At 45.0% G+C, this 143,501-nt stretch overlaps 4 protein-coding genes and 1 long non-coding RNA gene across 17 annotated transcripts; 3 read left to right on the plus strand and 2 right to left on the minus strand.

The window, feature by feature from the left end:
* Positions 1 to 24,423: 24,423 nt before the first annotated feature.
* RGS20 (regulator of G protein signaling 20) lies at positions 24,424 to 57,012 on the plus strand. Of its 5 annotated transcripts, XM_061123309.1 has the most exons (7): positions 24,911 to 25,355; positions 41,513 to 41,601; positions 45,979 to 46,127; positions 48,851 to 48,937; positions 50,124 to 50,358; positions 51,222 to 52,752; positions 55,087 to 57,012. In XM_061123309.1, the coding sequence occupies exons 3-6, from the start codon at positions 45,982 to 45,984 to the stop codon at positions 51,408 to 51,410; spliced, it is 657 nt and encodes a 218-aa protein (XP_060979292.1). In that variant the 5' UTR covers positions 24,911 to 25,355; positions 41,513 to 41,601; positions 45,979 to 45,981; the 3' UTR covers positions 51,411 to 52,752; positions 55,087 to 57,012. The 5 variants fall into 5 exon arrangements, with proteins under 5 accessions (XP_060979289.1, XP_060979290.1, XP_060979291.1 ...); XM_061123306.1 differs by lacking the exons at positions 24,911 to 25,355; positions 41,513 to 41,601 and adding an exon at positions 24,424 to 24,877 and having other exon boundaries at positions 55,087 to 56,893; XM_061123307.1 differs by lacking the exons at positions 24,911 to 25,355; positions 41,513 to 41,601 and adding an exon at positions 24,424 to 24,877 and having other exon boundaries at positions 51,222 to 51,898; positions 55,087 to 56,893.
* A 24-nt stretch (positions 57,013 to 57,036) lies between these two features.
* Positions 57,037 to 82,427, minus strand: TCEA1 (transcription elongation factor A1). 2 transcript variants are annotated; one of them, XM_061123305.1, is made up of 10 exons: positions 82,211 to 82,427; positions 72,312 to 72,374; positions 70,735 to 70,840; positions 66,460 to 66,547; positions 65,422 to 65,564; positions 64,250 to 64,306; positions 63,119 to 63,273; positions 60,851 to 60,997; positions 60,144 to 60,215; positions 57,037 to 58,570 (listed from the first exon to the last, which is right to left on the minus strand). In XM_061123305.1, the coding sequence occupies exons 1-10, from the start codon at positions 82,271 to 82,273 to the stop codon at positions 58,562 to 58,564; spliced, it is 903 nt and encodes a 300-aa protein (XP_060979288.1). In that variant the 5' UTR covers positions 82,274 to 82,427; the 3' UTR covers positions 57,037 to 58,561. The 2 variants fall into 2 exon arrangements, with proteins under 2 accessions (XP_060979288.1, XP_060979287.1); XM_061123304.1 differs by having other exon boundaries at positions 65,422 to 65,567; positions 82,211 to 82,426.
* Positions 82,428 to 82,621: 194 nt separating this feature from the next.
* LOC133042588 (uncharacterized) lies at positions 82,622 to 89,919 on the plus strand. Of its 6 annotated transcripts, none has more exons than XR_009689527.1 (3): positions 82,622 to 82,747; positions 85,571 to 85,639; positions 88,880 to 89,919. It is a non-coding gene; the product is annotated as an uncharacterized LOC133042588 (long non-coding RNA). The 6 variants fall into 6 exon arrangements; XR_009689526.1 differs by having other exon boundaries at positions 82,631 to 84,498; positions 88,877 to 89,919; XR_009689525.1 differs by having other exon boundaries at positions 82,631 to 84,498.
* Positions 86,712 to 104,046, minus strand: LYPLA1 (lysophospholipase 1). Of its 3 annotated transcripts, none has more exons than XM_061123312.1 (9): positions 103,914 to 104,046; positions 102,876 to 102,907; positions 97,648 to 97,713; positions 96,103 to 96,150; positions 94,255 to 94,325; positions 93,208 to 93,281; positions 91,166 to 91,267; positions 90,051 to 90,185; positions 86,712 to 88,476 (listed from the first exon to the last, which is right to left on the minus strand). In XM_061123312.1, the coding sequence occupies exons 1-9, from the start codon at positions 103,980 to 103,982 to the stop codon at positions 88,423 to 88,425; spliced, it is 651 nt and encodes a 216-aa protein (XP_060979295.1). In that variant the 5' UTR covers positions 103,983 to 104,046; the 3' UTR covers positions 86,712 to 88,422. The 3 variants fall into 3 exon arrangements, with proteins under 3 accessions (XP_060979295.1, XP_060979294.1, XP_060979296.1); XM_061123311.1 differs by having other exon boundaries at positions 90,051 to 90,227; XM_061123313.1 differs by lacking the exon at positions 91,166 to 91,267 and having other exon boundaries at positions 90,051 to 90,227.
* A 6,516-nt stretch (positions 104,047 to 110,562) lies between these two features.
* Positions 110,563 to 116,086, plus strand: MRPL15 (mitochondrial ribosomal protein L15). Its single transcript, XM_061123314.1, has 5 exons — positions 110,563 to 110,723; positions 111,266 to 111,420; positions 111,958 to 112,123; positions 114,298 to 114,421; positions 114,843 to 116,086. The coding sequence occupies exons 1-5, from the start codon at positions 110,616 to 110,618 to the stop codon at positions 115,178 to 115,180; spliced, it is 891 nt and encodes a 296-aa protein (XP_060979297.1). The 5' UTR covers positions 110,563 to 110,615; the 3' UTR covers positions 115,181 to 116,086.
* The last annotated feature ends 27,415 nt before the right edge of the window (positions 116,087 to 143,501 follow it).

Consider the following 143,501-nt stretch of genomic DNA (forward strand, 5'->3'; position numbering starts at 1 on the left):
GTTAACTTTCACGTGGATTTGACAATTCAGCGAATCAGGCTTTTATAAAACGCGAATCAGTTATGAAGCTGATGCTGAGGCATAGATTACAAATGTCAGAGTTGGCAACCATCACTGCAGTCAGTGTTGTAACATTCTCATCGCCCCAAAGAGAAACCTCTTACTCTTTCGCCATCATTCTCCATCTCTCCCCAAACCCTCTTGCCCTAGGCATCCTCTCCTCTACTTTATGTACCTAAGGAGTGGCCGATTCTGGACATCTTAGGAGTGGCATTATACAACACGTGATCTTTTGTGATTCGCTTCTCTCACTTCATATATGTTCAAGACTCACATATGTATTGTGTCAATACATATTAGTACTTCATTCCTTTTTACAGCTGAATAATATTCCATTGTGCGGGTATACCTTTGTCTATCTTCCACTAGTTGATGGGCATGTGGGTTGATTTACAGTACTGCACCCGTGCATGCCAGTGTTTGGTAAACATATTTCACTTCTCTGGCTTCAGTGGATATCTACAAGGGAACTGCTACTTTGAATGGTAACCCTGTTTTTGAAAGTGAAGGTATCACTTTACATTCCCCCCAGCAGTGTGTGAGGGTGCCTGTGTTTGACATCCTCACTAAAGCTTGTCACTGTCGGTTTTTTTGATTAAAGCCTACCTACTGGTATCTCCTGATGCTGAAGCTGAAACTCCAATATTCTGGCCACCTCATGCGAAGAGTTGACTCATTGGAAAAGACCCTGATGCTGGGAGAAACTGGGATCAGGAGGAGAAGGGGACGACAGAGGATGAGATGGCTGGATGGCATCCCTGATTCGATGGACTTGAGTTTGAGTAAACTCCGGTAGTTAGTGATGGACAGGGAGGCCTGGCAAGCTGTGATTCATGGGGTCGCAAAGAGTCGGACACGACTGAGTGACTGAACTGAACTGAACTGAATTGGTATCTCCTTAGTGATTTTGACTTGCACGTCCCCAGTTGCTAAAGATGTTGAGCATCTTTTCATATGCTTTTTGGCCATTTGCATGTCTTCTTTTGAGAAACATCTATTTACATAATTCACCCATTTCTAGTTGTTTTTTAAGAGCTCTTTATATATTCTGGATATAAGTCCCTTATTATGTATGTATGATTTGCCATATTTTACCATATTTTGTGGGTGTCTTTTCACTGTTTGATGATGTCCTTTGGAAAACAAAAGGTTTTCATTTTAATGAAATCCAGTTTGCCTGTTTTGTCTTTTGTCAGTTGTGCTTTTGGTATCGTATCTAAGAAGGCTTTGCCTAATCTGAGATCACAAATAAATTTTCTCCTAAGTTTTCTTTTAAAAGTTTTATAGCCTTAACTCTTAAATTTGGGTCTATGATTCATTTCAAGTTAATTTTTTTAACATGATGTGAGGTCCAACTTATGTTCGTTTTATATATCCATTTTGGGGGCCTGGGACTATATTATGAATGGAAGCTTCTTCAGTTCATAGTCCCCAGCAATGCATGCCCGGGGTCCTTACCTCTGTGCTCCTCCAGACCCAGCAGAAGCTACCTGGGCCTTAGGTACCTTTGACCAAGGATCAGACCCAGGCCCCCTGCAGTGGAAGTACAGAGACTTAACCATTAGACCACCAGGAAAGTCCAATAACTGATATTTATGAAGCACTTTACAAAAAGGAAGTATGATGTAGAAGCCAAGTTTTGACTTCATGATTAGATGACTATCACATAAGGAAATGACTTCAAGTAATTCTGTGCTATGCTGTGCTTAGTCACTCAGTGGTGTCCAACTCTTTGTGACCCCATGGACAGTAGCCCACTAGGTTCCTCTGTTCATGGGGATTCTCCAGAAAGAACACTGGAGTGTTTTGCCATGTCCTCTTCCAGGGGATCTTCCCAACCTAGAGATCAAACCCAGGTCTCCTGCACTGCAGGTGGATTCCTTACCATCTGAGCCACCAGGGAAGTCCTCAGTTAATTCTGCGTGACATAAAGAAAAAGTAATAATCCTTAGAGTGAAGTGTGGTTACGAGTTTAGCAAGCATTTCCAGCCACAAAGCCGACTGCTACTAGAAGGAGCTTTTTAGAGACCAAGATGAAAAAAAAGAGAGAGAGAGAGAGAGAGACCAAGATAGATAAAGTGGCTCCTCTGCCTCTCGAGGGTATGGTCCAAATTTTCCACTTATCACACACTAAAAATGCAGAATTTTACCACAGGATCTATTTCCTTTATCACAATATACTAAGCAATGTATCACTTGAATCATTTCTTTCGGTTTTGATTTGGCATTAAATTTGAATTAGGAGTACACTGCTACTTGTAGAGCTGAGAAGCCTGGTAGGCTACAGTCCACGGGGTCCCAAACAGTCGGACACGACTGAGCAACTTCACTTTCACTTTACTTGCTACCTGTAGAGGGCAGTCAGAACATACCTAGACTCTCAAAATCAGAGGCTCATCCTGGAATAGAGCCCACGGACTGTGGATAAACTGCTGACCCACAACACAGATAATCCTCTTGCTTCGACTGATGTGACTTTACAGGGAGGCCCCCAGCAGACTAAGCGATGGCCCAGCATCAGCCAAAGGAAGAGAAATAGAGTGGACCCTGGGCTGGTACTCTTAAAATCAAGCTACAGGACTCGTTTGAGGCTTTATTGTAAAAACATGCCCAGGCTTTCCCAAGACAACCAAAGGGGCCACCAGAAACATTTCTCCAGACCATCGAGGCGGATAAGATTTCTGCCTCCACCAAGGTCTGAGGCATATAATGTGAGCGTTCACCAAACCGTGGAAAATGAAGGATGTACCGCAGCCACGCACAATGTCAAGGTAAGACCATCTCCCCAGTCCGTGACTGTTCTTGGCAAGGAAAGGGTTTATCCAGAAAGAATATAAAACCATAAGCAAGCTTTAATGTCAGCGCTCACTTTACCTTACTGATGATTTATCAAAAAAGGCTTCCAAGCTAAACCCAAGAGAAAAACTAGAACTTTGATAACAACTTGATTCATCCAGTTTTCTCCAACCTAAACAGCTTCCCTTTACAATGGCAAATGACTACATTTTGTTTGTTTGTTTCAGGAAGTAATGTCTTAAAAAGCAGAAAACCTAGACATAGATTTCTATGGCTGCTATCAGTGCTTAGATATTCCTACATAAAAGTTATATCCCATATAGTAATGAAAAAAATATGGGCTTCCCTCGTGGCTCAGTCAGGAAAGAAACCACCTGCAATGCAGGAGATGTAAGATACCCAGGTTCAGTCCCTGGGTTGGGAAGATCCCCTAGAGAAAGAAACGGCAACCCACTCCAGTATTCTTTCCTGGAAGATCCCATTGAGAGGAGCCTGGCAGGCTACAGTCCATGGGGTTGCAAGAGTCAGACTCAACTGAGTCTGACAAAACACCACCAATGAAAAAGTATAGATTGCTTTCCACCAAAATCGCTTGAGGGAAAAAAAATTTGGTAAAACTAATACAGGCATGAAAGACCATTTAGGAACTAAGGGTGTTTTTCCTAAAGTCATAGTTTCCTAGTTGAATTTCTTAAGCGTGAATTTCTATCACTAGACAACATGATTTCCCCAAAGAGTAACCATTTTCCTACTCAGCGTTGTGTGTATCTTTGCAGGAAGTACAGTTTAAGTCTGTCAATCCTCTTAACTATTAATAGAAGCACCTCTTAAAAGGCTATTTGGTGTGGAGGGGGATGGACATGTGTCAATGCCTGAGACAAATAATGATCAGAGCTCAGAAGTAAATGCTGATAAATTCTACAACCACAGACCTGTCCAGATTCTGCAGCACTAGAAACTTTGTGCCTGTGCCTTGGCTCATATCCTCATAATAATCATGTATTTGCAGATTCTAATTATCTAGATCTGCCCTTTCCCCAAAGTTTTTGTTTTATCTTTTGACTGCACCATACAGCATATGGGATCTACGTTCCCAGACCAGGAATGAAACCCAGCCCCCCCACATTGGTAGCATGGAGTCTTAACTGTTGGACAACCAGGAAAGTTCCTCCTGGTGTTATTTTATCCAACTGGCACAAGGAGAAGTTGTTTGTTTGTTAAGTCACTGGGAAGCTTTTTCAATAGGAAGGTACTTGATTTCAGTGGTTTAATAGGAAGGTACACTTGATTTCAGTGGTTACACAAACCTCCACATGTGTTAAAATTGCATAGACCTACACTCACCTGTAGGGCTTCCCAGGTGACTTGGTGGTAAAGAATTCACCTGCCAATGCAGGAGATGCGGGTTCCATTCCTGGGTCAGGAAGATCGCCTGGAGAAGGAAATGACAACCCCTCCCACCCCCCAACACACACGAGTGCATACAAACTTATGAAATCTGAATGAGCTCTTAGAATTATACCAGTGTGTCTCCTGGCTTTGATGTTGTACAATTTATGAAGTTTCCATTGGGTGGAACTGTGTAAAGAGTGTGTGGGACCACTATGTGTACATTCTTTTGTGAAACTTCTGGTGAATCTATAATAATTTCAAAATTAAATGTGTAAAAAAAAAGCCATCCAAAGGCAGGTTAGACTGAAAATAATAATTCATTTGTGTTGCATAAATGTGTTGTCTATATTTATTGTGGTTCTTCCTGTTCTTTTTTATTTGGATTCTTAACCAATTTCATTAGGTCAGAAGTACTGAGGTGGTCAAACCTATTTTAGAGATGAGAAAGCATGTTTGTAAAAACCACTGTTACATGTGTGCAGTCAGCCAAGTGGTGACTTGAACCCAGGTTTTTTCTGACACTGGCTTCATTACTAAGTCGATAGATTCTGGCTGTGCTTTAAAAGCAGGCTATAATTTCCAAGGCTAGAAGCCAGCCTCCTCAGTAGTGATTTATCTGTGCATTCTGCCCAAAGAGCCCAACAAAACTGCTAATTTACTACAAAATAAATTAACATCTCTCCACCTACACATGCATGCCGACAGACACACACTTAACGAACTTGGCTTCATTGGGATTGTTTTTTCTCCACCAGGATTTCTGCTTCCTTCCATTCAGAGTACAAAGACCAGGTGGGAGATGGGGTGCTCCCTGGACTGGGTGATCCTTTTAGTGATAAAAGTGAGAGAGAGGAAACTTTACAGCCACACTGGTGAGCAGTTATCTACCCATCCATCTGTCAGCACAGATAGATGCATACACATGTGTGCATTCTTTCCCAGTAGTAAAAGTGATCAGAGCTTAGACCAGAAAATTTTCTCCGTAAAATTATTTTTCACATCATTTTAATTGCTGTCCCTCTGAGAGTGCAGACTTTTCGGTACTTTCCTGGTCCAGGTGTGTGACTCCTTGAGAAGCCCATCAAAGCCCTTGCTGTGAGACATTAGACACTGAAAGGAGAGAGAGAAACTCCAAGGCCCCCAAAGGTACCTACCAAGACAATGGAGCTTTTTATGGCAAAAGCAGGGAACAGAAAGAAGAAAGGAAAAGTCTCTTAGTAAGAAAGGAATTATGCTTCCAATATCCAGCACCATATAACATGTACATCGATGTATTCAGAAGACAAAGTTATCCTGTCCTGCCTCCAGTTGTGAAAGAGCGAGTTCCCCAAGGACAGAGTTGGTTCTTACCTTTGTGAAGGTCCTCTGAAAAGAATTCTGTAGTAATTAACAACTGAGAGGCTCACAAATTTGCCTAAGGAAAGGCTCATCTGGAAGTCTGTAGTGGTTACATCCTCCATGCTTGGCGAGCAACTCTTGGGTCCCCCCTGCAGGTGATTCCAGGTGAGCAGAGGGAGGAGGGTTCCCCAGGCTGCAGACCCAGGGACTCTGAGTTCTCAGTGACCATAGCTACATTGTCTTCCTTTTATGGGGACCATAACAGAGCCCGTGGTGTCGTCCTTGGAAAGGTGTAAAGAGTTCTCCCATTGCTCAGTCTCTGGCTCACAGAAGCCAGGTCAGTGGTGTGGCATTAAGAGCAAAACTATTGGGGATCTTCCCTGGTGGCTCAGTGGTAAAGAATCCCCCTGCAAGGCAGGAGATGCAGGTTCAATCCCTGGGTTGGGAAGATCCCCGAGAAAAGGGAACGGCTACCCACTCCAGTATCCTTGCCTGGAGAATCCCACGGACAGAGGAGCCCGGCGGCCTACAGTGCATAGAGTCACAAAGAGTTGAGCACAACTAAGTAACTTCCACTTTCAAAACCAAAACTGTTGGGGACTTCTCTGGCAGTCCAGTGGTTAAGACTCCTCGCTCCCAAAGCTGGGGGCTCAAGTTCAATCGCTGGTCAGGGAACTAAGATCCCACGTGGTGCATGGTGCTGCCGAAAAAAAAAGAGCAAAACTATTTTCAGCCTGTCAAAAAGAGTAGTGTTATCACCCTAGAGTTTTAGATAGGACTCTATCTTAACTTGATGAAGCATCTAAGATACCAGCTAATGCCTTTCACCATAATCAATGAAATAGTGATCAATTTTCAATTTCAAAGTGAATGGCTGGGAACAGGGATAAATTAGGAGTCTGGGATTAACAGAAACACACCTAGCACAGGGAACTCTACTCAATATCTTGTAATAACTTACAATGGAAAAGAATCTGAAAAAGAATATATATACATATGTACAGAACTGAATCACTTTGCTATACACCTGAAACTAACACTATATTGTAAATCAACTGTATTTCAATGTTAAAAGACTGCATACCTTTAAAATATACATGTGTGTGTGTGTGTGTGTGTGTGTGTAATACAGGCATAAAAGAATGTACAATTATAATCCGTGCTTTTCAATTGACCTGAAAAAGTCAGTCCTCTGAGGTTAAAGAGTTGGGTCATTAACTATTTTCCATTAATTATCATCAAGGAGGCTGCTGGGAAAACGCGATTCTCCCCTCCGGTGGGAATATCATGCAAAAGCCAACTGTTTGCTTCCTAAAACCCCATGTCAGCCTCTCCATTCTCCACAGTGGAAGTAAAGATTTTTCTACTCTGAAAATAATAGTGTACAAAAAAAGACCCACATCGGTCCTATTCTTCAACATTTTAGATAAAAACTTTTAAAGTTTTGGTCATGTTTACAATTTTTTTTAATGCTTAAATAATTATCTTTCGGAGTTTTACATTAAAGATTGGGTTTTCTTTGTTCTTCTCAAGGTTGAGAAGTATCAAAGAAAAGGGAGGAATTCTAACGGAGCAGGACACACCCCTCTCCCCACCATGGGGCTTTGGGAAGCAGGGACGGGCCTTCCTTCCATTCTTCCCTCTGCTGTAGCTCCTCCATGCAGACAGCACATTTCCTGAGTTGTTTTGCAGTTGTAAAAACCCTCCATCAAATGGAAGATGTTAACTACTTGAGGACTGGGAGCACACAGCCCCAGGCCTCCTGGAGCCTAAGGACTGATCACGTGAGCCCGTGACCCCATGACACCGCCTGTGACGTTACCATCAGCCAATCAGAGAATTGCACATCAGCTTATCACACACCCTGCCACCCAATACCCGCCCCCCACAACCTGGCTTTTAAAAAATGCTTTGCTGAAACCCTCCTGGGAGCTCAGGTCATGAGCTTTTCAGGGCATGAGCAACCCATCTCCTTGCAGGACCCTGCAGTAAACCTTGCTCTGCTCAAAAAAAAAAAAAAAATTGGGTTTTCCCACTGGATTATATCTTTAGAGGTGGCTTGTTTTAGCAAAGGTAGACAGCATTTTAACAGGTTTCTTTGCTCTTCTGAAGTTTCTTCTGAATGAGAATCAAGGGTGTATAGCATTATGTAGTTTTCTAACTTAGCCTGAGTTTGCTTTTGTTCTTGAGAATGTAAACCTAGAATTTCTGAACACATGAACAAATGGCAGTGATTCTAAAATCAATGGCTTTGTAGGGCTTCTTGTCTGTTACCAGTCACACCAGACTCAGGGCACAAGGTAAGAAGCCTCTTATTCCGTGGTGTCTCAGGATTCTCAAACATATCTTCACCTCCTGGGTGCTCTGATAGAAGCCACACAGGGCTTCTCTGCAGGCTGGGAGGCATTGTAGCCTGGAGTTAGAAACTTTACAGATGGCTTTATAATTATTGCATTTAAAATGCAGCAACTCTTTTGAAAGATAGTAGTTTAAATCATCCAGTGATGGTTGGAATATATTTAGATATTCAAGTTCAGTTCAGTTAAGTCGCTCAGTCATGTCCGACTCTTTGCGACCCCGTAAACCACAGCACACCAGGCCTCCCTGTCCACCACCAACTCCCGGAGTCCACCCAAACCCATGTCCATCGAGTCGGTGATGCCATCCAACCATCTCATCCTCAGTTGTCCCCTCCTCCTCCTGCCCTCAATCTTTCCCAGCATCAGGGTCTTTTCAAATGAGTCAGCTCTTCGCATCAGGTGGCCAAAATATTGCAGTTTAAGCTTCAACATCAGTCCTTCCAATGAACACCCAGGACTGATCTCCTTTAGGATGGACTGGTTAGATCTCCTTGCAGTCCAAGGAACACTCGAGAGTCTTCTCCAACACCACAGTTCAAAAGCATCAATTCTTCGGTGCTCAGCTTTCTTTATAGTCCAACTCTCACATCCATGCATGACCACTGGTAAAACCATAGCCTTGACTAGATGGACCTTTGTTGACAAAGTAATGTCTCTGCTTTTTAATATGCTGTCTAGGCTGGTCATAACTTTCCTTCCAAGGAGTAACCGTCTTTTAATTTCATGGGTGCAATCACCATCTGCAGTGATTTTGGAGCCCAGAAAAATAAAGTCAGCCACTGTTTCCACTGTTTCCCCATCTATTTGCCATGAAGTGATGGGACCAGATGCTATGATCTTAGTTTTCTGAATGTTGAACTTTAAGCCAAATTTTACACTTTCCTCTTTCACTTTCATCAAGAGGCTCTTTAGTTCTTCTTCACTTTCTGCCATAAGGGTGGTGTCATCTGCATATCTGAGTATGTCAAGGCTGTATATTGTCACCCTGCCTATTTAACTTATATGCAGAGTACCTCATGGGAAATGCTGGGCTGGAGGAAGCACAAGCTGGAATCAAGATTTCCGGAAGAAATATCAATAACCTCAGATATGCAGATGACACCACCCTTATGGCAGAAAGATATTCAAGAGTAAAACACAAATTGCAGACTATGTAATTTACCTTGACATTAGTGATGTAACCAAATATGTTTTTCTTTTTTTTTTGGTCTGGAAGGGGGATGGTTTTATTTTATTTTATTTATTTATTTATTTTTTGTTAGTTGGAGGCCAATCACTTCACAACATTTCAGTGGGTTTTGTCATACATTGATATGAATCAGCCATGGATTTACACGTATTCCCCATCCCGATCCCCCCTCCAAATATGTTTTTCTAAAGGACTATATTTTGCTTATGTGAGGCTGAATTTTCAACATTAAAAATCACCAGGATTTATTCTCAAGCAGGGCTTCCTAGTGGCTCAGCAGTAAAGAATACGCCTGCCAATGCAGGAGATGCAGGTTCAATCCCTGAGTCAGGAAGGTCCCCTGGAGAAGGAAATAGCAACCCACTCCAGTATTCTTGTCTGGAGAATCCCACAGACAGAGGAACCTGGCGGGCTACAGTCCATAGGGTCGCAAAGAATCAGACATGACTGAGCATAGCAACACAGCAATTCTCAAGTAAGAGACAATTCCAGGAACTACTATTCAAAAAGAGACTGAGGAATGATTTAAATATCATAAGTCTAGTCTCAACAGTCATTTGCAGCTGCCTGTTCATATTGCACCTGACTGGAGGATAAAAGGAAATGGCAGGAGCCTGGCAGCTTGGGAACCTGACCCCAGGGGTCTGTGAAAGAGTCTGCTGTCACTGCCTCTGCAAGTTCTCGCTGCCAGTTCCCAGGAGAGTCCAGTCCAGTGGGGTCTGGTACCCACCCCGGGGGTCAAGCCAGTCCTGGCAGTCCTGTCGGCTGTGAGACAACCTTAAACAGTTGTCCAGCACGCATTTTGAGCGACCGAAACATTGAACCAGTGTGTGGACCTCCCAGAACACCCAGGTTCTCGAAGGAGACAGACTTGCTTTCGGTGTGTGAGGTCTAGCATCTTTATATCCACTGTGTGTGCTCAGTCATGTCCGACTCTTTGTGACCCCATGAGCTGTCACCTGTCAGGCTCCTCTGCCCATGGAATATGCCAGGTAAGAGTACCGGAGTGGATGGTGAAGGCTTCGTGTGACCCTCTCTGCTGTTTTAAGTCAGGCCAGGTGAATCCAGTGTGGGTCACCTAACCACTCAGATACACTGAGACATGACTTTTTTTTACCTCTAAGTTATCAGGAAAGGTTACTGGAAGTTATGTGAAAAAAAAAAAAAGTTAAGCAAAATAGGACCACATGGAATGAGTAAAACATTGCTAGAAGGAAATGATCCAAGCATCTGATATTAGCAATTTCACACCACCTTTCCCAATTCTGTAATAAGTCTACTCCCTCTGCTTCTGCAAGCTGCATTTATTTAAGTCTTTTGTCTGTAACCGTTTGCCCGGAAAATCATGTGTTGTGAAGGAGACATTTTTTTTGAAGTTTTCAGCGGAAGGCTCAGAGCGTTGCCACCCGCACCATAGTAGGAGACTATGTACTTAATTACGTGGACATTTCACTGCAGAACAAGTTTGCTGGATTATAAGCATATTAATCAGGAACTAAGAGCCACATCCTACCACTGCCTTTTTTTTGTTCTTGTCTTTTCCTAAAAATAGCTGCAAATTGTTTTGAACAATTCACTAGTGTCATCAAGGTCTCCCCTTTCCCAGAGTTCCAGCCCCAGACCTGTCCACCATGTTTTGGCCCCTGGGGGAGCCCAGGCTTCGGGGGCCCCTCTTCACCCCCCTTGCATCCTGATAACACAGAGGGAGGCAGGTGAGGAGGGAGGACGTGAAGGAAGGAAGCAAAGAAGGTCACCCAGGCAACACAGCCATTAGCCTGCCTCCACCCCTCACCTCAAACCTTCCCCAACACCCCCAGTCACACCTGGGGCACCTCATCCTCTCACTCTAGCCTGACTTCTCCCATTAGGAAGAAAGTAAAGTTCAAGTTCATTTGGTGCTTAGATGTGTTGTTGTTGTTCTGTTGCTAAGTCGTGTCCAACTCTTTGCGACCCCATGGCCTGCAGCATGCCAGGCTCCCCATCCTTCACTATCTCCTAGAGTTTGCTCACCTAAGTTTACTTAGATATAAATGAACTAATATATTGTTCCCATCACAAAATGTGCACGGACTGCTAATATTAGGTCCACAAGTGTGAAGTCCCAATAGCATAATCTGGGGCAAATAAAACCTGAGCATGAGAGACCTGGTGTGTGCGGCTGTTTCTGGCCCCTCCCCAGGAGACACGCAGCAGCCTGGTCTAGCCGCAAACCCATCAGGCACCAGATTCTACCTCTGGTCACAAAGAAGCCCGGCCGCCTTGCGTCACCCCTTCACTTCAGAACCTACTGTTTTCTGTGCAGTCTTGACCAAAGGCCAGGAGAACTCTGCTTGGCTCATCTGTCAGAAACAGGCCCTCTTTTTCCATAAATGACATCCAAAGAGGGAAAAAATAGAGTGCCTTTGGATTGTAGGTAATCGTGGAAGCAGAAAGCTGACTGCATTTTCAAATGCCTTCTCGCTGGGTCAGGATTCAGCACTCAGCTGCTCTCTTGGCACTCAGCCCTCCATCGCAGGCACAGACGCAGTGACCACGCTGAGGATCCCAAGAGCAAGATGGCTCTGCTCTGTTTTGTAAAAGACCGAAGGGGTGAGGAACAGTGAATGGCAGAAATTCAAGTGGTGCAGGATCTCAAGCTAGTGAAACTTGAGGCTCCGGTGTATTAATAACTAACTGGAGTCTGATAAATTGAAGACCTCTTTATCCCAGCCACAGGTGTTCTGTTCTGTGCCTCCTGGCCAGGGCCAAGCTGCCACCAGCAGAGGGAGGACATAAAGCAGTGTCTGTGGAACGGCAAGAGTGGGGTTTGAATTCAGGTCCAAGTTAGCTTTAGTTCTCTGAGTTTTACCATCTATAAAATCAAGACAGTAATACCTGCCAGATAGAATTTCATTTGATTTGTTCTTTTTTTAATCAGATACTTTGAATTTTAAAAAACAACCTGTACCCAAGGATCCAGGTTTCCTACTAGCCATGCCATCCTGGTAAACCGCCCAGACCCACGTGTGTGATTTGTAGCCCATGTTATGGACAGAGAAGCCTGGCAGACTATGGTCTATAGGGTCGGAAAAAGTTGGACACAAGGGAACACGCAGGCACACAGTCTCCAATAACCAGTTGTTAACCTGGTTATTTCCCTCTACAAAATGGGCCTTCGCCCGCTGGGCACATTGTCAGAGTCTAGTCAAGACTGATTGGCTGATGGATTAGTAAATAGAATTGCATTATTGCCCTGCTTCCCGAGATCCCAATCAGAGATGTTTCCTCTTGACCTCTTTGCTGGGCACATTGTAAGAGTCTAGTCAATACTGATTGGCTGATGGATTAGTAAATAGAATTGCATTATTGCCCTGCTTCCTGAGACCTTAATCAGAGATGTTTCCTCTTGACCTTTTTAACCTGTTGTTCAGCCGCTGTCGTGTCCGACTCTTTGCAACCCCACGGATGCCAAGGCACCACGCCAGCCTTCCCTGTCCTTCAGTGTCTCCTGGGGTTTGCTCAAACTCATGTCCTTTGATTCGGTGATGCCATCCAACCATCTCACCCTCTGTCGCCTCTTTCTCCTCTTGTCTTCAATCTTTCCCAGCAGCTGAGTCTTTTCCAATGAATCGGCTTTTCACATCAGGTGAGGTCACTGTTAAAATCTTTTTTCAGCCAATGTCTCATGTCCCGAGGGAAATTAATGATAGTTACAAATCCTGAATGGCCCCAAGATGTGTCATTTCAAGTAGGTGCCAACCTCCTGCTTCCTCAAGAAAAACAGTCTTTTTAAAATGCCGAGTAAAGCCATCCAGTGAGTCCAACTGAAAGAAATCAGGGCCAGCTGACAAGTTCTCAGGCAGCCGGGCAGCCAGGCGGAGAGGGGGGGAGCCCGTGCAGCTTGAGTGAGGCTCACACAAAATCCAGCTCACAAGGAACCAGTGGGGAACCACATGCCCAAGCAGTCTTCCTGGCTGTCACAGACTGTCCACTTCGGATGGGACAATGGCTGCTCTTGTTCTTGCCGTCCTGTTTGTTGGCTTTTGTGTCCTCTGCTGTGACACTGGTGGATCCGGCCTGATCGATGGGGACAAATGAAGTGCAAGCTCTGGCTCGTGTTCCCTTCTGCACCAGGCCTTCTCCAAACACTCATTTCATAAACTCATATCCTTGAGGTGTGTGCAGGGAATTGGGGCTGTTTCTATACCACCGTTTATGGTCTTCTGCAATTTACGAAGACGTGAGGCACATCCTTGATAAGTTAAACACCATGTCTTTTATAAGATCTTCTTATTACAGAAAACATCAAATATACCTAAAAGCAGAGAGAAATAGCAAGATAAAACCCTAAGTGTCCATTCCCCATGGGCTTCCCAGGTGGCTTAGTGGTACAGAATTTGCCGGCAGTACACGGAACACGGGTTAGATCCCTGGGTCGGGAAGATCCCCTGGAGGAGAAAATGGCAACCCACTGCAGTATACTTGCCAGGAGATTGCCATGGACAGAGAAACCTGGTGGGCTATAGTGCATAGGGTCACAAAGAGTCAGACATGACTATAGCAACTTAGCAACTAAACAGCTACCCATTACCCAGCCTCCACAATCATCAAACCCAGGTCATGTCATTCCCAAGTTCATTAATTTAGGAAAAAAGGATCGGATACACATTCCATCCCAGAACGGCTTTAGATTTTGGAGACACAGGTCTGAGTAAGGCACAGTCCTGACACACACCGGGCTTGGAGACTCAGGGGAAATGAACAGTCAGTGTTACAACACAGGGCAGGAAGTGCTGTGTTCAGAGAAAGCAGACAGGCTGCTGACCCATCCTGGGCGAGATCCCAAGGAAATGGCATCTATGGTGAGCGGGAGACGTCCCTTGGAGAGAAAAGGAGGCCTCTATGGGGAAAGGGGCGGGACTGCAGCAGAGGTAACAGTCCATACAAAGAGCAGGAATGTGAATGAACAAGGGGATTTTAGGAACTGAAGGAATCTTAAAATGATCAGAACTTCGAGTATAAAAGAACAGTGAGAAACTTGAGTGAGTCAGCAGAGTATGAACAAATCAGGAAAGGTCTTCTATGCCCCACTGAGTCCTGCAGATACACGAGGAGTTACTGAATGGTTAGATGGAGAGAGTAACATGATCACATTTGCCAGCGGATAGATCATCCCTCCTGCAAGGTGGGAGCGGATTAGACTGGACAGAAACTCAGTGTAGACACCAAGGCAGGACCTGTGAAGGAGGCAGCTGTAATTTAATGAACAAACTGGGCAGTTCCATAGGGAATGCTGAAGCACACACGTGGGAGGCCCGCAGGCTCTAGAGCCTCCTCTGTTGATTCTGCTCTGCGTTTCCACTTAAAAAAAAAAATTGACGTGCACCATTTTTAAAATCATTACTGAATTTGTTACAATATTTTTTCTGCTTTATGTTTTGGTTTTTTGGCTCAGAGCCATGTGGGATCTTTTCTCCCAGTTCAGTCAGTTCAGTTCAGTCCCTCAATCGTATCCAACTATTTGTGACCCCATGAACTGCAGCACACCAGGCCTCCCTGTCCATCACCAACTCCTGGAGTCCACCCAAACCCATGTCCATCGAGTTGGTGATGCCATCCAACCACCTCATCCTCTGTCGTCCCCTCCTCCTCCTGCCCTCAGTCTTTCGCAGCATCAGGGTCTTTTCAAATGAGTCAGCTCTTTGCATCAGGTGGCCAAAGTATTGCAGTTTCAGCTTCAACATCAGTCCTACCAATGAACACCCAGGAATGATCTCTTTTAGGATGGACTGGTTGGATCTCCTTGCAGTCCAAGGAACTCTCGAGAGTCTTCTCCAACACCACAGTTCAAAAGCATCAGTTCTTCGGTGCTCAGCTTTCTTTATAGTCCAACTCTCACATCCATGCATGACCACTGGTAAAACCATAGCCTTGACTAGATGGACCTTTGTTGACAAAGTAATGTCTCTGCTTTTTAATATGCTGTCTAGGCTGGTCATAACTTTCCTTCCAAGGAGTAACCGTCTTTTAATTTCATGGGTGCAATCACCATCTGCAGTGATTTTGGAGCCCAGAAAAATAAAGTCAGCCACTGTTTCCACTGTTTCCCCATCTATTTGCCATGAAGTGATGGGGCCGGATGCCATGATCTTAGTTTTCTGAATGTTGAACTTTAAGCCAAATTTTACACTTTCCTCTTTCACTTTCATCAAGAGACTCTTTAGTTCTTCTTCACTTTCTGCCATAAGGGTGTCCTCTGAATATCTGAGGTTATTGATATTTCTCCCGACAATCTTGATTCCAGCCTGTGCTTTCTCCAGCCCAGCATTTCTCATGATGTACTCTGCATATACTGTACTCTCCCAGACCAGGGATCAAATTCTCACCCCCTGCATTGTGAGGGGAAGTCTTAACCCCTGCATCACCAGAGAAATCCCTGGGTCTCCACTCTAAGGCAGGGCCAAGGTCTGGGTCTGGGGTTAGTGTTATGTGTGTTTAGGATTCAAATGACAATGGCATTGGAAACCTTATATACACATACACTCATCTGGTATTTTGGCCACCTGATGCGAAGAGCCAACTCATTAGAAAAGACCCTGATGCTGGGAAAGATTGAGAGCAGGAGGAGAAGCAGGTGACAGAGGATGAGATGGTTGGATGGCATCACCAACTCGATGGACATGAGTTTGAGAAAACTCCAGAAAATAGTGAAGGACAGGAAGCCTGGGGTGCTGCAGTCCATGGGGTCACAAAGAGTTGGACACGACTTGAAGACTAAAAGAACAACAACAGCACAGTGAAGAAAGAGAATACTGATGATCGTGAGCATCTCTGTCAACCTTCACCAGTTAAGCTTGCACTGGTCTCCACCAGCTCTTAGGGTTTTAACAAAAGAGTTTTTCATTTCTTGAAGTTACTGACATCAAGTCTTGAAAAGTCTTGGAATGAAATATCACAATAGAAATCCTTTTTTAATTTATTTTTTGAAGGGTAATCACTTTACAGAATTTTATATGAATCCTTCTTGACGTGCTCCTTTATCTTCTTAAGAGAAACTTTATATGAAGTGAAAAAGAAATGCATGACTTACAATTACTTTAGACTATTGCCGTCAATCATTTTGGAAGCCTTGCTGCACTAAGACTGAAAGCTTTCTTGCAAATAAAATAAATAAATAGAAACTATGGACATGACACAGAGTCCACTATATTGAATTTCATTTCAGAATAACAATATTCTGCATTCCGTGGATTTAACTTACCAAAGTTATCTAACTTTTATGAGGCCGACTCTCCTAAAACTTTGGTGTAAATCCCTAACTAACTAAATTATCAAGGGCTTCTCTGTTAGGCCCTAAAATACTATTCCTTGCATTGTGCTCAGTCACATCTGACTCTGCAACCCCATGGACTGTAACCCACCAGGCTCCTTTCGCCATGGGGTTTCCCAGGCAAGGAGACTGGAGCCGGTTGCCATTTTCTCCTCCAGGGGATCTTCCCGACCCAGGGATTGAATTTGTGTCTCTTGCATTCCCTGCCTCTTTCCCACTGAGCCACCTGCGAGGCCCCAAAATACTATTCAGGTAAATCAGGTTATTATACAGCCTTTATTATTCTTTCAGGACCTCAGAGAACTAAACAATTTAGTAGGGAAATAGAGAATTAACAGTCATGTGATGAACTGACTTAGTACCTACAGAGTTGAACTCAGTCATTCAATCTCATCTGCAGGTTTAGAAGCATAACAGCCTTGGAATTTTCACTACTCACTGAGTAAGAGAGGAATGAGACATTGGAATTTTGATCACAGAGAATCAGTGTGGTCAGATGTACTTAATTACAACTGGAAACTATCATAGTCATTTGGAGACTATGAGTCAACACCATCACTGTCATAGGTTACTGTCACTGGTGTCAGTAAATAATGAGCACATGTCCTGGATGTGGGGCCACAGAGCATTATACCCAGGAGTTGTAGGATGGGGCCCAGCTCTGCTTTTTCTTTGCAGGGGGTAGGGGTGGGGTGGGGTATAGTTGCTTTACATTGCCGTGTTGGTTTCTGCTGTACAATGAAGTAAATCAACCATATGTGTATATATATCCCCTCCCTCTTGGACCACCCTCCTCCCCCACCTTCCCCACATCCACCCCTCTAGGTCATCACAGAGCACTGAGCTGAACTCCCTGTGCTATATAGCAGCTTCCTACTAGCTATCTATTTTACACATTGTAGTGTATAAGAGGGAGGAGGCAATGGCAACCCACTCCAGTACTCTTGCCTGGAAAATCCCATGGACGGAGGAGCCTGGTAGGCTGCACTCCATGGGGTCGTTGAGTCAGACATGACTGAGAGACTTCACCTTCACTTTTTACTTTCATGCCTTGGAGAAGGAAATGGCAACCCATTCCAGCATTCTTGCCTGGAGAATCTCAGGGTCGGGGGAGCCTGGTGAGCTGCTGTCTATGGGGTCGCAGAATTGGACACGACTGAAGTGACTTAGCAGCAGTAGCAGCAGTGTATAAGAGAACTCACTGGTCATAGCAAACACCCTCTTCTGACAATACAAGAGAAGACTCTACACATGGACATCACCAGATGGTCAACACCGAAATCAGACTGATTATATTCTTTGCTGTCAAAGATGGAGAAGCTCTATACAGTCAGCAAAAACAAGACCTGGAGCTGACTGTGGCTCAGATCATGAACTCCTTGTTGTCAAATTCAGACTTAAATTGAAGAAAGTGGGGAAAGCCACTAGACCATTCAGGTATGACCTAAATCAAATTCCTTGTGACTATACAGTGGAAGTGAGAAATAAATTTAAGGGACTAGATCTGATAGACAGATGAACTATGGATGGAGGTTCATGACATTGTACAGGAGACAGAGATCAAGACCATCCCCAAAAAAGGAAATGCAAGAAAGCAAAATGGCTGTCTGAGGAGGCCTTACAAATAGCTGTGAAAAGAAGAGAAGCGAAAAGCAAAGGAGAAAAGGAAAGATATACCCACTTGAATGCAGAGTTCCAAAGAATAGCAAGGAGAGATAAGAAAGCCTTCCTCAGCAATCAATGCAAAGAAATAGAGGGGAAAAAATAGAATGGGGAAAAACTAGAGATCTCTTCAAGAAAATTAGAGATACCAAGGGAACATTTCATGCAAAGATGGGCTCGATAAAGGACAGAAATGGTATGGACCTAACAGAAGCAGAAGATATTAAGAAGAGGTGGCAAGAATACACAGAAAAACTGTACAAAAAAGATCTTCACAACCCAGATAATCATGATGGTATGATCACTCACACTCACCTAGAGCCAGACATCTTGGAATGTGAAGTCAAGTGGGCCTTAGGAAGCATCACTATGAACATGCTAGTCGAGGTGATGGAATTCCAGTTGAGCTATTTCAAATCCTGAAAGGTGATGCTGTGAAAATGCTGCACTCAATATGTCAACAAATATGGAAAACTCATTAGTGGCCACAGGACTGGAAAAGGTCAGTTTTCATTCCAATCCCAAAGGAAGGCAATCCCAAAGAATGCTCAAACTACCACACAATTGCACTCATCTCACATGCTAGTAAAATAATGCTCAAAATTCTCCAAGCCAGGCTTCAGCAATACGTGAACCATGAACTTCCAGATGTTCAAGCTGGTTTTAGATAAGGCAGTGGAACCTGAGATCAAATTGCCAACATCTGCTGGATCATCAGAAAAGCAAGAGAGTTCCAGAAAAACATCTATTTCTGCTTTATTGATGATGCCAAAGCTTTTGACTGTGTGGATCACAATAAACTGTGGAAAATTCTGAAAGAGATAAGAATACCAGACCACCTGACCTGCCTCTTGAGAAACCTGTACACAGGTCAGGAAGCAACAGTTAGAACTGGACATGGAACAACAGACTGGTTCCAAATAGAAAAAGGAGTACGTCAAGGCTGCGTATTGTCACCCTGCTTATTTAACTTATATGTAGAGTACATCATGAGAAACTCTGGGCTGGAGGAAGCACAAGCTGGAATCAAGATTGTTGGGAGAAATATCAATAACCTCAGATATGCAGATGACACCACCCTTATGGCAGAAAGTGAAGAAGAACTAAAGAGCCTCTTGATGAAAGTGAAAGAGGAAAGTGTAAAATTTGGCTTAAAGTTCAACATTCAGAAAACTAAGATCATAGCATCTGGTCCCATCACTTCATGGCAAATAGATGGGGAAACAGTGGAAACAGTGGCTGACTTTATTTTTCTGGGCTCCAAAATCACTGCAGATGGTGATTGCACCCATGAAATTAAAAGACGGTTACTCCTTGGAAGGAAAGTTATGACCAGCCTAGACAGCATATTAAAAAGCAGAGACATTACTTTGTCAACAAAGGTCCATCTAGTCAAGACTATGATTTTTCCAGTGGTCATGCATGGATGTGAAAGTTGGACTATAAAGAAAGCTGAGCACCAAAGAATTGATGCTTTTGAACTGTGGTGTTGGAGAAGACTCTCTAGTGTTCCTTGGACTGCAAGGAGATCTAACCAGTCCATCCTAAAGGAGATCATTCCTGGGTGTTCATTGGAAGGACTGATGTTGAAGCTGAAACTGCAATACTTTGGCCACCTGATGCAAAGAGCTGACTCATTTGAAAAGACCCTGATGCTGGGAAAGATTGAGGGCAGGAGAAGGGGATGAGAGAGGATGAGATGGTTGGATGGCATCACCAACTCGATAGAAATGGGTTTGAGTGAACTCTGGGAGTTTGTGATGGACAGGGAGGCCTGGTGTGCTGCAGTTCATGGGGTTGCAAAGAGTCGGGCACGACTGAGCGACTGAACTGAACTGATTTTATATATATAATATATAACATATATAATTTTAAAATTGTAATCATCCATAATTAAAAAAAACTATACTAGTGTAGACAAATGTAATTTTTATAGAGTAGAGACCCCCCAAAAATCACTAAAGCTTCAAAATGAGTTTTGAATTTTTCTTTTTAATTTTCTGATATGTAATAAAAAAGTCTCTTCCTGATCTCTGGAGATATGGAATATTACAGAAGACAGAGTGCAGGCTTTAGTTTACTTTTATTTTCCTTTCTGTTCTTTTTTCAGCCTCTTAAGTGAGCTAACAAATGAGAAAGATCAGGGAGGAAGATTTTGAAGTCTTAGGACTTTGGTACATGGATCCTTTTTTTTTTATTATTTACAAATGCTTTAGTTCATTTACATTTTTAATTAAAATATTCAAAATTAGAACCGTAACCCTGCAGTTGTGAACTAATATGATTGTTTTGGTCATGGAAAAACGACATCTTCCAATGACAGAAAATTAAAATATATAGTATGGCTAAACCACAGCAAAATAAAATTTTAAAAAATAAAGTTCAGGAAAAATAGGTCAGCTCAAAAAATTAAATCTAATTTCAAATTCCATTCTGTGATTTTCACTTTGAAGGCCCTCAGAATTTTTTTGGTAAAGAAGTAGTTTAATTCCACCATGGATGTTTCCTTTATGAAATGTACTATTCAGGGGTAAATGACATTTCTGAATTTTCCTTTCGAAGGGCGTCAGACTCTGTTCATGTTGACTCTGCCTAGTTCAGTAAACAATATGAACAGTTAGGAAAGTGGATTCCCCATCAGAATCAAGGACTCCCTAAGACTTCTGGAGTCCCTGGGAGCAGTGCTTTTAGGAATACAGATTCCAAGATGATTCCATTTGGAATTGCTTCTCAAACCCTTGGACTGTCATACAGAACCTGGCCTAAAAGTAAGATAAGGCTTTTCGGAGTGATCAGCACCGCCTGCGGTTGAAGGTCTCTCCTCGGATAACTTTTCTGGGATCGAATTTTGTGGCTGCTTTGATACTCCGCGCTCTGACCTTGCCAAAAGGAGCAAAGGAAGTGGCTGGGTTTCAGCACCCGATGCCTCCAGCTTTCCCACCCCCGCTAGTTGGAGAAGCCGACGGTCCTTCGCAAGACAGGAGCCAGAACTGGGGGGAGCGGACTGCTGACCCGAGGGAAAACACCACTCCAGAGAAGAAGAAGAGGTGAACTTCTCCAGAGGCCCAAAGGAGCCGGCCTTTTATATTCTGCCTGCACATGTCCGCGGTTTCCCTCACAAGCGTCTCTGTCTGGGCTCACAGGACCGCAGCGCAATGCCTAATGAAGCGTACGGAGGAAGGGGCGTCCAGCAACTCGGGAAGAACGGCTGGGGCGGGAGAAGAGTCAGGTTACAGGTTCACGTGTTCTCGAAAAGCCACTTGAAAACCGGGACCCACGAAAGGCCTGTGAAGCGACCTTCAGAGCCCCAGCAGCCGGGCGCGCTCGGCAGAGGTGCGCCTGCGGCTCCGGTTCTGCGCTCTCCGCTCTGTTCCAGCGCTTGCCTGAAGCCGGTTGGGAAGGCCGCGGGGTGGGCTTGCCAATTCCGGGTCACCGGGAACCAGGCCTGTTTTCTCTTGACTTGCTTAGCATAGCGGCATAGGCCTGCGGCCAAGGGCACAGCTCTGGAGCTGCCGCGGCCGATGGCCCACGGTCCCCGCAGGTGCGCCCGGGGCTAGCGGCATCCCGCCCGGATCCAGGGGCGCAACCGCGGCCGAGCTCTCCTCCCAACCCCCGCCCAGGGGCTGCTCGCCTGTATCCCTCCCCGAGAGACAGACCCTGGGCGCCGAGACCGGCTCTGGGCTCTTTCCGCGTCTCTCACTTCCCCCCTCCAGTGAGCCGTTGGCGCGCATCCAGAAGGCTCGGGGATTTCCGGGTCCAACCCCTAAAATAAACGCGGCAGAGATCCAGAAAGCGGGGGACGGGAGAGAAGCGTCCGCACGCGGAGAATGAAAACACCATGAGAACGACCCCGTTCTCTAGGAAAAGGTAATGAGGGAAGCTAAACAGTGAACTTGCTCGGAAATGCAAACCCAGCTCCACTCTCGCCAGGCGCATACCAACGAGCGAAGGACGAATCAGCCGGCGCGCCCGGCAGCTTCCCAGAAAGGGCCTCATGAATGAGAATGGGTTGCTAGGTTTCCTCGCTCCCTCCCGACACCCGCTTCCCACCGGAGGAAAGGAAGCAGGCCTGGCCCTGCCACTGCCTAACGGCGACGTGCGCCAAGCCCACGCGGCTGCTCCCGCCTTCAGGACCCTGGAGAGCGGCCGCCGCGCCCCGAGGACGCGCGCCACGCCCCCGGGTCGCCTGTATTCGCTGCTTCCCTCCTCCACCTTTATTTTTCTTGGCAACCACTTGCTCTTGCTTTTCATACACAGATTAAATTGTCTTTTCACTTTGCTTGCGGGGGCTGTTTGGATTGGCTGAGTTAGGTTCCGGTTTGTAACTTCACTAAATGTTAGTGGACCAAGAAGCTCTGAGAGCTCCAAAAACCTGAACAAGGCGGGTGACCTCAAAAAGCCAGAGTTCAATCCCTTCACTGCGTAAATGAATCAGATAAACTCAAAGAATAAGAATTTCCGAAGGTTAGCTGTCGCGTTGGTAGCAAGGTAGAGTCCTGAGCCCCTGAGTTCTAAGTTAACGTTTACCGATGCTGGGAGGGATTGGGGGCAAGAGGAGAAGGGGACGACAGAGGATGAGATGGCTGAATGGCATCACAGACTCGATGGACATGAGTTTGAGTAAATTCTGGGAGTTGGTGATGGACAGGGAGGCCTGGCGTGCTGCGACTCATGGGATCGCAAAGAGTCGTCACGACTGAGTGAACTGAACTGAACTGAACTGAACTGATACATACCAAGAAAATAATAGTTTATCTTTACCTTAGCCTCTTAGATGTTCCAAGCAACAAGTGGAGGGTGAGAGGCCTGCGCTGGAGGAATAAGATGGACACAGGGCGTGTGGCATGGGGGCTGCAGATTGTGCTAAATTCTGGTCTCTCCTGACCCTAGTACCCAGCACAACCGAAATCAAATCGCCAGTGCATTTTCCTCCAGCCTGAAGGCCCCTCAGTCTCCTGCCTGTAACCAGGCCTCCCCTGGACAGTTCTCACAGGCCCTGGTGACCTCACCCCTCTCTAGTAGAGCTCTGGGCACTTTGGAAGATGGAACAAAACAGAGAGAAAGAGGCAGGATGAGAGGATGAGGCAGAGTGAGAGTTGCAAAAGTGAACTAGGAGATTTTCAACCAAATTCGAAAGAACCAAGAGAGGTGAACACAGACACTGCTGTGCACCGCACCTCACAGGGAACGGGTCTCAGAATTCCCTGGGAATGTTAACATTCCCATTCTGAGGCGGTGGGTCAGGATAGGGTCTGAGATTCTGGTTTTCCAACAAACTCCCAAGTATTATCCAAGCTGCCGGTGCAAGGACCATACCTTAAGTAGCAGGCAGTTAGAGGGGGTGGGAGGAGAAGGGGCGGAGAGGGAAGACAGGGGAGGAATGAGAGGCGGGAGAAGCGAAGCAGAGTCCTTTTCCTCTTGCTCTCACCGACTTCCCTTGCACCCCCAAAGTAACGCCTCAAAATGCCGCAGACTGGCACTCTGCACCTCCTCTTCGGCCTGTAGCCGGACCCTACAGTGACCTTGTGTGGTTTTGTCTCTCTCCTCCCCCGCCTCTCGCTCTGCCCGCCGGCCCCCCACAGCTCCCGGGTTCGCCCGCTGCCCCGACGCTGCTCAGCCTGCTCTCCAGCACGCTCTCCGGCCTCGCGCGCTTCTTCGCTCTCCTCCTTCGGCGACCCGCTCCTGAGGCTCCCTTGCGGCGCCGGGACTTCTCCGCCCTGATCCCCGCCCTGCCAGCCGCCGGGTTCTCGCCCGGGCACAAGGAGCGGACGGGTCGCCTCTCGCTCCTGCTCAGGGCAGCTCTAGTACTGCCTGGCCGACCCCCAGGGGGACGCCTGCCCCGGGAAGTGGACGCCAGCGCCGGGCAGAGCTCGCCCATACCCGTGAGTACTGTGGTCTCCTCACAGTCCGCGATCTCACCGGGACGCCACTATCCACTGGCGGTGGGTTCCCCCCACCCTCCAGGTCTCCTCCTTCCTCGGATTCCAAAAGGAGTTTAGTTATCCCCCGCTCCCCCCCCCCCCACCCTCACCCCCGCGCCGTCCGGCCAGGTGGGGCCTTCGACTCTCTCGGGCGGGTGGGGAGGGGGTGAGGAGCCCCTTTTCAGTATCAGGCCGTTGGAGGCTGAGGCTGCAGCCTGAGGGGGTGGAGGGCGAGCTGGGAGAAGCACTCGGGGGAGAGGAGACGGCGGGGACTGCCCTGCCGAGGCGGAGAGTCGGCGGCCGGACTCTCCCGGCAGCAGCACCTGGGCGCGCGGCCCACTCCCGCGCGCACACTGGCTCCTCCTTCCCAGCGCTCCATTCACAAGGTCCCACGCTTTTTCTCCCGCACGCGGGAGTCCCACTCAGTCCTCGCGAACCCCAGCGTAAGGAATAGCCGAGGGGGTTCTTCGGCGCCCACACTCTCCATACGTCCTAATCAGGGCCTGGAGAAGGGGACCACGGTCCGGGCGTGGATGAGGACCTCCAGCTCTCGCCGCAGAGCATCGCGCCGCCGCAGGAGGGAGGCGAGCCCTGGGATCGCGGAGCCAGGGAGAGGGAGAGAGGGGCGGGGAGAGGCAGAGCCAAGGGAGGGAAAGAGCAGGAGAAGAGGGCGACTGGAAAGGCCGAGAGCCAAAGGCAGAGGAGAGCCAGGGAGGGCGATCGCGGGCTTAACGAGGGCTGCACTTGGAATTATAATAAAAATAAGGCACTCGCGGGACGCATGCGCACAGCGGACGGAGGCGAGCTGGCCTTAGCCACCCCTCCAGCTCGCCGGGTGGACCGAGGAACCGTGAGTACCCGCTAGCTCAGCGGCTCCTTCTCCCTTCCGGACTCGCTCTCAGACTTCGGATCCCAGGGCGGCGGGGGCCGCGCGGGGAACGCACGGGGGGCAGGACCGCGGTGGCGGGAGCAGGCCTGAGTCAGTGCGCAGCGGGTGCCGGGCTTGGACTGTGACCGCGTTTCCAGGGGGCTCCGCCGAGGAGTCCGCAGGATTCCACCCCGGTGACCGGGCGTCAGTGAGTGGGTGGGCTACTGACACCCGAAGCGGATTTGGGAAACTCCGGGCGCCGGAGGCGGGCAGTGCGCCCAGGTGGAGAGGAAGTGGAGACTTCCACTCCGGCGGGCGCCCGCCACGGAGCCGCGGGGGTCTGACTCTGTGTCGGCCCTGAAGCTCTTGAAAACCTACTGGACAGAACTGTCGGCACCCTCTGCCCGCGCCGAGGAGGTGGAGGCGGCGCGGCGGGTGTTTTACTTGCAGGAACCGAGCGGTTAGTCGTCCGCTCTCTCGGGGCTGCGCTGGAAGTTTGAACGAGTCTGGAGCCCAGGTTACGGAGATCTGACTTGGCCGGGAGCTGGAGTGGACCCCTGGGGCGGCGGCGCGCGGCAGGGAGTGGGCTTTGGGGGGTCGGTGGGCGCCGCGACTCCCCTCCTCGGATTGTGGGGGAGTGGGCAAGGGAGGGGTCGCGGAGGAGAGGGGGCGCAGGCGGGATTGGATTGTGCGCCCGAGGCCCTCCAGCGGTGGGGGCAGCGGGCTGGAAGGAGTGGGCAGCGGGTATGGGGAATGGTCTCGGCGCTGCCGGAGCCGACTGCGGTAGGGCCTGGGGACTCGAATGGCTTGCGAGCCCCCGGGACTGGCCAGCGAGCGGGAAAAGCCTGGGCGGCGGGCAGGGGGCGAGGCCGGGATTGCAGCTCTGTCCCCGCGCTCCCCGCGGTTGACCGGCTGCAGGAGTGGGCGCCGAGGCCGAGCTTCAGTCCATGAGGAGGAGGGCGCTCCGGGGGAACTCACCCCGACTTCCCTTCCTCCAGAGAATCCGGCCGAGGCCGAGCGCTCTTTGTCTGCCCCCGCCGAGCCGATTGGCCAGAGGGCGCGGGGAGTCCCGACCGCAGCGGATGCCTGTGGCGCCGGCGGAACGCCCCTCCGCCACCAGCGGGCCGAAGCAGTCATTCACCCGTGGAGCTCGCGCTTTCCCCGGTGGCGGGGGCACCTTCTCGTCACCCTCTGGCGTCAGCTCCCCTCTTCTGGAGCGCAGGGCCCCTGCGTGGCTGGGCTTCAGTTCCCTTCTGGTGGTTCCAGATCGTGGAGCTGACCAAACAAAGGTCCGAGGTGACGAAATGGGTATGACTTTTTCCCCAAGACTTGGCAAAGGAAATTTGTAATGAAACGGATCTGTCTGTAAACTCTTAGCTTTTTTTTCCTTTTGCTCACGACCTGATTTTCTACTGGGCCTCGTCCTGTAAATTTAGTGTCATCTTTTGTATCAGGTATCAGTATTGCGTAGGAGGCACAATATTTCGTAATAGGTAGAAGTCCTGGACTCAAGAACTGTCTAGATTCAGATCTCCCCTTAGCTGTGTGACCTCAGGCAAGTTACTCAACCTCCCTGTGCCATAGTTTTTATCGTCTGTAAAATAGAGATAAGAAGAGTAGGTATGCCATGGGTTGACTGCCAGCATTCAGTAAATTCCCTGGAGAAGCAAACGGCAACCCACTCCAGTATTCTTGCCTGGAAAATGCCATGGACAGAGGAGCCTGGCGGGCTACAGTCCATGGGGTCGCAAAGAGTCCCACACGACTGAAGAGACTTATCACACATTCAGTAAATTAATGCAGTAGAGCCCTGTTACATACCAACAAAAGCTAGTATTACTCTTGTTATTATATTGATGCTAAATTGGCCAAGTAGACTTCAAATTATAAAAAGATCAAGAACAAAGTGCACCTCTTATTTGTTATAAAGAGTATACATAATGAAATAGAAGATGTCCATCAAAATTAGGAAAATAGAAAATGTTTTCTGTCAGTATCTAAATTTAAAAACAATACATTTCTACATTATATGGACCCTTTTATTTCAAATAATCATTTTGTTTATTTATAAACATCAAATAGCATTTTAAGAATATTATCTCAGGACCTCCCTGATGTGGTCCAGTGTCTAAGACTCTGTGCTCCCAGTGCAGGGCGTGGAGTTTCAATTCCTAGTCAGGGAACTAGATCCCACATACCACAGCTAAGAGTTCCAATGGCTCAACTAAGACCCGGTGCAGCCAAATAAATAAATAAAATTATTTTTAAAAAGAAGAAAAGATTATCTCTAAACTTCAAAATATTTCACTTCGTAAACCAAATATTTATTAAAACTATGTTTTAGGTCATGCTATATTTGGAAAATCCAATGTCTGCATTAAAATACTACACTGAGTCCATTTTACTTAAAAGAATGTGGAAACTTGGGAGCTAGAAATGCTAACTTTCCTAAAATCCAATCAGTCGCTCAGTTGTGTCTGACTCTTTTTGACTCTATGAACTATACAGTCTATGGAATTCTCCAGGCCAGAATACTGGAGAGAGTAGCCTTTCCCTTCTCCAGGGGATCTTCTCAACCCAGGGACTGAACCCAGGTCTCCTGCATTGCAGGTGGATTCTTTACCAGCTGAGCTACCAGGGAAGCCTGATATCACAAAGATAGAACGATAAAACTCAGATTACTCACTTACCTCCTTCACTTTACAGATGTGGAAACATTCAGAGAGGTTAAGGGCCCTGTCAGACATCTCCAGCTAAACAGAGGCCAAAATGGGATTGGAATTAGATCTGACTTGATGCCAAGGGCTCTTATACACCAAGCAGATGATTTTCTGTTGACTGCAGATTGATGTATGCGTGTCCTCAGTCCCTCAGTCATGTCCAGCTCTTGCAGACCCCAGGACTGCCAGGCTCCTCTGTTCATGGGATTTCCCCAGGAAAGTACTGGAGTGGGTTGCCATTTCCTTCTCCAAGGGATCTTCCCAACTCAGGGTTCAAATCTGAGTCTCCTGTATTGGCAGGCGGATTCTTTACCACTGAGCCACCTGGGAAACCCTTGCAGATTCATGAAACTCTAACAGATAGGAAACCAGAAGGAAGAAATATACAAGCATGCATTATCTTCAACATAAGAAAGCCCAGGCAGTAATGTTGTTACTATTGTCAGACCCCTTAATCGTGGTCCCTCACACCAGAAGATATGACCACGTGACTTGCTCGAGGTATGGAAAGGTGTCAGATCAAAGCAGAGACAGCATTAGAATTTCATATCCCACATTTTTTTGAAGCAGTCCGAGCACGGGTTGGAAAAGAATTTCCAGACACAGAGCATTTCAGAAGGGAGAAGTTTATTAAGAACAAAGAGCAGAGATAAAGTGGACACTGTGAGCACAGTGGTCCAACCACCATTAGGGAAAACCAGGGAAAACCGACAGTGTTAGTGGGTTAATAGTAAATTTTTACAGCCTCAGAAAAAATTCCTGCTGGAAGGTTGGCATTAGGTGATTGGTTGGGGTGCTATAGGGTGTTAACTGGAGTGGGCATCTTTGCCTAATTGGGAGTCAGGAAGCTGGTCAGTGATGATCAAGGGGCTTTTGGCAAGGTTACAAAGTGGCTCAGTCAGCTTCAGAGGTGACCTTGATTCTGGGCTTCGCTTCTGTGGCCTTGGTGCGAGGCCTTGCCCCTGTGGCCTTCGGGCCAGAACTCAACATATTTGATTGAATATTCTGTTAATCCCTTGTAGAAGTTTTACATTCGAAAACATTTTTGACCTTTTCATAGATTTTTAATCTCCTTTCTCCTGGCTTTGAAGGTCTTTAGCCTGTAAGAGAGCTTTTTGGAAAGTCTTCCAAGATTGGGCTGTCCAGGTGACTCAGTAGTAAAGAACCCACCTGCCAGTGCAGGAGACTCAGGTTCGATCCCTGGATTGGGAAGATCCTCTGGAGAAGGAAGTGGAAACCCACTCTAGTATTCTTGCCTGGGCAATCTCATGGATCCAGAGGAGTTTGGTGGGCTACAGTCCATGGGGTTGCAAAAGAGTCATACACAACTTAGATTATATACAAGGAGACTTTATGATTCCAGATTAAGAGTGAGAGAGGTAAAGAAGCTTTCTTATTTTAATGCAGCGGCCCAGGTGGCTGGTTTCATTTCAGACACTTGAACAGTTCCAAAAGTCCTGGTGTTCTGTCAATTCTGCATGGAGCCGGCTCATGACATTCACCTTTCACTAACAGATGCAGCTTAAAGGTCCAGACTTCACATAAGTGGTTTAGAAATGACGTGACGTGTGTGCATGCTAAGTCACTTCAGTCATGTCTGACTCTTTGTGACCCCTTAAACTGTAGCCTGCCAGGCTTCTCTGTCCATGGGATTCTCCAGGCAAGAATGCTAGAGTGGGTTGCTTGACCCTCCTCCAGGGGATCTTCTCGACCCAGGGATCGAACCCTCATCTCTTAAGTCTACTTGCATTGGCAGGTGGTTTCTTTACCACTAGTGCTACCTGAAAAGCCCCCAGACTTCACATAAGTGGTCTGACGTGGCAGAGCCTTTCAAGTGAGCGGTCTTGCAAAGTTATTCACAGGAATGATGTATCTACCACGGAAAGTACTTCTAGAACTGCATCTGCATCCTTGAAGAAGGAGACCATGGTTCTCTCCAATTGTGAACTGGATATCTTACCCTTAGTTTGGCATTTCTGTACACTTGTTCACAGATGGAAATCCAGGGCACTAAGTAAGGAGTGACTTTCTAGCAGGCTTCAAAATCAGTTCAGCAGAATTGAGTTTTGAAATCACATGTATCAAGTCAGATCCCCTTATGATTATCATGTGAATCACGGGCCGACTGGGAATACAGCAGATTGGTTTGCTACAGCACCAGGTGACTCACAGGATGAGCTTCTATTCAGATTCGTATAGTGTCAGCAGCAGCTAATAGGGGTCAGAGTCAGAGCCTAGCATTCAGTACATTACACGTGAGTCACTGACTCCCCAGCACTTCTGAGATGGTCCCTGAATGTTGCCTTGAGCAGCCACTTTAAGAGACAGCACTGTACTGCGTGAGTCAGTTCACAGTACGACTGAATGGGCTTCTGCTGCAGCTGTTCACAGCCAAGTCTGATGTGACTGAGTGCTCAAGGTGGTGTTCCGCAATTACGGATTCACAGAACCCAGCTGATTTCATTCTAGCTGTTTGTGTGGGGAGTCATTTGTGAAAAGTGAGCAATATGCTCTATTACCCGGCAGTGATATTTCACTGGAGTTATTTCAATGATTATTACAGCTGATTGACCTTGCTAGCGTGGGAGTGCTCAATTTCCAGTTATTAATAAACTTTACACTGTAAAATCCTTCTCAAGTACGTATCAGTGTTTGGATTTTAGACAAGGCATTTCATGCAAAGTCACCTTGCAGTTAGACTTCCTAACATCCTGGGTTGACTGTGTGCATCTCAGTCCCACAGTGAAGTGGAGGAAAGCACCTTGTTTTCTTGGTTTTCCTGTTTGTGCGCCTGTCACCTCTGATGCTAACTGGATGCTGTTTGCTCCAGAGCCAGAACACGAGTTTGTGGTACCCATCCATCCTTCTAAGGCAGCAACACATGCAGTGCTCCCAAGCCTTCTGGGGCTGTTTGGCTAGATCCATGCAAGCTTGTATAGCTGTTCCGATGCAAGTTGGTGGAAAGAATTGTTCAACCCACACCCTACCCAACCCTTGTAGATGACTTTCATGTCTGGGGGGAGGAGGTTGATAACGAGATTTAAGGGACCAGTAGGTTTCGTATTTATTTGGCTGTGTTGCGTCTTAGTTGTGGCACATGGAATATTCGTTGCATCATGTGGGAACCTTCCTTCCCACCTATAGATTCTTTAGTTGTGGCACCTAGGCTCAGTAGTTGCAGCCCTTGGGTCTTAGTTCCCTGATCGGGGATCAAACCTATATCCCCTGCATGGCAAGGCAGATTCTTAACCACTGGACCACTAGGGAAGTCCCAAAATACAAATAATTATTACATTAAGTTTCCTGTTTGGGCTTCCCAGGTGACTCAGTGATAAAGAATCTGCTTGCTGATGCATGAGACACAGGAGATACGGGTTCAATCCCTGGGTCAGAAAGATCCCCTGGAGGAGGGAATGGCAACCCACTCCAGGATTCTCTCCTGAGAATCCCATGGACAGAGGAGCCTGGTGGGCTACAGTTCATGGGGGTCGCAAAGAGTCAGGCATGACTGAGTGACTGAGCTTAAGATGGAAATAGTAGTCCTGGGGTGTGGTTGGGCGGTTCCGGAGTTGCCGGCCTCTTAAGCCGCTGGCCAGGGGGATAGCGCTGTGGGCCTGCATTCCTGAGGCCAAAGACCCTGCTCAGATTTCGGCTGTTCAGCGTGATAGGGGCCACTGGAGCTGGCTTTGCTGGTCTAGCCTCCAGACTCCGAGATGTCTGCCCTCCTTACAGCAGTGAAGGCACAAGAGCTGGGGGGTCTCAGGACTTCCCTGGTGGTCCAGGGTTAAGACTTTGCCTTCCACTGCAGAGGGCACGGTTTTGATCGCTGGTCAGAAAACCAAGATCCACGTGCTGTGCGATGCAGCCAAAAAAAAAAAAAAAAAAGAATTATGGGATCTAGTTTTACAACAACCTAGAATTTATCAAATTCTCATTAGAGCTAAGTCTCTGCTACAGCAAATAAGGCATTTCTAGACCTTTAAATGACCTGGAAGTTCTGTACTGTACTTGTGGCAAAATGAAGTACTTGCTTATGAACAAAAATATCTGAACAGCATACCAGACCAGGTGGAATAAATGTGGGTTAAATGAGGGTGAAGAAAATGGTACAAGAGTTATGAAAAACATTCACAAAATCTAATAACATGAACAACTTGCATCATTAACTAACCTCCAAAAGATATCTCTTCGTTATCTTCTAGTGATGTATTCAAAATCCTGAGGGTATTAAGCTCTGAGTTCTAATTGTGATAGAGCACTTATTTGTTAAAATATATCAAACGTAGCCTGAGAATGAGGAGACTGCATAGAGATTATCTTTTAATGGAAATTGTTCCTTCATGAGCCTTTTATGCATCCTTTAGGATGGGGTTTTATTCCTAGTTCCCTATATCTGACTGCTTTATGTGGTCACATAAAAATAGATGAATGGCTGTGGTTCCCTACAAAAAGTCTAAAATGCATAAGCATTAAACATTCCAATTCACTGAGAATTTTTTCAATTTTGGATCTGCTTGTTCAGCATATCTAGCCATCTAATACTTCATGCTGGCAGGGTGTGGGGTGATGGGGAACCTAAAATTCAGGAGATATTTTGGTGCAAATTGTAGAAAACCAAAACAGAGATTCTGTCACACACGTCCTAGGAACAGCAGACAAAAAAACCCCAACACCTCAGCCCCTGGAGAACTGTCTTGGGAACAGGAAGGCAGTGTGGAACCGAGGTGAAGGTGTGCTGGTATGTCTGTTAGCCCGACCAGCAGCCGACCTACTGGAAAAGGACTCCGGAGGCATCCACTGATGGGCATCAAAAAGCAATCCCAGTCTGTCTAAAGGTGGCCTGCGTACAGCTGTGGGGTGAAGAGCGAGACTGTGGGTGGATGGTGTTGATCTGAGTCAGTGTGGAGAGTGCCCCATGGGGTAAACAGAAGTAAGGTGTGCTTACTACTCCATCTGCTCGTTCAGACCAAGGGAAACCTTCACATAGGTTGGAAATTATTGAGAGAAAGCAGGCCCTGATTTAGAGTTAAGATTTTATTCTGGTGTCAAGGATTAATATTAATGGCCACAGGAGGGGGACTAACAAAGACTGGATTCTAGATAAAAAGAGTAAATATTTTGGGCTTTGAGGGCCACGTGGTCTCCATTGCAACTACTAAACTCTGTCACTGTCCCTAAAAATCTGTGGGGGAGAGAACTGGAGATGGACTGCTCACCGGCCACTGTACTTACTCTCTAGTCCTTTACAGACAAAGGGTTACTTCTGATCCATAATCTAAATGTCAGTGTGGAGTACCACTACCAGGTTCTTGTAGGAAATGGCCTCTCAAAAAGTAAGTTCAACCAATAACAGTGACATTTCTTAGAGTGATAAGGCACTCTCAAGAAAAAAACAAAAAATTCAGAAGGACAGACCACGAATCCAGTGAAAGACAATCTCCTCTAGGAGATAAAATCAAAGGCTCTAATTTAAGTTTCCTTTTGGTATCCACCATTTCAACATTCAGCATTTTCATATGAATGGGAAAACTTAATGACTGTTAGCAAGTCCCAAAAGTACTAACACAGCGACCTAAATGGGAAGGAAATCCAAAAAGAGTGTGGATGTATGAACACGCATGGCGGAGTCACTTTGTTATACAGCAAAACTGACACCACATTGTAAACTATACGCCCTAAATCAATAAATAATTTTTAAAATTGATGCATAAAAAATGACACTGGAGGCAGGAAATAATTAAGTACAAATATTTTATTAAATTTGGTATAAAATATTTTTAAAAGTCATAATGAAGAAAGGAGAGAGAAATGATCCACACAAAAATTTTGTGGATGGGTGCTCAGACTGTGAAGGCTCTTAGGGATTCAAGTTACAGCCTAAAAGTTTTAGCTGAATATTTCATATCATTTATAATAGGATTATCATCACAGGTGAAAATTCTAACTGATAATGTGCAAGAGGCCAAGTCTGACTAGCCAACCCTACCATCCAGTCACAGATCGTGGAGAATTTCCTATGGCAACAAGTAGAATTTTGGGGGGTTGGGGGGAAGAGAAAATTTGCCCAGACAGACCTGAAAGTAGAAAAGCCTGCTTTCATGACTTACGAACACACCTTTTTGTAACTTTTTATTATCCTTGGTCTGCATGTACATTTCATAACCCATATGCTGTAACTGGTGGAAAAGAAGTTCTTCAACCAGCAAATATTCCTCCAAGCCTGTTGTGTATGAGGTTTGCGCTCAGTAAATACAGAATGGGTCAGGATAGCCCGCAGACTGGACCAGACTCCGAGACTGCAGGGAGCTTTGGGAGGACCCTCTGGGTTTCCCTGGTAACCACCATTTGTCTCTGTTTTAACAGATTGAACTTTTTTTGGATTCCACATGTAAGCAATACAATCTAGTACTTGTCTTTCTGTCTGTCTTACCTCACTTAACACCATGTTCTCAAGGTCCATCCATGTTTTCCCCAAATGGGAGAATATCTTCCTTTCTTGTGGCTGAATAATATTCCGTCCTGTGTATATAGCACCTCTTTATAATTCACTCATCCTTAACGGGCACTTGGGTTGTTTCAACATCTTGGCTACTGTGAATAATGCTGCAGTAAACATGGGTGCAGATAAGATATCCAAATCTTGTCTTCATGTCCTCTGGGCATCTACCAGAGTCGAATCGTTGGATCATCTGGGAGTTCTGGTTTTAGTTTTTTGAGGAACTTACATGTCGTTCTCCATAGTGGCCACACCATTTACATTCCCGCTGACGGTGTGTAAAGTTTCCTCTTTCACCACCTCGGCAATGTCTGTTGTCTCTTGTCTTCTTGATGAGACCGGTTTCTCTCTCAATGCTCTTCTGCTTTCATCAGTATTTCAGGCACTTTCATAGGAGTATGGACTTGTAAAGGCTTTAAATTCACATGGAATTTCTATTCACATTCTCAGGGTTTCATTGAAGCCCATGTAATCCATGATACCCTCCAGGCTCTAGTTTTATTTAGATTTTAAAGCCAGAGGTAGAGATGAAATATGTGTGAGACTAAACAGAATCAGGACTTAGGAGGCATTCATTGCATTTACCCATTGTCTTCCCTATTAAGTAAAATCCGAAATGTAATTAGTTACATTCTGTGCATTTCTGTTTCTCAGGGTGCACTTTGGGAACCCACTTCTTCCCTGTTGATTGTAGGAAAGGCTATAAATATCGAAATTCTCTGGGCCAAAGAGCACTCAAGTGCTTTTAACCGGGAAAGAGCTTGCATTCCTGACCTTGGTGCTAACCTGTGTGGATAAAGGAGAGCACAGGGATGCTACGTCACCGACCCAGCATGTCCATCTGGACTCCCCACTGTAACATGACATGCAGGGAAAGGATTTCCATGGCACTTTCCCCCCAAATACACACTTAAAGGTTTGTGATAAATACCATGGTTCTGGACTGTGATGTAGCATTTCCCTCCGGAGCCGGGCTCTAGTCCCCAGAGGGACCAGGCCCCAGTGCCGTGGGATGCTCCATTTCTGTCTCCCCAGCATCACCTTCGTTCTTGGCATCACCACTACCCTCCACCGCAGCAGCATAGCACGGGCACTAGTCCCCACCATCTTCTGTCTCCCTTCATCCCTGGATATTTTTCTTTGCTTTTCTGATGTGTCTCAACTTTCAGTCATGGGATGGCTTTATCATTTCCAACCAAATGAACACTGTCCAGTTAGTTATCGTTGTCGTTGTTCAGTCACTAAGTTGTGTCTGACTATTTGCGACCCCATGGACTGTAGCCCTCCAGGCTCCTCTGTCCATGGCATTTTCCAGGCAAGAATACTGGAGTGGGTAGCCACTTCTTCCTCCAGGGGATCTTCCCAGACTAGGGATTGAACCCACATCTCCTGCACTGGCAGGTAGATTCTTTACCACTGAGCCACCAGGGAAGCCCAGTTAGTTACTATACCTGAGTCAAGAGAACTTGATGAAACAGGAAGCAGGGATGACAGCCACCAGAAGCACAGTGCAGGCAAGTGGCTTATGTCAGATGACACCCATTAGACACGTGCAGTTTAAGGACTGTTAGTAGATTCAGAGTGGGTAACTATCGCTGTTATCCACTTGAGAACATTTTCACATTTGCATCATTCCAAGAAGAAAGCCACCTCTGTCAGCTGTCACCCACCAAGTCCCTTTCTTTTGCAACCCCCTTTGATTTTAGACATTCATTTGTGTTGAAAATAGTTCCTCCTGTTTTTTTCTGTAATTTGCAATGATTGCTCAGATATTCTTAGAGAGCCAGGTGGCTCAGTGGTAAAGAATCCACCTGCCAATGCAGGAGATGCATGAGATTTGGGTTTGATCCTTGGGTCAGGAAGATCCCCTGGAGGAGGAACTGGGAACCCACTCCAGTATTCTTGCCTGGGAAATCCCATGGACAGAGGAGTCTGGTGGGTTACAGTCCACAGGATCGCAAAGAGTTGGATGCAACCAAACACATGTTCCTTGCTTTGAAAGAAAGCAGTAAAAGTTGGCAGAAATTCTTACCCAAACCTGGCACGTTCTTTACCAGTTTGAAGATTGCCTGAAACAGCCATAGAGACAAAGATTTAGTAAATGCTGAATACTTTCAGAGGTGCCCTGGGCTAAGCAGTCATCTACAGTCTCCTTGAGAAAGTCTCATGGCCTCATGGGGTAAGGAATGCCCACGGTCAACATTTCAATCAGTACTTGCAAAATACACTGTAACTGTTGATTGATATTAAGAAAGAACAAGTAAAAGCATGTATAATTCATTTATTTTCTTCTGATCATACTTTAATTTCCCAAAGGCAGTTGCAAAAGTTGAGTTATACAATATGTTCATTTAATAATGACAGAAGAAAAGCACATCACTATCATAGTCTTAAAAACCTTCAGTGTGGTTCAGGTTACAAACTTGGTGACAACCAGTTAAACAAGAGAGTAAAGATTTCCATTCAAAGTTACTGAAAAACAGATGGTCACTTAAGTAGTTCTTTTAGAAGGTAAGGACAGATGTAATCATCCATCTGGAAGTAATTATAGTTCTAAAAAGTCTATTATTATTAAACTCTCAGTTGATTTCCCCTAGTAAAATAATGAACCAACTTTTCCTTACAATAGACCCGAAATTATTTAGGCAATAAAACCAAAAGGCAGAAAAATTTGAAAACTAGAGGACACATTAAGATCTCTTGCTAAAACTGGTAGGTTACTAAACATTGATAGCTTTCTGTGTCCTCTGAAGTGGAAGACACAGATTTGATTTGACTTTTGGTCTATTAACTGTGCTGAAGTCAATGCAAGTAACTCTAACTCTTCATTAATATTTCATGAGCCAGAGTGAGTTGGACTTTTTTCTGGTGATGACTAGATCACAGGCTTCTCACACTTAAAATCAGCTGACTTCAAGATCCCACGAAACAGTAGAAACATCGTTGTTGTCAGGATTCTTCTTATTTCTCAGCTGCTAATAATAACAGGTGGGAGCCCTGGGCAGGCAGAGCGCCTGTTTGTGACTTAATTGGCACCAGGTGATTGGTGTTTATGCCTGGAGTATGTGATTTAGAGAAAGCCACGATTACCAGTTGCTATTTTCAGAGCAGGTAGCTAACTCCAAGGAGAGTTGTGCACTGTGATCCACCCTCTAATATCAGTTGGTCTGTTTTTCAAACCCCACTGTGTAAATTCTCTTTTTCAGTTGATTTACTATATTGTGTTAATTCAAACTGTACAGCATAGTGACTCTTTTGCATATTCTTTTCCATTATGGTTTATCCCAGGATATTGAAGATAATTCCTTGTGCTTCACAGTAGGACCTTGTTGGTTATCCATTGTGTATATTCTTTCTTCTTCCTTCCTTCCCTGGGTCTTCATTGCTACGCGAGGGTTTTCTCTAGTTACAGTGAACAGGGGCTACTCTCTGCTTGTGGGGCACAAACTTCTCTTTTCAGGGTCTTCTCTTGTGGAGCTCTAGGAGGTACAGGCTCAGCAGTTGGGGCACGCTGGGCTTCGTTACTCCAGGGCATGTGGAATCTTCCTGCACCAGGGATCAAACCTGGGTGGTAGTCGGATTCTTAACCACCGAGCTACGAGGGAAGTCCCATTGTGTAGATTCTTCAGTGAAAGACAAGACGAAGCCAAAAAAGACTTCTTGCCAGATTCATCAGCCTCAGAGCCACTCATCCTTAGAAACAGCTCCTCTGGGTTGGCTTACCAGACTGCTCTCTCTTCCCTCAAGAGTAAGGAGGTCTAACAGTTCCTTTTCCCAGCCTGTGCCTTAGATTTCTTCCAGTTCTGCCAGGAGTGAGGGGCTTGGGCTAAGAGGGTCCTGGATCACAGCTTCCTCCACCCTACCCTGGGGTGAGTGCCAGACCCCAAGGAGAACCTGTAGGAGCCCTACCCTGCCCTCCACCAGGTACCACCACTGAGCATTCCCTGGATGCACTCGCCCTGCAGGCGGGGCCGGAGCAGAACCTAGAACTGAAACACATCTGCGAAAAATCATCCTGCATCTGGGGGAAGGATGTTATTAATAGAAAGAGCTTTCCCAGGCTGGGAAGACTTAGAAGGCAGAAAGACCGAAAGAAGGCTAAAATTAGGAGCAAATGGGGCTAAGTCCTCAGAAATGTTACTGCAGAGAACAAGGGAAAGCATGTCTCGGGAGGATGCAGAGAATGTTCCTGGAAGACTGTTCTCTTGATGATGTTACCCCTCGAGGGGAGCTCAGGAAACAGCCAAAGGGAAATGAGCAGGTGTGGCCATGGAGGCGAGGAGCTGTTCTGAATTCAGAGAAGCGACAAAAACCTGGTCCTTTGAACAGGCTCCAAGAAATATTGGGGGAGACTTCCCTGGTCCAGTGCTTAAGACTTCCTCTTGCAGTGCAGAGTGGGGGGGGGGGGGCGGTCGGGGAGCTAAGATCTCACACCCTACCTCCAGGCCAAAAAATCCCAAACATAAAACAGAAGCAGTGCTGTAACAAATTCAATGAAGACTTCCAAAAATGATCCACTTAAAAAAATCTTTAAAAAAGTATTTGTTGTTAAGTAGCTCAGTCTTGTCTGACTCTTTGAGATCCCATGGATTCCAGCATGCCAGGCTTCCCTGTCCTTCACAATCTCCCAGAGTTTGGTCAAACTCATGTCCATTGACTCGGTGATGCCATCCAACCATCTCATCCTCTGTCACCCCCTTCTCCCTTCATTCTTCCCTAGCATCACGTAAGATATTAGGAGAGCTCTTTGAGGGCGAGATAGAGGAAATCAAGCCAAGTTAATGCCCTAGCATAATGTGTGTGCTGCTGCTGCTCACTGTCGTGTCTGACTCTTTTGCAACCCCATGGACTGTAGCCCATCAGGCTCCTCTGTCCTTGGGATTTCCCAGCCAAGAATATTGGAGTGGGTTGCTGTGACGTCCTCAAAGAGATCTTCCCTACCCAGGGATCAAACCCATGTCTCTTATGTCTCCTGCGTTGGGAGGCAGGATCTTTACCACTTAGCTACCAGGGAAGCCCCATAATGTGTGTGAGAGGTGGTCAGATAATATGGCCTAGGCGGGAGCATCTCCATTTATTAGCTAGTAAACTTTTGTAAGGAACTTCCTTAGTGGTTCAGTGGTAAAGACTCTGCCTGCTAATTCAGGAGACTCAGGTTCTATCCCTAGGTCGGGAAGATCCTGGAGAAGGAAATGACAGCTCACTCCAGTATTCTTGCCTGGGAAATCTCATGGACAGAGGAACCTGGCAGGCTACAGTCCATGGGCTTGCAAAGATTTGGACACGACTGAGCAACAACAAGCAAATTTTTGTAAAGAGAAATTTCTCCGTATCAACTCTTAGGTTACCCTGGAGTCATGTTTGTGTTGGAAAAGACAGGATAAAACCTTGATTCTCTGTCAGTATTTACCAGTTTTCAAAACCAGTTGGTTCCCTAACATTTTCTAAAAAACAGTGAGTGTTTTCGCATCACTGTGAAATCACAGATTCACACACATCTGATGTTTTTTTCATTGCAGTTAATATTTTCTTTCTGATACTTAAACTTTCCCACACTTGGCAGGGGCAGCCTTGTTTATATTAGCTCATGGCTCCCAAGTTTAGAATTTTTATATAGTCAAATCTGCCAATCTTTTATGGTCTCTAGGGGGAAGAGTAATTGTGTCATGATATGTCGAAGCATCTAAACTATGAGAGCCTAGTCACCTACTAAATGAAGGAGTCAGAGCTACTTGTCCCATCCAGTAAGATTTCTGATATATTTTTAAAGCAAAAAACATAAGGCACAGAGTCATATATAGCATCCGAGGCTGTTTAGATACTAAACTAAGATACTAAGCATTACTAAGACTGTGTTTTAAACTAAAGTTAATTATGTGTTCTTATCTTCATAGCAATGGTGCTGGAGGGACTTCCCTGGCACTCCAGTGGTTAAGATTCCTCACTTCCAATGTAGGGGCTGAGGATTTGATCTCTGGTTGGGAAACTAAGATCCCAGATGCTTTGTGGCACAACCAAAAAAGAGATAAAGAAATGGTTCTGGAAAGAATCACATTGAAATCTTAACACTGGTTATTTCTGGGGCTGGGAGAAGGACTGAAGAGTTCAGCGGAACTCTGATTTCTCTGTGTGCCTCTGTGCTCAGCATGGAAGCCTGGTTGAGGGTTCACCAGCATGTATTCCTTTTTTACTGGGGATTTTCATTTTTTTAAAAATTGGTTTTATTGGAACTTCCCTGGTGGTCCAGTAGTTGAGACTCCATGCGGTCGCAGAACTAAGATCCCACATACCGCCCAGCAAGGCAAAAAAAAAAGTTTTGTTTTCAAGTTTGGATTTAAAGTTTGCCTTTGATGAAATCTTATATCTGCAATTATATTTGCAAATGGTTTCTGCATTTGGGGCCAAAAGAAATGAAAAACTGATGGGAATATCTAAATATTTGCTGCTGCTGCTGCTGCTAAGTCTCTTCAGTCATGTCTGACTCTGTGTGACCCCATAGATGGCATCCCACCAGGCTCCCCCATCCCTGGGATTCTCCAGGCAAGAACACTGGAGTGGGTTGCCATTTCCTGGCATCCCACCAGGCTCCCCCATCCCTGGGATTCTCCAGGCAAGAACACTGGAGTGGGTTGCCATTTCCTTCTCCAATGGGTATATATTAATGTTTATAAAAATATCATATTAAGTCATATGATATCATATGATATCACTTACATGCAGAATCTTAAAAAATGGTACAAATGAACTTATTTACAAACAGAAATAGAGTCACAGATGTAGAAAACAAACTTATGGTTACCAGAGCGATCGGGAGAGGGATAAATTATGAGTTTGGGATGAACATATACACAGTACTGTATATGAAATGCACTCCCCTGGTGGCTCAGATGGTAAAGAATCTGTATATAAAATAGGAAAAAAGGACGTACTGTATAGCACAGAGAACAATATTCAATATCTTATAGTAACCTACAATGGAAAAGAGTCTGGAAAAGATTATTCAAAGTAACCGAATCACTGTTGGGCACCTGAAACCAACACAACACTGTAAATCAACTATATTTCAACTAAAAAAAATGGTTAAAGTTTTTAAGAAAATGTAAATATGTACAGTCTGAAGGGAAGCAGCATAATGTATCGGAAAGAACATGAGTCATGTGTGTGGGCATGTGTATATGTGAGCAGTTTGTAGAGTCTAGTCACTTACACACTATCAACTAGCCAAGGGGCCGTGGAAAAGTCACTTAGCTCCCTTGGCCTAAAAATTAAGTAGATTAGATCACGTACAGGTCAAAGTAAATGTCATAACTGGAAATATTGTCACATTAGTGTGTTATAAAATGCAGGCATCTGAAAAAAATAAAATGCATGTGTCTGTGCTGAGCTGTCAAATTTCTGCAGAAGGCCCTTGGATTGACAAACTGGCATGAAGAAAGACAGTGGGCTTGGCCACCCAGGCTACAGGTCATCAGAGGCACCTCAGGGATGAGGTAAGCCTCTTTGAGCCTTGGTTTCTTCACCTGAGAAAAGGAACTAATAACTGTCTTTCTTGGCTCACGGAACTGTGGGGAAAAATACAAATGAGGTAATACATATGAAAGTCTTCGGTAATCTATGAAGCCCCATAAAAATATGAAGCATTGTTCTCTTAATTATCCTTGAATACTATTCACACTTGTAAATGTGGCCTTATTTGGGAAAAGGGCCTTTGCAGATGTAATCAAGTGCAGATGAGGTCACACTGGACCAGAGTCTCCTTATAAAGACCAGGGTGTCCTTGTAAAGGGTGTCCTTATAAAGAGAGAGCACTCCCTACTCGAGGGGCAGTTTGTCTCTCAAATTTCCTTATGTTCTGGCTTAACTCTTGCAGGGCCCATCACTTCCTACTGATGGTAAGATCATCCTGGGGATGGTTTTAATGTTATGTCCTTGAAGGTTCTTGGTTCTCCCTCATCGAGACCTTGCCTATGATTCTACATCTTAGAATCAGGCCCTTTTAAGAGAGATTTTTTTTTTTCCCTGCACAATGCTTGTTCTTTCATCATATTCCCTATGTGTAATTGAATAATGGCCATTTTCAGAATTTGGAAACCATAATGAAAATAAATAGCTATTCATGGAATCCAACTGCTAAGTTTAAGTTTACAAGAAAATAACTTTTCTGAGAGAGTCACTGATAGGCTAAATTTTTTTAGACCTAGTTACTCCTTTCAATTCCAAATTACCAAAGATTTTGATCAAGATTAAGAATTTACATTTTTTTTAACTTGATCTTGAAAAGAGTTCTCTTAAATGTTGGGTTCCTGGGAATGGAAAAGCCATGTTTGAGTAGGATGATCTCTTAGTTAAGATCTAAATATTTAATAGGGCTTCCCAGGTGCCTCAGTGGTAAAGAATCTGCCTGCCAAGCGGGAGACACGGGCTTGATCACTAGGTTGGGAAGATCCCCTGGAGAAGGAAATGGCAACCCACTCCAGTATTCTTGCCTGGAAAATCCCATGGACAGAGGAGCCGAGTGGACTACAGAACATTTAATAAACTGCCAACATGTTTTTTACCATTTCCTCGGGCTGCCATAAATTATAGAAACAGTTTCTGAGGTCACTGACATTGATTTTACATTCATCTTAACTTCTAAACCTCTGGACCCTTAAACAAAGGCTAGTTGCTGGGGCCTCATGCTTAGATCATGCCAACAGACACTGAAATTATGGCTAGTAGTCTGCGCCACACATAGCCCACAAGAAGAATAGAATGGCAATGTCAAAGGAGTATTGATTCTGTGTTGCTTAGAGCAGATGGAAATGAAATGTATTCAGAGTTCTCCCACACATGATGGAGGCCAAAAAAAAAGATGCACAAAGCTCATTTGGCAAATCAGACCACATATCAGTGTCTGAAAGGATGAGCTGAACTAACCCATATGACAATGGCATATTTTTTAAAATCTTGTATATAGGCAGGTATTTAATATATGTTGTTAGCCTTCATATTAATTAACTATGAAATTTGAAAAATTAATTCTCTACAAATATTTAGTGACACACAACTCTCCCATAAGTTACTACATGTTTGCCTGTTGAACAGGCCTGCAGCAATTTAAAGTGTCTCGATCAAACAATTAAGATAACCTATAATGATAAGTTCCAGTAAATTTGAAAACACAATGAAAGGGATGGCTTCTATTTCAGGAAGTGAAAAATACCCATACTGACTCAAAGAGAGGAAGAAAGTATGAAGAGAATAGAAATCAAACTTTAAGAGCCAGTCTTGCAAAGATGTTGAAACAGGAATCTCTTGAAGCCTGCTGACATGACCATGTCACAATCCCCCCCCTTTTTTTTTTGAGAAACAACTGAGATTTTAAAAAAATTTTATTTATTTATTTTTGGCGGTGCAGGGTCTTTGTTGCTGCTCAGGGTTTTCTCTAGCTGCAGAGCTCAGGTTTCTCATTTGGTGGCTTCTCTTGTTGCAGAGCACGGGCTCTAGGACACATGGGCTCAGTAACTGCAGCTCCTGGACTCCGGGGCCCGGGCTCAGTAGTTGTGGCGCACTGGCTTCGTTGCTCCGCAGCATGTGGGATCTCCCCAGACCAGGGACTGAACCTGTGTCTCCTGCATTGGCAGGTGGATTCTTGACCAGTGAGCCACCAGGGAAGGCCTGGGATTTTGTTTTTAATGAGGCAAGTTGCATCAGTATCTTTGAGAAAATAACAGTTACCTAGAGCATCCGTGGTTCAAAGCTGATTAGTCTGGAGATGGTGCTGGCTTGTCTTTGCCCCTCCACGTCCTAAATGAAGTGAGAACGTCGTCTGTCTCTGGGAAATGCCACTGATGCGGTGAGGACTGGGTCCACCTGGGAGGATGGACTGCCCAGGCTGGGTGCTCTGGACAGGTGTTGTGAGCGTCGTTCTGCCTGTGGATGAGGGACAGAACACCCCTCTGATGGGTCTCTCGTTCTGTCCTGGAACTTACATCCCTGTGTAATCAAAAGACAAGGGCTAATCCAAAGCTGTTGTTAATGAGTCCAGGCTCAGCCTGCTCATGACCAGGACAGGCCAGTCAATTGAAAGACCAGTTTTGGGGGCAAAGAGTAGCGACTTTATTCAGAAAGCCAGCAGGGGCTTCCCAGTGGCCCAGTGGTTAAGAATGCACCTTGTAATGCAGGGGACACCGGTTCGATCCCTGGTGAGGGAAGATCCCACATGCCACGGGGCAGAAGATCTCACATGCCATGGGGCAGGTTAGCCTTCAAGCTGCAACTACCAAGCCTGTGAGCCGTAACTGCTGAAGCTTGTGCTCCTAGAGCCTGTGCTTCACATCAAGAGAAGCCACAGCAATAAGAAGAGCAGCAACAAAGACCCAGCACAGCCAAAAAAAAATAAAACTAAAAACAAACAAAAAGCCAGCACACTAAGATGACTGACTCTGTTGCAAAGAGGGTGGGCCAGGTCAAGATGTTTCCTGTGAGCGGAACAAAGGTATTTTAGCTTAATGCTCATTACCTAGGCGGCAGGGTGCCCAGAGATGGGCCACTGCATATAATTAAAGCTTACAGACTACACGGTTTTAATGATGAACTTGTAATAGAACAAAGTCTATGACGCGGTCATCCTCGATAGGTGCTGGAACAGGTGTCATTTCTTGCAAATATTTCCTGTAAATTCAACATGGTCTTAATCAGAATTCCACGTGGGATTGACAAGCTGATCCCACTGAAAGAACAAACAGGCAAGAACAGCCAAAAACCTTTTTTGGTTTTAATTCATAAAGAGAATTTAGCCTACTCAATATGAAAACACATAATAAAACTATGATAATTAAAACAAAGTCCAATAACACAAAAAGATAAGTAATAGTAAGAATAGATAAATCTAATGTTGGAATGGAATAACAAATACAAAATTTAATTCCGAAGACCTATTTAAGGTTCTTTAACGGGGCTTTGAATCTTTTTTCCTTTTACTCTGCCAACCATTTTTTAACCACTGTATCAAAAGTTAAAAATGGATTCAGCAATTTCTCTTTCTTGTGCTGCTTTTATAGTTCTCTCCTCCAGCCATTCCTGTAGTTCTCAGGAAACGGGAGGGTTGAAGGGGTTTCCGGGGGCACCATATCCCGGGAGGAAGGCCAGGGCATCACAGGTGGCAGCACATTTGTGGGCGGGGGGTCACTGTCTCCCGGGTGTGCCCAGGGCATCACTGAGCAGAACACAGGCACGGCTCCAAGAGCTTTGCCACTGTGATCCAGTCAGTGCAGTTGCCCCCACATGCCCCGCGATGTTGGTCCAGCAGGGGTGGGGTTGGGGGGACTCAAACTGGGAAATGCACCTGTGGGAGGTCCTCACTGTGATGTCAAGGGATGTCCTATCAGCATCTACCTCCTTGACCGAACTGTGAGCAACTTAGCCCAGGGACCTCCATTCATTGTTTCGCTCCTAGAATTTATCACAGCACATGGCAGATTCTAGACAGTGAATAAATGGTAAATGAATGGATTCTAAGGGTTTCCCGGGTGGCGCTAATGGTAAAGAACCCACCTGCCAATGCAGGAGACGTAGGAGACATGATTCGATCCCTGGGTTGGGAAGTTCCCCTGGAGGAGGGCATCACAAACCACTCCAGTACTCTTGCCTGGAGAATCCCATGGACAGAGGAGTCTGGCGGGCCCAGTCCATGGGGTCACAAAGAGTTGGACATGACTGAAGTGACTTAGCACACACACACGAATAGGTTCTAAGGACTAACTTTTACCAGAATTAGCGGAGATGACGGGATAGAGTCACACTGCATCTTCTCAATGATGCAAACAGTGGAATCTCCAGCTTACCTGATGCTAACTCTGCCCCCCACCTCACTTCTGTTGCAGCCAATGGGGTCAGAATGGATGGAGATGCGGAAGCGGCCGGTGTGCGCCGCCCAGGAGCCTACAGCCTGTGTCCCCGGCCAGCCTGGAGTGGAGAACCAGGGGTCCAACGCTTGCTGCTTCTGCTGGTGCTGCTGCTGCAGCTGTTCCTGGTAAGCTGGTGGCTTTGTTATGACCATGCTCCTGATAAGAAAACGGTGCCTCGAACAGTGCCAGCTTAGGATGAGTCAATAAGTGCTTTGTAAGCAAATGCTATATGGCTGACACTGAAATGGGTTTTATAAAGGACCACAAAAACAACAAAACAGATAAAAAACCAAGATGAGGGCTTCCCTGGGAGTCCAGTGGCTGGGGCTCTGTGCTCCCAATGTGGGGGCCGGGGTTCGATCCCTGTTCTGGGAACTAGATCTCACATGCCACAGCTAAAAGATCCCACCTCCCCCAGCTAAGCCTGGGGTCAGCCAAGTGAATAAAAACACAAGGTCTTCCCTGGTGGTCCAGTGGTTATGAATCTGCCTGCCAGTGCTGGGAACATGGGTTTGTTCCCTGGTCTGGGAAGATTCCCACATGCCATGGGGCAGCTGAGCCCAAGAACCACAGTTACTGAAGCCCATGGACTCTAGGGTCCCCATCAGGCAACTACTGAGCCTGTGTGCCTCAACTGCTGAAGCCAGTGCACCTAGAGCCCACGCTCCACGAGAGAAACCACCACAATGAGAAGCCCGCACACCGCAGCTAGAGAGTAGCCTCCACTTGCTGCAACTAGAGAAAAAGCCAGCGTCGCGACGAAGACCCAGCACAGGCAAAATTAATTAATTAAAAAAAAAAATAAATATTGGGAAAAAAAACCAAGACAAGACTGCATCCTAGCTCTGAAGGGACATAGTCAAGTCCCTGAAATCAGGCTAACTAATGTATATCAAGTGTCTAAAGAACAATCTAAGCCAGCTGATGATTGAATATTAATATCTGGGCAAAAATGGTGCCTAAATTGTCAAAAAGCAGTGAATTCAAGGCCCTCTACTTGGTGATAAAGACTTATTGGAGGAGTTACAATTTAATCTGGGTCTTAAAGATTAGGGTTATGAAAGAGCATGAGCCTGCATTTTATATTCTCCTGCTTCTATTCAATTAATATTGATTTTGATAAAGAAAAGTATTAAAATTTATGCTGGACAGAGAGAGGAAAAGCTTAAAATACAGGCTAACTTACTCGGAGAGGAAGATATACATTCATTGCTTAAAAAAAGAGATACAACTTGACTGAGTCACTGCTGAAAATCTGGAGAAAGGGGTAAGATTTACCCTCAGAAATCACATGGGCATTAGATTGCATCTCTGAAATCTTGTATATGAAACAAGCCTCGTGCCAACCAAATGTGCGTGTAGCTTTAGTCAATAAAACCATTGTAATGTACTTGGGCTTGACTGCGAGTTAGACCCAGATCGTGGAGAAGAAACCCTGGAATAGATCAGTGACAGAATCACATGAGGCAATGAGGGGAGCTGAAGGTTGAAAATGAAATGTCTGGGAGTTTGTTTGGTTTGCTCCTGCTTGCCTCAGGCTGGCGTTAATTTCCAAGAAGCTCCACTCCAGTGGGTGGGCCTCGACGTGTGACCCTCTGAGGACTGATGGAACCCAATGCTGGGAGGTCTGTCCATTTGGGACAGAATCCCAGACTCTGGTGGGAATACAGGGCTGAGCAGCCTGGCATTCGAGGCAAGCCTTCAGCCCTGAGTAGGAGTCTAGAGGACCCAGCAGGGGCCTGGAGGAAAGGGTGTGTTGGCAGCCCCTACACCATGAGTGTCCAGGATGCCCTAGTGGGAAGGAGACCCATGGGAAGGAGACCCACCAATGGAGAAGAGACCACATTTAAGCCCCTTTTTCTGCACTTTTCACTCTGCTCATCAGGCTCAGTGAGATGGTGCCTGAAAGATGCTCAGAGATGTCCCCATGATTGTGGGATGCCACTGGCATTTATCCTATCTACCCAGTCCTCGATCTGCTGCCTTAAGAGGCATAGGAGGCAGGATCATGGCCTGAACAAAGTCTGGGACTGATGGTGTGTTGGGGGGCAGGTGGTGGCAGGCCCCAGAGCAGGCTCCTCCTACTAATAACAACTATGGTGAATAAAATATAAATCTATGCCTGGATGTCATCATCACAGTCAGAAAGCAAGTATCATGTGATATGTGCATCTGTGAAAGATGAGAGCAATGTCTTCAAAGTATGAGAGCAAAGTAACAGAGAATTTAGTCAAACTATAACTCAAGACGATGTCTCCAAAGAAGATGGACAAATAGCTGATAAATACTTGAAAAGATGCTCAGTGTCATGGGTCATGAGCAAAATACAAATCAGACACACAGCATGATACCCTACGTAGCCACCACATGACTAGAATTAGAAAGACAGACAATAGTAAGAGCTGGTCCGGGTGTGGAGGAACAGGAGCCCGCCAGCTTTGCTGGTGGGAACGTGACATGGTGCAGCTGCTTTGGAGGAGAACAGTGTGGGACTTCCTCAAAATGTTAAAAATAGTCATCATGTGACAGTATTTCCACTCCTGAGTGTCTACTCAGGAGAAGTAAAAACAAGACATCCACACAAAATGACTACAAATAGCCCCAAAGTGCAGACAACCTAACTGTTCATTTGTTTTACGAAAAGAATTATTATTCTAAATGTAAACTGTCCCTCATTCGTAGACCAGAGTATTATATGTAGAATTTATTTTGCTAATACTTGATTGTCATACTTTTGGTTTTCTTAAGAAAACAAAGCAGAGTCAGTCATTTGTGTCAAGAAAACAAGGAACTTGTTACTTAACACAGAGTGATCTCAACCCTCACGTGCACATCTCCTTTCATGCAGTCTCACTGTAAGAAACCAGGAGGAACAGAGACTTAGAAGGACTTCCTATGAAGTCAGAACCGAAGACCTTCCCACCTGTGAAGAAAGGTAAAATCTCATAATGTTTAGCTCACTGAATTGACAGAAATGCCAGCCTTGCTATTTTTAATTCCTTATTATTTTTTCTTTTCTTCCAATTATTTTTTTGAGATATAGTTGACATCCAGCACTGTATAATCCTAAGGTATACCACATAAATATTTAACTTGCACACGTTCACGTAAGTTAAGTGAACATCCATCATCCCATGGGTGCCCAGCTGGAATTTTTTGGTGTTTTGCATTATATGTGTCACTAGAATAGCTTCTCTAACTGCAGTTTAATATCAGATCATAATGTTGCATCACATTTTCACTCGGCAGAATTCCTTTTAATTATTTTTTTTAATTTAAAAAAATGTTTTGACCACATTGCATGTGGGATCTTAGTCCCCTGACCAGGGATTGAACCTGTACCTGTGCTCCCTGCATTGGGAGTTTGGAGTCTTAACCACTGGACCACCAGGGAAATTTCAGCAGATTCCTTTCAATTTATTGTGTGACAGGGAGAAAAGTCAGTTCCATTATTAATCTAATGCCTGTTAATCACAAATGTAAATTGATGCTTCTTGGCAAAACATGTGATATATTTTATTTTTATATGATTCACCTTTTTAAATAAAAGAATATAATGAAATACACATTATGTTGAGGTTCAGGAAAATTTTAAAGGTCCATTTTTTCTTAACTCTTCTTTTATACTTTAGCTAATATGTTATTTTTTGAAGTGTTTTTTTAAAAAAGTTGAGAAAAACATATAAATTACTTTCCATAATGCCAAATTTAAAAGTGTCTTTTTCTTCCTGTATTATCAATGGATTTATTTTCACTTATCGACTCATACCTTTTCTGCATGTGTCTGTCTGTATCCAAATCCCCCTTTTTATAAGAATACCAGTTATACTGAATGAGGACCCTCCCTAATGACCGCATCCTAACTTGGTTAAACCTGCAGAGATCCTACTTCTAACGCAAGGTCCAGGGTCAGGACTTCAGCATCTCTTTTTTAGGAGACACAGTTCAATCCATGCTCATATTTTTGCTGAAGGCTTGAGGAATGAGGACAACTCTTTCTCGGCCTGAAAGGGCCTGGGTGCACGTTTTCATTCTCGGAGGGAAAAGGACATCTGTCCAGGGCTGAATTCCCATCAGCCCCCGATCCCTCAGCTCCCCACACCCCTTCCTCCCACCCCCAGCCCGGGTCCCACCCTGGAGGAGGCCAGCGCCTGGGCTCAGTCCTTTGACAAGCTCATGCTCACGCCTGCGGGCAGGAACGCATTCCGGGAGTTTCTGCGGACCGAGTTCAGTGAGGAGAACATGCTCTTCTGGATGGCGTGCGAGGAGCTGAAGAAAGAAGTGAATAAAGCCATGATTGAAGAGAAAGCGAGGGTCATATATGAAGACTACATTTCTATTCTCTCTCCTAAGGAGGTAGGTGCCCGCCAGAGGTTGAGGCCATGGGCAAAAAGGACCCCTTCAGTGCCTGGTCCCCCGGCCCAGTTACCGCTGCTCCAGAATATGGAACCCCCCTGCCCCCCACTCATCATAGACTTGAGCAGTGGTCCCACCAATGGGTGCCAAGTACCCTCGAAAATCTGTGAAAGATCGTGAGCATTTTCCTGGGGAAAGTGTGTATAACTTTCATCGGATTCTCCAGAAGGAGGTGTCTTTGCGTCTGGCTGTAAACACTGTTACAGGGGGAAGGAGAGGGGGGTGGGACAAATCGAGAGAGTAGCATGGAAACATATGTATATTACCGTATGTAATAGATAGCCAGTGGGAATTTGCTGTGTGTGGCACAGGGAACGCAACCCAGTGCTCTGTGACCACCTAGAGGGATGGGATGGGGAGGGAGGTGTGAGGGGGTTCAGGAGGGAGGGGACACAGGTATACCTGTGGCTGATTCATATTGATGTTTGGCAGAAACCAACATGATACCATAAAGCAATTATCCTTCAATTAAAAATAAATAAATTTAAAACAAAAAGAAATGCAACACCCATAAGTATTGCCGAGAACTCTTGGGAGATGCAGATTCTCACCTGCACCCAGATACACTGAGCCAGAAGCTCTGCAGGGGCCCCACCCGGTTTAACCAACCCACCAGGGGCTTCCAATGCCTCTGAAGTTTGGGGCCCCTGTTCTGTGTTCAGTTCCTCCTTTGGCAGCTTAGCACTGGGGACAACCTTGCTTGGTTGGGCTTTTTAAAAAGTCGAACAAGCTGTGGGAGTCGGGGGTGGATGTCCAGAGAGGACCATGTCTGATGAGCCTGGTGTTTCCCCCGCCTCCGCCAGGTCAGCCTGGACTCGCGCGTGCGGGAGGCCATCAACAGGAGCATGGCCGAGCCCTCCCAGAACATCTTTGACGATGCCCAGCTGCAGATCTACACGCTGATGCACAGGGACTCATACCCCCGCTTCATGAACTCCGCTCTCTACAAAGACCTGCTCCGCTCTTTATCTGAGAAAGCAGTGGAAGCCTAGGATATCAAAGATATTTATTATGAATAAAATAATCCAAGAACTCGTGGGCTCCGTCTAGGACAGGGACTTTAGAGGCGGTAGTGTCTTCTGCTGGTCGCACTCGGGCTGTTTTAATAACAGACGCTTTCTTCTGCAGAAAACTGATACATTCATCAAGAAAACTGCAGCCACCTTTCCTGATCCTTTTGGAAAGACTGGGGTATGGCTCTGTAGAGAGGTTGTGTAGCTACATTTACAGTGACAGTAGTTTGTTCTCAAGTGACAAAGGATACACAAGAAGATGCCACATTGCCTTCAAAGGGTACATCATGGGAACAAACAGTACCCAGATTCCCATTTTATAAAAAGGTGACCTCTACTTGTAAAATTGGTATCCCACTGTATCTTAGGATACATCTATGTATTGCTAAATGCATATATGTGCATTTGTATCTTACATGGTTGATGTAAAGCACCGCGCTCTTAACTGGATCAGCATCAAAAGTTTGGTAAGAGAAGCAGTGTTTAGAAAATTCTTTTGTTGACAAGTTACCTTTATTTTTTATTACCAGAGCCTGCCAACCTAAAGAATGAATTTTCAACTTAGTGGCATTCATCAAAAACATTCAAATAAGTATATTTCCTTTTTTAGTACTGAAAGAAACATGGGCATTTTCACCCTAAAAAAATAAAGCACAAGAGTTTTATCTCAGCCTTTTTTTTTTTTTTTTTGCACATATAGCTATTTGGGAAATATAAGATTAAGTAAGTACAGACACACTCAAGATTCTCTTTTAGTTCCCAGACCAGGATTTCATTTTTATAGCCCACTGTTTTTTATCACAGGTGAACAGATAAATTCATAGCTCACAGGTGAAAATACAGCCTTACAGATCTAAACCATCACTATAATGAGTGGGGAAGAAATGCATCCAGAACATAATTTGCATGAAGCTCAGTCAGGAAAGAACCCGGATGCAATGCAGGAGACCCAGGTTCAAGCCCTGGGTCAGGAAGATTCCCTGGGGAAGGAAATGGCAACCCACTCCAGTATTCTTCCTGCCTGGAGAATCCGACGGACAGAGAAGCCTGAGGTCACAAACGGTCGGACACAACTTAGAGACTGAACTACACTTGTGCCTCAGCCTTCACAGGACGGCCTTCCTCTTGGTCACCCGCTCCCTGGCCCTTCAGCCTGAAGATTTCTTCATTATACTCTTCAAGCCCCTGGTCTTCATTCTCAGCAAACACCTCTTCTCGTCCTTTACTGTGACCAAGGTGCCTCAGCCTCCATCTTCCTGACGACCTATACATCCGCGTGGACCAGCATCCATGCTCTCTCCTGAGCCCAGCTCCAGTGAAGGTGCTCCTTCCTCCTTTCCAAGATGTTAAACCCTCTCATATACTTTGTTGTTGTTAAAGTTTAGTTGGTTTACAGTGTTGATTGATTTCTGCGGTACAGCAGTGATTCAGTTGTACCTATGTATATTCTTTCTCACTATGGTTTATCCAGATGTGAGAACTGGACCATAAAGAAGGCTGAGCACCAAAGAATTGATGCTTTCAAACTGTGCTGGAGAAGACTCTTGAGAGTCCCTTGGATAGCAAGGAGGTCAAACCAGTAAATTCTAAAGAAAATCAACCCTGAATATTCATTGGAAACACTGATGCTATGCTGAAGCTGAAGCTTCAGTACTTTGGCCACCTGATGTGAAGAGCTGACTCACTGGAAAAGACTGATGCTGGGAAGGATTGAAGGCAGGAGAAGGGGATGGCAGAGGATGAGATGGTTGGATGGCATCACTGACTCAGTGGACATGAGTTTGAGCAAGCTCTGGGAGATGGTGAAGGACAGGGAAGCCTGGCATACGTGGGGTCTCAAAGACTTGGACAGGACTTAGCGACTGAACAACAAATGGTTTATCCCAGGATATTGAAGAGTTCCCTGTGCTCTACGATGGGATCTCATTGCTTATCCTTCCTATATAATGATAGTTTGGATCTTGATTCTGACTCCATCTCCTAGGGTCTCATGTTTTCCCTTAGACAAAGAGGATGTCTTCGGGATCGAGGCATTGATGCTGCCCTGCAGTCGCTTGCACCCGAGTAAGGACGACAGATGTGGGGGGTGGAGACAGCAAACAGCCGTGAGTACTGGTCCAGAGAGGAGCTGAGCTCTGGAAGCCCTCTAGGCGACGGGGAGCTTGTGAAGATGACCCCAGAGCTCCCACCAGGCTCTGGTCCACCCCTTCTCACCTGGGAACCTGGTACTGGCTGACATCACCCGAGAATCCCCAGGGGAGCAAGCTCATGTCCAAGTGCTACCTGCCTGCTCTGAGCCTGCCCACCTGGCCCTCATGATCTGTGTGCCGCCCCCCACACTCTTCCCTGGGTTCACTTGAGCTCCCTTTCCATTTCTCCCAAAAGTCAGTTGTGTCCGACTCTTTGTGACCGCATGGACTGTAGCCCACCAGGCTCTCCTGTTCATGGGGCTCTCCAGGCAAGAATACTGGAGTGGGTTGCCATGCCCTCCTACAGGGGATCTTGCTGACCCAGGGATTGAATGCCCATCTCCTGCATTGCAAGCAGATTCTTTACCATCTGCATCAACAGGGAAGCCCACCATGAACAAATCCAATGTGTGAATCTGTAGGGCCATCTGTGTATATGAAACAATCCTGAGATAAATCAGCCTGCTATTCCCCTGGGACTTCAATGCTTCTTCTGGATCAAAAACACTTCTGTAATTAACTGGAAATCTTAGCAGTGTTCCCACAGGTTTTGATGTTGTATTATCTCACTTTTACTTAGAACATGCATTTACTTTGAACTCAAGAATTCATCCAAAACCATTTAATATGAAAACATTTCTTTTTCCAGTTGCTTGTTATAGAAATCTATCTTAAACTAGCATAAACAGAAAGTAAATGGACTGGCTTCCATTAGCAGAAGTCCAGGGTAGTTGCAATGTCTGCAGGGCAGGACCCTGACCTCCCTTCCCCATCCCAACTTCCCTCGGCTCATCACACACAGAGGGTCTCTGCACACATTGGGCAGAAAGTACAGGGAGCCCGGGGGGCAGCTCCTCCTGGCACAGCTTGTCCAGTGGAAGCACTTATCTATCATCCCACCTTTCATACAGTAACCCCACGGAGGAGCACAGGTGGGGTGGGACAGGACCCTGAACGACAGACCCAGCAGGGTCACATGGGGATGAGGTATCCCCTAAATGAATCAGATGTTTGGGAACTAGTGCCAGAGAGACGAGATATAGCAATGCCCTCCCTTCCCAGGGCTTTCACAATTCTGCTTTTCTATCAGCTACACTTTCTAACAGCACTATTACAAAGGTAACTTGGATACATACTGTCAGCCACATGTAAGAGTGGAAAAGCCCTTTTGTGTCAAAGCAGCTCAGTCTTCCAATTATGGAAACACCTGGACTAATTTAACCAGACTCTATGGCACATCGCATATGAAATGTTGTTTCTCTCTGCAGTTGGGGCCATTAAGGAAAAAAAAAAAATAATTAGCTGTCTTTTTATAGCACTGGGGAGATGAATCAGAGCAAGTCATTGGAGGCAGTCATCTGTGCTTTCATCTTCCCTCCACCACTTAGATAAACAAGTACCAGAGTACACAGGTTGATTTGAATAAAATTTTTAATTAATAATAAACCTGTTGCATCACTTTGCAGAACCGAAGTACCAGAAGAGACCTCCCAAGGCTGGAGCTTGTTCTTCCTGGAACCGAGTCCACAACATTGCCGGCACTGGTCACCTGCCCTCCTCCCCCAGATCCACAGTCGTGGGACAGCCTTCATGGCTCAGCTCCCCCAGTCGAGATATGACACAAACAGAAGCAAGAAAACTATTCCATGAGCCCCCACTGGGTGCACCCATTCTCTGAGGTGCTGAACACAGCAGTGAGCAAGTTTCTCATAGAAACGCATGGACTCCACCTTCCCTAACTCACAGCTCCTCGTCACAGCTGTTGCACTGGACTGGTTTCACTTGTGTCATGCATCCTAGGAACTATGTTGGGGGTGAGGGGAGCCCCCTCCACCAGTTTGACCTAGGAACTCATCAGGCAGTACCTCTGTCCTACTCATTGTGAAGTAGTGTCTTCAATGTTGGCACTTTGCTTATTTCTGAAACTTGGAGAAACACGTGGATTTTTACATCAGTGACTATTCACCTTACATTTCCTGGTGGGACATTCTTGTTTCACTTTTTGGCTGTATCCTACAGCATATGGGATCTTAACTTTCTTACCAGGGACCAAACCTACATCTCCTGCAGTGGAAGGTAGAGGCTTAACCACTGGACCACCAGGGAAGTCCCTCAATTCTTCTTGAATGGCTAATTTTCTACAGCTAAATGGGGTGGAGGTGGGGGGCTGCAGGGGACAGGAAAGAGTAACTGTTGATTTAAAACACTTTAAATCTCACCACTTTTGTTGTTTTTGATACCTCAAATCCCCAAACTATACTTTGAACTGGAGGCAATCATTGTGGAAGTCTAGTGTTAATACTTTAAACATTGTTCCATCTGTGAGGCATGTAGATTTTGATGCACGTATGTTTGTGTGTTGAGAACTCTTGCCATGGCTTCCCAACACTTACATGAACGCTCATCACTCTCAGGAGAGCTGGAAAACCAAGGTGGTGATTTTCTGCCTTCTGGGGATGGTTCTTCATTAACTGTCACTACATCTAACTTTATGATCCAACTCTCACATCTGTACATGACTACTGGAAAAAACATAGCTTTGACTCTATGGGACTTTTGCCAGAAAAGTGATGTCTCAGCTTTCAATAATACGCTGTTTAGGTTTGTCATAGCTTTCCTGTGAGAGTTGGACCATGAAGAAGGCTGAGCTCCAAAGAATTGATGTTTTTGAATTGTGCTGGAGAAGACTCTTGGGAGTCCCTTGAACAGCAAGGAGATCAAACCAGTCAATCTAAAGGAAATCAACCCTGAATATTCATTAGAAGAACTGACATTGAAGCTGCAATACTTTGGCCGCCTAATACGAAGAGCCAACTCATTGGAAAAGACCCTGATTCTGGGAAAGACTGAAGGCAGGAGAAGGGGGTGACAGAGGATGAAATGGTTGGATTGCATCACCGACTCAATGGACATAAATTTGTGCAAACTCTGGGAGATGGTGAAGGACAGGGAAGTCTGGCGTGCTGCAGTCCATGCGGTCACAAGGAATTGGACACAACTTAGCAACTGAGCAACATCTTGGTTCCTCCATGTTAATTTAACACAGTTGCTTTGTCCTAGAAATAGACATTATAAGATATTACCCTTGAGAACTGTTTACTTCCAGTTACTTTATAACTGGCTGACGTTTTCCAATCTAAGACTCCCTGTTTGGTTTCTCATATCACACTGAGTGCATACACAAGGATGTACGCATGTACTCTGCTCTGAACCAGCCTGAATCCCTCACCGGGGTCCAGGGAGGAGACTACAAACGTGCTCTGCACCGCTGCTCGATACTAGTCCCTTCATACCCACAGCCAGGCAACCATTAGTTAAAACTGCACTTTAAAAACACCTTAATAGTTGGGAAAGGAGAACTTTTTAAACAAAAAATAAAGCAAGTATAGATATCCAAACAAAATGACAAAATGTGATACATGTTTAAAAACAAGAAACTTTATTGAATTACAAATTTAAAAATGGCTCACTTAGAAGTGGGACTATTTTATTCTCACACTCACTCTTTCAAAAATTCATGTTATTTTCCAAGTGATAAAAGGTTACTCTGTGACCTGACAAAGTGGAGGTGGGACCGCACCAGTGGCCAATTCTTACATGTGGGGTCTTCAGGTGGACTCCTGGAAGTTTTCTCTACTGCATCAAACTGACCTGCGGTGAGCAGTGGGGAAGGGGTGGGGGTGGGGGGGGGGGTGGCGGCGTGCAAGCTGGTGCTGAAGTCTTTCCATAGGGGTGGGAAAGTGGAGATGGAGCAGGATGAGATGTGGTCCTCGTAACTGGGGACTCAAGATATGCGACAGCCAGTGTGAGATCATTCTTCCTTATTCCCAACCAAGCAGATGGCACACACTTAACTGCAAGGTCCGTCCCATAAACATGGGCCATGTTACAGCCCACGCACTTGTCTGTCCTTACTCCTGTGTAACAGAGGCAGCAAGTCAGTCAGGACAGAAATGTACCCTGTCAGTCTCCATATGGAAAGACCACAGCTTAATGACCTCTATAAGCCTTAAAGTCCTCAGTCAGGACAGATTTCCAAATCAAAGTCAAGTCAGGAACTGTTCACAGGAACCACACTATTCTAAAATGCTAACATCTTCCTCCCAGTGTGTCTTCCTACAAAAGGAAAAAATGGTCCAAACTTTCCACTCTTTGCCTGTCTGGGATTTATGAAAAGCATACCAAATTACAACGGTGTTCTGAAAAACTAAAATACACTACGAAGTCAAACAGGTAAATAAACAACAAACCAAACTGATTTCAACAAAGTCAAGTCATATTTCCAAAAGCCAAAATCTATTAAGAACAAGTAATACACATGTACAAGAAATTACAAGAAATGAGGATCACAGTTAGTTACAAATGCAAAATAATATCTAATTATCCCAGACTTGTGAACAGAATAATTAAAATCAATTTCATATGCTAGTTCAAATATTATATACAATTTAGATAAGCTGGTCAAGTATTACTTGAATACACACCATGTCTGATAAACTTATAATTACACTGCCTCTTATCCTCTTTTAATATTTGTAGGTACATGCCAATATAGGAAAAAAAAATGTTAATTTCCACTTGTGTGTTTACTGAGAAGAGTAACATTCTACTGTGTATGTTTCATATTGTAAAAAAGTTGTTATATTTTCTTTTAAGAAGAAAAAAAAAAGGTAAAAATTAACTGCCAAAAGTTTAATATCAACTTATAAAACTGAAAAAAAAAGTTTTGAAACAGATACCATTATGTGGTCTCCCTACTGACCTGAAACTACAGAAGGCGTTTAAGGAAGGGACACTATGTCAAAACCAGAGACTAACCCAAGGGAGGCAAGTTACTTTAAAAATCTGATTTGCAGGAAAACTAGCTAGTTGACCTAGTCTTAAAGCTAATTACAAAATCCATCTTCTTAATGGTCCAGATGTTTTGCCAATGCTTCCAACTCAACAGAACTGTCAAAAAAGAAGAAATATTTTGTGAGACCTTTAAATACAGACAATGGGGTGTACCTCCTTGCCCTGTTCAACATAGCATACAACATGACACTGCTAAAGAAAGAAGCATTTTTGAAAAATATGCTGTATTTTCCAGACATGAACAATCACCTATATTGTGTTTGACTCTTCCAACTTAGAACTGCTAAGCATACATAAAGAAATAGTATCAAATATTTTCTTATTAAGCACTTCTCTCCATAATTCTTAGGTTAAAAAAATTAATTCCAAATTTGAACTTCCAGAGTAAGCCACCATAGGCATCAGCTTTCTACATTACACTGAATTTTCTTAAATCCAACAGGAACTATGTCAGCACTTTGCAGCAAACTGCCTGTATTCAATACAAACTGTGATATACCCAGTCTTCCTCCTCCTCATGATGCTAAACAAATCCAGGAGAGTACTGGAAAAACCAGGTTTGCCCAACAGGATTGAACAGCATGAACATCCCTCCTGTAGACCAGTTAAAGAACCTGACAGCTCTGGACAGGAGACACTGCTTCAAGCCATGAAGACACTGTCAGCACCATACCTCCAGGCCCAAGAACAGAATCTCTGTGTGTAACAAAATGGGCACTGGCCTCACACCTGGAACACTGCTAGAGCCCTCCTCCCACTGTCTTTTTTGTTCACTTCTGATCTCAGGAAATGCTTTAACCTCTGTGATTGTTTCAAAGTAAGGAAAAGTCTAAGGTAAGAATAATTTGAAAAGAAGCTTGTAGAATTTTCACACACACACAAAACTAATCATAAATCGAAAGCATTTTTGGAGCATTAACAATGACCAAAGGCAGTTTTAAATTTATCATTTCTACTACTCAGCATGACCTGTAATATGGGTCTTATTTATATTTATCTGTGAGAATATTACAGTTCAGCAATAGTAAGGGGCAAAGGAGCCCAAAGCATGTCTGGCTCCAAAGCCCACCTTCCTCCCATGGGAGCCCCCAGTCACACGCTCCTAGTGTCCCCACTTCTGTTTTAGGTGTGATGTTTCTGTGGCTCACAGAAATCACTGAAGAATGAATCATTCATGTAACATAATTTGCCTGTGTGGGGCTAATTTAGGAGAACACAGGCAACACAAAAAAAGGCTTTGTGAGCCTACCAGATCATGGCGGTGCTCATCTGGATTTCCTAGAATAAACACTAAAACCAGTGGGCTGGATTTCAACAATGTACAATAGTTTTTCCAGAAAAAAAGTTTACGCAGACAATCATGCACACGTGCAGGTGTTCTGGAAGAAGCAGCATGGGAGCACCTGGGTGGACACAGGAGCTGCACCTCTAAGATCCAGCCTTGTGACTCCTGCGCCAAGACCCGGCGGGGGGCGGCGTGCGAAGTCACCGCTCTAGTTCTAGCAGGGCACCAGTGTGACCCACGGCAGACGCCAGCCTCGGCCTCCCCAGTGTGGGGCAGTGTGGGCATGGGACACAGCACAGCCCCCAGAGAAGGGTCGGGGGAACCACCCCACGGAGAAGCCACCCCACAGAGCCGGGGGAACGGGAAACCCGCGGGGCGCCCCACCTTCCACCGGTTTCCACACTCGTTGCAGACGACAAACGTTGTCATGGGTTCATCAGCACTCCGCGTTTGTACCTATGGCAAAGTTGGGTGAAAAACACTGCTTTTCACAATACTATAGAAAATCCAACCTCAACCAGAATATCCTACATGAACTACAATGGTAGCACAATAAAATGTGTAACAGTCCAAAACAAGCTATTAATAAATTAGCGAAATAATAAGGAAAGAACACACATTTCCAAACAAAAGTCCTTGTCTTCTCATCTTTATCCCAGATAAGTGGGAAAATCATCTAAACTCACACATTATACTACTGATAAATGGCTAACAAATATGAAAAATTTTCATCATAACTAAGAAGCACAGAAATGCTAATTAAAAGAACTCTCAATTTTCTTACAAATTCGCAAAAACATAAAAATTACAAATACTTCATTCTGACAAAAACTGCCAAAACCTTTCTAAAAGTCAGACAGCAACAAGAGCCTTAAATACCCATCCGCTGTGACTGAGGAACTTGACATCTGCTCTAATATAAGACTGTAACTAGAAACACAAAGTTCTCTTGATATGTTTTGAGAGAGATCTCAAGTATAAGGATACATTCTTAATACTAACAAATCCAGCTAACTGAAAGTAAGTTGGTATTTGTCTTGAAACAGGAGCTGTAAGCCTCTAGTCTGAGTGAGCCTATAATAGCCACACACCTGTGTATAGGTGCAGTTCTTCTTCTTACACTTGCCGCACGTGAACAAGTCCGTCTGGGTCCCACCCGTCTTGGCCATCTGATGCTCTCTGATGGCTTCTTTGGTCAAGTTTTTCCGCATCTCTTTGAGCTCATCACTAGCCATCTCCTGTCACAAGGACAGCAATACCACCCAGTTACAGGCACCTTCTATACACATGCATAAATGCTCCAAGAGTTTAACAGTAATAGGATTAAAATCAACTTTTAAAGTTTTGAAAGTGAAACATCATATTCTTCCTCAAAGGACTCATCAGTTTGCTTAATCTTACATTTCCCCAAACACTCTGAAGTCTATATGTGAAAACAGCATTTAATGCAATCCTACGGTGATGAGCTTATCCAGACCACGGTCTCTACTACTGCACCCACCTCCTCTGCCGGAAAAGGAACCAGGGCCCTCAGAGGAACGTCTGGTTCCAGTTTTGAGTCAAGAAATGCACAAGACAGGCAGGGTATCTCCTTATGCCAGGAAGCGGGGGAGCTGCCTGACCACTGTGAGCACATCACTGGACAGAGGGGCTACGTGACAGAGCTCCACTGACCAGACAGAGGATGATTTCTTCAGCCATCATGATAAATCATTGAAAAGACCAACCCCACTGGATAAATAAAGTCACAAGTCTGTGACAACACTTAAAAAAGTAGAGAACACACACATGCAAAAATGGCAACAAAAGCCCCCATTGGCGGTTAGTGGGGTGCCAACCACTCCTTCTGACAACTGTTAACCAAAGGGAAGAATTACACACTCACCTGCCTTTCCTATCCTAACCAACAGCCTTAAACTCAGGGCAAGTGCTCCTTTATCAAAGAAATCTAGCTAAGAAAGGTGAAAGGACTTTCAGAATTCTAGAAATCTCTGTTTTGCAACTCCTAATGGCAACACCAGTTCAGGCAAGGATCATCAGAGGGTGAACATGCAGATGAAAGGCCAGTGGAGAACCTCACAGAGAAGGGATGAGACTGTCCGTACAAATCCCTGATAAATTTCCACATCCGAAGAGGAGAACAAGATACGTGTCTCCTGAGGTGATGCAGTATGAAGTAAGAAGGACCACTGATGAAGCATTTGTGCAGGGAAAGTTAACCTATACGTAATCTAAGCCTACAAAACTAGCTTCCAGTTCAAAGAAAAGAATGGAGACAGAAAAGTTAGCATAATGAGGAAGAAACGGGCAATTCAGTGTGAGATACACAAGAGATAACCCAGTTTCTTCAATAGGTCAATGTCATGGAAGAAAAGGGGGCTGGAAAAGGAGACTTAACTATCATACAGTCTTAAGAGACCAAGCTTAAGATGATATCTAGACTTCGGATCCTGATACAAAGTAAATGCGCAACCAGGAACATACAATGACTATAAACCAGATATTGGATACACCAAGGAATCATCATCATTAGACTTGCTGGATGCAGTGATGACAGTGTAGTTACATAAGAAGAATGTCAGATTTTTAGAGATTTCTCTCAAGGATAGAGAGGTGGAAAGATATAATGTCTGGAATTTGCTTGAAAATAATTCAGGGGAAAAGAAAGAAAATAAAGAAGGGATAGATGATAAACAAGTGACAAATTACTTAATATACTTGAAGCTTAGGTGATGGGTAGATAGGACTTCATTACACTATGCTCTGTACTTTGTGAAAGTTTACAATTATTCTAATGAGGTTTTAAAAAATGAATCTTAAAAATATAACAGTTTTTATTATATAGAAAGATAAATTCACTTGGATGCTCAGTAAGACAGTGAGACTGTAGACACACTTCAGCTTATATCTATGAACAGCTACATCTAAAGACAGCAAACAATGAATTTCATTTTCTGCATCACTTTCTAAATAAATATAAGGATAGTCAATAAGATGTAGACAATCTTATAATATTTAACCAAGAAAAGAGCTTAGAGATTACAAAGTCTGTTTGCAATTAGAGATTTAATTCTGATTATACATGAATCTATAATAAATAACATTTTTATTTTTGACAATAATTTAATAAGGCAACCACTCAAAGATCATGGTACAGTTATGAAAGGGACAAAGTACTGATGCTAACAGATTCAATCACCTTAAGTTCTTGTCTAGTATACTGTATATACTGTGTATAAAAGCATATTAGGATAGTTATTACATATGTAGTATTTATACAGTACTTCATAATTTAAACAGACTTTACAGTTGACATCATGGAATACCATCACAGAAATGTTCTATTCAAATACACTCACCTCTGCTGTCATTCTAGCAAACAAGTCAGGAGGAATGTTCCCACACAGCACGTTTTTCCTTAAATTTGGATTTTTGGCATCCTTAAGATTTGATATCCTACTTCGTACTCTATTTTTGTATTTCATGTCTGTATTCCTTATTTCTTGATAGATAGGTACTAGGCCGTTAAAGAAAAAGGTTAAAATATAAAGGTCCTAAGATCATTTTTTTCCTATTCTGCTACGATAAGAATTTCTGAAATATTTATGCAATATTTCCAATTCAGATTAAATTAATAAGGCACTATTTCTGCCTGATTTCCTGATCAGTCCTGGCAAAAAATAGTGATTGTATGCTATGTGATTTTATGCTAAGAATGAGCAATACTTTCTCAATGTTTAATGCCAAGTGACACAGATTAAAAGGGTTTAAAAATGTTAACTCAGGTATTCAATCTGAGTGAGAAAACTTTAGGAAAAGAGCTTGAACTTGTACATGCTTTCCCTGGTCCAAATCTGCATTCTGCCAAGGATCCTAAAAGCCTCAAAAAGACCACACAGCTCCCTTGAGGGCCTCCTGAGAGAAGACAGTTCACAGTGGCCTGGAGGTTCATCTCCTTCCGGCTCAGCAAGAAGCCAGGTTAGCAGGTGGTTTTTCTCAATGGGACAGGCTCCAACAGGGGCCCAGCCCTAGGGCAGCCACCCCTCAGCCAGGACAAGCCCGTGGTACACTGTCATCTGTCACCAAATGGTCCCTGCTCCCCGGACCCATGTGTAAGACTCCCTCGACTCCACCAGAGCTCTTTCTGAGGCACCCAGTGTGAACGCACAGGATGACGAACTCAGGTGATTTCTATGCTTTGCTGAGGGCCCCCCCTGCACAAGGTGAGACCCCACTTTACACTTGCTAGCATGTGTCCATGAGAAGTTACAGTCTCAATTTGCAAGGTGGAAAAATAAAAACACTATCACTATTATGTGTCTTACTTTTGCATAACAGAAAAACAAGAATAACATGTTCAGACAGCCCTCCCCTTTCCCACCAAAACAATCAAGACAGAAACTGTAGAATAAGATTTTCTATTCTTTACAGGAATAAAAAATAATCTAGTGGATTCCTGACACCATTATGAATATACATGCAAAGGATATCTTCCTCGATCTGAGAACCCAATTCTTCCTCGTCAGCTCCAATGGCGATGTAGTCATCTAAACACAGACACAGAGAAGTGTCATGAATGAATGATTACAACATATTAAAAGAAAATTTCAGTACAGAGCCAATTAAACTGTATTCCTATTTCTTCAACCCCACTTGCCCTGTACAAAGAATCCTTTCAGTATAGTTTCCTTAGAATCTGGTCTTCTTTGTGACCCCTTCAGCTCCTCCTCTGGATTCACCTAGTGTCCACAGGGTTCCTGCATGGATGATGCCTTATCCCTCAGGAGTCAGGGAGTCATGAATCCAGCAGGCAACCCCTCATTGCACAACTCCAGAAATTCTGGCTACTCCCACGGAGAGCAGAGAAACTTATGCAAAGAATTGTCTTGTCTCTTTCCCGCCTCAGGCTTCCATGCAAAGAAACCATTCATTTCATCTGCCAATCACATATATGGACACATTCAGAAGACTACTAGGCAAATGTTCAAAGTGACAGAAGGAAACAAAAAGAAACTAGGAAGAAACAAGAAAACATATATAAAGAGATAGTAAAGGAATCAGAGTAAAGAAAAGGCAGAGTAAGAAGAGAAATAGGTCATACTAACCAGGGCTCAGTATAATAGAAAAGGATGAAGTTTTAGTAGACAATAAATACATGTTCCTATATATGAAACTTTAAAGCCAAAATTTTACATAGGAATGAATAACTCCAAATTAAATTAAAGCTCCCATATATAAACCAAGATCTCTTTCCCATTTAAAAAAAGTAGGAAACGAAATTATGAATATAAAACTTATTATATGTCATAGTAACATTTAACAACAGGACAATAATACAATATCATTAACTCTCAATATGAGGGGGGGATACTGAGTTTGCAGACTAAATGTGAGGGGAAAAAGGATTGTGAAAAAGAGTTTAAATAACTGTGACTCAGGGGAACATTCACCACAAGGAGGAACCTATTGTTTCTGAGAATCACACGTAATAAGCAGAGCCCTGGATGCCTGCGCCTTTCTGCTCTCAGTAGTGCCCGTCGCAACACCCTCTCCCTGGGCTGGGTGGTGGGGGGCAGCAACCATCGGGATTCCACCCGGAGGATGACATGAGGTGGGCAGGGCAGCAGCGGCCTTGGTCAAAGGACTGAGCGGGGACACTTACCTCCCGTTCGTAGAGCAGCAGCGAGCATCTCCCTGCACTTTAACCGCACAGAATCTGAAGTGCTCGGCGCCCGAGGAAAAGATGAGACGTACGTGTCCCGGGCATTGGTCTCGTCCTTTCTGCTGCTCACGTTGCCGCTAGAGCTGCTAGAATATACACACACACACAGACACACAGAAAAAGAAGTCAGGAAAACTCTCTTAAAGTGAGTATCATTACCATTACTTTCTAAAAACAATAATTCTGGGCCTAAATAAATGAAATAGTATTCCAGTGACTCTTAAATGGAAAACAAAACAAAACAAAACACCTGCCTCTATATAGATTAAAAAGAAGTTAAAACTTTAGTAAAGATGAGACAAGTCTTATTTTTTTTAACCTTGATTCTCCTTTTAAACATTAAACAATATTTTTAATACAGAAAACACACATTACAGCTCAATACAGCACATGAAAAGACAGGATCTCAGTTACGAGCAGAGGGGGTAAGGGGAGGGCACAAGGCTATGATCACTCTCAACCAAAACCAGAGAGAAAAATGCTGGCAAACCGTGCTCCAATCAGACAACCAGTGAGGTTTATACATGAGACATCGCTTCAGGATAAAAACCACATGTAGTCAAAAGTAGTCATGAAAATACAAACATCTCATAATTTCTCCCTAAAAACATCAATACCATTGGGACAATTTAATAACTTTTCCAGTTGACCTAATCACTTCAACCACTCCTGATTAACTTCCTGTGTGAGATTCTTACTGAAATATTTTCTGACTGGTTTCAGTTAATTTTTGCCACAGTAAAGATCTCTGACAATTAGTTCTGCCAAACTAATCCTGCCTTTCACTCAACGGACCTCACTTGCTGCTCTCTGCTGGCAGGTAGCCCTTGCCCTCACCCGTAACCCAGCCGACATCCACACACAGCCTGCATGGGCCCGGCGGCCACTCTGCAGGCCTTCTGAGGTCAGTCCTGTGTTTCCTGAAGCCTCCGTGACCCCTGTCTCCCAAAACACACGAGCTTCCATGAAGTGAAATACCTTTCCTCTCTTGCTTCAGGGCTATTCTGTGACGTAACTGCAGGATCTTTTTTCTTTTCTTCAGAGTCTTTATCTGTTGATGGTCCATCTGAAAATTTATGAAATTCCTAAGTTTCAGCACTTGTTAAAACAAAACAAAAAACAGGACTACTACATGTTATCAAGCTATTTATGGAAGCAAAAAAAAAAAACCCAATAAAATCCTAAGCTTTTAACAAGTAAATGAAGTTTACGCAAGCTGTTCTATTAGCAAATGTACATGGAAAAAACACTGCACATTAAAAAATTTAAGTGCGAAGTATATATAACAATGTTGTTTTGACAATTTTTCATGAAGTAAAAAAATGTGAGGTGGTACTCAAAATACAAATAAATATTTCCTAGATAGTAAATAAAGATTTTCATAGACTATACTTCAGGATTATTAGTTAGGCCTACTCAGCATCTCCTCTATCTTAAATAATCTGAAAACGAATACAGGTTATTAATACTAATAAAGCATAAGCTTTAAGACTTAAGGAAGTGAGTAATCAGACACGGAAAAATAAAGTACATAAAATAGGTTGGGCGAAGGCAACAGTTTAGCACTGGAAAGAAACATTCATGTTTATATCAACCAAAACAGCTTTGAAGCTGGGTTCAGAAATATTTGGACCCACTGTATGAACAACCTCAGTTTGGTCTACCTTTTGATCCATACACGAGTCCTAGAGCTGCATGAATAACTCAGCTCTCCACTGCTCTCTGTACAGAACACAGAAGAACATTCACCCTTGAGGCAGGACCGCACAGGTAGCTCTAAGCACCCACCTGAACACTCCATTCAGCTCCCAGCAGAGAAGGGGGTTTGAGTGTCCCCAGACGACGCTAACATGCCACTCTGGAAGGGACTGACTGACAGAGGATGGTCCCAACCACAACTCCAGAACTATCATGGGAATCCAGTCCTCATGACACATGTCAGTTCTCAGAGACCAACTGTACTGCCCCTTTTACTCTATGATTCCCTGGAAGGCCTGAAGATGCTATGGTATCATGAGGAAGAAAGCACGGATCAGCAAGGACATTTCAGAACAGAGCAAGGATCAATACATGTTCCCACAGCAACAGGGGGTAGAAGGCTTCAGAAAGGTGACATGATGCATTGTGTCTGACTCTCTGCATCCCCATGGACTATATAGCCCACCAGGCTCCTCTGTCCATGGGATCCTCCAGGCAAGAATACTGGAGTGGGTTGCCGTTTCCTTCTCCAAGGGATCTTCCTGACCCTGGGATCAAGCCCAGGTCTCCCACACTGCTGGTGGATTCTTCACCATCTGAGCCACCAGGGACAGGTAATACAATCAGGCAGTACCGTCTAACATGGCCCAGTGGTGGTGGGGGAGCAGTAACGCTGCCATGGTGAACTGTACACTACGGTGGCCCTCTAAGAAGGCAGGGCAGTAAGAGGCAGCAACAGTCATAAAAACACTCCAACCTCTGAGCAGAGGGTGGTGAGCCACACAGCAGAGCCCGGCTCAGAGGGCTCAGATCACACCCTAGCTCGGCCGCTCAGCACCCCTCCTGCTGCTGCTGCTAAGTCGCTTCAGTCGTGTCCAACTCTGTGTGACCCCATAGACGGCAGCCCACCAGGCTCCGCCATCCCTGGGATTCTCCAGGCAAGAACACTGGAGTGGGTTGCCATTTCCTTCTCCAATGCATGAAAGTGAAAAGTCAAAGTGAAGTCACTCAGTCGTGTCTGACTCTTCACGACCCCATGGACTGCAGCCCACCAGGCTCCTCCGTCCATGGGATTTTCCAGGCAAGAGTACTGGAGTGGGGTGCCATTGCCATCTCCGCAGCACCCCTCCTACTGCGCACAAACAAGGCACCTGATCTCTCAGCCCCTCGACTGTCTCAGCACAATGGGGTTACAGCAGCCCCCCAACTGTCTCAGCACACATGGGGTTACAGCAGCCCCCTGACTGTCTCAGCACACATGGGGTGACAGCAGCTCCTTGACTCTCTCAGCACACATGGGGTTACAGCAGCTCCTCGACTCTCTCAGCACACATGGGGTTACAGCAGCCCCTCGACTGTCTCAGCACAATGGGGTTACAGCAGCCCCCCGACTGTCTCAGCACACATGGGGTTACAGCAGCCCCCCGACTGTCTCAGCACACATGGGGTTACAGCAGCCCCTCGACTGTCTCAGCACAATGGGGTTACAGCAGCTCCGAGCACGCAGGACAGTTGGGAGGACTAAGTGCATTAATACAGACCCTCGCATGGTGTGTCTTAAGTTTTCAGAGCTGTGCTACCCAGAAGCAGTAGGAAATCTCCCAGAAATCTAGCTAACAACCTAAACGGCAATCCTTTCTGGTTTGGAATCTAATACAGGGTCATATATTTCATTAGTTTTCTTAAGGCTAAACTTTCTAAATTTCACAGGCTTTACAATTTTTGGTTACTGGTTTCCAAGTTCTTATATGTAATAAGTCTTTTATTATTACTGCTGCTATCTATGAAGTTTTAAAAGCTTCACTTTTTTTATTTTCTCCTCCACATGAGGCTGGTAACTGCTCAGGAGATGGCTGGTTCCAGGGCTGGGATAGATAAGCCCAGCACGTTGCGTGGTGCCACAAAGCAGGAAAGAGGTTAAAAAACAAACAAAAAAGCAAGGAGCCTGTCAAAGAGACACAGAAGCAAGTTTGAGGGGTGCCCGGCGGTCACAGCTGGGACAGTGTGAATATCAAAACAAATATGAGCAGGAATGGACTATAATCCATCATACAGAACAGGAACCTATGCATCCACACTCACAAGAGAAAAAGAACTGGGAGGCAAGATGAGGGTTCTTATAGAATAATGATGTGTGAAAACTCAAAAAGTAGAAAAACTAGAAAATCATAATTTTGCAACTGTCACTGGAAAGAATGGTTTTGGCAATAACTGGGGGATATCAAATGGGGGTGGGGGAAGGTCTGACAGGGAGCACCATGGTTTCAGGGTCCTAAAGTGATTCCCACAGATCTCCTATTAGACATGAGGAGATCAGTGATGCAGTGTACACCTTGGCTGGGTCTCAGAAATAACACCATCCTATCTCTGTACACCACACCCCGGAAGGATACAACACACATGCGCGGTACCTCAACTGTCAACACTCAACCGGATCTAATCATGAGAAAATGCCAGATACAGCCCAAACAGGGGACACGGCGGTCCAGTGGTTAGGACTCAGCACCTTCACTGCAGTAGGCCCAGATCCAGTCTCTGGTTGGGGAACTAAGAGCCTGCAACATGCACTGCACAGGCCAGAAACACACAAAACCCCCCACACAACAACAGAGGGAGGGGAGGAGGGGGGCATGTGTTCTTCAGAAGTCAATGTCCTCAAAGACATAAAAAAGCTTAAGGATGAGAAAAAAGCTGGAAAAGTAATTACTGGGACAACTGACAAAACTGGAACAAATGTGCACTGCAGATTAAGGTAACTGTACCAATGTTAAATTTCCTGAATTTCCTGTATTAGGATTACGTAAAATACACACTTAAGTTTTAAAGAGTAAATGAAGAAGAGAAATCCACCTATTCTCAAATAGTTTGGAAAAAATAAAGTGTATGCGTCAGGATATACATAAAGAGAAAAAGAGGAGAGAGACTATGACAAAAGAAACATGGCAAATACTAAAGACGAACGCCCTAGAAAAATGACACGTGAATTATTTTTATTATTTTTGAAAATTTCCTCTAAGTTAGAAATAGTTTTTTTCAAAAAGTGGGACACCTTCCCCTTGGGAAAAAATTTCCTTCTTAAAGAGGCAATCCAGGGGAGAAGGGAGGGAAGACGCATGGAGAGAATGACGGGGAAACTTAAGCACCATATGTAGCATAGACAGGCAACGGGAATCTATTTTATGACTCAGGGAACTCAAACAGGGGCTCTGTGACAGTCTAGGAGGGTGGGATGGGGAGGGAGGGGACATGGGTCTACTGACGGCTGATTCTTACTGATGTATGACAGAAAGCAACAAAATTCTGTAAAGCAATTATCCTTCAATTAAAAAATAAAGTGGCAAAAAAAAAAAGAGGCAATCAAGTTGTAAGCATTAAAAAAAAAAGAAAGTTAAATCTGACTAGCTTGAAAAGCAGATCCCTCAAGGTCAGACTAAAGCCCCCTCCCAGATTATAAAGTACTGATTTCAAAATACCTATATTCATTAAAAGAAAAAAAAAATTCAACAACTCAATGTTTGAATAAATCAGATCATAAATATATGTAAGGGAAGATACCTAATAACTTTTTCCAGGATTTGATGAGGGACTTTGCTAAAGATGTAACTTCTTCATCTGTGCTCTGCTTGCGGATAGCATTCACTGACATTCCAATTCTTGTGGACTGCAAGGCAATGACAAAAAAAATGTATACAAGCAATTTTATTTCAAGCAATTCATTGTTTGATTTTCTTGTTTTCCAAATGCCGCTTCATTTTAGAACAGAAAAAACATCAACTGTATGAATTCTTTTAGCAGTAGACTGCAGACTTAAGACACACACGTCAAGGGTCTCACCACTGAGATCTGCTGGCATGTTAACTCGCTACTGAAGAGAGGCTGGTCAAGTAGTAAAATGAAATCAGTCTCTCTCACAAGAGAACAGAACAGAGTGTCTGTGTGTGTACGCAAGGCAGGCAGATGCAACCATGGCCCACACACACACCCACTTTGCTTCTTCACGTTCTCCTGCACAGATTACTATGTACATCACGTGCTGCACCTTATAGAGAGGACACCTAAACAAATACTACCATCCACACAAGGTTAAACACCAGCACATAATCACAGATACTAAAAATGGACTTCACAGAATACAGACAACTTAACTTGTGGTGATATAAGTGCTCAGGGTCGTGCTGGGAGCACCCGTATTCATCAGCCTTCCCAAGATCCTTTAAAATCAAGATCATCATCCCTATTTTTAAAGATAAGAGACTGGAAGTGTCAATAAATAACCTGGCTGGCATCACACCATTACTAAATGGCAAAACTGGGATTTTAATCCAGGTCTGTCGCCTCAAAATCTATGTTCTTTTCCCACACATCAACTGTCTTCAAACTGTACTCAGAGAACATAAAGGCTCTGATGGCCAATTATGAATGATAAATAAAAAATGGTGACTTAATTAGTAAATTCAGGTTGTCAGTAGACAATCTCTCAAAATATGGTTATGGAACAAATAAAATAACAAAAGGAACTGTTAGCGAGATACAAAAGGGAGCCCCTGCTATAAACTTTAAACCTGAGAAATAAATGGATCCTTAAGATTTCCTTTTAAATTACTCAATGTACTCAACAAAGAGATTTGGGGCAGCTGTTGAAGAATCTAGAATATGTGTCTGACCGGACTGCCCTGTGTTGTCTCTCGGAGAGTGGAGCACGGCGGAGGAAGTTTCCACAGCAGACACACACAGGGGACTCACCACCCTAAAACCCCAAGGTGGTTTGAGATCAGCATTTGGGGGATGTTTTCCCCACAGAAAGTGGTTTCTTTCTTGTAGAAGATAGTATGTTCTAAGAACTTTTTTCAGTGAAGAAAAACTTAGAACTTTAGAATGCTGTAGAACTTCTCTAAAGCACTGCCTTCTCAGCTGGTGGGGCATGCACTTGAACGCAGAAGCAGCCAACATTTTACTATGATGGTAACTCAGCAGATTACTAATTTATGTTACCATCTTTAAAAAAAACAAAAATAAGTTAATAATGTTTTACACTGTAAAAGGAAAATACAAAAAACTTATATTGGTATTGAAGATGTTTCAGTATTTTATGACAATTACCTAGTCAAAAATTATGACATGTTAGCACATACCTGTAATAGTTCCAGGGTCATGGGAATATTCTTAAGCTCCTTCAGTAAATCCAATGCTCCAGCCTATAAAATAAAATAATTTCAAACTAAATTCTCCAGAGAGTAAAGCAAAGACTAACCAGAGATTTAGAAGTATATTTTCCTATCCACAATTCACTGAGAGTCATTTATTCATGTGAGGAGAATGGTATATAGAGATATAGATACATAGATGAAAGAGGAAAAAAAGAGAGAGGAAAGTTTTCCAAACAGGCTGCAACTCACTAGAGGATCATAAAATCCATTCACTGGGTTGTTAACCAGCACCTACGTATTGTCTTGTGAAAGTTTACTTTCAGTAGTATTTGTTTATGTGTCCCAACTAGAAATATGCAATGTTTCTCACTGTGGTGGTACAGTACCCCCAGACTTCCATGCAGGGCAATTAGCTGTGGAAGCAGGAGTGGGAGAGTGGTGGTTGTGGGGGCACCGCTTCTCTAGAATTCTCACCATGCCTCTGCACCTCACAGCTCAGACTCAAGGACACTGCTGTCTACCTGGTTCTTGCATGGTAAGAAGCAAATTCTGAAAGGAAATCCAAAAGTGAGGTCTCTGTTAAGCTTGCAGGCCCATCTTCTGCCAGGGCTCTGATTCCCATCTAGAATCAAAGGCTCCCATGCAGCTGATGAGGATGAGACTTAACACTGACGCTAAGGGGGCTGGAATTACATGAGAAGCAACAGTGCCACCTACAGCTTGGGGCCAACGTTCCAACCTGATACTCATTCAACCAACCACATTTCAATTCAGTTCAGTTCATCTAATACATTTAACTTAATCAATCATATTTCATTTAGTCTAACAGTGACTTAATATACTATATTTGGACAGATCATCATTCTATATACCACTAATAAAAAAAACTATTAAAACTATCATAAACTTTTCTTATCACTTGTTTTTACTTTTGCAGTTCCTTTAGACTTGGAATTTTTGTCATATTACCTTTCACATATAGAAAAATATAATCAAAACTGGCTAAGGTGGTGGTTCTAAAACTATTTTGCAGACTCTAACACTTATGAATTACCTATTGACTCAGATTCAATAATATCTGATTTTAGCCCACAAAAAGCTGTGTCAAAACACTAGTAACACAACATTTCACAAAAGAAGCCATAAAAGAGCTCCGAGCTCTGAGCCATCAGCTCTCTGCAGGCACCAGGGTGGGCTCTGGATGTGTGAGCCTGCTGCCTTTACCCCACTGCTCTTCTCCCACTGGCTTCTTGTGGGGCCAAGAGCACCCCACTACTCTCAGATTTCCTTCCAAGTCACTGACACCTGCTCCGCAATGTCAATGCTGGGCTGGATGTTCTGTCTGTGAAAGTACACCTCAACAGCCATCCAGCCAGCAACACATGTAACTCATTCTGCTTTCTGAAATGTTAAAATATGAAAACTAGGCACTCCACGAACTAGTGAAACACAGCACACCCTGGGAAAACAGAAAGCCCAGAGCACGGAACAAGCATGGAATCTCATGGTATCACTGTATTTCTTAAGTCTAAAATCAAGCAAAGGTTTCTAGCCAGATAATTCTTCCATTTAAAGTTGACAGATGTGGCCCTGGAGAATAAAACAGTATTAACTTTTCTTCTGGCAACAGACACATCCTTTTAATTTAACCCAGAACCTCCTAGCTAAAAACAAGTTCAATAGAAATTATGAAACAGGTCATTATAAAGGATTTTTAAGGATCCACCTCTTAAAGAGATTCCTCCTGACCATAAATTCTATAATTTCTTTTTATTTAGAGGCAATTAAAAATAGAAAAACATTAGAGTTGTTAAAAAATAAAACACTGACTTTAAATTTACTGTTAATCAAGAATTTTTATATGCATGCCATTTTTGTGAGCAAGTGTCTTCAATCCTCTATCTGCAAATCCCCAAACCAAAATCCTTTAAAAACCAAAAGATTTCCCATAAATTTTCAATAAACTCATTTGGCAGTAACAGCTAATCTCGACAGATGTACAGAGCTATTTAGTTCTATTTATCCTACTTAATGTGTGAATGTTACATTTCACTATAGAAATGCCAACGTCTGATTACCAGGAACTGCCCAGCTCTCACTGACGATACTATGAAATATGTATCGTCATATGATGTTTGTACTATACCAATATCTTTATAAAACTGAAAAATTTGTATAAAAATTTTGTATAAATTTGTACAAATTTTGAAAATTTTGTATAAAACTGAAAAATATGTATCATCATATGATGTTTGTACTATACCAGTATCTTTATAAAACTGAAAAATTTGGAATTCTCAAATACGTTAAATAAAGACTCTGAAGATTCTGATTATGAGACTGTTTGCCTGTATCCTTATCTACTGTAGATATTTTTCTTCTACTCACGTCTCTGTGGTCTTTTTGAACAATTTCTGACCTAGGATCAATTAAAAGTGAAGATAATCACAATTAAGAGTTCCTTAAAAAGCAGGGTCTCCTTAGGTTTACATGAAGCTGGGTTGCATATAAAGTTGATTCTTCTAACACATCAGCAATGTGGCTTAAGGTCTAGGCTGTTTTTCAAGCAGAAGGAAGCAACAGATTTGCCTTAATTTCATCACACTCTCCTTTTTCACTCGGATCTCTTTGGTGAGACTGGGGTTAGAGATATAGGCTATGGAAGGAAGGAAAAGTTAAATAACACTTATGGGATAAATTTCTCAGAATTACAGTGTGTTCCAATCAAATAAGATGAGTAGTTCAATCAAGGTTCTTTAGGAAATAAGCAACTATTAATATGATGATCTGGATGGGTGAAAAGGGCAAAAAAGAGATGATCATATTTTTTTTTAATCACATGTTAATTCAGTGACAAAAACTTTTTTGAGGGTTACCATGTGTCAAGCACTGCATACAGTATCTCATTTCATCTTTACAAGGAACCCTATGGAAGTAGGAATCCTATTATCCCCATTTTACAGATGAGGAAATTAAACTTTTTTGAGGGTTACTATGTGCCAAGCACAGCATATAGTATCTCATTTCATCTTTACAATGAATCCTATGGAAGCAGGAATCTTATTATCCCCATTTTATAGATGAGGAAATTAAAGCCCAGAAAAGTTAAGAAACTTGCACAAGGTCACATGATTACTAACCAGAAAAAGTGAGATTTACCCCATTCTGTCAAATGACACACTGCCCCTTAACAAACACCCATTTACACCACATGCCAAGCTCTCTGCTGTGCTGAGGACACAGCAATGGGCAAAAGAGAAACCCTTTCTGACCTCAGGAAATCCAAAAATAAGCAGAAATCTTTAAGCCTCCACTTCAAACCCTCAATTAAACAAGAAAAAAAACCAAAACCCTGAATTCAGAGAAGGTAAGTAATTTGCCTGAGGCGACACTGATGGGTACTGCAAAAGGGACAAGAGCCCAGTTTCCTGGCCTTACATCACTGCTCTGTCCATTCTGTAGCCCCACCCTTGGGGCAGTTCTGCTCTGTGTGAGCTCCAGCAAACAGCACTACTAACCAGTCCCTAATCATCACCTGCCTCTAAAAGTCAAGTCTATTCGATTGCAGCATCTCCTACAGACAATGATGCAAGAGAAAGAAAGAGTCTGCCTCAATTTCGAGAGTCAAATTTAGTTCACAGTACTGGCTAAAAGATAAACAGCTACAGACTACTTTATTACAGCCTTGGTACTCTTACCTGTCATCAGAGAGAAGTGCTTTATAAAACATGATGAGAACCCAGTACATATAAGACTGTACAGGATCCAAACAGCCTTGTTCAAGGAAGAGGGAAGGAGCAACAAAGAACACACATGTCTATGGCAGATCTAGATTAAAATCCAGGCTCTGTTATCAGATCTTGGGCATGTTACTTTGCTTTTTCAAGCTTCAGCTTCTTCATGTGAAGATAAGCATATTACACTAAACTTCAGTTAAGATGATCAAATGAGGTAATATAACACATAAAAAGTATCAAATTAGAGTCCCTGACATATAAGAGATGGTTGGCAAGATACAAAATTTATACATAAATTCAACTTTATAAAAATTAAAAGCTTTGGGGGATCCCCTGGTGGTTCAGGGTTAAGATTCAGTGCTTTCATGGAGTGGTCTGGGTTCAGTCCTTGGTTGGGGAATTAAGGTCCTGCAAGTCACACAGTGCAGTCAGAAAAACAAAAGTTTTTATCTTTCAGAAGACAGTATCAAGAGAGTGAAACAACAGCCCACAAAATGAGACAATATATGCAAATCCTATCTCTGATAAGGATCTAGTGTTCAGAATTTAAAGAACTCTCACAACTTAGTAATACAAGCACTCAATTAAAAAAATGGGCAAAGAATCTGAACAGACATTTCTCCAATATGCAAGGGCACCAAGTACTGAAAAATGTTCATCATTAGTCATCAGAAAAATGCAAATCACCACAATGAGATACCACTTCATACTCACTACAAAGGCTGTAATCAAAAAGCTGTAACAACAAGTACTGATGAAGATGAGGTGAAATTTGAACCCTCACACTACTGGTGAGAATGCAGAATAGTACAACTTTGGAAAACCGTCTGGCAGTTCCTCCAAAGGCTAGATAGATACAGTTATCAGATGACCTGGCAGTTCTACTCCTACAGAAATGCACACACCCGACAGAAATTAAAATATATGTCCACACCAAGACTTGATCAAGAATGCTCTTAGATTATTAATAATAGTAAAAAAGTGGAAAATGACCAAATGCCCATCAAACTATGAGGAAATAAACAAAATGTGGTAATTCCATCAGAATAAAGGGATGCTACTCAACAACACAATGGAACATAATATTGACATGCTGTTACAAAGACGAACTTGGAAAACACCAAGCGAAAGAAATCAAAGGCCACTTATTAAATGATTCCATTTACACGAAAAGCTCAGAATAAGCAAATCAAGAGAGAAAGGACCTAGATTAGTGGTTGGGGGGAGACATGGTGACTATGTAAGGGGCTATTTGACGGATAGTTTCCACCTGGAGTGATGAAAATGTTTTAAAATTAGACAGTGGTGATGGCTGTACAAATTGGAGAACATATTAAAAACCCCTGAACTGACTTTAAAGGGTGGACTGTACTGTACAGCCATACACAGCTGTTACAAAAGATGCTGTAGTCATTCTAAATTCTGACTTATGCTAATTAATCCAACCCTGATACGGAAACCAGTTTTTTTTCTTTTTCCAGCCCAGGTAAGACTAAGACTTAGAAATGTACTTATTTCAGGTATCCCTGCACCTACGAAAGTCTAACATCTAATTTCAGTTTCTCTCTTTGAAATTTAATTCTACTCAGCCCTGAGCCTTCAGTGAAGAAAAAAAAATAAACAAATCTCAACATCACTCATTAAATGTGTCCATGAACTTGAAAATTTTAAGTTCTCACTTGATTCCTCTAAGTCTGGTGTTACAAATCCTTTACAAAGATAAACCAGAAGATTTTTTTCAGTTCAGTTCAGTCGCTCAGTCGTGTCTGTTCTTTGCGACCCCATGGACTGCAGCATGCCAGGCCTCCCTGTCCATCACCAACTCCTGGAGTTTACCCAAACTCATGTCCATTGAGTCGGTGATGCCATCCAACCATCTCATCCTCTGTCGTCCCCTTCTTCTCCCACCTTCAATTTTTGTCAGCATCAGGGTCTTTTCTAATGAGTCAGCTCTTCGCATCAGGTGGCCAAAGTATTGCAGTTTCAGCTTCAACATTAGTCCTTCATATCCTAGGCACTGTCAAGAGTTTTATATTCATCTAATCTTTACTAAATTATATCCAATTTACTACCAAAAAACATTTTAGACGCTAACAGCTAAAGTTTAGAAGAGTCAGAATTTGAACCAAGATTAGGAGACAGACTTGCTTACTGACATTAAGTCAAAATGGCAAGAAAAAAAAATCTATGTAAAAAATTGCTAATATCTGAAAATTTGGAACTAATTCCTGTGATTCATCATGGCCTCAAAGCGCGCCCTATTTAAGTGCACACACGGGGCAACATTCTGGGCAGCACCAGGGTCAGGATATTGTGGGGATGTTCAGAGAAACCTGTCTGCCCCACAACAGCAAACACCCTGGTTGCCCAATGTACCCAGACAAGGTTCATGATCCAGATCTTCTAGAGAGATGTTTGGAGTGGTAGATGCTTGAACAGAGTGGTACTGGCTAGTTTACACCTTCATTTGGCCACTCTGTAGCTATTAGACTTGAGAATTCACTCAAGAGCCTAAATACTTAATTTCCTCATTTTTATTTTTTTTAAATATATTTTTATTTATTTATTTTTTGGCTGCACTGCATGGCATGTAGGATCATGGCATGTAGTTCAGTTCAGTTCTTCAGTTGTGTCCGACTCTTTGCGACCCCATGAACCGCAGCACACCAGGCCTCCCTGTCCATCACCAACTCCCGGAGTCTACCCAAACCCATGTCCATCAAGTCGATAATGCCATCCAACCGTCTCATCCTCTGTCATCCCCTTCTCCTGCCCTCAATCTTTCCCAGCATCAGGGTCTTTTCCAATGAGTCAGCTCTTCACATCAGGTGGCCAAGTATTGGAGTTTCAGCTTCAACATCAGTCCTACCAATGAACACCCAGGACTGATCTCCTTTAGGATGGACTGGTTGGATCTCCTTGCAGTCCAAGGGACTCTCAAGAGTCTTCTCCAACACCACAGTTGTAGGATCTTAGATCCCCAAAAGGGATCAAACTCATGGAGTCTTAGCCACTGAACTGACGGGGAAGCCCAATTTCCTCATTTTTAGAATAGAGATTAAGACTTAGCTCAGTAAACTGTCTGAGGAATAAATCAGATAAGGTAGGTACTGAGAAGAATTCCTAGCTCAGAGTAATAGCTCAATAAATGGAAGCAGTTTTTATTATTACTTAAAAGTGACACCTATGATTTTTACTGTGATAAACGGCATTTAAACTTCAATTCAGAGGACAACTATTATTTTTCCAGCAAAGTTCACTTTTTCATAGTATAAAAACAGTATAAAAAATAGCTTGTAGTGAAAATCTGGAAGCCACACACACGAAAAAGAGAAACAAACCTATCATAAAGAGAAACAAATCTATCATAATCCTCCAATTCCCCAGAACAGCTTCTGTTAAATTACTGAACAACTTAAAAAGCCTTCACGGACTGCTGCTGGGCCGGGAGGGAGAGTCATTTAGACTGTTTTCCTTTCTCTATTTCATTTGCCTATCTGAATTTCTGTAACACAGACAGGAAAAGAGAGAAGGAAAAAAGTAAAAGAGCCAGTCAATTTTACCTTTCTTTGGCGGGGCGGGGGGGGGGGGGGGGTGGGGGGGCAAGGTTTTATATTGGTTAAGTTTTATACTACTAGAAAAATAGAAGAAAAATGAGACTTGAGGCTTATTTGTGGTACTTCTCATTCTCCTATTGATGCATTATGTCTTTATAATTTGAGAACTGCAGATAAGCAACTGGTCTTCTCAATACTTGCTCACTAGGAAAGTCCTCAGTTTTAGGAAACATCTATTACAAGGAAAGGAAACAAACACAAGCATCACTAGATGATTAAAGGATACACTATATGGCCCAAGTTAGAGAAAAAAATTATCCAACTAACAGCCTTTTCCCCTAGGTTACGCTTCTATTGTGGGAGTCTAGCGTTCCCTAGGCAGAGAAAAAAACTTGCCAGTTTAAGCAAAATAACAGAAATGTCCAGCCAATGAAATATCCAGAATTCATCACTTGCACCGAGCAATGAATGGCCTGTACCAATAGAAAAAACAAATAGCAAAGGCAACTGTCTAGAACAGAAAACAAACAGGAAATACTTTAAAAGCCTAAAATTGCAAATGCAGATTAACAGTCTATGAAATCACATGCTAGGCAATGCACCTGTGAAAGGAAAAGAGGAAGAGACTAAGTTTGAAGCCTGAAGAATTCGGTGTTTAAGGTTGCTTCCTGCTCTGGCATGCAGTCCAGCAGAACACTCAGCTCCTGGCTTAATCCACAGTGCACACTTCATGGAAGCTGGGGAACTACTTGGCCTGACTTGGTTTCTTACTCTGTAAAATGGATGCAGCACAGCTTTGTCTGGAGTCCCAAAATGCCGCTGCATAGATGCTTTGTAAAGTGTTTTCTCCAAGTGCTGTAAAACCAGAGCATCCCTTTCCTCTCTCCAGTTAGTCTGAGAATTTAGTTTAGCTGAAAAATGACAGCTTTGCGGTGAAGGACAGGGAAGCCTGGCCTGCTGAAGTCCATGGGATCGCAAAGAGTGGACACGACTGAACGACTGAACGACAGACAGCTCTGAAGCAAGGGATTCAAAGTGGCACAGGCAGGTGGACAGAAATGCAGAAACTGGGACATCTCATACAAACCACAGGAGGACACGTCCACATTAACATGTTATTCGTGACAGAAAACGCTGCTGGCATCAACAGTAAAGCGCCCAGAGAGGCAAACCCGCCCAGCAGCGCACACTCGTCACGGTGTGTGCCTTAGACGGAGCCCTTCTGCACTCTACTGCCTGAGGAGATCCACTTTAAAAAAAAAAAAAAGTTTAGCAGCTTGCCAAACACACCGGCATCGTTTACCTTTTTAATTGCTAAACAAACATGGAGGACAGTTGAGATAATAGAGGGCATGTTTAGCTCTTAAAAAAAAAAAAATGATCCGGGAATTTCACGTTTTGCTTTATCAGCTTCGTGTCTCAAGCAGATCACAAACCGCTGTTTGAAGTTCTCTCGTTTTTAGCCAATGAGCCCGGAAAAAGAGAACGGATTCTTTCAAACGGTGAGGGCTGTCTGTACTCTTGGGCTAAGCCAGCGAGGCTCGGCCACCGTCAAGTTTACAGTGAGAACGCCTCGATCAAGTTCACCCAGCTGCACCGGCCCCAGGGGCCTCGACGCTCAGAGCGGGCCCTCGACCGCGGGATGGAGCCCCCCACCCACGAAACCCTCTGCCCGGGATGTGGGACAGGACACCCCCCCGCTACCAAAACCCTCTGCCAAGAACACGGGATAGGACTCCCGCCCTGGGACCCGTACCCCGGGACGTGGGACAGGACACCCCCCAGGATCCCCAGGACCCCACCCCAGAGACCCCTCCCCGCGAGGCGGGACAGGACGCCCCTCCCTCCCAAGACCCCTCTCAAGGACGTGGATAGGACTCCCGTCCCGTGACCCCCTCCCCAGGATGTAGGACAGAACATTCCACTCCACCAGAACCCTCTCCCAAGAACGCGGGATAGGACTCCCGCCCCGGGACCCCTCCCCAGGATGCGGGACAAGACACCTCCCCAGGACCCCTCTCTCCAGGGCCCCCTCCCCGCAATGCGGGACAGGACACCGCTCCCAAGACCCCCTCCCAAGGACGAGGGTTAGGACTCCCGTCCCAGGACCTCCTCCCCAGAATGTAGGACAGGACACCCCACTCCATCAGAACCCTCTCCCAAGAACGCGGGATAGGACGCCCGCCCCGGGAACCGTCCCCAGGATGCGGGACAAGACACCTCCCCAGGACCCCTCATCCAGGGCCCCCTCCCCGCGATGCGGGACAGGACACCGTTCCCAAGACCCCATCCCAAGTACGTGGGTTAGGACTCCCGCCCCGGGACCCCCTCCCCGCGACGTTGGACAGGACTCGCCCCCCAGGCCTCCCCTACCAAGGACGCGGGCCAGGACCCCTCCCCCGGGACCTTCTCCTCAGGACGCGGGCCAGGACTCCCTCGAGGGCCCCTGCTCCAGGACGAGGCCTCGCCGGCGTCGCGCAGGGAGGCCGGGCGGTGCGGGCCGCAAGCCCCGTCAGGCCGCCGGGCTCCCGCGTCCGGTCCCCGCCCGCCGCCCGACCTCGCTCCGGCCCGCGCCGCCCGACGCGCTCACCGCGTTCTTCTTCTGCACCATCTTGTCCATCTTCTTGGCAATGCGGATCACCTCGTCCTCCATGGCTCCGGCGGGCCTGCCCCGCGCCCGGCCGTATGGGACAGGAAGTGTGCGAAGCTGGCCGGCGGTGGGCGAGCCCAGGCGTCTGCGAGGCGCCTCAGCAGGCCGGGCCCAGACGCTTCCTCACCCACCGAGCCCGCGGCAGCGGCGGCGGCGGCGGCGGCGGCGGCGCTCCTCCCCCGCAGGCAGAGCCAATCGAGCGGCGCGCGCGCAGAGCAGGCGTCACCAATCGACAGCGACCAGCTGGGCCACAGGCCCGCCGGGCTGCACAGCTTCGCCGGCTGTCGTGAAAGTGGGCGGGCTGCGCGACCGAGCTTCGCGCGCGCGCCCTGCGGCCCCGCCCCCAGCCCTCCCCACTGCGGTCCCCTGGTGCCCGCGTGCCCCTGGTCTGCTGGTCTCCCGTCCACGAGCCGCGGCGCCGGCAGAGACCCCCGCCCGGGGTCCCCCAGCCCCGGCGGCTTTGGAGGATGGAACGTGGTGAGAACCCCAGCTTTTTCCCCGCCGTCGACCGCTGCCTGGAAATTGGATTTTCTATTCCCCTCAATAGATCGTTGTATCGTAAGGATGTGGCCGTTGTAAGAGTTTCCTCTTTAAAGCCGTTTGTAAATGCCGTGAGGACGGGGACCCAATCTTGTTTTGTTTCCTGACTTAGAATGTTGGACGCTGTACCTTGAATATAGTAGAATAATTGTTGACAGTAACGTTCTCATCAAGGAAATTGATGAAGGCGTTTCACCTGCTCTGAAGATAAATGAGGAAGTTGAAATGTAAGAAGCTATGACTAACAACCCAAAACCGAGGTAGAAAATCGAAATAATCAATACTGGAGAGTGTAGGCTCCTTCCGTAGGTCTTTGCCCAGCTAATACCCTGGACTACCATCTCGTGCAGTTTGCAGACATACCCCACACCCAATTTAACTATCACTAATCAAAACTCACCACCTAATAATGTTTCCTCTATACTAGGATGTCAGGTATTGTTCTAGCTCAGTTATTTGAGCGAAAGAGTAATTTGAACCATGCCCCTTTCCCTTTATTACGTTTTAGTTTTAAAATTATCTTTTCATCATTGATTCCTACTTAGGTATACACGGAGGTATTTTTTCTTCTTTTTGGGCAATTGTAAATAGTATTGTATTTTTAATTTTGGTTTTCACGTGTTCCTTGCTAGTTCCTTGACCTATAGGTCATTTTTAAACATGTTTCAGCTCCCAAGTTAGTCATGCAGCCATTGCTTGTTGATTTACCCAAATATTTTCACTCTGCCCATTCTTTGCATCTCTCCTTTCCTCTAATTAATTTTTTTTTCTGAAAGAACATGGTTCTTTCACTGTTCTTTTTTCTCATAAACTTTCTATATCAAAGTGGTTTTCTTTTGCCCTCACTGTAAAATGAGTTCACCTCTAAGTTTATCAGTTATCCTTTCTCTTCCACTTTTACGTTATTCCATTATCTTCTGACCTCTGGTGGTGGTCTTGTTAAGTGTGATATGCGACTCTTCAAGTAGGCTCTCTGGTTGCTGTTAAGATCTTTTTCTTAAAAAAAAAAAAAAATCTTTTTCTATGGTATTCAGTTTTGCTTCTCACCGTGAAATGTCTCTTTAGAGACTTTGGGTTTTGTTTTTTTTTTAATTAATTTATTTTTTTGGCTCCGCTGGGTCTTGGTTGTGGCACACAGGCAGGCCGCGTGTCATGTGGGATTTCAGCTCCCTGCCCAGGGATGGAACCCACATCCCCTGCATTGAAAGGCAGATTCTTAACCACTGGATCACAAGGGAAGCCCCTAGAGCCTTAGTTTTATTTCTTCTGTTTGTAACTCATGTTGCTTCCTGACTCTGAGATTTCTTACCTTTCCTGAAGTCTGGAAAAATGTCAAGTCATTTTATCTTCAAGTATTGCTTCTCTGCCATTCTGTGTTCTGCAACTTCCCGTGAAACTTTAGGTTGGACCTCTTCATTTTCCTTTTCCAGTCTCTCACCCTTCCTTTTGCTCCCTCGAATTTCTTCTAATGAGTTTCTTTCATACATAGTTTTATGCATACAAGTCTTCTGTGTTTAATATACAATTTAACTCATCTGAGTATTTTTTGTAGGTCATATATTACAATTCAAACTCAAGAACAAGGTGTGTGGGGTTTCAGTTTGGGAAGCTGATTAAAGTTCTGGAGGCATACGGTGGTGACGGTTGCACACGCTACTGAACTGTATACTTTGAAAGTGATTAAAATGGTAAATTTTGCTATATTTAACCACAATAAAAAAAAAATCTGAATAAAAAAAAGTATATCAAGGCTGGCCTGCTCTCCTCCTGTCCTTACCGGCTTTACCCCTGCCCTAGTCATGCTGTGTAACCTGTTTTATTAGATTCTTCACATCCTTCTCACATATGGGTTTCTTTTTTTTAATGCAAATCCTAGCCTGGTGAAATATATGGTTGTTATTTTCTCCACCCCTTTGTGTTTCACATTTCTTCATCAATAATGTATTCTGAATCCTTTCCAAATTAGTTTTTTTTTTTTTTTTTTTTTTAACAGCTGTGTAACAATCCATTGTACAGGTGAAGAGTAATTTATTTAGCTGGGCCACTTTTATTCCACATGGGGTCGTTTCAAGTATTTTACCCCATCATAAATACCATCATAAATAATCCTTCTCCGTGAAGATTTCTCACTTGAGTGTTTATTTCTACAAGTTTTCTTTTTCAAACCTGCGTTTTCTGACACTGTGTCCTTTCACCTGTCTGTTCTTTTCTCTGGTTGGTCGAACTCTCTCACCATCACTCTCTTCTCGTCCCGAGAACCCAGTGATCCCTCTGCCTTCTGTGTCACCTGGTACTCACCTGTGCACGTAGTTCTCTCATCAGGTTTGTCCTTTAGGGGTGTTGAGCTTTACTTTTGGCAGGGCTAACTAACCAACCTGGGCTGAGAATACATCACTGTCTATGGGAGAATCTGTTTGCCTCTTCCAGGTACCAGAGGGGCAGACCCAGTCCCAGGAAAAAAAATTTTTTTTTTTGGCTGCACCCTGAGACTTGTGGGATCTTAGTTCCCTGACCAGGATTTGAATGAACCCTGGCCACTGGCAGTGAAAGCGCAGAGTCCTAGCCACTGAACCACCATGGACCTTTCCAGGGAAATTCTTGTTCATTAGAAGCTTATGTGTTTCCAGGCCACATTAATAGTACAAATTCCGAATCCAAGTATCTGTGAAGAGAGCTTCTGGTTTCAAGGGAAGGGCTCCCCCTTTTTTTGCTGTCTGAGTCCAAGCAAAGATAAGACAAATTTCTCCTATCTCTTCCCAGGAGTCAGATTTTTCTCTGGTTCACCCTGTGACAGAGTGGAGCCCCTGAAAGTATGCCTGTTTCTTCATGGTGAGTTATTTCTGAGCCCCCAAATTAGGTGTGGCTTGTGTGGGGTTTAGGTTCCTTTTTGGTTCTTCCTGAGCATTGGAGGATGCAATTTATTTAGGGCAAGCTGAATTTTACCCGAATCTATTAGGCATTACTAGGTGTTCTGAATATGAAACAAGTTTTTTTTTTTTTTTTTAATGTTTAGAAGCATTTAAATTACCTCCCGGGGCACAGGGCATGAGTCCCCCGGCAGGGGACTACAGGGTAAGGAAAACAGGTCATTTTGAACCCTGGCTTCTACACACATCAGCTCTGGGACCACGGGCAAACACTTCATCTCTCCAAATGTATTTCCTCTTCTGGAAAATGAAGATAAAGTTGATGTGAGGACTATATGAACAAAAGATATAAAATGCCTAGTACAGTGCCTGCCTGGAATGGATTAAGTACTTAAGTTTTAGTAAAACACTGTTGTTACCTGTAGATAGACATAAAACCCCATGCTTGGACCACATCTATTTTTGAGCCATGAGTTTCAAAAGGATGGTGAAATCAAAGGTGATCACATGAAATAAGCCACTGCTGTGGAGGATAATTCTAAGAAAGAGCTAAAGCTTGAGACAAGATTTCAGCACAGAACTCTCATAAGTAGGAAGGTCACCCTCAAATGGAACAAGCAGCCTCACAAAAAGGTGAGCTGGTCACTTGATTCAAAATCAAAAGCCGAAGGACTGTTTAAAAGACAGACAGGATTCCTTTACAGGGAAAAGAAAGAAATCAGCAGTGAAGTAAAAGGAGAAAAAACCCACTTGGATAACTGATTTATGACACTAATTTAAAAATCCCCTGAAACTATTTGAAAGGAGAAGACAGAAGGAGACACCACAGAAAACTTCAATAGGCCGGGAACCCTGAAGATCAAATGAGATTTTTTTAGCTCATTAGCACTGGCTCCCACTTGGTTCCACTCCATTAATCTGCTGTCTCTACCTGTATTCCTGTGACTGGATCATCGTCTTCCTCCTTTTCTGTACAGCCATTCCAAGGCAAACTCAAAAGTCAAAGATATTCCAAAGAGCCAGTCACAGCAAAGTCAGAATTCAATTTTATTTCACATTGATAGAAACCGTGAAAAAGATTTACATTTTCCCATATTACAGCCCAGCATTTCAACGGAATATTTCTTGCCATAAGTTAGATCTTGCTGATTTGTGTCAGTGAAACAACAGTTTATATTCTTCAAGGTAAAGCAAGATGACTTAGTAAATGATTGTTTAAAAACTGTGAATCCAGACATAAACATATGGCTTCATTATTCACATGCTCTATATAGTCCATACCAAGCCATTTCCATCATCAAATAGCACCCATTTATGAAGATGCCATCCTAACACTGTCCTAGTCAGCTTGAATACAGCAGAAAAATGAACACCAGTTCAGAAATGTCAAGTGTACATTTTTGCTATGTATTAAACTGTGGTGACTACACCATATGTATTGAGTTCTGACTAACTTTTGTTACCCATAAATTTATCTTCAAGTAATTTTAACCGATAATTTGAAAAATCTAATTATTTAAAATCAAATAATTGCTATTTTTACATTTGCACAAAAGCTAACTTAAAAAGATCATTTGACTACAGTGAAAATTTTAAATGAGTCTGTTGGCAGAGAAGAGTAAAGCAAAATTTTTGAAAGGATTGTTCATTTCCTACAGCAGTTGGTTTCAAACATATGTGCAGAATAAGTAAATGCTATGAGGAGAATCACCTTAGAGCAAATCATCTTAGAGATTACAGTTTTTAAGATCAGTTTTAAATATTCCAGAACATACTAGAATATGAACTAACTATTCTTTCAGTTAATTACAGGAAAATACAGCCAAAGAATTATTTTCATTACCTGCACTGAAGATTCTAGTAACTCTGCAGGTCCAAAATGTGGACTAAACTCCAGTTTAGGAAGTAGTGTACAAACTCTGAAGGGATGTCAGGTTTCTTTCTATAACTATCAATACATTTTTACTCCATCACGTCTGTGATTCAGAATGTCAAATTACAGCATATATTGACTGCGGGTCTATTGCAAGGAGGCAATATTTGGTCTGTTATGAAGGATAAAAAGAAGAAAGAACATATTTCTAGAGAGGAAAAAAGAATATTAAATACAATAGAAATTATATTCAGCAAAGAAAAACCTGGTCCCCAAAATAAAAGGGCCATTAATTCAAGAGAGCAATATTACTCTTTATGGACACTTAGAAGCATTATCCCTCTTATAAGGAATAATGTAATAACACCTCATTCTTAATATGTATTATAATCATTAAGTATATACGAACACATATATAAAAATATGGATACTGCATGGTGACTAAGTAATTTGGGGATATGTCCATAGTCTTAAGTCACAGCACGTATAAACCCTTTATGTCTTAACTGCTCATTTACACCTGAACAAGTTTTCATTAAGCATACTAGTAATTTTCAAGTGATATAGTAAAAAAAAAAGTCTGGTTGCAGTATTTTATGATTTTGCTGAATTACTTTTGGGAGAAGAAGCTGGCTGCTTCACCTATTTTAATACTAGTGTATCCTGGATCATATCATACAAATACATATAGAGAAATGTCAAAGATCATACATTTCCCACGAGGAGATTTATTTAGTCTGTGTCATTGGTGTGTATTTGCAAAACGTTTTAACACTGCAAACATTAGAGGTTTCAAGGTCGGGCACAGGAAGAAGTGTGTGCTCCACTGGACAATGCTGGTGTGCACTTCTACACAAGGCCTCTTGGCGGCGTCAGTCAATGGGAGGTAGGAGCCTATCAATGAACTGCTTGATGTCCATCATTTCCTGTTTGGAATAAAGAGGTCTGATAAGCAGTTTCACAAATCAGAAATGAAATCCCCACTAAATTCCGCTAACTGAATCCACAGTATACACAGAGAAGGTGAAACCACAGTTTTACTATAATTACATAAAAAGTGGTGACAGAGAAATGAAGCACCAACAGAAATTTAGGAACACTTCCTACGATGATAGTGATGATTGTATTAATACATTCAATGACTGCTCTCGTGTTATGAAGTCCCAGGTACGCACTTTTCCCCACTGGGGGTGGAGAGGGGGAAGGGGGTTGAGAAGTGACTATAACCACATGCAGAAGACATGGTACGCACACACAGCTACTGTCAACTCAGCGTCAGTGCCCAGCTTCTAACACACCCCCACTAAAACGATGATGTTATACCAGCAGCACCACACACTGTGCCTTCATGAGGACTCACACACAACCAGCCACCCGAAGGAGGGAGGGCAGGTGCCCAAGACAGGCCTGGAGAGCCGTGGAAGCGAGCCCATCCCCGAGGACATGGCTCCATGCCTCCTGCATGTGGCTCCGCCTTATCGCTGCCCCAGAACAGGCTCCCTACTGTTACCCCTGGTGTCTGACCTCACAGATTCACACCCCAGCACGCAGAGACCCTTCATCCGTATCACCTCCAGCCTATTGTACATCCTCTGTGGTCCCAAAGGTCCCTGCGACACCACCTCCTCCAGCCCCACCGCCTCTCACTTTCTGCCCCAAGCTGTCCATCCACTGTCCTCCCATTGGGTACCTAGGTCCCCTCCACACAAACACGGGGCCCAGGTGCACCCCCGAGCCCTCGGTGTGCTGACCCAGAGGCACTGAGTTTGGGGTCCTGGCTTGGGTGTGTGTCTGCTAAGCTCGGGTCACCTGTGACAGGATGCCTGCTATGAGGACCACCGGTTAGCCCCTCCCTCCTGGGATCTGGTTGCCAGCCTTTCCGAACTTGATACGTCATCAGGGTTTCAACTGCCTTCTCAGTCACACCTAGAGTCCTAGGTCCCCCGACCTTCTGGATAAATCTTACTACTTGCCTTCTCTGCCCTTAAAGCAAATGATTTAGCCGGGCCGACAGGTGCAAAAAATGTTAACTTGGACTGCCTTGGTGCTGAACGGTCAGTTTTTAGTCTCGGCCTTTTAGAGCCTCCGAACCTATCCTGACATCCTTCATTCTTAATAAGCAATCACCCTTCTCAGCTTTTCAGAGAACTTTTAAAAAATTTCTAATGTAACATACATCACAGTCTGCTCACTATATAGTCATTTGGATATATACCCTTCTCCCCTATTAAAAATTCTCATTTGAGTTAATCTACTTTAGATTTTAATAAAGGAATGTTTTTTGTCCTTGAATTACAATGTTTGCAGGTGGGAAGTTGATGAATGTCTGTTGAATTAAACGAAATAAACTTTGATATAAGTCCTACTAACCTATGGTTCAATGTGAATTCATTCATTAACTTCTTTAAATCCCCAAGGAGTCAGATGTTATTTATCCTAAAAATATCACATGCACAAAGTTGCAGAGGTATGCCTGTCATCACTGCTTCCTATCGTTTACCTGCTGACATGAACTGTGCATCATGCCTGCGTAGGTTCTGAAGGTCACATTGGCTGGATTCACCAATGTCTTCAGCTTCTCAGCAGTGAGAGAACCAAACATCAGGGGGACTAGAGGATCCAGGTCCCCATGGCACTGAAGAATAGAAATGTCTCTGTTCACGCCACCGATAGGGCCCTGCAGACAACACGACAAAACCGCGTTATTCACTCAAAGGGGTGGCGCGCTGTGCCAGGGGCGTACGCCCCAGAGACAGGCTTGTATCATACAAGTTCTTACATCACAGGTGACATCTGGCCACAGAAATGAAGCTCCCTCCATCCCTGTGTCCTCCAACTCTTCATTTAAAGGACATAGGATCACCCTGCTTGTATTAAATGTTTTCCTAATGAATCAGTTCCTCAAAGCACATTGTATCCGAATCATACATCCAGTGTCTGGACTCGGTATGTTTTAGCTCAATCATGTTCTCAGCTCTTACTTGATTTAAATAAGAAGGTTAATAAACAACACTTACTATGTGCAAGACACGAAAGAGTTACTATATATATATATATATATATATATATACATACAAGGAGAAAAAAAACACTAGATTTAAAGATGAATTTGAAAATGTCCTTATCCCTTGGGTATACTATGTGTTGCTTTACTTGGTTGAGTATTTAAAAATTACATTCTGTGGCAAAATTGTGCTATCAAGCAGTGAGCATACTGAGCATTCCAAAAACATTATTTTTTTTTCAAAAACATTATTTCTATGTATTAAAAACAGCCCTAATTTTTAATATAAATCTTACAGTGTACCAAAGACATCAAATATAGAATTCATGACAGCAGAGACTTCTTTCTTTCTTGTTTTAAGGACTCACTCATTTCTTCCATTTCCTGCAACCCACAGTAAAGGCAGTGTAGTGTGCAAATAAAGTCTAAATAAATACATCACAAAGTAAACAGATACTTTCTGTACTTTCAGCTCAATTTGTTGTGAACCTAAAACCGCCCTAAAAATGTAAGTTTATTGCTACTGATAATAAGCTAACATGAGGCTGTTCCCAACAATATCTGCCATCTCAGAGCCCAGCGCCGCCCCGCTGCACGCGTGCGCCAGGCACCTGTGGAAACGAAGCCCGCAGTGGCAGCCAGCAGCTGAGAGCGGTGACCCCGGCCAGCTTCTGCTGTGTGGTCAGAGCCGTGTACAGAGATAAAGCTCCTCCCTGGAGAGACAACAGGCGGAATCAGTGGGACGGATCTGCTGCCAAGAGCAGGGGAAGGGATTCTTGTTATCAATACAGTCTGTTAGAAAAAAAGTCACACAGGATGGCTGACATCTAATGAAATTAGGCAAACTGGTAGAAACACACACATACCCCAGCAGCAAGTCCTCCAGGACTTGACTCTCCACCCTGAAGACAGTCATGAGACCCCAGTGATGCCCCAACCAGCCAAGACGCAGTTTGAAGAGCAGAGTTCACGGCTGCCCTGACAATGCCTGAACGGTAGTCCAAATTTATAGTCACTACCCTCTCTGCAAAGTCTTGCGTAGAAAATCAAATCTGGTCTTAAACTGGTATTACTTTCCAAAACAAGAAAACAGGATGATAAGGGCTCTCTGGGGAGGACACCTCGGGAGCACTGGCCGGCAGCTCACAACGCCCCCCGCCCCCCGCCTAGGCCTGGAGCCTGCGTTCACTCTGGCCCACAGCTTCCAGGGCCACACGAAGACGTGAGAGCCTTTCTCATCTGAGAAATTCACGCTCTGTGTGGCTGGAACCGTAACATACAAGCTCAAGAATGGGAAAAGCGAGAGGAAGTACAGGCCAGCCACAGATGGCGAGGCAAGTGAGGCTGACGGCAGAGAGGCAGATGCGGGGTGGGGGGGCTACCCGAGTCCGAGCTGCCTCCGGGCGCCTGGCTTCATTCTCATCGCTGGCTTCTGGGATGTGACCCCAGACTTGTAACTTACTCTTTCTTGCCTAAGGTGTTAGGATCTCGTTTCTGTCTGCTCTAACCAACAGATCTCATCGACAGACTTCTGAACCAAGCGTTCACCCTATAACTACATTTATGTCACAGGGCGTGCAGTGCAATGTACATTACCCGTGACTTCCAACAAACACCACATCAGCAGCACGTCTTTTTACTGTATCATATCAACAACCTGCATTTCCACGGAATTCTAACTTCTAAATGATTCCAGAGTTCCGACACTGCCCTAATTCAGGTCGTCTGGACACTAAATTGTTGCCTTGAAGGATTTACAGATTGGCAGTGAGGGTGCTTTGGGGAATGGGGTGTGACATGGCAAACAGGTGATGAGCTGAAATTAAGATGTAAATGTGAGTATGTCGTAACTGTAGAAAAAGTACCGCAGGTGGGAGAAAAAGTACAGGAAGAGAAGAAAGATGCCAAAAGTAAACATCATACACTTTTATCTAAAACCTGTTCTGCATGACAAGAAAGAAGAGGACAGAAGGACATCACCAAGACTGACATTGCTCCCCTCGCCAGAACCATCTACTCCAGAACGGGAACCTCAGAGGGATCCTCGAACACAGGGTGCAGCTAAGCACCCCCGCCCTTGGGAAAAGCACAGACGCAGCGGTGGTCAGCAAGCGGCCGGCGCAGCCCCCCGACTGGGGTCCCCTTGCTGGGGCCCCTACCCTGATCCTGCCTGACTGGGATTCCAGGGGGTCTGTGGGGCTCGACCACTGAGAATTTGTATGAAAAAAAAGGAAGGAATTTTCTCTTCTTTGACCTTATTTCCCGTCAGTCATCTCCTGGGACAGGGCCTCATACCTGTGTTTCAGCAGTTTTATCTAGAGGGGCACACACTGTTGACTGAGATACAGCTACGTGTGCGCTGTGGTTACTCGAGAAAAATATATTCCAGGCTCCAATTGATTTCTTTAATAAACTGACTTTCAAGTCGTAATCTATGGAGTGAAGCCTATCACTGAGAGAGAAAACTAGAAAAGGAGAAGAGCAGGGCATATGCTCTAGTCATTCTTCCCAGTCCATCCAAACTTAATTCAGCATTAAAGGTAAGGAGTACATCACATTCTGTAACATCTCTAAAAACAGGACTCCCATAAAAAAAGGATCAAGACTTCTAGACAAATACACTGATGAAGCACCACCCAAACTTTTATCTTACCTGAGAAAATCCTCCCAAAATAATTCTGTTAGAAGGAATGCCGTTCTTCACCTCTTGATCTATCAAAGCCTTTACTAAAAATAACATAAAAAATAAGATCACCAAAAATTAAATCACCAATACTTTCAAAGATAAGTCCACGGATGTGCTTTTCCATTATTAATTTTTTCCTATTTAAATTGTATCAGTGTATTAAAGGTCAAAACAAGTGAAAAACTTGAAGCACTCTCTTAAAACACAAAATTAGAATGTATTTTCAACAACTCAATTTTGTAGGCACTGCTTAAACTGTTTAATTATTTGTTACATGATTTGTAAAGCAGTTTTTTCTTTCATCAATGTAGAGGGATATGAATATTCCTTTATCTACGGTCTATTCTGCTCATATACATTCTATAGTTTTTTCTCTCCAATGAACCCCAGGCATTTGTACCTAAAAGCTGTTATTTTAAAATCATAGATAGTTAAGTACTTTACATGGGTCATGATTTACAGTGCTTGTATAATTTACGTTATTATTTAAAAACCCCAAACACAGTATTAATTTTCCCTATAGCCAGTAAATAATGTGGTGGGGGGCTGTGGGAAACAGATGAATTCTTTTGTTTCTGCAAAATATTTCAACACATATCACTAACTACATTACTCGGTAACTCCCTATAATTCCATTTTTCTTTATAATACTATAAGAATAACTGCACCTTTTTACAAATTTACCTCCTTTCACTTTTGATATATATGTAAGAGTTTCACCTTTTTAAGATGAAAATTTCCAAATTTAACTGGCCGCAAGTATGAGATACTCTGTGACTTTCTCCATTTGCCTGCATCAATGAAAGCAAATGATGCATCTGACAGCACTCAAGTTTGATAAAACGCCATCCCTCCCCATCCACCTCATCTTCATGGACCGTAATTAACAGTCAAACAAGGTAAGAGTGATCAGAAAAGAATGGCATAGTGCCACCACCTGAGTTTAGACAGTTGCATAGTTTTCATCAACAAAAATACAACAACCAAATCTACTATAAAACTTTTCTTACTTACCATTTTCTGCTGCCTGTTTAATTCCAGTTTCATCCTCCAGTGAATCTGGCGAAAGCCCAATAATGTCAAACCTGGAAAACAAAGCAAAGTCCTAAAAGAATTGTTTGATTCTAAGAATATATACCTTTGATAAGAAGAGGGTAACTTCAGAGAAAAAAGGCTAACCAGAAATATTCTCTAGAACTTTAAATTCAAACTAAACTGTTTCTGGGCTTCCCAGATAGCTTAGATGGTAAAGAATCCACTTGCCAATGCAGGAGACACAGGAGACATGGGTTTGATCCCTGGATCAGGAGGATCCCCTCAAGAAAGGCATGGCACCCCACTCCAGCATTCTTGCCTGGAGAATTCCAAGGACAGCGGAGCCTGGTGGGCTACAGTCCATGGAGTCACAAAGAGTCAGATACAACTTAGCGACTAAATGACAACAACTGTCTCTGCAGGCCAAACAGTCAACTTAAATGTGTGAATCTGACATCCTGTGAGTTCCTTTTGCACTAAGTAGACGCAGATTCTATTAGAAAATCACTGTCACATTATTTAAAGTTAGAACCTGCAGAATGACCTAGTCCAACCTGACACCTGGGGGAGGAATCTTCAGCCCTTGAGACACCCGAATAGATACCATCTCCTCACTTCCCCCTTGTCATCCTAAGTCCACTGGCTGGAAAGCCCTGCACCAGCGCGGCACCTCGCGTGCAAGGCCCGCACCTGCTGCACAAGGCCCTTGGGCCACCTCCATCATAGTCTGGAGAGCCTGTCCCCACTCGACCCTGAATCTGGGTCTGCCCTGCTATCCACTATGTGCTCAGACTACGGTCAGGAGCAACGTGAGGTGGAAGTCTTGGTGCCAGACAGGGATTCTGTCAGAGAGGGAAGACAGAAGAACCAGAGGCCAGCATGGCCAGGAACCAGTGAGAGTCGCCAAGGAATCTCCCACAGACACGGATGAACGTTCAGGTGGGTTAGAGCGGGTGGGACAAGCAGAGGATAAGGTGGCAACACGCTGGAGTCCCCACGACGTCTTGGCGGAGTGTGGAGACAGGGGAGCAAAGAAGCAGGAACAAGTATGCCTGCTGCTCAGGTCTGGGCTAAGTGCCTTCGGAGATGGGGCGGCTCCAGGTGGCAGGGCCCAGGGGAGGTGTGGGTGCCTGGGGCTAGAGAGGAGAAGGTCAGTGGGAAGAGAGGAGTCCTGGAAGCGACAGCCACTCAAGGCTGTGAACGGGCCACGGACATCGGATCCCCGACTCACCGGAACGGCAAGATGTCGGCAGGAGCTGGAGGAAAAAGGAAAACAGGACCCGGGGGTCGGAGTCGTCATTTCTGAGCAGACCCGAGGGACCCAAGGACAGGGATCTCAGAGCAGCAGGAAGAACGCGTGGCCTGGAGGCAGCTCAGAGAACAAAGGAGCGACTGTGAAGCACACGGGGAACGCCTGGCACCCTGAAGACCCCCAGAGGCCTCATCAGGAAGTGGTCTCCCTGCACACCCGCCAGCCTGCCAGGAAGCTAAGGCGGGAAGTGGATGCCCCGTCTGGTCACAGCAGTCAGCAAAGGTGTGTCGAGCGGTGAGAGAGACTCAGCAGCATTTCTACCCACCCATCCCCTCCTCTTTCTCCACCTGCTGCCGCAGCTCCATAAGTGTACCCCTAAATCTAAAACATGAGAACTAAGACAGTGAAATAAAGGTTACATTTCACTTTAGAACTTTGCAACTTAAAGACAGTTCATTAAAAATTGCTGTATGCAAAAGCACTTCTGATTAAAACAAAACAAAAACTTACAAAAAACAAAAAACACCCTAAGTAGAAGTAAAAAGTTCTTAGTAAATAAGTGAAGTCTTACTTACCATGATGGCATAGCCATATTCATATTTAATGTTACAGGCATAATCGGCCTACATGGGGAAGAAAAAAGAAAATCAAGAATAATACACTGAAGCACAGAACCTAGTCAACACCATCTATTGCAGATAATTACTTGAGGCTCACACAACATCGAGTGTGCAGTTTTAAACAGACGATCTGTTTAGCTGCACACACACCAGTACAACTCTGTGCTCCACTCTCTCCAAATGGTTCTTGAGACAAGAGCGGCCACTGGGATGGACTAAAGTTGGCAAGCAAATATCTTTCTTTATCAACACCTTTACTCGATACTTTCAGACCAGACGTGAGCAAGAAAACAGTGACCAACATGGCTGGAAATGTCTGAGACTGGCTAAGGGGTGAGGGATGCAAGCAATTTACTGCACAGAAAAGGTAATGTCGATTCCCGTAGGCTCCAATGACATGTGTGCTGATTTTCTAGTTCTTACCTGCTTACAAGACCTCTAAATAAATAAGGGAAACATAAGCTTTGCCTGAGTGTCCATTATACCCAACTCAATTCTGTGCTGACAATGTTGGACCACCTGCCTGAAGCCAGGTACCAAAGGAGAGAGGAAGAGATTCACTCTAACTGCATCCCACCACCATCCTCCTTACTGGAGAAACAAGTCCACCTTAGATGTCACAAAATCTTAGCGAAATTTCCTTGAGGACATAAACTTGCTTCCCTAGGTTCAAAGATAGGTTTACACCAAATTCAATCTGGGGGCCAAAAACAACAGAGCAGAAATTCCAGCAGCATCAAGAATTCTGTCTCTGGCCTGAGTCATTAATAAGCACACGGCAACTCTGGCCACAGTCTATGGCTGTCACCGACAACAGTTAAGATGAAGCCTGAACTACAGGAAAAGAGGAGGAGGGAACCTTTTCTCACTTAGTCTCAGATATTCTTCCTCTTTCACATTTATCGACTCTGCTGCTACGACCACTTCCGAGGCTGAACTACTGACCAGTCAGCACACATATCATCCCACCGGCTTCTCCACGGCTACCACTCCTCAGCATCCTCTGATCTAAGGCCTGCTCATCTCAGGGACTTTCTGAATTTGCTCAAAACTTACCAGTATCTTTTGGACACCTACAAACATTTTCAGGATTCAAAGCCAAATCTAACAGACTCCAAAGTCTGTATTCTCTCTGTGCTGCATCACACTGTCTCTAATTGATGGAATTTGGAAGGGTTTTCAAGGTAGTCACAAATCTGACAGGTAAATCCCCCTCAGCGACAACTCATGGATATCCTCAGAGCTTAATAGGTATCTGTGTATCTACAGGAATTTTTCTGGCTGTGAGTTCAATCGATCTCCAAGGGAGCATTATTTTAAATTTCACAATTAAAAAAAGGAAGAAAAATTCAAGGTCAACAGGTCACATTTATGTTTTAAAGAACTTACTAATCTTTAGTTTGAAGCTGAACATATAAGTGCTTTTCTGGAAAAGTAAAGCTATCATGATGCTTCCTCTCTGGACTCTGAATTGCAAGCCTGAAAACTGGAAACACTTACGCATGTGGGCAGATGTATTTGATGTGGGCGCTTCTGATCCCAGCGAAGGCTTCTGCCCATCCATGCCTGGAGGAGAAGTAACGCCATTAGATACTGTTTTACAGTCCAGTTAGTTAGTAACAGAATAAATACTTATATTTGTAAGGATAAATTTTAACCCCTCAAAAAATAATTGCCAACCTAGAAATAACCCAAAGCATACGATTTCAGCTTTACTGTGAGAAAATCTCTCAAGGTTCCTAGAGAGCAGTGTTTTCTCTTTCATATACTTCACTGGGCTTTCAAATCTACAAAAGTGTATTTTTTAAAACTCTATAATCTTCCAACCATGTGCCTAACAAAATAGCCAAGACAGATGATATAATTCATTCTATACGAAGAAAAAACCCTCAGAGGGGTAAAGCAACTGTCTGCTATCTCTCTTTTGCTACTATACCATCAACTTTAACATTCGCTCCTTGTGCAAATGTGGACATATGTATGTTCAAAATGGAGTAAGAGAAAAACTAGAAAAATATAAACGTCATCAAAATCTTTCCAGCCAGAAATGAACAGTTAATCTTTTTACATATTTTCTTCCAAGTTCTGCATGCTATCACTGGAGAGGTAAACACAGATTTAACAAGAATGGGGTCACACTACAAACGCACAGCTCCCTACTTGCTTACACTTGATGTTACCTCTAGTACTTTCTACATGTTACCTCTGTGTGCATGCTCAGTAGCTTAGGTCATGTTCAATTCTTTGTCACCCTATGGACTGTGGCCTGCCAGGTTCCTCCGTCTATGGGATTCTCCAGGCAAAAACACTGGAGTGGGTTGCCATACCCTCCTCCAGGGGATCTTCCCGACCCAGGGATTGAGCCTGCGGCTCCTGCATTGCAGGCGGATTCTTTACCACTGAGCCACCAGGGAAGCCCCGTTTCCTCTGCTAAAGGGTAAAATAAAAGTAACTTAAGCCTTTTTTTGGATAAAATAGTTTTGAAATAAACGTTAACTGCTTTTCTGTTAACTACTTCTCCATTTTAATCCACCTTCCCCAAAAGTGTTAAGGACAAAGAAACCTCACAGGAAGGGCCAACACAGACAGGACTGAAAACGATACTGTAGACTGCCAGTGAATACACACAGAATGAAGGAATTTTTTAGAAGATCACTATTTGGCAGCCATCACAATAACAGATCCAGAGAGCAATCATTAATGGATGCTAAATCCAGAGGTGAAAAATGGATGAGAAACAGACATTTTCATGAAATCAAAGCATCTCCCCATAAAATACTTTTTAAGTACAATTATACTAATTTTACTCTGGAGACACTTGGTAGACATTATCTTAACCAGGTAGTGAAACATAAAATCATCATCAGAGGCACAAAAATCAACCCAGTGTGGGCCCGGGACCCGCATGGCACCCTCTGTGGTGTCCCTACCAAAAGCGAAAAGTCACATAAGCCAGACTGAGGGCCACCCCACCCAGGAACTGATCTGTCGGGGAGAAGGGTCCAGGTCACCAAAGCTAAGAAGATGGACCGATCCAGACTGAAGAAGCCTTGGGAGATGTGACAGCTCAACCTGACCAGCTCACTTGTGCTCTGGACCCACAAAGGACACTGCTGGTCAGAGCAGGGGGATGCGACTGTGGACAGTGGGTTTGACGGGAGCTTTGGGTCAACACGAACGGCCTGACTGATGGGTGTGCTGTGCTTACAAAACGGCCTGACTGATGAGCACGCTGTGGCCACATGGCCGTGCCTCCTGCTTACAAAACGTACTGCAGCTCTGTGGGGTAACGTGACAATAGGCCTGAAACTTTATTCTTGAATGTGTGAGAAATGTTAACAACTGGGTAATCTGAGTGAAGGGCAAAAGGACCTCTAAATACCACTTCTGTAACTTTCATGTAAATGTGAAGTTATTTTAATAGAAGCAGCTAAAATTTTACATAAAGACAATGATGGAACGTAACCTGCTAAGTGATTCTATGAGTCCACATGACAGAAGTGAGGAGGGTCAAGCCAAAACCACCAGGGGAGTGGCAGTTAGAGAACCACGTCACAGTAACACCTGCCTCCAGTGAGAATCGCCCACAGACGGTAAAAGCCCTGGGGTGAAAGTCCGTTGTATGATTTGCATCGTCTAAAAGCACCTCCCCACGACTTGCGCTTACCGCGCAGGGAAAACATGGCAGCAGAGAAGCCCCAAAGGAAGAGACCACCTTCACCCACTGACCCGGGGTGGCATCAGTAACAGGACAGAGGACCCCATCTGGCTCCCAACGTGAGGCAATGAACGGGACTGAACCTCCATGTGAGGAAGTGCCAAACAAACCTAAACGAGGGACCAGCCCCATCCGTGCAGAAAGGTAAACATCCTGAGCACCACAGGAGCAGAGGGCCTGTCCCAGATTAAAGGAGACTCAAGCGCTGCAGCTGCTCAGGGCAGCGCGGCAGAGACTGAAGGGCAAGCAGAGAGGATTACTACAAAAGACATTACTGGGGCAGCTGCCAAGGTCTGTTAGGTAACAGGGTAGACCGATAACAACATTAAACAAGTGCTAAACTTCCTGAATCAGATACTGTTCTGTGGTTATACAGGAGACTCTGCCCGTGCTTTGGAGGTAAGTGCTAAAGTTGGGAAGTAAAGAATCATGGTACTGGCAACTTTTCCAAGTTTAGGCAAACACAGTAACATGTTAGATAGAGATCAGTAAATCTCAGTAGAAGGAATCGAGGAATCTGTTTTATTCTAGCATATGCTCAGTCACTCAGTCGTGTCCAACTCTTTGCTGGCCCTATGGACTGGTGTCCACTAGGCTCCTCTCTCCATGGGATTATCCCAGCAAGCGTACTAGAGTGGATAACCATTTCCTCCCGCAGGGAATCTTTCTGATCAGGGATCGAACCCTCGTCTCCTCTCCTGGCAGGTGGAGTCAGGAATCACTGACTCCTGAGTCACCACTGAGTCACTCAGTTACCACTGAGTCACCTAGGAAGCCCCTTTATTCTTGCAACTCTTCTATACCTTTGAGAGTATTTAAAAAAAATTTTTTTTTAATACTCTCAAAAGTGTGTATCTTTTGGGTTGTAGGATTTCAACTGATTTCATTCTCTTCTCAAATATATTTGCATCTGAATTTTTTTTTTATAAGACAAATGTAACACTCCCATAATCATAACAAAAGCTACTTTTATTTTGGAAGGAAAACTGATGTCAGGCAATATAGTGTGGACTAACACATTTTATTATACAGGTTATGCAGAGGAACACATGGTCAGATGTGTTTCTTGCAAAAGTTTTCAGAGCTTTAAACATGCGAGTGCCCAGACAGTAAAGCTTCAAAAGGAGAATAAGCCATATCACACTCCCTAGACAATAAGATAAAATCTAAGGGGCACCACTGAAAAAAATCTTTTTATATAAAAAAAAAAATCACCACCACAATAAACAGATATAAGATGAATACCAATCTCAGAAACATAAAAATGTGGGGAAAATGACATATGGGAATTGAGAAAATATGAAATTACACAGGGTCTCCCAATCTCATTTGGCCACCAAACACTTTTCGTGAGGAATCTACAGGACACAGACTGCTAGACCCAAGTTAAGACAGCACACTTTGGCTGGCCCTGCAAAAAAGAACCTTAACCAAAAAAAAAAAAAAAAAACTGCCCATTTTTATAGCAACAAACTGAATCGCTTAATCCTCTTCACCCTGCAAGTCAACCTGACAAAAGAACTTCAGTTCTCCAAAAACTATCTTAAACACTGAATTACCATTTGTCAGATCATGCTGAATTTTCTCATGTGTTAATGCAACCAGTTAAATGTCAGCTTTCTTTGGTGCTGACACCAAGAAAGTACTGTCAGAACTGAGACCTCTAATTTTTGTTCTTCAGAACTCTAATTTTTTATATAAACTTCACTCTTAGTCAAGATGTCACAGTTCCTCTCAGCCTTTACATCTCACGGTGGTCATTTTCGGCACCATCTTACTCTTAACTTCCATCTAAAGAATCTGGCTACACTGGGGTCCACAGAAAACCTTCCTCCAAATGAAGTTTTTTTCTCTTGGCCTGATTCTTCAGGCCTCAAAGCTCTTTATTGGGAAAGTTGCCGGGGACCAAGATGCTCCCTGTCAGGTAATAAAACAGGGCTTCTCCAAAAACCTCTGGATTAGATAAATAGATGGCTAAATAAATAGGAAAACAAGTCTGTCTTCTTCATAGGACTACCTGTTGACCATAAAGTCCTATAACCTTTCCCATAACTCCATGTAAGGCATGGACCTCCACTTGGGAGGCCTAAAAGGATACTAGGAATCAATCGATTTTAAGACTTAATCTAATTCAAGCCCAGTGCCTCCTTGTAAAGACTCAATAGTGTCTTGGCTCCTTTATCAAAATTTATTTGTTTCACTTTCCCTCCAATTCTGTAATTTTGTAACAATTTTAAAACCACAATTTGACTGACATTTCAAACAGATAATAGTGGATTTAAATTTTAAAAAGCTCTCTGGACATCGCTGGTGGTCCAGGGGTTAAGACTTTGAGATCTTAATGCAGGGGGGCCAGGGTTTGAGCCCTGGTCAGGGAATTAGATCCTCATACAGCAAGGAAGATCTTGGACACTGCAACAAAGATCCTGGGTCGCCACAACTAAGACCTGGCATAGCTCCCCAGCTTCCCCCCCAAAAACCTAAAAAGCTCTTGATACAGAGAAAAGCTGAGTGACAGATAAACCACAGGGCTAAAGCCATGTGCCTGATAAGCCTCCAAACAAATCTTTAAACTGCATCCCCTGCCCTTCAACTGATTTTTGAACAGAACATCTAAACTCTCACTTAGAACACTCACACTGCTAGTATCGCACTTAAAATCCACCAGTTCTTCTCAAGCTGCCCTGAAATTTCACCTCCAGAAAGTTCTCAAGTGCAGACTCTAAAAACATACCTCCCATATCTGGCATCCAGTACCCATGGCAAATCAAGGAGTTTGCAGTTTTAATATGTTCCAGAAACAGGAGTTGATGCATGACAAATTAAGAGGATGGGGGAAATTGCAGGGGGGCGGGTGGGAATCAAAAAAAAGGATTCTATCTCATGACCGGAGTGTAAGAAATATGACTAGCAGTCTTTTGTATACAATCCTAGAGTTCTTTAACAGTGAATTCTTGCTCATGTAGGGGTGCATGACCCCGTTCATCAGGGTACTAAGGATGGTACCTACCCTGTGTCTCCCAATCCATGAAGGAAGATCACCTAGAAGAGAGCAATGACTGATTAACACCCCAAGAAACCACCAGAATGTCACAGCCCCCGGCTCTGGTTAAGCTGGATGCCAGGAGTCACAGAACACTGCCTTCAGCAAGTTAATTATCTCCACAGACCTCGCTGAAGCAGCAAAAATACTTAACTTCTCTCTTTGCAGCTCCTCAGATAACTTACGTGGGGTTTTAGCACTTCTAGAGGTTCCAGTTAGACATGCTTCTGGGCAAACGATCACATTCTACAGAACACAGTTGTCTCTTTCAGGTTAGACCGTGAGTCTCACCTACACGGTAGAATTTTTCCATCACAAAAAAGGAGCTTCCCAGGGTAAAAGTTTGAGATCCTTACGCACAAGTTTCCTAAGGAGTGGCACCCCTGATCGGAAACGACACTAAACCTTCAAACTCTGAGATGAGGGGGTGTGAGGTGCGAAAATAAAGTCCTGTTCCCGGGGGCTTAAGGCCTCTCCCATCCACAGACAGGCAGAAACCTGCTCCGGAGCTGCCTGGGGCTGGGGCGCCGTCCGCTCACATGCGGGCCTGGGAGTGGGGTGCCGGGCGGGGAAGGGGCAGGGGAAGGGGCAAGGGATGGTCCCGGGGCCGGGGCGCGGGTGGGAGACTCTGGATGGGGGCGGGGGGCTCAGGATGTGGATGGGGGTTCGGGCTGCAGGTTCAGGATGGGGACAAATGGATCGGGACTGGGGACTCAGGATTGGGGACACGGGGACCAGGGCACGGGCTCAGGATGGGGACACGGGGATCTGGGCAAGGAGCTCAGGATGGGGACACGGGGATCCGGGCCGGGGGCTCAGGATGGGGATGGGGGCTCGAGGGTGGGAAAACAGCCTCCCGCTCGCCGTAACCCCGCGCCCTTAGCACACAGCCGGGCGGGGCGGCGCCCACCACCCCCGCCCGACCGCACCCGACCCCCGGCCTGGCGTCCCGCCCCTTCCCCCCGGCCCGCGGGCGCCGCGGCGCGCGCCCGCGCCCGCACTCACCGCGGCGGTGGCCTTCCGGGCGGCGGGCACGATGGCGGGCAGCGGAGCCGACATGTTATTGCCGCACATACACCGGCTCCAGCGGCCGCGCGTCGGAAGCGGAAGGCGGAGCGGGCGCCCGGCCGGGCCCAAGGGCGTGCGAGCGGCGAGTCGGGCCCGCCCACGGGCGCGCGCTCCGGCGCGTGCGCGCCCCCCCGGCCCCGCGCCGCCCGTGCCGTCCACCGGCCCCGCGCGCTCCTGCCGCCCTCCGCGCCGCTGCCCGCGCGTCACAATGTCCGGCAGAGCGGCGCCCGGTTGGCTGCGGCCGAGGGCTGCCTAAGCCGACCTCCGAGCGCGGGCCGCGCATGCTCCATGCGGGCGGCGGGCCTGGTGGGCCCGGGCGCGCGGTCACTGCTGACCCCGGGCATCGGGTCTCTGCCCTGAGAAGGTGGGGACTTGGGGTAGCTTTGGCCGCGTTTCCTTTTGGGGCCGCGCCACCGTTTACTTCGGGCGTCCGCTTCCCTCCTCTAAACTGCAGCTGGAGAGGGAAACGGTTGTCAGCGGGTTTCCACGGTTCACCGATGGGCGGATGTGGAGTTAATACTGATTTAGGCACGCGACCACAGGAGGGGGCCCGATGCTTGTCTACTACCTGGTGGGATCTGGAAGGAGCAGAGATGGGCACACTTAAAGTCAGAATGCCCTGACATTCGGAAGGTTACGATTGACCACTGGTGAAAAGCCACAACTTGAGAACTATGGTCCCGTTTTGTTTGCGGGCTCACTGAAGACTCTGTACCCTGGGACACAGCCTCAGAGCGCTGAGGAGCATCTCTGGAATGGGAGGCGTGGGTGAGGTCAGCATCTATACGATTTTGGTTCAAGTGTTCAGATGGTCAAGCAGCATTTCTGTAGGTTGCTGGTAGTCAGGAGAAAATACGGTTTTGGTGCTTTTCTGAAGGTGGGAAGATACCAGAGTTTGGGTTCATAAAAATTTTCAGCTGGAAGTATCTACTATCTGAAGGCCTGTTTTTAGAGTTTTCTACTGAAACAAGATGCCTCATTCTTTACTGTCTGAGCTACCAGGTAAGTCCCTGGATGCCTCATTCTTGATCTCCACCCTGAACTCCTTTCAGGGGGTATTGAAGGTCAGGGACTGTTGACTTCATTCTTGTAGAACCAAATGACATTGTCTTAATCTAGTCGAGAAATTTAAAGCTATATTGTTGTCTAGGTGTTAAGTCAGCCCCATGGACTGTGGCCCACCAGGCACCTCTGTCCATGGGATTCTCCAGGCAAGAATACTGGAGTGGGTTGCCCGTTTCCTCCTCTAGGGAGGAGATCTGGGTCTTCCTGACCCAGAGAGCGAAGTCGTGTGTCCTGCATCGCAGGCAGATTCTTTAACCGAGCCATCTGGGAAGCCCTAAAGGATATGTGCAATCTGTCAAAAGAGTAACAACCAGCCCCAAATGGAGCCAAGCCTTTGTGCCAAGCCCGAATCACCACCAAACTGAAACTTACTACCTGAACTTGTCTGAGTTTCAGTCTCTGGCAGGAAGATGTCAGAGTCAGTCTGGAATTTCCTGGTGGGCAGGAGGGAGTTAAAGAGCCTGATAGGATCCCTTCCATCTCCACCCCCCCCCCCCCCCCCAATGAGTTAATCTGCTTCCTCTTGATGAAAGTGAAAGAGGAGAGTGAAAAAGCTGGCTTAAAACTCAACATTCAAAATACTAGTATGGCAACCAGTCCCATCACTCCATGGCAAATAGATGGGGAAAAAATGGAAATCGTGGCAGACTTTATTTTGGGGGGGCTCCAAAAATCACAGCAGATGATGACTGCAGCCATGAAATTAAGACACTTGCTCCTTGGAAGGAAAACTATGACTAACCTAGACAGCATATTAAAAAGCAGAGACATTACTTTGCCGACAAAGGTTCGTCTGGTCAAAGCTATGGTTTTTCCAATAGTCATGTATGGATGTGAAAGCTGAGCACCAAAGAACTCATGCTTTGAACTGTGGTATTGGAGGGCTCTTGAGAGTCCCTTGGACTGCAAGGAGATCCAACCAGTCAATCTTAAAGGAAATCAATCCTGAATATTCATTGGAAGGACTGGTGCTGAAGCTGCAACTCCAATACTTTGGCCATCTGATGCAAAGGGCCAACTCATTGGAAAAGACCCTGATGCTGGGAAAGATTGAAGGCAGGAGGAGAAGGGGACAACAGAGGATGAGATGGTTGGATGAATCACTGACTGGATGGACATGACTTTGAACAACCTCTGGGAGCTGGTGATGGACAGGGAAGCCTGGCATGCTGCAGTCCATGAGGTTGCAAAGAGTCAGACATGACTGAGCAACTGAACTGAACTCTTGTTTCCCACCTTCTTTCTGCCTGTAAAAGTCCTGTCTGTGCAGCTCCTCAGACCTCCTTTCTACTTGCCATATGGGATGCTGCCCAATTCATGAATGGTTGCATAAAGCCATTAGTTTTTAATTTCAGTTGAAGTTATGTATTTTTTTTAAAAACTGAAGGACAATTGCTTTACAGTATTGCATTGGTTTCTACCAAACATCAACATGAATCAGCCATAGGTTTACCCATGTCCCCTCCCACTTGAATATCCCTCCCACGTCCCCCCCACATCCCAGCCTTCTAGGTTGTTATGGAGCCCCAGTTTGAATTTTGTTTTTAACAGTCCTTAGGGAGTCCAGGGTAAGGAAGATAGTGAGCGAAGATCTTAAAACAAACAAAAAACCTTCACATTACTCACATGATAGCCAGAATGCTGGAAGTTGAAGGTCTTATTCATACTTTTTTTTTTTTTTCATTCATTCTTGTCCTGAATCTGAGTGCTGAGAATTTTGTGGGCTCTCAAAACTCTTAAATTGATGCTTATTATTTTTTTCCTTTATTTTTATTAGTTGGAGGCTAATTACTTTACAATATTGTAGTGGTTTTTGCCATACATTGACATGCATCAGCCATGGATTTACATGTGTTCCCCATCCTGAACATCCCCTCCCACCTCCCTCCCCATTGATGCTGATTAAAAAAAAAAAAAAATGGGGTGTGGCTTTGGGGATTTTCATTGAGATGCTCATGAGTCTACAAACCAATTTGAGGAAATCTGACAACTATAATTTCTGATCTAAGAACTGATTGATATTAATTTTGGTAATGTTGGATTTCAGTCAGTAATGTTTTATACTTTTTATCGTATAGGCCTGAATAGTGTGAAAGTTGCTCAGTCGTGTCCAGCTCTTTGCAACCCCATGGACTATACAGTCCATGGAATTCTCCAAGCCAGAATACTGGAGTGGGCAGGCGTTCCCTTCTCTAGAGGATCTTCCCAACCCAGGGATCAAACCCAGGTCTCCCACATAGCAGGCGGATTCTTTACCAGTTGAGCCACAATGAAAGCACAAGAATATTGGAGTGCATAGCCTATCCCTTCTCCAGGGGATCTTCCTGATCCAGGAATCAAACTGGCGTCTCTTGCATTGCAGACAGATTCTTTACCAGCTCAGCTACCAGGGAAGCCCCATCGGCCTAATTTTTTGTCAGATTTATCCCCCCAAAATCCATATTTCATGCTGGTTTAATTTTTAATGATCATCATGTGGGATCTTATTTCTCCCACCATGAATCAAACCCTTGCCCCCTGAAGTGGGAGCATGGAATCTTAACCACCAGACTGCCAGGGAAGTCCCACTTCATTCTTTAATGACTCAGTGGTCACTATTAACCAGGGCTGGAGTCAGGATGAACTTAAATAGTTGCTGAGGTGTTTTCTTATTACAAGGTCTCCTTAATGTGATTTAAACAGCACAACACCCCAAGCATGTGGGAGCTTAATAAACATCCTGCAATGATAATGATGATGATGTAAAACTTCTATAGGCATAAAGATCAATGACTTATGACATATTCACCACACACCCTTAATTTTACATTCTTAAAACACAGGTGAGACTCATCAAATTATTTTCACTTTTATATGCTTGGTCAACATGTTGCTATGGGATAAACTGGAGTCTATAGCTAACCACAAACAATTATTACTTCTACTATTATTAACTGATGTCCGCCAATAACATTACATAACCTATACAACAAAAAGCATCTACTTCCCAGAAGTGCAGCACACTGTTTTGTTTCCTGTATCTCATTTATTCAATATAAAATTTTTTGATGATAAAAAACAATATTGGAATGAACACTCACCCAGAAGCTCATTATTTAGTGAAAACTATGATTTTTCTAGATAAGGGGGAGATTTGTGCTTCTTTCCGGAGATTAGGACACATTTTGCAACATATTTTGCAATTTTCTTCCCAGAAGTATGAAATTTCTAACAGAAAGATGATGAAATATATTGAACTGAGAAGCCTTAAAGTCAGGAACTGGCTTTTATTTTTTCACTATATTTCTTTCTGTATTTCTAAATAGAGCCTGGTCTTGTATCTTCATACTGTTTTACGAAACTCACATATTTGTATTTCTTTTTTTTTTTACTTTATTTTCAATTGAAGGATAACTGCTTTAGAGAATTTTGTTGTTTTCTGCCACATATCAACATGAATCAGCTACAGGTGTACATATATCCCCTCCCTCTTGAAAGTATTTGTGCTATTGGTTTTACAAAAGGCTTTTTTTAACTTTTCAAAAGGACTAATTTTTGGAAGATCTCCCTTACCATCAAATAATCTGGGAACAAAACTTTTGACTTTGCATCCATGTATATTTTTGTAACAAGTTCAGTATTTTGCTCAAATAAAGGAATGAATGCAACTTTTTCTGTTTTTTTTTTTTTTCGCCCCGACACATGCAACCTGTGGGATCTTAGTTCCCTGACCAAAGCTGGAACCCCAGGCCAGCAGTGAAAATTCATAATCTTAGCCACTGAACCGCCAAGGAATTCCCTTTCATTTTTTACACTTGATTTAAAATGACTTCAAAAAGGTTTAGCTAAACATAGAAATAGCTAAACATAGATAAATATAGAAACATAGATAAACACAGAAATAGCTAAACATAGAAACATAGAAATAGCCCTCCAAAAGTTTATTTCCACCTTCATTACTTGTGATCACCAGTGGGAACAACCCCCCAGCAAGATGGTGAAACATAAAAAGAACAGAAAGGGGCATGGTCTGTATCACACTTACTTAAGACAAAAATAGAGAAGCTGATATTTCTGAGTGAAAATAGTGTAATGTATTTTGGGCTGCAGATATTCAACTTTATGCTATTAAACAAAAAATACTATTTACATAGTAAGAGGTAGTGTATGAATCTTGGCTGCTTACTATTAGAATTTGGTTAAGCTACCGGCCTTGCCAAGTCTGTCAAAGGTAATAACATCTACCCGACAAGGGGTTGTTTAGTTGATGAATCAAGCCAGGGTGGCTGCAGGCTACTGACGCTTACCAAGTGCTCAGCTCCGCTCCTTCATTAACAGCAGATGAGGTCAGCATCTGTGACTTGGTCGGAGCAGCACAAGTGCACTTGGATGGGGTGCAGAGTTTGAGTCTTCAGCACAGGTTGGTACCAGCCAGTCATTGGTAATCGCTCGACTCTGGGTATTATTCTCACATCTCAGGGTTGCCAACTGAAAGGCACTCACTATCTGCCTCTACAAGGATGACGTCAGGGGCCACTGCAGCCCCTGTCCTTCAACAACCCCCCCCCCCCCCCCCCCCCCCCCCCCCCCAGAGTTCAGGTCTGAGATCAGGAGTGAGGCATCTGTGTTCTGGGAAAAACCGGCAGAACAGGCCTTCATATATTCAGATATTGTCAGATTTTACAAGCCCAAATCTTTGACTTTCCTTGTGTCTAGAAAAGCAGTGAAATCATTAAAGGGGACACCTGCTCCTCCTTACTAGCAGGAGCCTCTGCAAAATGTGCTTGACTCCACTCACTTCAGTCGCTCAGACGTGTCCAACTTTGCACGCCAGGCTTCCCTGTCCATCACCAACTCCTGGAACTTGCTCAAACTCATGTCCATCCAGTCGGTGATGCCATCCAACCATCTCATCCTCTGCGTCCCCTTCTCCTCCTGCCTTCAATCTTTCCCAGCATCAGGGTCTTTTCCAATGACTCCTGACTCCACTAAAATAACATACAAGCCGACTTCCCCCCACCCCCACCTCTTCGGAACTGCTTCTCAGAGCTGAGTGGCTGTCATCTGGGCTATAGCTCTCATTTTGCCCCAAATAACTCACAGCTCTGTGTTGTGCAATTTTTCAGTTGATACGGCGTATAATCAGCCCAGTTCCCAGCTCCAAACCGGAACTTGGTAGCGCCAAGTATGTTATTCTGGGCTCCACGTGGCGCTCGGAGAAGACCCTGCCTCTTTTAAGGACCAGACTGAGACAGCTCAGAACACAGTGACACCAACCCTCCAACGTGCAGCGTTTCAATGCGTGTTTGTGCGGCGAAAGAAAATGCAGCACATTCCAAGCCAAGAGCAAGGCACGATCTCTCAAAATACGGTCCCATCCCCAGTGAACTAAACATAAAGCCAGCTCAGCTCGCAGAAGGTAGCCTAGAGTACCCGCCGCCGCCTGGATGGAGACCGGCTCCCGGCGTGCCCCGCAACCGGCGGCGCTACGGCGCCTACTTCACGACGGGGGCGGGGCCGCGGTCGTAAAGCAGCGCCCGAGGTCACGTGGGTCTGGATGCCAGGCGCTCTCGCGGTGTCTCACGCAAGCGGGTCATGGCCGGCCCGGTGCGGGGCGCAGGGCCCAGGGCCCTGGACCTGCTTCGGGCTCTGCCTCGTGTGAGCCTGGCTAACTTGAGGCCGAACCCGGGCTCCAGGAAGCCGGTAATGCTGGGGATGGCGCGGGAGTCCTGGGATCGCGGGTCTAGAGGCGCTGCGGAAACGAGGGGCCTTTGAGCCCCTACTCTTGAGTGATGCGGGAAGCCTGCCCCCGTAGTCCCAGCTCTCAGGTTCGGGTTTAGAGGAGTAATCACGTTGACCTGGGCGGGGAGCGAGGTCGCAGGAAGTGCAGATGGTTGCCTCATTCAATATTGGGTTAGCATGAAGTGCTTTTCCATTATGCCTTTATCTTCAGGGGAAAGATATTTTACGTTCTGCAAGTCACTGAACACAGCTAGAAAAGCTGTTATGGTCATACTGCCACCTTGAAAATCAACTCGTTGCTTTCGCGAAGTAAGAAAAATGTTTTCTTTATAATTTGATGTCTTGACCTCAGAGCAGTTCGAATGGTGCCTGGCACGTAGTGGGTTTGGCCCGTTGCTGGCTGGCAGGATGAATGAGGGCTTTACCAACAGACACAGCGCAGAGGTGAAATACAATTTAAAAAGTGCATTTGCAGCTCATAAAACATTTTTCTCTCCTTCCAGGAAAGACGACGAAGAGGTCAGAGAAGAGGTAGGAAGTGTGGCAGGGGCCACAAGGGAGAACGTCAGAGAGGAACCCGGCCCCGGCTGGGCTTTGAAGGAGGCCAGACTCCATTTTACCTTCGAATCCCAAAATACGGGTTTAATGAAGGACACAGGTAAGTTTGCTTTGTTTGTGGGGTTTTTTTTGTTTGGTTGTTTTTTACTTTGCTTTGCTTCTTAGTGTAAAAATATGTGATTCTGAGAATCACCAAATGATAGCTTGGTAGAAATTTAAATCCACTTCTTTAAAGCAAACTTTTGCTACCGCTCCTCTGAACCATTTTTGGTAATGAAGTTTAGCCTGACTTAGTAGAGGGAAAAAGCCAGAGGTTGCACTCAGACCTGCAGAATGGAGGTAATGGTGCATGCTCTGGAGGTTTAGAATGATTTTATGTTTGAAACTCTGGCCCACTGTCATCACCCAGTAAATGGTAACTGCTCTTACTTTGAGTTCCATTAATGCATAATTCAGATAGTATGTTAAATTTTCCACATATTTATTTGTATAAATGAGCGAAGTAAATGCAGGAGTTTTATTTTAAACCATCTAAATTGATGCAGGAAAGCACAGGACAGAGCTCTGCGTTCATCTGGAGGTCTTACAGGAAGATAAGTCTGGCTGAGTTTTCTATCTGTTGTTACTTTTTTTGTAGCTTCAGACGCCAGTATCAGCCTTTGAGTCTCAACAGGCTTCAGTACCTGATTGACTTGGGCCGTGTTGATCCCACACAACCTATTGACTTAACCCAGCTGGTCAATGGGCGAGGTGTTACCATCCAGCCATCTAAAAGGGACTATGGAGTCCAGCTAGTAGAGGAGGTAAGTCTGAATTAGATTTTTTTTTGAGTTTCGTAGATGACTGTTTCTGATTTCCATATATTCAACACTCTACCTCCTTTATTTTTATCTCTTTCACGTTGTAACCATTACATAATGGTTGATTGTGTTATATTCAGTTGTGGTTTCAGAAAGCCACTGTTCCTGGTCCTGGGGTGTTCTTCCTGTGTATCTGTTCAGCTTGCTCCCTCATTCTCTTTGGTTCTCTGTTCAGATATCATCTTAGTAGGAAGATCTTTTTGACTTTTTTTTTCCTTCCAAATTATTTGAGACTTAAATTATTTTTGTTACAGAGATGTTCTTTATAAAGGAACACTCTCATATCTGTCAGTCTGCCTTATTGTGCCCAAAAGGGTTTTTCTTTGAATATATGAACACCTGATATTTATTACCAAACAGTGCATGCATTTTTCATTGTCTTCCTCACTGTAATGTCAGTTTTTTTGAGTGCAGGTACTTTGACTCATTGCTGTATTTTCAACATTGGAAATACTGGCTTGTGATAGTCACTCAATATTTGTGAAAGAAAGGGATGAATGAAATCCAGTTCTGATTGTAGGGAAGAGGTTTTCTATTTAGAGAAGTTGACCAGGAGTTTCATTGGCAAATGAACCTGTACATTGCTAATCAGCTACTGCCCCCCACCCCCTTTTTCATCTGTGTCAATAATATAGTTGATCTCTGTGTAAGTAACTAACTTAGTGTCCACTAGAGGGAAGCATAGTTTATGGGAAAACCTTTCAGATCTTTGAAAAAGTAAACTTGTCAATAAAAGTTTTTCAAATAAATGATTTGAAGAGAGAACACCAAATACAGGATTAAACCTCAGTATTCTACTTTAGGCATATCAAGGAACATGGTTATAAAATAACATATGGAAAAACCCATGACTTCATGAGACCTTAAACTGCACATCCCAACAGCTTTGGACATATGTCTGTTAAACTAGCAGAAATCATTCTGAAATCTATTGGTTGAGTATGTACAGTTATTCATCATTTACAGCTTTGTAAACCAGTTGCCCTTTTCTGGATTTCAGATTTGCAATCAGTATTGGGTAATAAGATGGTTTTGATCTTTTCAGCGTAAAATCACCAATTTAGGAACACGTGTCCTAAGGTAAAACAAGATAAAAGAAACTTAACTGATATAAAGAAATGCTAAATAGGCTTCTTACAGCCCTGAAAATGCTGGAACTAACACCAGTGCCCAGAGACAGGGAAATGGTTAAGCAGTCTATGGAATAGTAATGAGAAATGTCAAGTAACGTGGCAAGACCTTGTTTTATTGAGTCAGAGGTCCCATTGATTGTAAAAATGCCTACCAGTATCAGAGATGGGAGAAATGTGTCTTAGAATTGATGGAATATTTTGAAACTGGGAACCACCTTGTTTCAACCACATGAAAAGAGCAAAAAAATTTTTTTACCACTGCAAAAAGAATGGTAGTGCCACCACCTTTTAATTTTTGTCAGAATCTGTTTTGAAATTAGGCCTAATGAAAGTGACCAGAGACAGGACTTTAAAAAGTTCAGAACTATTTCTACTTCTGTTGTCTCTGCCTCTTTCACTCAAGAGGGCTGGTCCCCTCCAGAGCTTAGCTATTTTGTTCTTCCGTTGGCTGCAGCGTGCTTGTTCCCTGGTTTAACCATCTCTTGGCCTCTTGCTTACTTGTGGGTCAGGAAGGTAAGTTTCTGTCTATATCACATGACATAATGTTGGGGTTAGGAATGCAGCCACTGGGACTAGGTTCCCTTGCTTTATGTTGTTGGGCAAGTTGCCCAGGCTCTCTGTGCCACCGTCTATGGCATTGGTGTTGCAGTAATTCTGTTGGTTTAGAGTTGTTTTGAGGGCTGAACAATCTGCTGTTGAGGAGGTGTTGGGAATGGGTGCTTACGATGATGCCTGCTGAATATGTAAAATGGAAGTCTTATCATCCCTGCTCTTAGGGAGTGAAAACTAGGAAAATACAGTGGCCTAAAGAAATGAGGAATGATTTGGTGGTGTTTGATGAGACCTCAAAGCAGAGGTGTTAAAGTAGGAGTCAATGTTGGGCTGTAGGCATTCGGAGGAGAAAACAGGGCAGGGAGGAGGCCCTCGGGACGTTTGCTGGTAGCCCAGCCATCTCTTCACACACTTTGTTTTGATGGATGACAGGGTGCTGACACCTTTAAGGCAAAAGTTAACATCGAAGTTCAGCTAGCTTCTGAGCTGGCCATCGCTGCCATTGAGAAGAATGGGGGTGTCGTCACGACCGCCTTCTACGACCCGCGAAGCCTGGGTAAGCTTGTCCTCTCCGGGCCAACTGCTCACCAGGGTTTGACTTGTTCAGACACCTCGATTTCTCTTTTGGGAATTTCTGCTAGTGGTGTGGCTGGTGGGGCTGTCTTCTGATACACCTCAGCCAGTATGTCATAAAATTTTTTAGAAAAAAAAACCTGGAGCTTAAATACCCTCTGTTTAGAAATTCACTAATTGTTGATAACCCAGGAGTGACTTTGACCTTCAAGATGCAAATTTTTGAAGATCAAGTGTTTCCATTTGTTTCCTTAAGTCAACTGAGTTAAAAAAAAAAAAAGTTTTTGGGATTAAGTTCTTATCTTGGAAGTACTTTAAAATTAATAGCTAAAAGAATATCATTAAGAGAAAACCAGTATATATATTGCCAGTATTTGCATCTCTCTATTAAAAATGTTTTTTAGAAATTCTGTGCAAACCCATCCCATTCTTTCTCCGTGGGCAACCCATTCCCAAGCGGATGCTCCCCCCCGAGGCACTCGTGCCTTACTACACTGATGCGAGAAACCGAGGCTACCTGGCCGATCCCGCCGGATTTCCCGAAGCAAGACTGGAGCTCGCCAAGAAGTACGGCTATATTTTACCCGACATCACTAAAGACGAACTCTTCAAAATGCTCAGTACTCGGAAGGATCCACGGCAGATTTTCTTTGGTCTGGCTCCAGGATGGGTGGTGAACATGGCAGACAAGAAGATTCTGAAACCTACGGATGAGAAGCTGCTTGAGTACTACAGCTCCTGAGCTCCGTCCAGGGGAGCCAGTGGTAGGAGGGCACCGGAAGGGGCGGTGACACGTGTTTCCCACTGCATTGGCTCAGTTTGTGGTTCTGCCACGGATGATGTTTTCTGTGTAATCACGTCTTTTTTTTTTTTAATCAAAATTAAAAATACAGTAAGCAAGGGCTGCATGGAAGATGTGGATCTATGTGTGTCTCAGCATCACGAGCTTGCTGGCATGCTGCCCAAGGGAGCAGGAGGCTCTTAGACCATTTCCCCTTGAGTTTTCCATCATCTTCCCTTTCAGGTCTTATCTTAATTGTTGCAAATTAGAATGAATGCAGATGGGCTGGGCTTACTTCATTGTCCGCTCGGTTGGGGTCTGAGGGCTGCTGAGAAGCTGGTGTACCTCTTGGTTAGCCCTGAGGAACCTCTTACCCAGAGTCGAGGCAGCAACCCTTCAACCCAGACTGATGAAGATGTTGGATGTGAGTGTAAGGCTGGTGAATGGTTTCCAAGTATTGCAGTATTTGCTGGCAAGATTGAAATGAAAATTCCAGGTGAATTCATTTTTCTCAGCTCCGGCAGAGCTGTCAAAAACGATCAAGCCATTAACATTTTTTTTTCTTTGAAGAAGGTAAATGTTCTAATGATATAATTTTGCTTATTTCCTAGACTTTGAAAACCTTTGTGTTTCAGTCATTTTAAATGATTGAAGAAAACGGTCAATGCTTATATAAGCCATTAGAACAGTTGGTAACGTGAAAATTAAACTGTTAATGTAAAAGATTCAGTGGTCAGTAAGCTTATTTAGCTTTGCAAAGATCTGTTGTCTAAACCACATGGAAGCTTAATTTATCCTGATGCAATTAAATCTTGAATAATTCATGATAATTCTTCTACAGTAGAATTAAAATGATTCCTGTTTATTTTATTAAAAAAATTTTAAAAACCTAAATAGTGCATTACTTTGTTAACTTATCTACCTCAAATATTGCTGGTCTAATATTCAATTGATGAAGTAATTTATGTACCAAGATGAAGTAATTTATGTACCATCAGTTTATCCAGGATTATTTAGTCTGGCTTGTTATTAAGCCATTTCATAGTACCCAGAACTCATAAGAATCAGTACTAGGATTACCTTCTCTGATAGACACCTGTGAATTTCAGAAGATTGGCAACAATTTAAAAACATGCTTTTATTTTTCCAGGACACCTGGTGACAAGAGTTGGCAGTGTTGGAATTAGATTTGGCTCCACTGACTGGAGCCCTGGGTCCCAGTGGCTTAAATAAGATAAGGTTTCTTGTTCTCTCAAGTGAAGTGTGGCGATCACTGTAGGGTCGACTCCCAGTCCCTGACTTCCCCCAGCCCTAGAGAGAGAGGTGCATCTTTGGGACCCAAATATGACCCACACGGGGCTACTTTCCCCAAGACGAGTCTAGAAGCTGCCACACAAAACCTGCACTACACCCATCCCACTGGCCAAAGCTTGGCTACAGTCTTTTTCTAACACAAGGGTCTGAAGTCTTTTCTTCGGCAGCTTGTGTTCTCAGCTGAGCTGAAAAACCCTGTTGTGATGGGTGAATCACGAGTGGGAATGTTGGTAACCAGCAGTGGGGGTTGATGCCTCTTTGGGTATTGACCAAACTTCAACCCTGAGGTTGATTGACTTAAGTTAGACAAACATCCAAAAAAGTGCAGAATTCTTTATTTCTGTGCTTAATAGTAGGGGCTTCCAAGGTGGCTCAGTGGTAAAGAACCTGCCTGCTAATGCAAGGAGGTGCAGGATACATGGGTTTGATTCCTGGGTCAGGAAGATCCTGCGGAGGGAGAAATGGCAACCAGTTCCAGTATTCTTGCCTAAAGAATTCCATGGACCCAGGACCCTGATTGGCTGCAGTCCATGAAGTCACAAAAGAGCATGACTGAGCACACGCAAGTATGTGTTAATGGTCTATTCACTATTCTGTTCAGTGAGTTACAAAACTAAGTTGATTAATTCATCAGTCTGGGTAAGATTGATGTTTTTAAAGGAGAGTGATGATAAAGGACCAGACACCATCTACTTTTTTCCATGCCTCCTTTTTCTAAACATTTTGACCATCAAGCTGTCTTAGGCTGCCTGTGTTAGATTCTAAAAAGTTATATTGGAATACTGTATGTGGAAGAAGAGAGGTGCTATATTGCAAAGACATGATACACGGAAAACATGTTTTTGATGATTACAGTGATTCATTAAGAACCAGAGATAGAATACATTTTCATTTTTTAAAATCACTGGGAAAGGTCCTCAAAAACTTTGTATCATGAAAGTAGCCAATGCCTGTTTTGAAATTATGTAATACTGAAGTCTAAAAAGTGAAAGTCCATATTGTCTTACTGTTGCTGGTTCCTGACCTACTTCCCAGAGGTGAGAAAACCACTGCTTTGTTTGGAGTCTTTTTTTTTTTTTTTTTTTTAAATCAAAATGGCATAGATGGAAAATAAAGGCAGTTAACCTTGTTACATCTAATAGTGTTTCAAAAACACTTTCCATTAGGGTAAACAACACTGTTTTTGTTTTTGTTTTTTTAAATTATGAAAGTATAACACGTTTACAGGAGACTTGGAAAATAGAGACCAAAGTTACTTGTAATTCCACTACATAATTATGATTTTTTTTTAGTAGATTTTTAGTTTTGATGTCACACTCTCAAAAATAGACCTGAAAAGCACTATGAAGCAATTCAACATAATTAAGGTTTGTATAGTTTTCATACAACAGTAGGATACAAATTTGAAGTTTCCATAGACTATAAGCTAGGAGACAGTGGAACATATCTAGGGACATAAACGAAGGTGCATAAGTTTCATAGTCTAAAAGTATTGAAACATTACAGTCTGTTCTCTTGTCATTGTGGAATTGTGTTAGAAATCAATATCAAAAGTTACTTGAAAATAACCCACATATTTTCAAGTGCAATGTGACCTTTACCAAGAGAGATACTTGACTCAGCCGTTGAAAGCCTCAGTGAATTCAGACTGAAAAAAACAGGGTGATTGTGGAGAAGAAAGCATTTAAATGAGAAATTAATATCAAACTTCAAAAACCCATGTATTTGGAAATTAAATGTCCACTTCTAAATGATGTCTACTCTTATTAACTAAGCTATTCACATAGGCCTCCCTGGTGGCGCAGATGGTGAAGACTTCACCTCTAATATGGGAGACCTGGGTTCAATCCCTGGGTCAGGAAGATCTGGAGAAGGAAATGGCAACCTGCTCCAGTGTTCTTGCCTGGAGAATCCCATGGACAGAGGAGCCTGGCCAGCGACAGTTCATGGGGTCGCACAAAGTCGGACAGGACTGAGCGACTAACAAGCCGTTCACACAGGGTCCGTTAGACGAGTCCGTTCACCTTCCTGGCTGAACTGTGGTGACATATACTGTTTGTGTAGCACAGGCTCAAATACCAGGCTGATTGAGCTGTTGTCTTGGGCTGAGGAAGGCTTGTATGACCTCAACCTTTTGTGCAGAAATGAACTTCCTTACATTTAAGCACATCCTGTCCTGTGTCCGTCTGGAGTGGACCACTTGTCTCTGCAGAGCGTGGACCTCGCTGTGGGTGGGCTACTACCACCGCCCGCCCCCACCCCTAGACGTGCTGCTGGAGCTTGTCCCGTGATTCAGTTCACAGCCGAGCTGGGGGGGCCCCGACAGGCAGTTCTTCAGGAGATGTGAGGCGGGCGGTCATCACGGGCAGGTGGACGATGGGACCTCACTCTCCAGCCCCAGGAAGTACTCAGGAGGCACTTAGGAGTGTCCCCCGCGCCCAGTCAATGACTCAGCTACCCGGAGCCGCAGTGAGTGGAGGAGGAGGAGGACAGACACCAGGCCTGCTGAAGCTGGTGGTCTCGGGCCTTCCAGGTGGAGGGAAGTCGGGAGAGAACGATAAAGGGAAGAGTGAAAACAGGAAACAGGTGCCTGGTGATGCGTCACGCCGGGGAGCACTTGCTCGGGGCACGGGGCTTAGTCACAAACAGCTGTATCCTGGCCTTAATCTCATAGTCCTGCAGCTCATTCTCAGCCAGTGCAGGCACGTTCCACAGAGTCCGTCCACTCTGCCCTCCTCGAGGTCAGTGGAGAGACTGGAGCCGCATTATGTAACAGTGCTGTGTGCCAGGTCATTTCCAAGGCAGCAGATCTAAGTAGGAAAGCCACACGCCCTCCGTCTACATCCCAGTCCTGCCTGGTGTGACTTTAGCCTGTTCTCAGCGGACGTGGCCTGTGCGTGTCTGCAGAGAAGTCTTGAGTTGATATGGGTTAGAAAAGATCTTTTAGTGCCTGAAAGTAATTACTGTGGATTGCTTTGGCTTATTTTCCTTTTCTTTGGCCGTGCCTCTTGGCATGGGGGTTCTTAGTTCCCCGACCAGAGACCGAACCCACGCCTCTTGGCAGTGAGAGCATGGAGTGCTAACCACTGGGCCGTCAGCGATTTCCCCTCTTTCCCCTTTTTAATGTCCCTTTGTTCTTTGGGTTGTGGGTAGACTCTGCAGTGGCAGGGCAAGCGTCCAGCAGCAGCAGCAGGTCTGCTGAGCGTGTGTCAGAACGAAGCACGCTCCCTGGCGTCAGTGAGTGCACACGCTGTGCTGTGCCGGGGGCTGGCTATGGCGTGCGTGGCACAGCCTTGCCTCTGGAAACCTCGGTGCTGATCTAGGCTTTCACGGTAGCCGGCTGACCTGCAACACCCACTCCTTCTGTCTCTATGGCTGGGGACTCACTGGGTTACCTGGGCAGGAGACTCACCCGGTTACCTGTGCAGAGGCCAGTGTGCAGACTGGCCAGGAGAATTTCCCTGGGCTCAGAATCTAGCACTAGTTATGTGACCTCTGCTTAACCTCTCTGAGCCTCCACTTCACCATCTGAAAAATGCGGGATAATGACAGATTCTAACATATCCGGTGATGGTGGGGACTGAGAGAAATCAGCGTGTGAAGCACTTACCACTGTGCCTGGCACAGAAGTGCCTCTAAGTGTTGATGAATTAAGCATCTTACGTGGCCCACCTCTTATGTGATTGTTTATTGTTCAGTCACTCAGTCATGTCCAGCTCTTTTGTGACTCCTTGGACTGTAGCCCACGAGGCTCCTCTATCCATGGGGTTTTCCAGGCAAGAATACTGGAGTGGGTTGCCATTTCCTTCTCCAGGGGATCTTCCTGACCCAGGGATCAAACCTTCCTCTCCTGAATTGCAGACAGATTCTTTACCTCTGTGCTTCCGGGGAAGCCCTGTGTATATCTTATAGTCTTATAAACATCAAAGTAATTTTAATTTCTTTTATATAAATATATTACTGAGTCATTCGCTTCTCCAGGGGATCTTCCTGACCCGCTCACTCGGCCAAAGGGCAGAGATCAGACTGCACTTGACCTTCTAACCCACGCTGCTCCCTGCTGGCCACCACAGAGGATGTGTTGACACTTGAGTTTCCCCAGATGTGAAATGGGAAATGCATTTGCTGCACAGAGCAGTTGTCAGCATTTCTGGCTCAGGATTTAAGTTCCTTGTGAATTACAGAGTAACCTGGGTACTGTTGGAAGAAATCAAGAAATACTAGGTTTTACCTTCTGGTCTCTTATCTCATAAATAAATTTGAATGCTACTAGTATAGGTTTTATGAGGTTGCATGTTTTTGTTTTGTTTTTGAGGTTGCATGTTTTAAATAATTACTTTCACATTGAAAGCAAAATGAAAAGGTTTTTTAAAGAGGAAGTTTTTCTGTTCGTTTGAGCTCTAGACACTTGCATCTTTCAAAGAATAAATCCTTTTGAGACCAAAAGGCAAAACCTGGTGGGGTAAGTGGGTTGGGATAAGACGTCTGCCATCCATTAAGCCTAAGCCCCAGTGCACGCTTTCGTCAGAGAGCCTGGCAGCGTTCACTGCTCTGAATCAATCACAGAAGTAGCCATGATCTTGCTAATCCTTGTAAATCCAGGCTCAAAGCATTGTACAGTCCCTCTGCAGGAAAGGGATTCTCGTCTCCAGTGGGAGAAGCCAGTCGGGAGCGGTTTGTGTGTTGTGTCAGTGTGTTCAGGTCTCTCCTCCGACGTGCTCACAGCTTTGTGTATCCCATCTGCCTTCTTCCCACAGCTGTGGTTGTTCCATCACCCAGTCGTGTCCAACTCTTTGTGACCCCGTGGACTGCAGCACACCAGACTAACCTGTCCTTCACCATCTCCCGGAGCTTGCTCAAACTCATGTCCATTGAGTCGGTGATGCCATCCAACTGTCTCGTCCTCTGTCATCCCCTTGTCCTCCCGCCTTCAATCATTGCCAGAATCAGGGTCTTTGCTAATGAGTTGGCTCAGGTGGCCAAAGTCCACAGCTGTGGACTTCCTGGCAAAACTTTCCACAGGGCCCTTTCCACTGTAGAGTCAACTCTGTCCTCCTCCTCTGTGGCCTGGCTGATGCCTGTGTCTCTCCAATAAAAACTGCTGATGTCTTTTCCTAAGAACTCCGGCTTATCGAGACATGAGTTATGTCCAGTAAAGGTGTTCAGGTGTCCAGCTGAGTTGTGACGCAGTTATATACTCAACTACTTTCTCCAGGGTTACCTCCTGTCCATTTCTAGTCAGTTCCTTCCCCCATAGCCTAACATCTGGCAACCAGTGATCTGACTTCTGTCCCCGTGATTTTGCCTTTTCCAGAATTTCCCTCCTGGGCTTTGGAGCATCCTGAGTGTGGCTTTCTTCACTTGGCACAAGGCCTGTGGAGGGCTTAGCTGTGCCGCTGTCTCTGCAGGTGGTTCTGCCCTTTGATTGCTGAGTGCCGCTCCATTTCGTGGCTGTGCCACAGCCTGCCACCATCATGATAAGCTTCAGACCTCTGCACGCTGACGTGCCTATAAGTAGTGCGTTCTTTCCCACTGCAGCACACATGTTCCATTACACAACCTGCTCACTCATCCACCTGGAGAAGGGTAATTGCCTCCTTTATAGTTTTTGTCTGTTACAAATCAAGCTGCCACGAACATTTGTGTACCAGTCTCTGGGTGTGCACTCCTTTGTTCATGGGTAAACGCCTACATCACATACCAGGCTGTTGTCTAAAGTCATTTAACCATTTTTCATCCCCCTCCCACCCCTGAGCAAGATCCCATGTACTCCTTGTTCTCACCAGCACTTGCAAGGCCAGCTTGTTCAGTTCTGACTCTTGTAATAGGTCTTATGGAATTAAAGAAACCTCAGCTGTTTTCTTGAGTGTTTTCATCATCAGTTGATGTTGAGTTTTGTGCATTTCTTTTTCTGTGTCTTCGAGATGATCATGTGGTTTTTGTATTTTATTCTGTTTTGGGGGTGTTGTATTGATTTTCAGATATATTGAACATGCTTTGCAGATCATGGATAAACCCCACTTGCTTTTTTGTTCTTAGATTTGGTTTGCTAGTATTTTGTTCATGATTTTTGTGATGTCTTGGTCTGGCTTGGTATCAGTGTAATACTGGGCAAATAGAATGATTTGAAAGTATTTCCTCCTTGTCTTTTTTTTTTTTTTTTGAAGAATCTATGAAGAATTAGGCTCCAGCCCAACCCTCTGGGGACGCTGGTCCTGAGCCCAGTCCCTCTGTGGAGTCATTGACTGGAACTAAATGACTCCACATTGACTGGAACTAAATTCACCCCCTGGTGTCAGAAAGGGAGCCGTCCTAACGCATCCGAAATGCTCGAATCTCCGGTAATGGAGGGAAGAGATCCAGAGAAAGCCCAGATGCTCCCGAGTATTGTTTGAAGTTGGAGAAGCTGCTGTCAGAGCCCGTGCCTTGCTTCCACGTGGGCCCCTGGTGTGCACCCGTGGCTGTGGTCTCTGAGACATGGTGTGTGTCCAGACCTGGAAGAGGTTGCTGCAAACCTCACACACATACCACACACACCACACATGTACCACACACATATATACCCCCCCACATATACACACCCCCCACATATACATCCCCCCACATACACACCCCCCATATACACACCCCCCACATATACACCCCTCCACATATACACCCCACATATACACCCCCCCACATATACACACCCCCCATATACACACCCCCACATACACCCTCTACACATACACACCCCCCACATATACACCCCTCACATATATACACCCCCCACATATACACCCCCCCACATATACACCCCCCACATATACACCCATCACATATTCACACCCCCACATATACACCCCCCCACATATACACACCCCCTCACATACACACATCACACATGTACCACACACATACACACCCCCCACACATACACACCCCCCACATATACAGACCCCCCACATATACACACCCCCTCACATATGCACACCCCCTCACATATACACACCTCCCACATATACACACCTCCCACATATACACACCCCCTCACATATACATACCCCCCACATATACACCCCCCACATATACACACACACACCATACATACACACGTACCACACACACACACCACACATACACCCACACCACACATATACACCCACACATACACACCACACATATACACACACACCACACATACACACACACCACACATGTCCCACACACAGCATACATATACACACACACCACACACACACCACACATACACACCCCCCCACCTATATGCACACATGCACCACACACATACACACCACACATATACACGCATACCACACATATATACCCACGCATGCACACCACACATACACACACACACCCTACACATATACACACACGTCCCCCACACACCATACATATACACACACCACACACATACACACACACACCCCACACATATACACACCACACGTCCCACACATACCATACATACACACACCCCCCACCTATATGCGCACATACATACCACACATATACACACATACCACACATACACACACACACCACACATATACACCACCCCCATCCTTAGCCATCAGAAATGAGGCAAGGCTGCCACCTAGTGACCACATGTGAGACTGCAGGCATCTCCAGGTGTGACCTCGGTCCTCCTTAGTTAGGATGTACTCATGCTCGGTATGTTCAGCACACCTGAAGCATTCACACAGCAGACACAACGCTAGGCACTGGGGCCACTACAGTGAGAAAGGTGGAGTGATTGACCCACACAGACCAGTAGAAGGGAACGAGGAACTAAGGGAAGGAGTAAGGAAATCACAGAGCCCGAGTGCCGCGCGTAGCCTGCTCCCAACACTCTGGTTCATCCTCAGTTTTAAAGGAATTGAGACCTGCATGTGGGCACAGCAAACCCAAGTTCTTCCTTGGCTGCAGCTGGTGACAAAGAAAGAGGAGGAGGAGGGTGAAGGGAAGGGGGAACCAAACCCAAAGTAGCTGCAAAGGATCCACTCTGATTCTCTCAGCTCTCCCCAAGACCCTGTAAAGCTTGAGGTGTCCGCTTGACCATTTCCAACACTGACATTCATAGCACCTCCTAACATGTTAAGGGTACAGAATAGACAAACTCTTAATTTCTGGGACTGTATATCCTCACACACATTTGAAAGCTGGCTGCAGACTACCTAAGAGAGATGTCCCAGGCAGTATGTGCTCACAGGCTGGGGTTACACGTGGTGGCAAAGTGTTTTAAAGCCACAGGTTTTGGATGAGGTGGTCCCGTGGGGGCTGCTTCCCTAGGGGGCTTTAAAACTCAAACCTCATCGGCTTCCCCTGCAAGACAGCAAGAGCATGATCCCTTCCTCCGACAGCTGTGGTGCTGGTGAGAGAGATGTGCATCCTTGGCAGGTGGTGGGCAGAGTGGAGGTCCAGGAAGCCAGGGAGCTCGTTATCCTCGTGAAGACATCGTGTGGATGGCTTCAGGGAGGGTGGGCCCAGTGACACAGCAGAACCAGTGACACAGCAGAACCTCAGGGTGCACACTCGCTGGGTCCACACCTGCCAGAAGGGGTTCATTGTGTGCCCACCTGCTTTAGTTCCCTCATCTGGAAAATTCATCTCCCAAGACCAGTGGGCTGGGCACCTGCTATAATTCAGCTGATGACAGCTGCCAGGGAGGTGAAATAGAACACAGAAAGACTGCTTTCAGAGTTGCTCACAGTAAGGCAGTGGGCACAGGAGCAAGTGAACTCATTCTAAATGTTGTACAGTACATCTCCTACACACGAACCTTCAAGTTTCGAACTTTCAAAGATGCAAACATGCCCCTGTATGCCACTGTTGTACTGTACTACTGTACTTTTCAGGGGCCTTGTACTGTAAAGGGCCTTGAAATGTTTATTTTTTGTTTGTTTTTGAGTATTATTTGTGTGGAAAAATCTTATAAACCTGTTACAGTACAGTACTATATAACCAATTGTCCTGGTTGGGTACTGGGTTAACATTGTTGGACTTATGAATATCCTCTCAGAATGGAACTTGTTCATATGTAGGGGACATGTGGTATTAACAAAATACGGGTTGAGCATTAATGGGAATTCAGTTAGGGCAATTAGCTTTTCTGCAATTAGTAATCAACGTCACCAGTTCAACTATACAGTGCCTTTTGTAAAAAATGGAGGAAATGAGTCTGACTTAGGAATTTTTACCATGTGAAAAGGTCTTTGTGAAGTGTTAGTCTCTTGGTCATGTCTGACTCTTTGTGACCCCATGGACTGTTGCCCACCAGGCTCATCTGTCCATGGAATTCTCCAGGCAAGAATACTGGAGTGGGCTGCCATTCCCTTCTCCAGGGGATCTTCCCTACCCAAGGACTGAACCCGTGTCTGCCACATTGCAGGCAAATTCTTTACCATCTGAGCCACCAGGGAAGTCCTTACATATAGTTACAACCTTCTAATTCTTTTTAGACAACTAGACATCATCAAATTCATGGAAGTTCCATGAACCAGCAGTACTGGCATCCCCAGGGAGCTCGTTAGCTATTTACAATCTCCAGTCCTCACCTTTCAGCTGAGTAAGAGTCTTCCTTTTAACAAGATCCCAGATAATTTCTGTACATCTTCGAGTTTGAGAAGCTCTGGTACCAGATATGGAGCTTGCATGTTGCAGTATCTCATCTCGACCACTAGGAGGAGCCAGCTCCTCAAGTTTTTTATACTTAAGGGTGACAAAACTCTGAGAGCATAGTTTTTTTTTTTTTTTTTTTGGTAATAATGTTCTTTTCCTTTACTGAAATAACGTTTTGCTTTTTAAATGAAGAGAAAACAAATATAATAGCAAAAAATTATGTACAACATATAAAGTTATATTTGAGGAATAATTGTGGAGAAGGAATATTTTGAAGTCTAAAACATTTTAGAAAGAATGTTTGCTCTAAAAGTCCAGGCAAATATCTGAAAATGACATGGCATTGTTGTATGATAGGTTGGAATGGAGCTACAATAAAAATAGGTATAGTAAATTGAAGAACTTAGGCTTTTAACTACAGGTGTATGTGTGTGTGTGTGAGTGTGTTTGTGTGTAGTTTATTTCAAGAAGTACATCCATCAGAGAAATGTGAAAAAAAAATGTAAGAAGAAGGATGGCGTCATTTTATCAAGACATAAATAAACCATGGTGAACCTTTAACCCGTGAAGCCTCCTCATCAAAGACTTTTAGTCAAGGTCACCAGTAAAAATGAACTTCCCGCTTCTTTCCTTCAGAATAAACAAAGAAATTTATAAATTGAGATTCCAGGCTTACCAGCTCCGGGGACTCTGTGGCTGGGCTAAGTGACAGAGAGGAAGCATAAAGCAGCCGCTTGCCCTGCACTCCTGGGCCACCCTGTGATGGGAGCCCAGCCCTCTGGGCAGAGCTAAGCCCCCTGGGAGCTCCTTGGAGCACTTTTCTTCTCCACCTCAAGGTTTCAGGAGCAGGTTCCGTGGAGAGAGGTTCCCAGCTCTGTGGGCCCAATTGCCCTGGAGAGTTGAGAGGCTCTCTTCTATCAGCATCACTGACTCAGTGGACATGAACCTGAGTGCAGGCCTGGCCTGCTGCACTCCATGGGGTTGCAGAGTTGGACACAATGAGCAACTGAACAACAGCAATTTCTATCAGTGACTGGTCCTCCTTCAGTCCAAGCGGATATTCTCCCCTTTGCTGCTGGGGTAAGATACAAATGAAGCTGGATCCCCCAACTTGATAGAGAAAGGACAAATTCAGAGTTGTTCATGACTGCATGACGCCTGCAGCATCTCACCAACGATGCAATAAAAACCAAAGAACCTGGGGTCTGTGGGCGAGTGTGGAGCTGGCTCTCTCTGACTCTGTGCTGGATCTGCATCTGGGCACAGCTGGGTGGTATTTACTGAAAAGCAAAATCCTCATGTTTTAGGCTCAAAGCCACATCCTAAGCTATCAGTGGCATTGGAACACTTGAAACCTGACATCTGATGCTGACCTGTGGATGCTTTGTTGTGCAGTCAGTCGTGTCCAACTCTTTGTGACCCCATGGACTGCAGCACGCCAGACTCCTCTGTCCTCCACTGTCTCCTGGAGTTTGCTCAGATTCATGTCCATTGAATCAGTGATGCCGTTTAACCATCTCGTCCTCTGTCACCCCCTTCTCCTCCTGCTTTCAATCTTTCCCAGTATCAGGATCCTTTCTAATGAGTCGGCTCTTCACATCAGGTGGCCAAAGTATTGGAACTTCAGCTTCAGCATCAGTCCTTCCAATGAAATTCAGGGTTGATTGCCTTTAGGATTGACTGGTTCTATCTCCTTGCAGTCCAAGGGACTCTTAAGAGTCTCCTCCAGCACAATTAGAAAGCATCAATTTCTTGGCCCGCAGGCTTCTTTATGGTTTGACTCTCACATCCATACATGACTACTGGAAAAACCAAAGCTTTGACGAGACAGACCTTTGTTGGCAAAGTAATAGCTCTGCTTTTTAATATGCTGTCTATGTTTGTCATAGCTTTCATTTCAAGGGAAGGCAAGTGCCCCTCTTCCCCTTCCTCTTCCTGGGTGCCTGCCACCCAGGCCTGTGCTGTTGATTCTCATTTTACAGACAAAACAGAGTTTTGGTCCCTGTAGCTGATGACTCATCAAATCAGGATTTCAAAGTGTTTCCCTTAGAAACACCAAATTGCACCAAAGGCAAATGCAAGGGGGAGGGACTGATGGTTATAAAGGGTCAAAGGTCTTCTATTTTTACAAAGGATCATGAAATGATGGCTTTTCTAGTGGGGCATCAGCTGCCTCCCCTTGGCCCCCGGTCACTCAGGCAGTAGGCATCGGGCACCGGAAGAGGGTGTCCTGGCCCTTGTTCCACTGGCCCCTCCAAGGGCCCCACACAGGGGAGGGCCTTTCCCATCCCCCACTCCGCTTGCACGTGGGGGAAAGGCGTGTCACGGTCAGAAATAGGATTCAGTGTTCCGAGTCCGTTATCACACAAAAGAAAACCATCAAGGCTGTTCTGGGCTCCCAAGAACATACGTAATCACCGAGCTAAGCTGAAATAATTAGAGATGGGAAAAACTGTATGTAGGCACTTGTGCAGACCCGTAAAGAACGTGCCTCCCTTGCTGGGATGTCTCTGAGCTGATCTGAGTGCTGGCTGCTGGCTACACATCTTGAACTTCATCCCGAGGAGAGCAGACCTCAGGCTACCTGGCAGAGCTGAAGAAACATATATATATATATATTTATATATATATATATATATATATATATATATATATATATACACACACACACACACACACACATATATATATGTATATATATATACACATATATATATATGTATATATTTCAATTTTTTTTCCTTAGAGGTTATTATAAAATATTGAGTACCGTTCCTGGTTGCTGCAAGTTTTTTGCTTAAAAGCAGAAAAGAACTGGGCTTCCCTGGTGGCTCAGTGGTAAAGAGTCCACCTGCCAAGGCAGGAGACAGAGGTTCAATCCCTGGTCCAGCAAGATCCCACGTGCCGTGGAGCAACTAAGCCCGTGTGCCACGACTACTGAACCTGTGTCTAGAGCCCGTGAGCTGCAACAAGAAAAACCACCGCATTGAGAAGCCGGAGCACCAGCTAGAGAGTGGCCCCCAGTTTCCACCACTAGAGAAAAGCCTGGGCAGCAACAAAGACCCAGCACAGCCAAAAATAAATAAATAAATAAAATTATTTTAGAAATTTTCTTTGAAAAAGCAGAAAAGAACTGATGTCTATTGACTGCTGACAGTGTACTAGGACTGGGCTCCGTAAAGAAGTGAGCTCAAGGTCACGACCCTCAGTTGGGGTCCAGCAGGAATGTCACTCCTTCCTGGGACCCAAGGCACCGCCTGCCCAGCATTTAGAATCCGGCTGTGGTCGCCGGGCCAGTCTTGCTGCACATGCTCACATGTGTTCCTGGTGGCCTGGAGGATATACAAACCCTCGCTGTCTCAGGGGATGAACGGGTTGAGGGTCACTTGGAAAGGCCCGTGGCTGTGCTCTGGAAGCTCGACACCCCTGGGAGATCAAGAAAGCAGCAGTAAGAAAGTGACGCTTGGAGGAGGGGTGTCTGAGGCTCGTCGCAAGTCCAGGAGGAGACGGTGCAGAAGTGCTCTGCGGAAATAGTGCTGGAGCTGCAGTGCCCGGGGTGACAGCAACCAGGCCGTCAGGCCATGGGGAAGGTGGAGAGCTGGGCTCTGAATTGAGAAAGGTCTAGATGTCTCCTTCTTCATCAACTCAATGCACATGAGTATGAGCAAACTCCAGGAGATAATGAAGGATGGAGGAGACTGGTGTGCTGCAGTGCATGGGGGTCACAAAGAGTCAGACAGGACTGAGCGACTGAGCAACAACAGAAGTTTCCTAATTAATTTACTTTTCCTTTCTATGCCTGTATAAGAGTGGGATAGTAAAAGCCTGCATCTTAGAAGATCTAAGATGGATTCTTTACAAAATATAAAATCAGAAATTGGAACAATGAGAAAGCACTGGGTCATAGTGTTTTTTTTTTCCTGCTTAGTGGCTCATAAAATAGCACACCTTACAATTGGCAACGTTGTAGGCTAATTGCAATGTATTTTTAAGGTTATTTACATAGGACGATTTGAGGCACAGAGAAGTTAAGCAACGAGCTCCAGGCTGCACAGCTCGTTGGTGGTAGTCGCTTGGTCGTGTGATCTGTGAGCCTGCGGACTGCAGCCTGCCGGGCTCTTCTGTCCATGGCCCAGGCAAGAACACTGGAGTGGGTTGCCATTTCCTCCATCAGGTCTTCCCAACAAAACAACCTACCTCCAGGCTAGCCCACCATGTGGGGTGGTATGTGTGCTATGGTCCTGCTGAGCGTTTGGCCGGCCTCCCCCTGCCCGGCTTGTCTTTGTTCCTACCGGTCTTCTGAACCTGGTTCTCCGGGTAGGCTGAGCCTGAATCTGCCAGGATCAGCTTCTCCTACTGGTGGAAACGTCTTGACATGACGGCTGGTGTGGATTCACCTGGACTGATCAGGCCCTGTGGGCACGGGGAGTAAGAACTGGGTTAGCGTACCCTTTGGCTTTTGTCTTCTCTTCAAGTTCTGTGTCTTGGGGATGCCATCAGGCCTTACGTGTTTCCCACTGAGATGCACCCCAGCTTTTTCTGTACCTTTCCCCCTCGTGTTCCTTAAGTTTGCAAAAATCCACGCCGTCACGGTGCCCAGACTGCATATGTTCCTGGAGAGGACACAGTGTTTCTCTGTTTATAATTGTTCACTGGGCGTCTCCCTGCCCCTTTAGGTCAAGGTCATGGGGATAGAGTCTGGGCTGTCTTAGGCCTGCTACCAGATGAGCGCTCAGAAACTATATGCGCGACCTGAACTTTTAGAGCCCGAGGGCCTCAGCCCCCCTCGATCAGTGTTGCTGATGCACAGACGCGGGGTAGGTTGGGGTCTGGGGCGATGACGCACCTGATCCTCTGTCACCGCGGGGGAGGTGCTGTCCTCCCCGGGACCCAGATGACATCACCCCCAGCTCCCAGTTCCGTCCGCCAGGCCTGGGTCTCTGTCTGGGCCCCATTGTATACATCCTTCCTGAATATTCTATAGAGAAGAAGTCAGTGCCAATTTATTAGAGCCAAACAGACGTGTTTGTAAACGTCACTTCACCATGGTTCAGCCGTGGGTTAGGAGGCTGCCTGGGAGGAAGCTGAACAATGGGTGAGTCGAGGTTGAACCCAGGCACCCCGGGCAGGAGCAGGGCTGAGCAAGAAGAAAAGCTGGCGGCAGCTCGGAAGCAGGGGCGGAGTGGGGGAGGTGGTCCCCTCTCAGAAAGCTAGTGTCTCAGCTCTCAGGAGCTGCTCAGAAGTGGGAGACATGTGCCTCTTTGCCGCGTTCATTCCCCAAACCTATGAATATGCGTTGTGTTCCTTCAGCAGAGGCAGTGCCTCTGGGGCTGCTGGGTGGAGGGATCCAGCTCTGAGGCATCTCTGATGTAACTGCTGTCTGCATCAGGCTGGAGCCTGAAATCCCTCCTCCTCCTCTATGAACCTGCCAGCTCCTTTTCCTAGACCAGAGCCCTGGAACCCCCGTCTTTGGGCAAGCATGCCCCCTACCCTGCCCCTGGAACAACGGCAGCTTGACTAGAGTGCCCTGGACTAGGGGCATGGGGAGCCCAAGTCACCCACACTGTGGTCTCGAAAGGAGCCTCTGTCTAGTCCTCAGATGGACACAGTGGCCATAACATCAAAGGCAAATTGTATGGGATGTGGGCTCAGGAAAGGTCTAAGGGGCCAACACTTTGCTCCAACGTCCTGCCTATAATTCTAGTTCACGTGGAACAAGGAGAAGAAGACCAGGGCTCAGGGCTCTTCTCGGACACATAGGACCCTAGAGGAGAACTAGGGTGAATCTGACTGTGCAAAGATATGCAGGCTTCCCAGGTGGCTCAGTGGTCAAAAGCCTGCCTGCTAATGTAGGAGACACAGGAGATGTGGGTTTGATCCCTGGGTCAGGAAGATCCCTGGAGGAGGGCATGGCAACTCACTCCAGTGCTCTTGCCTGGAGAATCCCATGGACAGAAAGCAGAGCCTGGCGGGCTGCAGTCCATGGGGTCACGCAGAGTCAGACATGACTGAGCACACACGCACTAAAGCTTTGTGCAGTGTTTGCCGCTGGTCACACTTGCTTCCTACTTGACCTGAGGGACGCGGGCCTGGGGATGCTTGGGAGTGGAGCTCAGGACATGGGTGAGGACAGCTGACCTCCCTGCCTCCAGGCCAACCCAGCTGCGGTCACCTTCTTGCAGAAAGATGGGAAGAACTCTAGACATGTGTATCTGTGTGTGTGAGAGAGAGAGGCAGGGTAGGAGCCACAGGGCCTTGGAGAACACAAGGCTAGTCGAACCGTTGCATCCTGTTTTAGAGGAAGGATGGAAGCTTATGAGCTACCGAGGGGTCTGGTCATATGAGTGGGAAGCATCACTCAATGGAAGCAGGTGAAAGTCAGGGTCCAGGCTCCAAGCTGGAGGGAGGGCAGATGGGTATGTTCGCAGGGGTTCTCGCTAAGGACGTGGCTCCTCACAAGGCCCTCGGAAGGGTCGAAGTTAACCTCCAGCTCTGACAGTTCCATCCGCTCTTGAGCTGGCACACGGATCAGTCCACAGCAATGCTCCTTACTTACCGGTGTGGACACGTGCAGCCCCTAGATGGGAGATGTTGTGAGCAAGGACCCGGGACTCTGTTCAGACATGCAGGCAGAGTCAGGCACAGAGAGAGGTCTTTGAAAGAGAGGAGAGAACGTCACCCTCTGGCCTGCAGTGCTGTCTCCGCTGGTGGTAGTTCGTGCGGGCCCGGGAGGAGGCTGGGGCGAGCGTGCCAGCGCCCCTTCCCTGGACCGCCACCCCCCCGGGGCGTGTCTTCCCTGGACACCGGGTCTGATGCGGCATCATCCACGGCCCTGGCTTCTTTCTTCAGTGATTCTCTTCTGCATGGCGACCGCTGGGGACGTAAAGCCTTGGGGTCAATGGCCTCGGTCACCCCCCATGATGCTCCCGGGCCCTCCATGTGGCACAGCAAACACCCCTGCTCCTCTCCCCTCAAGATGCTAAAGGGTCATAGGTTTTTAGGCCTCTATCCCTCTCCTAGGAACCACCAACTGTTTGCTTGGTAGAACCCCTAAGTTCTCTTATAACAATGTTGTGATAGTTTCAGATGAACAACTAAGGGACTCAAGCATGTATATTCATGTGTATCCATTATCCCCCAAAGCCCCCTCCCATCCAGGCTGCCATATAACATTGAGCAGAGTTCCCTGTGCTATGCGGTACATCCTTTTTGGTTATCCATTTTAAATACAGCAGTGTGTACATGTCCATCCCAAACACCCTAACTATCCCCTCCCCCCCCCCCACCCCGGCAACTGTGAGTGCGTTCTCTACGTTGGTTGAGTCTCTTTCTGTTTTGTAAGTTCACTGGTTTTTAGGATGATGCCCATGTACTCAGAACCCAGAGGCCAGTTCCCTTTCCAGAAAGAGAATCTGCTGGAAACGGTTGCATTTCTTTCCCCAGCTCTTCAGTGTCATGATGACAAGTGGCTCGTAGGTGTGGGGTCTGTGTAGGAAGTCTCTGACATGGCCACGCTGAGAATGTTTATTGTAGAAAGGGAACTTTTGCCCTGTGAGGTCACCTCCTCCCAGCCACCACTGGCGTTCTGATATTCTATCACAGGAAATGCCTGGTGGTCCACAAAGCACTCTTCCGATCGCAGCTGCAGCGAGAGAGCGTAATTGCTGCGGTGGACAGTGAGGTCTGGGGACCCGCGTCCAGGGGTGGCCAGCACCTGGGCCCTGTGAGACACAGACTGGGAGGCTCTTTGCACAATCTCAACATAATCCCAGGAACCCAGGTCAGCTGACCTCTCATTGTCACACATCTCATGTGGAGAAAAATGTACCAGAGGAGACCCTTTCTTTCTGTCCAGCCCTGCTGTGGGGAATCAGATTTAGATTTGGTTCGTTTGAGGCTGCAGTGACTGCCCATTCCCCTCTTCCATCTTTTACCCAATTAGTTTGAGGTTGATTATCCAAATCTCACCTTCATCGTTTGGGTGGGACAGTGGCATGCTGGAAGTGGCATCAGCTTTGACTGGAAAACTGTCTCGGATCAGTGATTTTTGACCCAGAACCTTATCATGACCAAAAGTTTACAATCCTTCTCTAAAACCTCAGTTCCCTGTGTGACACAGGCCAGCTCCTGGGTTCTCTGGGCCTCAGCTTCTGAGCACCAAAGAATTGATGCTTTAGAGCTACGGTGCTGGAGAAGACTCTTCAGAGTTTCTTGGGCAGCAAGGAGATCCATCAGTCAGTCCTAAAGAAAATCAACCCTGAATATTCTCTGGAAAGACTGATGCTGAAGCTCCAATACTTTGGCCAGCTGAAGCGAAGAGCTGACTCACTGGAAAAGACCTTGATGCTGGGAAAGATGGAGGGCAGGAGAAGTGGGCAACAGGGGATGAGATGGTGGGATGGCATCACCTACTCAGTGGACATGAGTTTGAGCAAATCACGGGAGATGGTAAACGACCAGGAATCCTGGCGTGCTGCCTTCCATGGGGTCGTGTCAAGTCAGACACAACTGATTCCTGAGCATGCACAGTGGGCCAAGGAGCTTGAGTTGGTCCACTTTGAAGGCTGAGGTTTCATTTGATGCTTTTGAGGAGCTATCAGAGGACTGGCCTGGAGAACTTAAAAGTGCCCATGATTCTCTGCAGTCAGATGGAAGACTAAGGTCGGGCAAGAACTGGTTGTGAACCAGAGGGACTAAGACCATGGTGGGTGGAGGAGGAGCAAGTCCACGGTCTATGTGGCCTTCAGCTGGCAGCCTGGGATTTTGGGCCCCCACTGGCGGCTGCTCTACACCTCCCAGCAGCCACAACAATTCATGGAAATTAATAAATGCATTTATTGGGAGGGGTCATGGGTAAAACAGGAAAATCAGTCCCCCCGCTTCTCAGACAAATACTCCGGGATGGAGTTTCAATAGAAACACAGTCTCCTCCACAGTGCTGAGTATTTATAGCAAACAGAAGTGGTTCAAACTCTCAGGTAGTTCAGCAAGATTAAGTATGCTTCTTGTGTTTGTTTAGTTAACAAATGCGTTTGGCTGGGGTTTGTCTCACCACTTACCCAGTACTGGAAATTCAGGAATGTGAGTGGTCTGATTGCCCTCTGCTCAGGCTGTGGGGCAGAGCAAAACAGAATTATTTTTGCTTAAAATAGACAGAGTTCCAGAAGGTGAGGAGGGCCTTTTCCACACACGGTGCTGGGAGAAGGGCTATCCACATGCAAAAGAGTGAAAGCCAGCCCCTTTCTTACGTCACACACAAAGCTAAGTCACAATACATCATAGACTTAAGTGTCAGGACTAAAGCTATTACATTTTTAGAAGAAAACATGAGAGTAAATTTCTGTGACCTTGGATTAGCTAATGTCCATTTAGATATGACCCCCCAAAGCACAAGCGATCAAAGAAAAAAATAGGTAAGTTGGACTATGTCACTGTTTAAACTTTTTGTGCTACAGATGATATATCAAGAAAGTGAAAAGACAACCCACAAAAAGGGAGAAAATACTTAGAAATCATATATCTGATAAGAAACCAGTACCCAGAATATAAAAATAGCTCTTCCAAGTCAACAAAGAGACAAGTTACATAGTTTTTAAGGTGGGCAAAGGATATGAATAGCTATTTCTCTAGAGATGATATACAAATGGCCAATAAGCACATGAAAAGATGCTCAACATCATTAGCATTTTATTCAGTTCAGTTCAGTCGTTCAGTCCTGTCTGAGTCTTTACAACTCCATGGACTGCAGCAAGCCAGGCTTCCCTGTCCATCACCAACTCCTTGAACTTGCTCAAACTCATGTCCATCAAGTCAGTAATGCCATCCAACCATCTCATCCTCTGGCATCCCCTTCTCCTCCTGCCTTCAATCTTTCCCAGAATCAGGGTCTTCCAATGAGTCAGCTCTTTGCATCAGTTGGCCAAAGTATTGAAGCTTCAGCATTAACATCAGTCCTTCCAATGAATATTCAGGACTGATTTCCCTTAGGATTGGCTGGTTTGATCTCCTTGCTGTCCAAGGGACTCTCAAGAGTCTTCTCCAACACCACCATTCAAAAGCATCAATTCTTTGGCACTCAGCTTTCTTTATAGTCCAACTCTCATATCCATACATGACTACTGGTAAAACCACAGCTTCGACTAGATGGACCTTTCTAAAAAATTTTTAATTGAAAGATAATTGCTTCACAGAATTTTGTGGTTTTCTGTCATACATCAACAAGCATCAGCCATAGGTACACCCGTGTCCCCTCCCTCCCAGGCCTCCCTCCTTTCTCCCTCCCCACCCCACCCTTCAGCCTGTCACAGAGCCCCTGTTTGCATTCCCCGAGTCATATAGCAAATTCCCATTGGCTTTCTGTTTTAGCACGTTTTATTGTAAATTTCCATGTTATTCTCTCCATACATCTCCCCTTCTTCCTCCTCTCCTCCCACCTCGTCCTTAGGTCTGTTCTCCATGTCTGTTTCTCCATTGCCACCCTGAAAATTAATTCATTAGTGCCGTCTCTTCAGAGTCCATGTATATGTGTCAGTATATGATATTTATACTTCTCTTTCTGACTTATTTCACTCTGCATAATGGGCTCTAGTTTCGTCCACCTCATTAGAACAGATTCAAATGGGTCCCTTTTAATGGCTGAGTAGTACCCCACTGCGTACATGTTCATCTCAGGGGGCATCTAGGTTGCGCCCATGTTCTAGATGTAGATAGAGCTGCAGTGAACATGGGGTGCATGTGTCTTTTCAGTTCTGGTTTCCTCAGGGTACATGCCTAGGAGTGGGATTGCTGGGTCATATGGTGGTTTTATTCCTAGTTTTTTAAGGAGTCTCCATACTACTAGATGGACCTTTGTTACAGGCAAAGTAATGTCTCTGCTTTTTAATATGCTGTCTAGGTTGGTCATAGCTTTTCTTCCAAGGAGTAAGCGTCTTTTAGTTTCAAGGCTGCAGTCACCATCTGCAGTGATTTTAGAGCCCAAGAAAATAAAGTCTCTTGCTGTTTCCATTGCTTCTCCATCTATTTGCCGTGAAGTGATGTGACTAGATGCCATGATCTTCATTTTCTGAATGTTAAGTTTTAAGCCAGCTTTTTTACTCTCCTCTTTCACCTTCATCAAGAAGCCCTTTAGTTCCGCCTTGCTTTCTGTCATAAGGGTGGTGTCATCTGCTTATCTGAGGTTATTAATATTTCTCCCAGCAATCTTGAGCCCAGCTTGTGCTTCATCCAGTCTGGCATTTCGCATGACGTACTCTGCATATAAGTTAAATAAGCAGGGTGACAATATACAGCCTTGACATACTCCTTTCCCAGTTTGGAACCAGTCTGTTGTTCCATGTCCAGTTCTAACAGTTGCTTCTGACCTGCACACAGATTTCTCAGGAGGCAGGTAAGGTGATCTGGTATTACCACCTCTTGAAGAATTTTCCACAGTTTGCTGTGATCCACACAGTCAAAGACTTTAGTGTAGTCAATGAAGCAGAAGTAGATGTTTTTCTGGAATTAAGGGAAACGTGAATCGAAACCACAAAGAAATACCACTTCAAACCCACTAGGATAAGTATAATAAAAAAATCAACCATAACGAATGTTGGCCAAGAGGTGGAAAAAGTGGAACCCTCCTAGAATGCTGGTGAGAATGTAAACTGGTGCAGTGGGTAAGAAAAGTAGTTTGGCAGCTCATCAAGATGTTAAACGTAGAGTTACTATATGCCTCCTCTTGTATGTGCCCAAGAAAATTGATGACATACAACCACACATAAACTTGTACATAAATGTGCTTAGTAGCATTATTCATCACAGTCAAAACATGAAACAACCCAAGTGTCCATTAATTACTGAACAGATATACACCAAGTGGTGCATCCAAGTGTGGTGCATGACGGATGTTATTTGGCCATAAAGCAGGATGACCTGCTGACAAGCCCTGAGGAGCCACGAACACACTGAAGTGCATGAAGGAAGCTGGGCAAAAAGACCATCTACCATGTGACCCCGTTTGTGTGGACTGTCGGGAATAGGCAGAGTGAGAGACAGAAAGCAGATTAGCAGTTTTCTTGGGCTGGAGTCAGGGGTGGTTGGAGAAATGACTGCTCCTGGGTCTTGACATTTGGAGTAGTGTAATTACCCTAAACTCAGACCATGGAGATAGTGTATATTTCTGTGAATATACTCACACTATTGAATGGTGTATTTTACATGGGTGAATTTTTTATGTGGGGGTAAATTCTATCCCAATTCGTTTTTAACATAACTGACGTGCAGGTAGGTAGGGAGGGAGGTGATGAGACAAGGTGGAGTGGCAACTCTGGGCCTCCTGCACCCCACACTCTCTTCTCCTCCCCCACTCCGATCCTGACTCCAGGCCACCACAGGGAGGCCTTTTCCAGTGAGAGAGCCTTCTCACACGTGGTGGCAGCCACGCTGGGGTAGGAGGGGACCCCAGACTACAGTGAGAGGGGAGGGGCCCCCCCATACCCTCCTCCTACCTGACTGAGTCCCACAAACATAAAAGACAGAAGAAGTCCCTCAGGCTGTTTTTGGTTATGGAGACAAGAAAAACATGATGGATCCCACTGAACAATTTACATAGAGATTAGCATGACTTTCTCAGCAGGATTTAAAAGGTGGCTTTTGGTTCTTCATAGAATCTTTTTAAAATATAAATATTTACACACTATGAATTTGATTCTCTGTGTGACACTCTGTCTAGTCCTTTTCCTTTTCTCTATTCACTATATTGTATATATATATATATATATATATATATATATATATACTGAATATGTACCTAATTTTTGCAGTTCTATTTTTCTGCTTCAGTCTTAATCCCTTGCTTCCTTATAATATGATTTATTATGGACCCTTGTTGTTCAGCACAGGATTGTGGGGTCATAAGGATGCACCTTGTAAGGTTTCTGCTCTCAGAGAGTGTGGGTGGACCCAGCTCCATCAGCTGACCTCTGACCCCATCTCCACATCACATGGAGGGCAGGCGGCCCAGCCTAAGGGCTCCCAGGGATCCTCAGGCCCATTCCAGGGGTGACCAGACAGGCCTCCTTGGTGCGAGGACTCTCTGTCAGCCTCAAGGAAGCTGTCCCAGAGCTGTGCATGATCTCCCCTTCTTCAACCATCCTCACAAAGTGGGGAACATGTCACGTGGGACGCACCCTTGGCTGCCCTGGTCGGTGGAACATTGACCCAAATCTGTGTTTGGTTTTCTGGACCATCGGCATCTCAGCAATGGTGAGGTTTTACCTCGGAAGGCTCTGACAGTCCAGCATTGGATGGAGCTTCACTCTCCCCCACTCACAGGTGTCCAGTGTGGCTGGGTATGGAAATAGCCTTCTCCAAAGTTGACTCTTCACCCCCCCTCTTCCTGGTCTACACACCTGAGGGAGGCCGTTTGCTCGCTGGATCTCGCAGTCCCCATGATGGAATTGTCTCCCTTCTTAGCTTCCAGGGCAGTAACCAGGATGAGCAAGGTGATCAGGGTGACCATTAAGAACTGGGAGGCATGTTTCCTGCTTGCAAACTGAGAGCTTAGCCTCATCGTTCCGGCGCTGCCAGCAGCAGACATGTTTACGGCGGCAGAGGGGCCCGCACACGCAAAGACAAAAGCACACTGTTGGCCCCACTGGATGTTTTCCTGCTCCCGACCTTGTTTCTGGTTACTGTAGCCATGGCCGCACCATCCAGCAGGGCGAATGGAGACTGCCCACGGGCTACGTGTGCAGACATAACAGGTTACAAGAGCTGTTCTTCAGGCACTCACTCTCCTTGCTTTTTTTTTTGGCTGCACTGATCTTTGTTGCAGCATCCGGGCTCTCTACTTGTGGCGCTCGGACTTACTTGCCCTGTGGCATGTGGGATCATAGTTTCCCAACCAGGGATGGAACCCACATGCCCTGCATTGAAAGACAGACTCTTAACCACTGGACCATCAGGGAAGTCCCCAGTCATTCTCAACATAAGGACTAGTCTCCATTTTTCAGGCTGAACTGGGACCCATAGACATGCCAGCTGACCAGGATGCCACTTCACTGGCCTTGTCTGTCTTCCACACACACCTGGTGACGTGGGTTCCATTGAATGGCCCCCACGGCTGTGGGCATTCTCTCCAGGGCCTGGTGTGTGCTCGGTACTCTGCATCAAATCTGGAAGCCCAGGGGTAATCTTCCTTTCTCATGACAACTCGGGGCCTGACTGCTAGGAGTGGGTCTAGGAGACCTGCAAGTGTTTAAGAAAACACCACCAGGAGATCATGTGGCCCTTGGGTGGCGGTGGAGCCCCTTTCCCAAAGCAGCTGTGCCCTGGGTCTCAGGGGTACCCTGGGCAGGAATGCTGGCTGGTTATTTATGCACTGCTGTGGGCACTTTCTCCTGTGATGTTAGGAGAGGTGGTGGGGAACCCTTCCCCGGTTTTACCTGAAGTGGTCCGTGCTGTGACCGCATCCCTGAAGGCCAGTTAAGTTGGGCTAAACTCATTGGTCAGGATTATCACGGCTAATAAAATGTCCTACATGTCCTCCTGTACCAGAATTAATGCCTTGGGCTTGTATTCAGTTCAGTTCAGTCGCTCAGTTGTGTCCAACTGTTTGAAACCCCATGGACTGCAGCATGCCAGGTTTCCCTGTCTATCACCAACTCCTGGAACTTGCTCAAACTCATGTCCATTGAGTTGGTGATGCCATCCAACCATCTCATCCTCTGTCATCCACTTCTCCTCCTGCCTCCAATCTTTCCCAGTATCAGGATCTTTTCCAAAGAGTCAGTTCTTTGCATTAGGTGGCCAAAATATTGGAGTTTCTGCTTCAGCATCAGTCCTTCCAATGAATACTTAGGACTGATTTCCTCTAGGATTGACTGGTTTGATTTCCTTGTAGCCCAGGGAAAGAGTCTTCTCCAATACCACAGTTCAAAAGCATCAGTTCTTCAGCACTCAGCTTTCTTTATGGTCCAATTCTCATATCCATACATGACAACTGGGAAAACCATGGCTCTGACTATACAGACCTTTGTCAACAAAGTAACATCTCTGCTTTTTAATATGTTGTCTAGGTTGGTCATAGCTTTTCTTCCAAGAAGCAAGCATCTTTTAATTTCATGGCTGCAGTCACCACCTGCAGTGATTTTGGAGCCTAAGAAAACAAAGTCTCTCACTGTTTCCATTGTTTCCCCATCTACTGGCCATGAAGTGATGGGACTGGATGTTATGATCTTTGTTTTTTGAATGTTGAGTTTTAAGCGAGCTGTTTCACTCTCCTCTTTCACTTTCATCAAGAAGCCCTTTAGTTCCACCTTGCTTTCTGCCATAACGGTGATGTCATCTGCATATCTGAGGCTATTGATATCTCTCCCTGCAATCTTGATACCATCTTTTGCTTTATCCAGCCTGGCATTTCACATGATGTACTCTGCACATAGGTTAAATAAGCAGGGTGACAATATACAGTCTTGACATACTCCTTTCCCAATTTGGAATCGTTCTGTTGTTCCATGTCCGGTTCTAACTGTTGCTTCCTGACCTGCATACAAATTTCTCAGGAGGCAGGTAAAGCAGTCTGGTAGTCCCATCTCTTGAAGAATTTTCCACAGTTTGTTGTGATCCACACAGTCAAAGGCTTTGGCATAATTAATAAAGCAGAAGTAGATGTTTTTCTGGAATCCTCTTGCTTTTTCTATGATCCAGCAGATGTTGGCAATTTGATCTCGGGTTCCATGGCCTTTTCTAAATCCAGCTTGAACATCTGAAAGTTCTTGGTTCATGAACAGTTGAAGCCTGGCTTGGAGAATTTTGAGCATTACTTTGCTAGCATATGAGATGAGCGCAATTGTGCAGTAGTTTGAACATTCTTTGGCATTGCCCTTCTTTGGGATTGGAATGAAAACTGACCTTTTCCAGTCCTGTGGCCACGGCTGAGTTTTCCAAACTTGCTGGCATATTGAGTGCAGCACTTTGACAGCATCGTCTTTTAGGCTCTGAAATAGCTCAGCTGGAATTCCATCACCTCACTAGCTTTGTTCATAGTGATGCTTCCTAAGGCCCACTTGACTTCGGACTCCAGGATATGTCTGGCTTTAGGTGAGTGAGCATACCATCGCAGTTATCTGGGTCATGAAGATCTTTTTTCTACAGTTCTTCTATGTATTTTTGCCACCTATTCTTAATATCTTCTGACTCTATCAGGTCCATACTGTTTCTATCCTTTATTATGCCGATCTTTGCATGAAGTGTTACCTTGATATCTATAATTTTCTTGAAGAGATCTCTAGTCTTTCCCATTCTATTATTTTCCTCTGTTTCTTTGCATTGGTCACTGAGGAAGGCTTTCTTATCTCTCCTTGCTATTCTTTGGAACTCTGCTTTCAGATGGATATATCTTTCCTTTTCTCCTTTGCCTTTAATGTCTTTTCTTTTCTCAACTACTTGTAAGGCCTCCCCACACAACCGTTTTGCTTTTTTGCATTGGGTCTTCTCCCCTTAGGGGCAGGAGGAGAAGGGGATGACAGAGGATGAGATGGCTGGATGGCATCACCAACTCGATGGACTTGAGTTTGAGTAAACACCAGGAGTTGGTGATGGACAGGGAGGCCTGGCGTGCTGCGATTCATGGGGTCGCAAAGAGTCAGACACGACTGAGCGATTGAACTGAACTGAACTGAAGTTTCCTTAATACATAAAGTTAAGGAAAAAGCCACTTTGACTTCTAAGGGAGACCCTGATGATTTGTGGGATTTGTTTAGATGGTTGGATCCAGGACCCTGGGGGATATGATTGGGGTCTATACTGCAGACTGGCCTTCCCCTGCTGCTCAGGGTCCAGGAGGTCTTAACCTTAACTAATTGCTGTATGAGACTAACCGAGGAGGCCTAGCCCCAGACTCTGTGGTCGGATAAATTGGAGAGAATGACAGAGCAGTATTTTTACAGGAAAATCTACTAGAAACCAAAATGGTACAGAAATGAGGGGTGGATGCTGTTTGGAAATAAATAATTCTCATGGGTCCCCTGGATGCCTGCAAACTGTGCAGCAGAAGTACTGACTCACTGGACTTCTCTGAGTAAGAGGGAGAACTGGGGACTTCCCTGGTAGTCCCGTGGCTAGGACTCTGGGCTCCCAGTGTAGGGTGCCCAGGTTCAATCCCTGCTTAAGGAACTAGATCCCACATGCTGCAACTAAGACCCAGCACAGCCAGATAAGTAAATAAATATTAAAATTTAAAAAAAAAGAAAAGAGGGAGAAGTGGTTGGCAGGTCTGGGTGTGACGAAATGTTTAAGACGGCTCTGGAACCAGCACTGAAAGATGGGTGAGGAGGAAAAGGAGGAAGTCAGGGGCTTTAGGGAC

This window comes from Dama dama, chromosome 21, assembly GCF_033118175.1.
Source record: "Dama dama isolate Ldn47 chromosome 21, ASM3311817v1, whole genome shotgun sequence".
NCBI classification, from domain to species: domain Eukaryota; kingdom Metazoa; phylum Chordata; class Mammalia; order Artiodactyla; family Cervidae; genus Dama; species Dama dama.

Coding starts and splice junctions, on each gene's coding strand:
- RGS20 (XM_061123306.1), top strand. CDS start 24,809: ATGCGCACAGCGGACGGAGGCGAGCTGGCCTTAGCCACCCCTCCAGCT. Junction 46,128..48,850: donor TGCTGCTGCAGCTGTTCCTG/GTAAGCTGGTGG, acceptor CCTTTCATGCAG/TCTCACTGTAAGAAACCAGG. Junction 48,938..50,123: donor CTTCCCACCTGTGAAGAAAG/GTAAAATCTCAT, acceptor TCCCACCCCCAG/CCCGGGTCCCACCCTGGAGG.
- MRPL15 (XM_061123314.1), top strand. CDS start 110,616: ATGGCCGGCCCGGTGCGGGGCGCAGGGCCCAGGGCCCTGGACCTGCTT. Junction 110,724..111,265: donor ACCCGGGCTCCAGGAAGCCG/GTAATGCTGGGG, acceptor CTCTCCTTCCAG/GAAAGACGACGAAGAGGTCA. Junction 114,422..114,842: donor CTACGACCCGCGAAGCCTGG/GTAAGCTTGTCC, acceptor AATGTTTTTTAG/AAATTCTGTGCAAACCCATC.
- LYPLA1 (XM_061123311.1), bottom strand. CDS start 103,982: ATGTGCGGCAATAACATGTCGGCTCCGCTGCCCGCCATCGTGCCCGCC. Junction 102,908..103,913: donor CCCGGAAGGCCACCGCCGCG/GTGAGTGCGGGC, acceptor GCTCTCTTCTAG/GTGATCTTCCTTCATGGATT. Junction 97,714..102,875: donor CATGGATTGGGAGACACAGG/GTAGGTACCATC, acceptor CTTCTCCTCCAG/GCATGGATGGGCAGAAGCCT.
- TCEA1 (XM_061123304.1), bottom strand. CDS start 82,273: ATGGAGGACGAGGTGATCCGCATTGCCAAGAAGATGGACAAGATGGTG. Junction 70,841..72,311: donor TGACCCTGGAACTATTACAG/GTATGTGCTAAC, acceptor ATTGCCTTGCAG/TCCACAAGAATTGGAATGTC. Junction 66,548..70,734: donor ATCCTGGAAAAAGTTATTAG/GTATCTTCCCTT, acceptor ATAAATTTTCAG/ATGGACCATCAACAGATAAA.